Source organism: Sarcophilus harrisii, chromosome 1 (assembly GCF_902635505.1).
Source record: "Sarcophilus harrisii chromosome 1, mSarHar1.11, whole genome shotgun sequence".
Classification (NCBI taxonomy): Eukaryota; Metazoa; Chordata; class Mammalia; order Dasyuromorphia; family Dasyuridae; genus Sarcophilus; species Sarcophilus harrisii.
The window spans coordinates 638,985,486-639,101,966 of NC_045426.1; the positions used below are offsets into that span (position 1 = coordinate 638,985,486).

General features: G+C 39.2%; 3 protein-coding genes and 1 long non-coding RNA gene across 6 annotated transcripts; 2 read left to right on the forward strand and 2 right to left on the reverse strand.

The window, feature by feature from the left end:
* Positions 1–14,142: 14,142 nt before the first annotated feature.
* On the reverse strand, positions 14,143–67,904 carry LOC105749638 (lymphocyte antigen 6H). Of its 2 annotated transcripts, none has more exons than XM_031947302.1 (4): positions 67,833–67,904; positions 19,238–19,308; positions 18,364–18,480; positions 14,143–14,782 (listed from the first exon to the last, which is right to left on the reverse strand). In XM_031947302.1, the coding sequence occupies exons 2-4, from the start codon at positions 19,287–19,289 to the stop codon at positions 14,565–14,567; spliced, it is 387 nt and encodes a 128-aa protein (XP_031803162.1). In that variant the 5' UTR covers positions 19,290–19,308; positions 67,833–67,904; the 3' UTR covers positions 14,143–14,564. The 2 variants fall into 2 exon arrangements, with proteins under 2 accessions (XP_031803162.1, XP_012399336.1); XM_012543882.3 differs by lacking the exon at positions 67,833–67,904 and adding an exon at positions 20,445–20,552.
* Positions 52,945–81,586, forward strand: GPIHBP1 (glycosylphosphatidylinositol anchored high density lipoprotein binding protein 1). Of its 2 annotated transcripts, none has more exons than XM_031947301.1 (5): positions 52,945–53,222; positions 64,712–64,900; positions 65,646–65,768; positions 73,525–73,641; positions 79,756–81,586. In XM_031947301.1, exons 2-5 carry the CDS (start codon positions 64,849–64,851, stop codon positions 79,998–80,000), a joined length of 537 nt encoding a protein of 178 aa, XP_031803161.1. In that variant the 5' UTR covers positions 52,945–53,222; positions 64,712–64,848; the 3' UTR covers positions 80,001–81,586. The 2 variants fall into 2 exon arrangements, with proteins under 2 accessions (XP_031803161.1, XP_003762770.1); XM_003762722.4 differs by lacking the exon at positions 52,945–53,222 and adding an exon at positions 63,980–64,076.
* A 3,137-nt stretch (positions 81,587–84,723) lies between these two features.
* Positions 84,724–96,745, forward strand: LOC100929298 (zinc finger protein 501). The gene is made up of 3 exons (XM_031947303.1): positions 84,724–85,755; positions 87,063–87,217; positions 95,039–96,745. The coding sequence occupies exons 2-3, from the start codon at positions 87,091–87,093 to the stop codon at positions 96,136–96,138; spliced, it is 1,227 nt and encodes a 408-aa protein (XP_031803163.1). The 5' UTR covers positions 84,724–85,755; positions 87,063–87,090; the 3' UTR covers positions 96,139–96,745.
* Positions 96,628–100,412, reverse strand: LOC116420709. The gene is made up of 4 exons (XR_004231119.1): positions 100,239–100,412; positions 98,719–98,798; positions 98,385–98,452; positions 96,628–96,714 (listed from the first exon to the last, which is right to left on the reverse strand). It is a non-coding gene; the product is annotated as an uncharacterized LOC116420709 (long non-coding RNA).
* Between the last annotated feature and the right edge of the window lie 16,069 nt (positions 100,413–116,481).

The window sequence follows — 116,481 nt, forward strand, 5'->3', positions numbered from 1 at the left end:
ACTTCTGAGACAGCCCCACTTATTTGGACAGGCACTGGCTAAAGATTTTTTTTTTTCTGAGACAACTTGGGTTAAGTGACTTGCCCTGGGTCACACAGCTAGAAGTAAGTGCTGAGGCCAGATTTAAACCCAGATCCTCCTGGTGCTCTATCCACTGTGCCATCTAGCCGCCCTTCACTGGCTAAAGATTTAAGAGACCGGGAGCTGCTTAATAGCAGTCTCATCCAGTATGTTGATGATAAAGTATCTGTGTCAGGTTTACATTGCCTGTGAGCCTGTTATGCATTTGGGCCATGGATTCACTCCCACCTCCCATTCCCTCACAGCAGAGAAGAAGCAGGGGATCTTGTCACTCCCTGAATCTTTCTCAGAGAAACAGCTGCATACTTTCCTGGGCATGGCTGGCTTTTGTAGAATCTGGTTACCTAATTTGGGAATATTGCCAAGCTCCTCTATGATTCTATTCAAGGCCCTGACACATTTCCCCTCAACTGGGGCCCTGATCAGATCAAGATTTTTAAGACCCTGAAAGCTAAACTAACCTCTGTCCCAGCATTATCTCTGCCTAATTTAGAAAAGCCATTTACTCTGTATGCTGATGAAAAGTGGGATCAGGCCATAGGGGTCTTGACTCAGTTACAGGGGCTGGATCTCACACCTGCTACTTCCTTCTCAAAGAAACTTGATTTAGTGCCCCTAGGATGGCCCTCCTGTCTTAGAGCAGTAGCTGCCACAGCTCTTATAATTGAGAAAGCCTCCAAGTTTACCCCAGGGTAACCATTGGAGATTCTAACACCCTCCCAGGTTCAGAGCATTTTGGAAGCCAAAGGGCATCAGTGGCTTTCCAGTGGGAGGCTTACCAAGTATCAGGTTCTCCTGTTAGACCATCCCTACTTGACTCTCCGGGTGTGTCCACCCTCAACCCTGCCAACCTGCTCCCTAATAACACTGAGCCTGGAGACATTATTCACAATTGTGAGGAAGCTTTAGATTCTGTCTACTCCAATCCACTTGACTTGAGGGACATTCCTCTCAACAATCCAGGGTGAATGATTTACTGATGGGCCCAGTTTTCTTGAAAATGGGGAAAGAAAGGTTGCTCTGTAGTGACCTGAGGCTTGGAGGCTAAAGGCACTTCCCCTAGGATCTCCCCTCAAAGAGCTGAAATCATTGCCCTTACCAGAGCTTTAGAATTGGGAAAAAGAATGAGAGTAAGCATCTATACTGATTCCAAATATGCCTTTTATATTTTGCATTCTCATGGGGCTAGATGGAAAGAAAGGGCACTTTTGACAGCCAAACATTCTCCATTAAATATGCAAAGGAAATTCTACAATTACTTCACGCTCTCCATGTGACGAGATTAGATTCAGGGAACCAAAATGATGAGATTAGGGTTCCTGGTGGTCAGGCAGTTAGAGGATGAGGTTAGTGGCAAGTTTGGGGTTCAGGGAACCAAATGAAGAGGTTTGGCTCCCCTAAACCCCCTTAGCTTCTGACACAAGGTAAGGAGTTGTGAGAACTCCCTTCTGGCAGGGCAGAGGTCCTTCGTAAAGGAATTTAAGATCCTGAAAAGCTAGACTGATAAAAAAAAAAAAAGTGTATTATTGGTGTTGGGAAGTCAGCCTTTGCTATGCATGAATAGAAAGGCTGAATTCCTTAGTGGCAGGGTCCCGACAGAGAAGTAAAGTTTCTAGTAGAGAAATCCTGATAGAGAGGTATAAAGTCTCGTTAGGGAAATAGGTGAGGATAAAGAAAGGGTAAGGCTGAAAGAGAATATTCCAGCGGGCAGAGTTTGCTGCCATGCCAGAGATGGCATATTAGGTCCTTTGCAAGGAGTGAGTTTAAAATCTGCTGTTTTTATAAGGAAATCTGAGACAGAAGTTTCAGTTGAATGAGATTCCCTCAATGTTATCACGCCCCCAAGCCTAGATGAGACCACTTGCTGGGAGTGGTTTTGAGCCAACAATAGAGGTAGAAAATCTTGGAAGTGAATACTTAAACTAGTCCCACCAAGATAAACCACTTTATCTTGATTCCTTGGGGTGGGTCTCACAGAAGCAGGATTCAAGCAGAATTTCTCCTTGAAAGGGTTTTCAGGGAGTTTTGGACCTAGAAACATTTTTGTCATATTTTGCACAGGACACCAGAAGATGGATTCACTTCAGGCCAAGGAAAACAGGCTTGCAGATTGAGCTACCCATTTGCCCCTGACCATGGTACCTTTGATTCCCCAATCCCCCTACTCTGATATTCTCTCATATAGATCCCAGGAACAGGCCCTTGCTAAAAAAAAAAAAGTGGGGAGGAGGGATATACCCTTTCCCCTTCTAGTTTCAAACACCCTCAGGCCTACTTCTCATTACAGAAGCCAGCCAGTGGAAACTTCTTTTTGGTCTCCATCAAGCCACTCCCTTGGGAAAGAATACCCTCCATCCATTGTGAAATCTATTTTCACTGGCCACAAGCTAGGAGAAACAATTAGACAGGTTTACCAGACCTGCCCTGTTTGCTCCCAAGTAAATCCTGAAGAGTCTGTTAGCCTCCCCTCCTGAAGCCCATCCAGAGGAGGGGGACATACCCAGGGGAGAACTAGCAGATCGATTTTATACATAAGCTCCCTTAAAGGGGCTTCAAACTGCTTTTGGTCTTTGTTGACATCTTTACAAGTTGGGTAGAAGCTATCCCTTATAGAACTGAAAAGCCCAGGAGGTAGCAAAGTGTTTACTAAAAGAAATCATAACATGTTTTGACCTGCCCAGATCTTTACAAAGGGACAATGGCCCAACCTTTATTTCTCAAATTACCTAAGCTGTGGCTGAGGCATTTAAGATTACTTATGGGCTCCACTCTCCCTGGTATCCTCAATCTTCTGGAATGATGGAGAAAATGAATCACCCTCAAGTGATTTCTTACTAAACTGTGCCTGGAGACACATGAGGATTGAGGGAAGAATCTCCAGTTAGGACTTATTAGAGTCTGTCATTGCACCTCAGGAGAACATTAAGCTTAGCCCCTCTGAACCTTTGTATGGGACACCCTTCTTAACCTCTAGTATTCTTGTAGATTCGGAATAGCATCTGATCACTGTTTGCCATACAGCTTGGTGCAGTTCAGAAGGTCTTTCTAAAAATGCAAATAAACATCTCCCTAAATCCACAGATGCTCATGCTCAGACTGTCACCTCACTAAATCTGGGGGACATTTTGTACTTGAAATCTTGGAAGTACTGACTCCTGGTATGAAATGGAAAGGACCACATAGAATCATTCTGACTACTCCAACTTCAATTAAACTCGAAGGCCTTCCCAGGTGATCTCATATTTCTAGAGCTAAAAGTGCTGCTCCTACTTCTCTTTTCCATACTATTCTGCAGGATCCCTGGGAAACATTGGAAATGAAACATGCTGGATGGAGAAGGATGAATGTTTCTGTATCCTCATTTTCTTCATCCTAGCTCTTTGTTATTGTTATCCTCCACTTTCTCTAAGTTGACTGTTTTCTCCCACCCTAGTTGTGAGCTTTGTATCTTCCAGACTTCAGGCCATGGACTTCCAACTCCTTGTTCAACCTAAATACCACCAGCTACTAATTCTGAGACTCAGTACCCCCTGGATGCTGCTGCCACTATATTCAGGTCATGTTTTTCCCCAGTCTGGACTCAGCCAGGCAGGGCCAGCTCTAACCTTGTCAGCCTAAAGCAGCTCCAGAAGATGAGACTTTCCTTCCTTTGCCCCAAATGAATTTGGGTCCCAATTGCTTGAGGGGGCAGTGATGAAGTGTAGCTCCTAGGGAGGATGTATGTAGCAATAACCCTAAGGGTACTTGGCCTTGGGAGTGCTGTAGTTTCACAAACAAAGCTGACTATAAGATAATTATCTATTAGTTAGTAATAACAAAGTTTCTGAAAGAATCTAAGCCATAGAATTCAATAATGGGGTGCAACTCCACCTCTAAGCCATAGAATTCAGTACTCCTCAATTTCATCTCTAAGACCACTCCTCAGTTCTACCGCAAGCCATAAAATTAGCATATCAGTGATATGAAATACCTGATTTTTCTATCTTTTTACATAAATTTATCTTCTTGCTCCTGGTTCTTACTTAGCTAAATTCTTTTGGAACTTAGCCTGCTGTTAACAGCATACTAAATTTCTGACCCTTAACTTGGAGATAAACTGAATCTGCGAATTCTTTTGCTACACCTGCATCACCAACTTGGGAACCCTAACATTGTTGGTTTGTCTTATACTGCAACAGGAATTAAGAGATCATGACTAGGGAGGAAAGAATATGCAAATGGACAGAAAAAAGTGTGAAAGAATTAAAATTGGGGCTGAATACAAAAAGGGAAGCAAAGTAGGAGAGGGTACATGGTTAGAAACTGGATGAGCAGGTACATGACAGATAAGAAAATGAGTGAATAATAGAAAGTGTGAAGAAGGAGACAAAGTAAATGAATAATAATGGGGGTGGGAGGAAGAAGAAGGAATTAAGGGGCCAGTGAATGTGAATAATAGATTAGTGACATAACAGGATGCAATAAATTCTGGAACACTTCAAGATAATACATTGGAATTAAAAGGAAGCACCAGGAGGCACAAAAGATTGAATACTGGAAAAACTGATATAAATATGACCTCAGACACTTACTGGCTATGTGACATTGGAAAAGTTATTTCTGTTTGCCTCAGTTTTCTCATCTGTAAAATGGAGGTAAGTAGTAATGATGAGATTTTCAGTGTTAGGTTGGTTAGCAGAGAAATTGATAAAAACTGATTCCTGAGGCAAGCAGGCAGAAGGTTCTAATAGAGATCAGTTTAGCTCCATGGTCCCACCCTTTGGGGAGGTGGTCCTGTCTGAAATCCAAGTTATATCAAACTCCTGAGACCCACCCTCTTTGGAAATCCCAGTTATGTCCCTGAGATTAAATTTTCCCTATAAAACCTACTTGTGGGCCATCTCATGCCTGCTACCTTCCTGTGAGTCAGTCAGCCCACCACAGCATTCTGCCTTATGGTGTCTTTTCCCCTCCTCCATGCCATATGCTTATCTCCCTTAAATCCATTGTGCTGCCCTACCCCACTTCTTCTCCTCCCAGCTAACTAACTCTTTTAGAATATTAAGTCCCTTTCAGGATTTAGCCTGTCAGCTAAGGGCATGCCCCAATGTTATGGGGTCTCCCTTTCTACTGGGTAATTGTGAGTTCCCCTGAGAAACATGTCTTTCATATGCTCTCCCAATTCTATTTCATATTTACCATTCCTGGAGTCTATTGTATCCCTTCATTTTTTTTCTGTAACCTCTTCTCATAAATAAATCTCCCTTTTGCCAAAGAGAATGGCTGTTGTGAATTCTTCACATCACTGAACCCCAATTTTGGTGCTTGCCATCATTTGATGACAAACCCCACATCATATATCATAGTAGTAGCACCTACTTTATAGAGTTGTGAGATTCAAATGAGATAACAATTCTAAAGCATTTAGCACAGCACCTGGCACATAGTAAACAGCATATAAAAGTTAGTTCTTATTAGATAAATCAATTTAGATATTTTAAAACCACCCAAAGAAATTGTGCCTTCCCTGCTAAATTACTAGTTATTCTAAGGAAGAGAATAGTTAAATATTTTCTATTCTACAATTCAAGACATGATGGTAAAAACAAGCAGTTCTTTATAACAATGAGATTAGTCAATTATCCATTATATTTTCTGGAAAAGAAAAAAATACAAACTTCTAATGGAAAATTAGCATGACAACATTACAGGCAGCACTTTAAAAACACATTTCAGGGAGCTAAAATAATGATTTTGCTTCACACACACACACACACACACACACACACACACACACACGCTTTTAGGACTCACATCCACATAAGCACACAGTTTTTTAATGGATTTTAAAAATTTTTTACTTCACTTAAAAAAATTTGTAACACACTTTCAGCAATATCATCACCCCAATGCTGATGACTCAGTTGAAAAAGAAGTGGTAGTTTCATATTACAAAGATATATCTTCCCTACACTAATTCACATCAGGTCAAAAAAAAAAAAATGCTAGGCTGGATTTGGTAAGACTCATCTAATCCCATCAATTCTTTCTGTGCCTGTTTCCAGGGCCACCTCCTTGGAGAAGCTTAATTGATATGACTCAGAGTTTTTAAGACTAAGCAATAGAATAGCGTCTCATCCAAAGAAATGACAAGAGGAAAAGATTCAGAAAAACCTGGGAGTATTTGTACAAACTGGTCAAGAAGAAAACGGGAAAAACTGGTAGAACATTTTATACAATGGTGACAACATTGTGAATAAAAGCAACTGACAAAGACTTTTAAAAATTCCAATCAATGAAATTAAATATGATGCCAGGAGACTGATGAATCATGCTTCCCATATCCTGGTAGAGAGATAATGAACTAAAGAATCTCATAGCTAAGCAAATTGTGATACATGACTTAATGAAACGCTACTATGATATAAGAAAGAATTAAGATGATGAATACAGAGAAACATGGAAAAGCTTATATATGCAGATGCAAAACAAAGTAAATTGTTCCAAAGAAACATTCTACACAATGACTACAACAATACAAAAGGATGGAACAACAATAACAACAAACAATTGAAATTAAATGCTGAAAATTATAATGACCAAGATTTCTCCAAAGACAAAATATGATAAAACATTCTCACCATTTAATTGAAGATGTGGGGACCTTGGGTATGGAGCATAGTTTGGGACATGCTAATTATTTGTATAGAATTTCTTTTTATTCTTTCTTCTTTTTTAAAAATTGTTTATTAAGAAAAATGGTAGAAAATATGTCAAGAAAATAAATCAATGCAAATGTATATTTTTTAAAAACAAAGCATTCAGTGAAATTGTTGCATATAGGCTTTTAATCTTCTTAGTGTAATACTTTCTCTTTCAAGAAGTGTTTTTCTGAAAACAATGATTAGGGTTTGAGCTCATTGTTCTGTAAGAAGTCATTTTTTCTGCTAATATATGCAATTATAGCTGTATGGACATTTCCTATAATACAGCCAACAGCAACTAAGGGAGTTCTTAACTTCTTAAACTGAAAATGTTGTCTCCAAAGCTAGACATATACATCTCAAGATCACAGTTTAGTAACCTATACTAGGGCAATTTAATATCAAGTATAACAGGAAACTGAGGACTTCTCACTTAATAATTCCAGACCCAATTGCAAAGGTCTCTTAATCATTAAGGCTCTGGGAAGGAGAACAAAAGGCTTTCTCTTCTAGTAGAAATATCTGATCTCCTGGACCTTTACTTAACTGCTTAGAGAAGAATCTAACTATTTAATGGCCTGGAGAGATTCTAAGAGGTCTATAAACTGGGTAATCTCTATTTGTTGAGGAAGCCTGAAGTAAATTAAATCTCTTTGGTTATTCTAGCTTAATGGATTACTTATCTCTAAACAAATGTCCTCTTTGTGGAGGATTATATGGTTTCTTATAAAATCATTAACTAAAGTAGATTAAATTTATAATTTAGATTCAATTTATCTAGGGAATTTGAAAAAAGTAAGATAAATAGTTGTAAGGAGTTGCAAAACTGACTACCGTAAAACATACCTGCAAACAGTTGTAAAACTTGTGAAACTGACTATCATAAAATCCAAGTCAAAATTTAACAAGTTCATGTTACTTCTAAGCATTAAGCGAGATAGTGAGAATCAACAAGATAAGGGGAAGGAGGAGTATCATGGATGATTATGGTCATGACTATATAAATCACTTCAATCTCTGTGGAAATTAGCCTCTCTCCACTGGTAGAACTTGAGTGGAAAGATGTTCCCTTCTTGCAAGATTCTAAACTAAACTAAAAAAAAAAAAGCCCAAAAAACTAAAATAAACACTTCACACGAGATATCTCTGAGTATTTGTAAATTGGATTTGCCTTACCACACAATATGAAACAGAAAAAGCAGCCAGGACCAGGAGATCCTGAACAAGGCTCACTTAGGAAAATATTCATTCCTGCAACTATGTATGAACTTCTATCATTTCTGCAAGAAGAATAAAATAAAAAATTCCTTCACCTCTCCCACAGGAAGTCTGAGAGAGACACCTATAGAGAGATAGATAGATATAAAGACAAAAAGGGAGTGGGAGAGAGGGAGAAAGAGACAGAGACAGAGAGAGACAGACAGAGGGACACGTAGAGACAGAGGAATAGAATGGGTACCAATGGGCACAATCAGGTCTTTTGAGACTCTTGTCTGTAGTCAATCCTCTTTGTTGGAGCCTTCTGTGACTGATGAAGCCATGGGACAGAATCAGTGCTTCTCTGCTAACAGATTCACATTCTTCCTTTTCTGAAGAGCTGACATGGTATTAAATTCTTTTAGCCAAAACAAAAATCCTAAACTTGTGAACTGCATATCTTTTCCTGTTTGTCCCTTGACTGGCCTCTAACTTGACTTTATGCTATTTCTGCATCAATAACTTTACTAAGCATGGAATGTTTAGAGCTTTTCCATTTTGGCTTCTTTAATTGGGCTCTGAGGGGTTTCCATCTCTTGGGCAGTAGCTGGCAATACAGGAAAAAGAAAAGTTGGTTAGGTCTTCCAAATAACAAAGCTTTTTGCAACAGCTGGTGGTATTACAGGTTTTGAGATCTAAGGACTGGTTTCAGACCCACTCAGATGCTGAAGATTTTTGTGAGTTTATTTTATATCCTGCAATTTTGTTGAAGTTATTGTTTCAAGTACTTTTTAATTGATTCTCTAGGATTCTCTAAGTATATCATCATATATCTGCAAAGAGTGATAGTTTTACTTCATCCTTGCCTGAAATTCTTATTTCAATTTATTTTCCTTGTTTCATTGCTACAGCTAACATTTCTGGCACATAATTGAATAAAAGTGGTGATAATGTACATCCCTATTTTACTCCTGGTCTTATTGGTAAGACTTCATTTTTATCCCCATTATAGAGAATGTTTGTCCTTGATTTTAGATAAATATGACTTGACAGAAAGAAAGGCTCCACTTATTCCTATGCTATCTAGTGTTTTTTTTCCCCCCCAAGGCAATTGGGGTTAAGTGACTTGCCCAGGGTCACACAGCCAGGAAATGTTAAGTGTCTGGCACCAGATTTGAACTCAGGTTCTCCTGATTAGGGCTGGTGCTCTATCCACTGTGCCACCTAGCTACCCCCCTAGCTAGTGTTTTTAATGGGAATGGGTGTTGTATTTTGTTTACAGGCTTTTTAAAATTGCATCTGCTAACATAATTATATGTTTTCTATTGACATGGTCAATTATGCTGATAGTTTTCCTAATATTGAATCAACCCCAAATTCCTAATATAAAACTTAATATAAAATCTTTGTATGATCTTTGTCATATAGCTCTGTAATCTCCTTGCTAATTTTTTATTTAAATTAAGGTAATTGGTCTATAGTTTTCTTTCTCTGTTTTTCCTTTCCCTAGTTTAGGTATCAAAACCATGTTTGTGTCATTTAAATAATTTGTTAGAATTCCTTTTATTACCTACTTTTTCAAATAGTTCATATAGTATTGGGATCACCTTTTTCTTAAATGTTTGGTAGAATTCAAATTCCTCTGGTTCTGAATTGAAAGCTTGTTCCATTTCTTTTTCTAAGAAAGGCTTATTTTTAGCATTTATTTTCCTCTTCTGTTAATCTACATAGTTTATATTTTTGTAATACTCATCCATTTTTCTTAGATTGTCAGTTTTGTTGACATATAATTGGACAAAATAGCTCCTAATGATCGCTTTAATTTTATCTTTATTGATGATGTATTCACCCCTTTGTAATTTGGCTTTCTTCTTTCTTTTTCAAAATCAAAATAACCAATGGTTTACCTATTTTGTTGGGTTTTTCATAAAACCAGTTTTTAGTTTTATTTATTAGTTCAAAGTCTTTTTTTAAAAATCTCAATATTACTAATCTCTTCTTTTACTTTCAGGATTTTTAATCGTTTATTTTACTATCCAATTCATTGATCTACTCTTTCTCTCTTTTCTTCAGGTAGACATTTAAAGATATAAATTTCTCCCTAAATACTGTTTTGACTTCATCTCACAATTTTATTATGTTGTTTCATTGTTGTCTTTCTCTTGAATTGTGATGACAGCATATTTAAAATCAGCCAGAGTCAGGAATTCAGATTAGGGGAAAATCTTCGATCTTTATTCTTAGTGGAGGTGAAGAAGGATCGAAGGTGAAGGGGGATGGGAGGTGAAGGGGGGTTGCGATAACAATGTGAACAGCTGTGACAAGGACAAGACGCCAGTCAGCAGTCCCTTTCGGCTTCTCTCTCTGCCCCTCTGCCTCCACCCAACAAAATTGTCATTTCCTATACAACACATCAGGACTTGCACAAAGAGTGGGCAGGGGCCATTCTTTCTCCAAGCATATATATTAATAGAGTATGGGCCAATTACTATTTAGCCTCATGTGCTTGGGACCTCAGTGCATCAACTTGAGCTTCAGCCCATTACATTTAATGAAATTATTTATACTTTCTATGATTTGTTCTTTTACTGAGTCATTCTTTAGGATTAGATTATTTGGTTTCCAATCAATTTTTAATCTATGTTTCCATGGCTCTTTATTACATGTAATTTTTATTGTATTATGGTCTAAACTATGCATTTAATATTTTTGCTTTTCTTCATTTGATTGTAAGGTTTTTAATGCCTCAATATATGGTCAATTTTGCAAAGTTACCAGGTACAGTTACCAAAAAGGAATACTCTTTTCTCTTCCCATTTGATTTTCTTCAGAGGTCTGACTTCTTTCTTATTTATTTTACAGGAAGATTTATTTAGCTTTGAGAGAGAAAAGTTGAGGTTCTTCATTAGTATGGTTTTATTGTCTATTTCCCTCCTGTAATTCATTTAACTTTTCCTTTAAGAATTTGGACACTGTCATTTGATGAATATATATTTAGTATTGATACTACTTCATTGTCTATGGTTCCTTTTAGTAAGACGTGATTTCCCTGTTTCCTGTTTATCCTTTTTAATAAGGCCTATTTTTTGTGTTGCTTTGTCTGAAACTATGATTGCTACCCCCTGCCTTTTTATTTCAACTAAAGCATAATAAATTTTACTTCAGACCTTTATTTTAACTCTGTATGTGGCTATCTTTTTCAAGAATGTTTCTTGTAAATAACATTTTATTGACTTTGGTTTCTAACTCATTCTGCTCTCCATTTTATGAAAAGGTTCATTCCATTCAAATTCATAATTGTGATTATTAACTGGGCATTTCCCTCTTATCGTATTTTCTTCTGTTTATCCATATCTCTCTTTTGTCTTGCCCTTCTCTAAAGTCTGCCCTCTTTTATCTGCCTTTCATATTCTCTCTCTCTCTCTTTCTCTCTCTCTCTCTGTCACACACACACACACACACACACACACACACACACACAAATCAATAAACTTCGAAGAGTTCATAGTCAGGACTTCTCCACCTGGCCCCGGTATGTTGTCACATCCTTCATCTCACTATAGTGAGATGGACTCCAACATCTATTATCAATTGAATACATAGATATATTTTTTTTCTTCTTTGAACTAATTTAGATAAGAAGTTCAAGTATTGCCTGTCCCCTCCTCCACACATCATTTCCCCCTCCACTGTAAAATCTCTTCCTTGTATACCTCTTTTATATGAGATAACTTCCTCTTCCTTCTCCCATCTCCCAAGACATCCCTCTTTCTTAACTATGCATTTTTCTTACATCATTCCAACATAATCAACTTGTTCCCACACCCTCTTTCTTTGTATAATCCTTCTAACTTCTCTAATAATAATAAAGTTTTTAGAAAACATATGCATTCCATAATGATAAGCAGTTTCACCTTATTAATTCTATTATGGTTTGTCTGTGTACCATTTTATGCTTCTCTTAAGTCTAATATTTGAAAGTCAAATTTCCGATTCAGTTTGGTATTTTCATCAAATGCTTGAAAGTTCTCTATTTTATTTAATATCTCTTTTCCCCTTGAAGATTTATAATCAGTTTTGCTAGACATGTTATTTCTGTTTGTTGTCCCACCTCTTTTGCCTTTCAGAGTAACATATTCTAAGTCCTCCACTCCTTTCACAACATGATAGCTCCTCCCCCATGTCATAGATCTCTCTTTCCAATTCCTCTGTGGTCTTGACCTGGAAGAATGTCTCATTCTGACCTTTTGTTGATTTTGCCACTCCAAAATTCAATTTGAGGCTTATTTTTAAATTATTTGAAAGAAATGTTGGGAGAGCTCAGCTTTCTCTACTTTACCATCTTATCTTCTTCCTTGATTATATTCTTTCCTATAGTTATCTAGTGCCTCATGTCTTGTTTAAGATCTTTGACTAGACTAAAGGTAGATTTTGAATCAAGGGCTCCTTAAATTTTAATCAGAAGGGACCTAACTGGTCACCTGCTACAACCCATATTTGAACAAGAATCCCTTCCACAACAATCCTGACAAGTGGCCTTCAAGTCTCTGCTTGAAGATTTTCAATGAGAGAAAATATATTTCCTTTAGTGGCAGCTCATTCTACTTAAGAATAAATAACTCCTAATCCCATTGCTTTACAAACTACAGGCCTGCCTTAAATCTCTCATATTCTTTTCTAAGTCCCCTAATTGCTAGTATAGAATGGAACAACATGCTCTATGAGGATAAATTGAAGGATTCAGGGATAGTTGGTCTACAGCAGACTTGAAGGAACATGAAAATTTTCTTTGGATATTTGAAGAGGTGTCATACTGAAGAGGGAATTAATTTGTTCAACTTAGCCTCAGAAGGGAGAACTAAGAGTAATGGATATAACTGCAAAAGTAAAGATTTGAATTTTGCAAAAGTGAAATGGGCTACTTTGGTAGCTTATGAGTTCCTTATCACTGGAGGTCTTCAAGCATTATCTAAATGATCTAGGGAGAGGATTCTTGTTCAGGCATAAATTGTACTAAATGGTCCCCGAGGTTCTTTTCATTGAAGAGCTTCTGTCATTTTCTGACCCTATGATACATCCAGTTGTTGCTACTCAGTCTTCCCCCCCCCCAAAAAAAATATTAGCTTGTATTTATGTATATAAAAGTATGTATCAAAAAACACTTACCACTCCAAACCCCCTTGACAACAGGGGTTATTTTAGTTTTCTATTTTCACCCTTAGTGCCTAGCACAATTTTTAAAAATTCAATCAAACAATCCACATCTGAAATTTCCTTGCATATACCCAAGGGCTAATTTTTCCCACTCTACAAAACACTGTGTTAAGGGTGAATTTCAATGCTTCTTAAATAATAGGACAGTTGATTTGTTAGTGGTTACATCCTAGAACGCCCTGTGGTCAGGACTACTTTTTAATAGCTATCCTTAGATTGTAAAAGATTGTAAAAGCAAAACCTGAGCAGGTTTTTCCATGAATTCCTCCTAAATGACTGTCTTAGTATTTTAAGTCCCTTCTCAAGTTTATGATTCCACATGATCCCACCACTATCCATAGTCAGAGCATTAATTATGTTAGATAGAAATATATAGAAACATACTTTCAGGACATATGCTTATTCATAAATTTATTTACTTGTTATGATACATTTGCTAAGGAAATTAAGACATATCAGGGACAGAGATCAGCTTTGTTTAGCTAAATGAACGAACAAAAATGTCTGCCTCAGAGGTCTTGAATCTTAATGAGATTTTTGTTCACTCCCAGAGTCCATTCCTTTCCAATTCCAAGCTCTTCTCTCTCTAGTATCCCAAGATGCTTGTCTTCTCTTTCTGATGCCTCTAGTTCTCTTCTCAAAACCAGGCTAAATTTTCTTTTCTTTTTTTTTGAATATATATATATATATATATATTCAATTTACAAAGCATATGCATGGGTAATTTTTCCAACAATGACCCTTGCAAAATCTTTTGTTCCAAATTTTCCCCTCCTCTCTACCTCCTCCCCTAACTGGCAGGTAGTCCAATACTGTTGAATATGTTGAAATACATGTTAAATCCAATATAGGTATACATATTTACACAGTTATCTTGCTCAAGCTAAATTTTCTTCCCCAAGTTGCCCAAATAAAGTCCCACTCTTTAGTATCTAAAGTCCAGTGGCCTCACCTTTTCAATTTTCTCTTTTGTTCTTTTCTGTCCATCTCCCATATGCCTGGATTCCCCTTCCCTCCATTGTGTGCTGGGACTCAGAATCCTTCTCTCTCCTCAAAGAAAACTTAACAATTAACACTCCCAAGGGGATTTCAGAACAATAATACTGAAGCAAAAAGAAGGAAGAGGAAAATCTTTTCCAGGGATATATATTAGAATAAAGAAAGAACTGACAGATTGGGAGCCAATGAGGGAGGAATTCTACAAGATAAGGAGAAAAGGAAGGGTGACTGGGTGAGAGAGAGGGAGGCTTTATGTCTATTCCTTTGGGAATGCCAAAGCTCTCACCCAAAGTCTGAACTGAGATGGGACTAAAACAGGAGCACCACCTTCATGGGCTTGGTACCAGAAGGAAGGTCTAGTCAGAAGAAGCTGATGAGAAAGGAAGTTTCTCATAACCCAACCCAAAGAAGGGCAGGTCCCAGGCTGAGGAGGAGTGCTCCCATCAGGGCCCAGGGGTTGTTCCTGACCCCACCCACACCATTACAAAGGTCAGTGTTGCAACAGGACACATCCACCTTGATTCCATGGGATGTAGTCTTCAAAAATAACTTTTTATAATCTTCACAGGAAGTAGCACAGTCCATGATGTATGACTTCATTTTAAACTCTAGGGAATAGAGAAGTGAGTATTTAAGGCTTTTATATTCGGTGAAATGTCTTGGTTTGTTTTTTTTTAATGTCCCTTTACTTTTTAACACTCACCCTTCATATCAGTCAAGACTAGCTCCTGACTACACCCTGAAAAGAGCAGCTACGTGGTACAGTGGAGAACACCAGGCCTGGAGTCAGGAGGATTTGAGTTCAAATCCAGGTTCAGATACTTACTAGCTGTGTGACCCTGGGTAAGTCACTTAACCCTGTTTGCCTCAGTTTCCTCATCTGTCAAATGAGCTGGGGGAGGAAATGGCAAACCACCCTAGTATCTTAACAAGAAAATCCCAGTGGAGGTTACAAATAGTCAGACTCACCAACAACAACAATGCCTTGAAAGTATAAGATTCATTACCTGAGTTTTTATTCATGTTATTATCCCCTCCTAAGATGAAACTTCTCTACCTACCTACTTCCTTTCCCTCATTTCTCAATTAAATTCCCTCTTCTTCCCTAAAGCATCCCATAATCATCCTTAACCCATAATGACTCCTTTCTCTTTTTAATTCTCATTGTACTGACCATATCTTTCAGAGATTTTCCCAGAATACAACTGTAGAATGGTAGAGAATTAATTCAAAATGGTAAAGGGATAACTATATTAGTACTGGGAGGGAACTTAGAATACAGATCTTAAATATGAAATTTTAGAGCTTGGGGGACCTTAGAATATAAAGCCATGGTGTCAACGTTGTGAGAGGCCTTAGAAATTGTCTAGTTCAATCCATAGAATGACTTGCAAACTAAAAGTATGTTTGGGAGACAATTGTTTGGAACTTGGAGCACATTTTCCAGTAGAAACAAGGCTACAAGTAGGCATTAAGTTCCCATAATAGCTAATATACATGAAACATGCATTTCCTAATGGAAAGGAAGAGAGATACAAGTAGATATCTTAAGATAGAAGCAATGAGGTGGAAGCAGAATAATTGACATTAGCTAATATAATTTCTGCTTCAGTGGTGGAGCCTGGCCAACAGTTTGCTAACTGCCAATAAAAAGCAGCTGAACCAATGGCTTGAATCTTTAATGATCAGAAACCCATCCTGAATAAATTAAGTCTTAAGCTGTCCCTTCCAGCTCTGAGTATTTAGGGTTCCATAAAACATCAATAGAAAATGTCTTGGCCTCAGTTTCCCCATCTGTAAAATGAGCTAAAAAAGGAAATCACAAACTACTCTAGTATCTTTGCCAAGAAAGAAGAATCACAAATGATGGAATAACAACAATTAAAAAGTGCAAATTAGACTGTGTCATTCATTTACTCAGTAAACTCCCAAGCCTCCCTATTCCCCCAAATCAAATATAAACTCTTCTATTTGACATTTAAGGTCTTTCATCATTAGGTTCAACCAACCTTTCACAGTTTTATTGTACATTCTTCTCTTTGCATGCCTGATCCTATAAACGCATGGTACTCTATCTCCCATTCTAGTATTGGCTCTTCTTCCATGGGATGCTCTCTCTCCTCATCTCCATGTCTTAGAATCCTTAGTTTCCTTCCAAACCCAACTCAGAGACCTCTTTCTCCATGCAGATTTTCCAATTGCTAGTATTCAACCTTCTAAAATATTGTTGCTGTACAGTTGCTTTTCAGTTCTGTTTGACTCTTCATGACTTCAATGGGGTTTTCTTGGCAGAGATATTGAAGGGGTTTGCCTTTTCTTCTCCAGCTTATTTTACAGCTGGTTTTTACTTTACTGGGTTAAGTAATCTGGCTAGGGTCACATAACTAGTAAGTGTCTGAGGCTGGATTTGAACTCATAAAGATGACCTTCCTGACTCCAGGTCTGGGGCTCTATCCACTGCACTAGCTGTCCCATTCTACTTCCTTAAGCCCCAGAAAGTCCTGTTATTGGAGTCTTAAATCTTTCCTATGAGATCAGTAGGGTATCAAAGCTTAGAGAGCTACTTATACTACTCATCCAAGATCATGCAGCTAATAAGTCAACGAGGCCATATTTGAAGTCAGGAAGATAAGTCTTTCTAACTTCAGGCCCTCTATCCATTCATCTATTCACTGTGCCACCTAGATGCCCAACCCCCTAAACTACATTGCATTTATTGCATATATTTATAATTATGGTCTCCTCCAACAGGAAAGGAATATCATGAGAGAAAGCACTATTTTGATCATTTTTCTGGGAAACCTCAATACCCTAACAGTGTCTGACACATAGTAGGTATTCAGTGGTAGGTTGGTTGATTGGTTGTTCTCGAAGAAGACCAAAATGATATCACTATGTTAGAATCAAGTTACAATATTGATGATCAGAGCAATACGATCTCAAACTGCTCTTCCATATGTTGGACACAAATCGTCCCTATGAATATTCTGGGTGAACTCTCTAACTTTACACATCTCATACTTCTTCTGAGCTAAGTCAATTCTGCTTTGCTCCTAGAGGACAGCATCTTCTCTGATGAAGGGACACTGTGCTGGACTGTCCTGTGCCAGTGTCTCCCCTGTCTTACAATTAATTCTAAAGTTCTTAAGAGAGACCTTGTGGTCTTTGTATTACTTTTTCTGATTACCTTGTGACTGCTTGCCCTGTATGAGTTTTCCTTTAAAATAGTATTTTTGGCAAGCATGCATTTGACAATTGAATAATGTAGCCAGTCCAGCTCTGTAGTCAAGTTGGAATGTTTGACGGTTTAGTTAGAGAAAGGACCTCAGGGTCTGGTATCCTACTAGGTGATCTTGGACTTCCTAAGATAATTAAAATGGAAGCGATTCAGTTTCCTGGCATGATGATGGCATACTGTCCAGGTTTCACGGGCATGCAATGATGAGGTCAGCACAAGGGCTCTGGACCTTCAGTTTGGTAGTCAGACTAGTACCTCTCCTATCTCACATTTTCCTTCAGAGTCTCCCAAACACTGAGCTAGTTCTGGCAGTGCATGTGTCAATCTCATTATTAATATGGACATCTCTGGAAAGCATACTGAAATGAACTTATCCACCGCAATGAAGACTTCACCATTTGCTGTAACTGATGGTTCTACATATGGCTGCTATGGTGCTGGCTGATGGAGGACCAGTGGTTTTTTGATTTATGGATGATTGTGCACTCAATGCAACCTCCAAAGTTGAGATGCAACACAGTCCAGATCGATTTTCTGCTGTTTGTGCTAATTTTAGCCTAACAATTAACACCAACAAAATACAGGTACTCCTTCAGCCAGCAGGTATTTAATATATGCTTGTTGGTGAACTGATTATAACCAAGAATAGCAGTCCAATACTGGAATGGGCTGCCTTGGGGGAAAAGGAGGGTGCTTTTCCTGGAGATCTTTAATAAAGGCTGGATGTCCACTTATCAAGGATGATCTAGAGAAGGCATGACCTTCTCAGGGGTGGCGGGGACTGCATGCTCCCTAGAGTCCCCACCAGTTCTGAAGCTTTGTAATGCCAAGAGATTCAGACACTGAATGACTTAAATTCACTCTGCCTTCCCCTTCCCACTTCCTAAACACTCCGTATCCCAAGCTCCCATAGCTGAATCTGATCCTTGGCCAGACACTAGAAGAACTCACCCACATCTGAAGTCACCACAGTCTTGGTGCAGGTGTTTTCTCCATCATTGCATTTCTTTATCTTACACAAGCTGAGGTCCTTAACCCTAGAGCACATGTAACACTGCCGGCAGTGAGCTGTGGAGGACCACATATGGATCAGTGCAAAAACCTCACCAGGGAGCCCAGCTTGCCAAGGACACCCCATGAAGATGTTGGGCAAGGAGAGCCCCAAGTCCCCAAGTACAGAAGTGAGGGAGAGTCTTATGAGAGTTCCTTCATGCCCTATAGTCTGGACCCCAAGCTTCTTATAATTTGGAAGAATGGGCTAAGGATGAGAATTCCTCATTCTACCCAATGCGAATCCACCAGTATCAGAACTCACATTTATTTCCTGGATTCACAAATGCAGAACTCACTCTACCCACAAACAATTCAATAAGAGCTCATGCCTAAGGCAGGGACACACACACACACACACACACACACACACACACACATCTTACTTCTCCCAGCTTAAAAATTCACCAGCTGCCAAAAAGCAAAACCCCATTTATCACATACACAACCACAGAATTTGTCAGGCCTGCCAACCGAGCCCACAAAAGTAGAACAAACAATGAATGTTCCATTCTCATCTCCCCTGGTACCCTTTCTCAGCCGCATGCAGAAAAAGCAGCTGATGCTCCTCCAACATAATCTGATCAATAGGCTGCATTTTTCGCTTTATAAGCTGTATCTCAAACTTCCCTGAAGCTTCCAGTTCTTCCTGCTCATCCTCTCCCAGCCCAACCTGACTCTAACTTGAAATCCTTTCTTTCCCTTAGATTCCAGCATCCTAACAGTCCATCTGCATAAGACTTTGGATCTCCCATCCAGGGTCCCAGGGTCTCACCTGATTCCACAAACAACAGGGTTCCCAGCAAAACAGAAAAGAGAATTTCCATGGTTCTCTGCTGTCTCCACCTGAATGCAAAACAGGGAAAACTGAGGTTCAACACTTTGACCAGATTTTCCTCCCAGTTCTAATAGTTTTGGAATCCAGCCTAGGACCCTTCACTATTATAGGTTCCTCTTTACGTTCCTTTCTTTACACAAAAGCTACCTGAATCCTGAAACCAAGGTTTGCCCTCCTCAAAAGTCTTTCTATAATCATAAAGCTCCCTTTTGCTGGCTGCATAAGGCCTAGACTGCCCAGTCTTTTTCTCTCTCCTTTACTCCTTAAGGAGATCCTCTTTTATTTGGAAGGGAGGAATATCCAAGCAAATACATTGAGGAGAGAATAAGATAAAGAAAAGGGGAACAGAGAAGCAATGATAGCTAATATTTCTCTAAGATTTAGAAGTTTAAAATTCCTTTTTTCACAACCACCCCATGTAAAGATTGTTACCTCCATTTTACAGATGGCAACACAGAGAATCTTCAAGCCCATTTGCAATCTAGTCCTGACCTGCCTTGTCAACCTTGTTTCCTACTTTTCTTTCACTATCTCATCTTGGATCAATTAGCAAGACTTGGTAAAGAACTGAAAGAAATCTAAGAAGTTACTTCACTTTATTCCATAAATTAAAAATAAAATACATTAAAAAATTAATGTACTTCAACTTCTTCACTTCACAAATAAGGAAATTAAGGTATAGAGAAGTTAAGAGATATAGCTAAGTAATTTATAAGTAATAAACAGAAGAGTAGAGGTTCTCTGGCTACAATTCCAAGGTTATTTCCATTATTCCAAGTAATTCAGCCTCCATAATAATTCCTGATTCAGCGCCATTTTCTCCATTCCTAGGATTACTAATCTAGTCCAAGTATTCATCACCTCTCACCTGGACTATTGTAACTGGTCTCTGTCTCTAGTCTAGCCCTTTCCATTATCCCCAATCATTTTATACTCATTGCCAGACTTATCTTCCTAAATCCCAGTTCTGTTGAAGTCCTTTCCCCTGCTCAAACAACTTTCAATGGCTCCCTGTTGCCACATGAAAAAGTCAAAACTTCTCAGCCTAGTCAGAGCCTTCTCTTAAAATGGAGAGAAATTACAGGTGAGTACCATCCTACCCCTCCCTTCCAAACCCTTTCCACCTAATCCTCACAAAACTCACCTGAAAAAAGGTTTCACGTCTGACTCTTCACTTTTGTATGTCTTAAACAAACCCCTAAAGCCTTATTTATCCCCCTGGCTCTGAGCCTGCCCTTCTCGGCTCCACCCTAGGGAAGGACTGACTTTCTCAAACATAAACTACTCACCCCTGTTCTAGAGCTCAAGCCAACTCCTTCTAAAAGGCAGTTTCCAGAATTCTCTCCTATTCACTCAGTGGTCACACAGATGATAGCAATTCAAGAGCAATAATAACCTACTTCTGAAGAACTTTAACTTTTACAAAACACTCTCCACATAACAACCCAGGACAGATGAATAGTCTGAAGATTATTCTCCCTTTGGGTAAATGAGACTCAGAGCTTGTAGGATTATCTGCCCATAATTATATAGCTCCCTTTCCAAGGTTCTTTCTTTTGTTGCTGTTTTCATTAGTTTTTATTTTATTTTCTCCAAGGATCTTTCCACTCTACTAGCCTCCCTGTTTTAAAGCTTTGACCTTAATCACTACTTCCCTTCATATTCTCCACATTCTAAATGAATTAGCTTACACTGACTCTCATATACAACACTCCATCTCCCATCACAGAAGCAGAAAAGTAGGGAAGATAAAGAACTGAGTCTGGAGACAAGAATCTCCAAGTCAAATCTGCTCAGACATTTACTAGTTATGTGACTCTTGGTGAGTCATTTAACCTCTGTCTGCCTCAGTTTCCTCAACTGTAAAATGGGGATAATAACACCTACTTCACAGGGTCACAGGGCCAACTAGGTGACACAGTGGATGCAGCACCAATGTTGGAGTCAGAAAGCCTTAAGATCAACTCTGGCCTCAGACACTTACTATGTGACACTGGGCAAGTCCCTTAACCTTGTCTGTCTCAGTTTTCTTATCTGTAAAATAGGGTAGAGAAGAAAATGGCAAATCATTCCAGTATCTTTGCCAAGAAAACCCCAAATGTGGTCACAGAGAATCAAACTCTAATAACATCACAGGATCACAGAAGATCAAATGAGATAATATTTATCAAGTGCTTAACACAGTGCCTGGCATACAGTGAGTGCTATATAAATGCCCATTCTTTCCCTCCTTCCCATTTCCTTACCTCTTTACAGGCTCTCCCCTGCTCTTGGGATGTACTCCCTGTCTCCCACTCTTCTTACATCTTTTACTTTCCTCAAGGTTCATTTAAGATGCCACATCTAACTCAAATCTTCCCTGGATTCTTATAATCATCAGTGCTTTGTCCCTTCAAAAACGTAAAAAATGATGCATTTGCCTTTGTTTTACATGTTATATTTCCCTAGTATAAGAGAAGTTTCTCAAGCACAGGAATGATTTCATTTCCATCTCTGTCTACTTAATCTCTATCTACTTAATGTCATATCTAGTAGCAATGGGCAAGGGAGGCAAGCACCTAGGGTCAGTAGAAGGCACCCTCAGACCAGTTTTGAAAAATGAATTTGATAGAAAGAAAAAGATTGGGAAAAGGCCTCAGAGTGGGAAAAGACCTTGGAATATCTTGAAGCTGTTCCTGGGAAACCCAGTGACTAAAGGAAGAAATAGAAAAAGAATCAGTAGGAACTCACCTAGGGAAGAATGGAAAAAGAAAGGAAGCTTGCCTTGCTCTCCTATATCAACTAATGCAACCCTGTGCTCAACAGTGAGTCACTCCTCTGAGTCAACATAGAAATTTAGTAAACTAACGACATATTCAATATATATAGGACTGCTTGCCATCTAGGGGAGGGGGTGGAGAGAGGGAGGGGAAAAGTCGGAACAGAAATGAGTGCAAGGGATAATGTTGTAAAAAATTACCCTGGCATGGGTTCTGTCAATAAAAAGTTATTATAATAAATAAAAAGAAATTTAAAAAAAAAGAAATTTAGTAGACTAAAGTATCTACCTACAAGCCAGATAGACTATCTAGCATTCCACAGGTTCTTGCAGTTTTGAAATTGCCCTTGAATAGACTTCCAAGAAGAATCCAAAGGAGGGAACTAAGGAAGGAAACATAACCATTCTGGAAAGATGGCTCAGAAAGAGGCCCCAGTCAAGTTCATACTGAACTTTCCAATCAAGTTGCCAACTAATAACTAGTGGCAATTGCGTGAACCTCAAGTAAAAATCATGGTTCCCAAGTCATGGAGGAGGTGGCCTGAACCACATAACTGAGAAGAAGGGAAGTAAGACAAGTAAACACATTCCTCCCTCCCCCATTCCTCCTAAGGAAAAGTCATTTTCCCACTTATCATTCAATCCTTTACTTTTTGCTTTCCCTTTTGATTCTTGATAAAAGGAGTAGAAGAGGAAAATCCCCCCTTCCTCATGATTGCAACGCTAAATAACCAGCTTTGGGCAGCTTTGGGAGCAAGTTATCTGATTGTTTGCTTTGGATATTTATGTCTGCTTAAACTGTTAAAATAAAAACTTAATAATTATCACCTTGATCTTGGGTTTTTTTTATTATTGCTATTATTAAACATTCAGAGCAAGAATGAGAGGAAGGAAACCAGAAGCCTCTAGAGATAGAATTATTTTGCTCAAGGGAAACTGGTGGGGCCTGAATCAAAGTGAGAATGTGTCTATTGTTTTGTTTTCACAATGTTGCAGAGTACATATGAGTCCTAATTGTATCCTAGTCAAAAAGTCCAATGCCACAGGAAAAGTAGCCCCTGCCTAACATGACAGAGGGTAACGATTACATGTTCGTGAGCTTTAATAAGACCCTTTTCTAAGTCTCATACTTTGAAGATAAAGGGCTCCTGACCTTGTACAAATGTTCTCCTGTGGTCACCCCAGTTATTCTTGCTAACTAGATGCTAAACCCAGTTGTTTCTTCAAGGGCTTTCAGTGCCCTCTAAGTTTCAGCATCCTAGGACAAAGCCTGAGTCTCCATTACCTCAAATGCTGTTACATATAAAAAATGCTTAATATGTATTTGCCAAATTAAATTCGTACTTTATCAGACACTGAGACTTTTCAAGGAAAGAGGTCTTTTCCCCTCAACATCAATCTGTTTCCAGGGTGGCCTGAATCCATTTCCTGGCGAGTAAGAATTCCTACCAGCAATGAAGATCCCAATCCATAATCTAAAATATAAAATCTGCTAAGTGCCAGGGATACAAAGGCAAATGTGAAACTCTGCCCTCTAGAAGCTTGCATTCTATCTAAGTCTTATATAAGACTTAGGCATTAAATCATTTATTCCTGGTCACCCTGACTTGGAATGGGACTGGATTTGGGAGTCCAGAACTCGACCACCTACACCACACTGCCAGTAGATATCAGCTTGCAATTTCATATCCATTAGAGTCTGCTCTATGTGAGCCATCCTTCAGATCTAAGAGTCTATCCACATTTAGTAGATGGGATCCTTTTGGAATCCTACTTGACTGATTTTCCATCTCCTTCTTCTTTCTGATCCCCAAAAAGATCAGGAGTTGTGGACCTGTGGACAACAGGTGATTGTGAATTCATTGTCTTGGTAGGAATTTCTTGTGACTATTTGTAGACTAGTTAATTTAAAAATTGTAGATGAGCTAATACTTTCAACTACTTACTACAGTGTGACTCTCCAATAGTCTACAATCTGACTTTTTCTTGAACACAAGATTTCTTAGCATGACTTTATCTCTTTCCCAGTGTCCCTAACTGCAATGTCAAGCTTCTCTCTTTTGAGACAATAGCTCTGTAATTGGTCTTCTTCCATTTATTTTTCAGTCTCCATATATACTATAGTTGTCTGAGTCACCAGTCTTTCCCCATCTTCTAAATACAAACCAATGAGGAGGTATGGTTCTTATTCCAACATCAGCATATAAGAAAGAAAGTAAAAGAGTACAACCATCACTTGCTCATGGAAGCCATTTAATAGACATCTGATGAATCATTTGGGAGCTATCATTTAGCAATCTGGAATAGTCCATATCCCCAGTACGCATTGCAAATGTTTCACTGGGTTCTATGAATCCAGGTGTAAAGAACTGGGAAACAGTTGACATGTGTTGTTCACCAGAACAAACCTCAAAATTGGAAATAATTTTTAAAAGAAATTTAATGTGACAGACCCCTTCTTTCTTCCAAAGAACAGTCCCTTATTACAAAGAAATCAAGTTATATAAAACAAAATATCTTCACTACTGAGATCTGCCTCATTTTGCATATCTAGTCCATCATTCAGCTGAGAGAGAGATAACAATCCTTTAATTAAGTACAAAGGCTTTTCTCAGACTTCATTCTCCTTAATCTGTTAGGAACTTTTGACAGTATTGACTACTCCTCCTGGATAGTCTCCTTTCCCTTGTTTTCTGCAATACCACTCCTTCCATCATCATTCTCTTCAGTCAATCCACTTTTAAAAGAAATTTTTCTTTTGTATTAATCTGCATTTGACAAACACCAATTAACATGAATCACATGAAAAATAAAACAGAAGAAATTGTATATGTAATCAAGTTTCTATTACAGCCTGTTTTTTTAAAGCATATAATAAATTCTACATGTTTTTAAACTATACAGCTTGACTACATCTCACATCTCCTATTCTGCTTTTTGTTCTCTATGATTTTAAAGGCTTCAATGATCTCATTTTCTTTGTTTTCTTTTTTTATATATCATTACCATTCAACTGCCTGTCCTTCCCAAATCCTCTCCAAAAACAAAAACAAAAAATTTTAATCCTCTTTTATGACAAATAAATATAGTCAAGAAAAGCAAATCCATACATCAATGTATGCAGGAGATGAGTAGCACACTTCATCAGCAGCCCTACGGAGTCATGGTTGTTCATTGCATTGATCAGCATGTTTTGACAGTGATATTGTTGTTATATAAATTGTTCCTGTGCCCTGCTCATTTTGCTCTCTACATAGTTCATCTCAGTCTTCTCATGTTTCCCTGAAATTATCTCTTTTGTCATTTTGTATAAGGCAATAATAATACGCACACCATAATTTGTTCAATCATTCCCTAATTGATGGACAACCCCTTATAATTCCAGTTCTTTGCTACCACAAAAAGTACAAAATATTTTTGTACATAGTGCTCCTTCCTCTTTGTCTTTGATCTCTTTCATATATAATCCCAGTAGTAGCATCATTAGTTCCAAAAGTATATATAATTTAGTGACTTTTTGGATGGGGCTCCAAACCATTTCCCAGAAAGGCTGGACTAATCCACCATCTCTACTAACTTATAATCAGTTTGCAAATAAATGTTCCTACTTTATCTCCAAGAATTGTCATTTTTCCTTTTAAAAATTTATTTGATATTAACATTAATTTTTTAAACTTCTTGAGTTTCAAATTCGCTCTCTCCTTTAAAGGCCTCTCATACAATGAGAAGGCAAGTGATATGATATAAATTATACATGTAAATTCACAAAAATATATTTCCATATTAGCCATGTTGCAAAAAAAAGTGAAAAAAGTATGCTACAATCTGCACTCAAAGTTCATTAGTTCTTTTTCTGAGAATGGGAACCATTCTTCTTCATGGGTTCTTTGGAATTGTCTTGGATCATTATACTGATTAGAATAATCCTCCCAAAAAAGGTCATCTTTATAATATTGCTATTACTTCTTTATAATGTTTGCCTGATTCACTTTGAATCAGTTCATATATTTCTTTTTTTTTTATTTTATTTTTGCTGAGGCAGTTGGGGTTAAGTGACTTCTTAAGTGCCCAGGGTCACGCAGCTAGGAAGTTTTAAGTGTCTAAAACCAGATTTGAACTCAGGTCCTCCTGACTTCAGGGTTAGTGCTCTATCCACTGTACCACCTAGCTGCCCCCAGTTCATGTATTTCTTTCCAGGTTTTCTCGAAACCATCACCCTTGTCATATCTAACAATCACAATTTGTTCAGCCATTCCTTAATTGATGGACATCCCTCAACTTCCAATTCTTTGCTACCACATAAATAGTCTTTTTCTTTTTACTTTGATCTCTTTGGGATATAGACCTAGAAGTGGCATTGGACAAATCAAATGGTACGGACAGTTTTACAGTACTTTGGGCATAGTTCCAAATTGTTCTCCAGAATGACTGGACCAGTTTAAAACTCCTTAAAAAAAATAATACATTAATATACTTTTTTCCCCACATTCCCTCTAGATTTTGTCCTTTCCCTTTTTTTGTCATGTTAGCCAATATGACCTTTATATGATCATAATTGTTCTAATTTTCATTTCTTTAATCAACAATGATTTAAAACCTTTTTATGTGACTATTGATAAATCTGATTTGTTCTGAAAACTATTTGTTCATATCTTCTAACTATTTATCAGTTAGAGAATGGTTCTTATTTTGATAAATTTGGCTCAGTTCCCTATATATTTGAGAAATGAGACCTTTGTCAGAGAAATTTGCTGTATATTTTTTCCTCGTTTCCTGCTTTCCTTCTAATTTTGCTTGCAATGGTTTTGTTTGTACCAAAGCTTTTCTAGTTCATGTAATCAAAATTATCCACTTTATTTCTAGTAATCCTCTCTACCTCTTGTTTGATCATAAACTTTTCCTTTATCCATAGATCTGACAGGTAAATTCTCCTAATTTATTTATATCACTCTTTATTTCTAAATCATGTATCCATTTTGACCTATATGGTATGAAATGTTAATCTGTGCCTAAACTATGCCTAGTTTTTGCTTTCCAGTTTTCCCAGTTGTTTTTGTGGGATAGTTGGTTCTTGAGGCAGAGCCAAGATGGTAAAGTAAAGGCAGGGACTTGTCTAAACTCTCCCCCAATTCTTCTAAATACCACACGCAGGCCTTGGGAGCCACCTGAATCAGCAGCAGCAGCAGCTTCTGAAGCTTTCAGCCCACAGATAGTAAGAGGGACAAAATTTACTGGTCATAAGGAGATTGCAGAGGTCTCTTTGCTAACACTGAGGCAGAACTCTTATACTTTGATCGCAGATCTGGGTGGCAGTCCCAGAGTGAGGAGGAACACTAGCACATCAGAGCTTTCAGCCACTGTGGAGCCACAGTGAACCCCTCCTCAAAGTTCTAGGGCAGAGAAGAGTGTTTGTGGTCACTCACAGACCAGAACACAAGACAGGAGAGTAGTATGCACACTTCTCCTTAGATTATATCATGGAAGAACTGCAAATTTATAGGTCCCTATATGTATCTCTGAAAATAGTTGCACAAAACCCCTGAAACTTGAAACACTGCACCCTTCATCCTGGAAACAGAGCCCTACTTTAACAAAGAGTTGAAAATCAAGTAATAGACTGGGGAAATGAGCAAACAACAGAAAAAAATATTGAACTAGAAAATTACTATTGATGACAAGGAAGATCAAAACACACCCTAAAAAGATAACAAAGCCAAAGCTCCTACACCCAACGCCTCCAAGAAAAATATAAATTGGTTTCAGGCCATGGAAAATCTTAAAAAGGATTTTGAAAATCAAGTAAGAGAAGTAGAAGAAAATTTTGGAAGAGAAATGAGAATGATACAAGAAAACCATGAAAAACAAGTCAATAGCTTAGTAAAGGAGACACAAAAAAATACTAAAGAAAATAATGCCTTAAAAAATAAAATCAAATGGTAAAGAAAGTACAAAAAGTTATTGAGGAGAAGAATGCTTTAAAAAGCAGAATTGGTCAGATTGGGTGGGGGGAATCTACTGAAGAACAACTCCTTTAAAAGTAAAATTGGACAATTTGAAAAGAAGGAACCAAGACTCACTTGAGAAAATTTTCCAAAAAAATTTTGTTCATTCCATGATCAACAAGAAAATGTTCCCTGGAAATTGTCAGTAAATGTGCTACAGACCCATCATTTTCAGAAACAGTATTTATAATCAGATTATGTCTTCCTATTGAGGATCCAAAGAGGGTTCTGGGACTACTCTTGCAGTAGAAAACAATACTTTGTCAATCTTAATTTTTTTTTATTTAGTAAAGAAAAGTATTTCAATCTTTACTTTAAATTCTTTGAATTTTTGTTTGTTTTTTTCTTTATTAAAGCTTTATTTTTCAAAACATATCCATGGACAATTATTCAACATTAGTCCTTGCAAAACCTTGTGTTCCAATTCCTCCCCCTTCTCCCACCCCTTCCCCTAGATGGCAAGTAGTCCAAGATAAGTTAAACATGGTAGAAATATATATCAATATATGCATGCATATTTATATAATTATCTTGCTACACAAGCAAAAGTCAAACCATAAAAAAATGAGAATCAAAATAAAATGCAAGCAAATAACAACAAAAAGAGTGAAAATGCTATGTTGTGGTCCACACTCAGTTCTCACAGCCCTTTCACTGAGTGTAGATGGCTCTCTTCATCACTAAGCAATTGTTTCTAGTCTGAATCATCTCATTGTTGAAAAGAGTCACTTCCATCAGCAATTCTAAAGTGCTTAAAAGAGACCTTGAGAGTGTCCTTATATCACTTTTTCTGACCACCTTGTAAGCCCTTGCCCTGTATGACTTCTCCATGAAATAAATTTTAGCAAATATATTTTGAGCATTTGAACTATGTTGTGCTCTCTTCAGGAGAGTTGGAATCCTTAGAAGTTTAGTTTCAGAAAAGATCTGTGTCTGGTATCTTATCCTGCTAGGTGATCTTCAGAATCTTCTTAAAATAACTCCTGTTTCCTGCCATGACACTGGTATATCTCCAGGTTTCACTACCATACAACAATGAGATCAGCACAGTGGCTCTATAAACTCAGTTTGGTAGTCAGTCTTTCCTACACTTTCCTTCAGAACTTCCCAAACACTGAGCTAGCTCTGGCAATGCGTGTGTCAAGCTCATTATCAATGTGGACATCCAGGAAAGTAAGTAACTTATCTACAATTTCACCTATGGATGGTGTGGTGCTGGCTAGTGAAGGACCTATATTTTCTTGTCTTAATTATTAGGCCAAAATTAGCACAAGCGAAAGAATTGTTCCATACTTTGTTGTATCTCTGCTTCAGAAGTTGCATTGAGTGCACAATCTGCAAACAAAAATTTATGCACCAACTATTGACTATAAGAAATGATGAGCAGGTTGCTCTCAAAAAAATCTGGAAAGATTTTCATAAGCTGAAGCAAAGCAAAATGTATTGTATATAAAGAAACAGCAATATTGTAAGATGATCAACTATGAATAACAATTATTTTTAGCAACACAATTATTCAAGATAGTTCTGAAGGATTTATGTTGAAAAATGCTATCCATACCCAGAAAAAGAGTTGGTGATGCAGATTGAAACATCCCTTTTTGGGTTTCTTTGGTATTTGGGGGTTTTTTTGGGAGGGGGGTCTATGTTTTCTTTCACAACATGATAGTCATGGAAATAAACATATGTTTAACCTATATTAAATTGCTTGTATCCTTAGTGGGGGAGGGGAAAAGAAAAAAAGGAAAAGAATCTGGGACTCAAAGTTTTAAAAATGAATGTTAAAAATTGTTATATGTATCTGGAGGAAAGTAAAACTTTTTTTAAAAAAATATAGTGCGTTCTTGATCCAAATGTTTGCATCTTTGGGTTTATGAAACATTACATTACCATGGTCATTTACTTTGGTACATTACATACCTTTCTTATCTATTTCACTGATCCACCTCTCTATTTTTGAAGTAGTAGCAGATTGTTTTGATGATTACTGCTTTGTAATATATGCAGTTGGAAATCTGCTAGGCTGCCTTCCCTCAAAATTTTTTCATTGATTTCATGATTTCACTGACTGTCATTTTGACCTTTTGTTCTTTCAGATTAATTTTGTTACTATTTTTTCTAATCTGTAAAATAGTCATTTTGGTAGTTTGGTACAGCATTGAATAAGTAATTTAGCTTAGGTAGAAATGGCCATTTTTTATTATATTGGCTTTAGTGTATCCATGAGCAACTAATATTTTTCCAATTATTTAGATATGTCTTTTTCTGTGAAAAATGTTTTTAATTATATTCTCCGGGGTTATGATAGCAGGGAAATTCTCAAATATTTTGTATTTTGTGCAATTATTTTAAATGTAATTTCTATCGCTTCCTGCTAAGTTTTGTTGGCAATATATAGAAATGCTGTGGGTTTATGTGGGTTTCTTTTATATGCTTCAATTTTGCTAACATTGTTAATTGTTTCAACTAGTTTTTTTTAGCTGATTCTCTACTATTCTCTTATCTTTGGTAAGAAAACTGCAAATGGGGTCACAAAGAGTCGGAAACCACTGAACAACAATAATTAAATGCATGCCTCACCTTTCCCTGAGTCAACAATTTTTCTTTTTTCCATTTTAACACCTGGAAGTTCTGGGGCAGAAGATGTTCTTAAGCACTAAGAAAATCCCTCAGAGTTCACTAAGCAAAGGATGTCCCATTAACAGCAAATTTCAAGTAAAACTTCTTAAGGTATGGCATCCTCATATGAGGTGGAGAAAGAAATGGCAAACTACTCCAGTAACTTTGCCAAGAAAACCCCACTAGGAGTCAGGAAACATTGGACAGGACTGAATAACAATCAAAATACTTTTGCCCTTATATGGAAGTTGTTTTCTATGAAAAGCAGAATATATTTGAACCAAGACTTGGCCCCACCCAACATCTCTGCCTCCAGTATGTTAAAATAATTTTTTGTTTTACTTCCTGAGTTTGCCCTAATTAATCTGAGCAAGGTCAAAAGAGAGATTTCTCTTCTCCCTTTCTACTAAATATCAGTGCCACAATGAACATATAGCAATTATGAAAGAAAATCCATTTATCCAAAATGGTAACAAAACAGAAATTAAAGAAGGTATAAATAGAAGAATACATACTAAACAATACATAATGAAGGAGATCTCCCACTAGGAGCAAGATAACAGTTTAACCAAGAAAGAAAGTTCTACATTTCACCCAAAGAAAAGTTCTCCAAAGTAGCAAGCTGAGAATAGAGAAAGGATGGAGTCTACCAGCTTCACTTTTGTCTTCCCCAGTCTTTTTTTCGAAGTGGAGTTGACCTTTTCCATCTTCCCTCTTTAAAAAGTCCCTAAGAAGACTTAAAGCTTAAAGAGACCCCCAAAATTCTCAAGAAGTCTGGAGTTTTCCAGCTCTCAACAACAATGCCCTGCCTTTATTTCAGGATAAGATACTGATCTCCTCCAAAAAGGAGAAAATTACATATTAATGGTCTGGGACAGAAGTTATACCTGTAAACCTGTCCTTGGTCCACATTTCTCTATATCTATTGAGGATATATCATCATACCTGTTCCACAGGTTTATAAACTTAGTCATTCTGGATTTTTTACTTTTTATTTCCCTCATCTTTCATACCTAAGAAGTTTTCAAGTTCTGTAAATTCTACTTCTACATTTCTTATATCCATCCTCTTCTTCTCCTCCCAAAGTAATTATCCTGGATTAAGCCCTCATCATCTTCCAAAGGACTATTTGAGGCAGGAAGACCAATCAACAGACATAAACTAGATACAAGATGATCAGGGCCTATACTCCAGCGGTAGCTGTGTGAGTGGATGGAAAGGAAAGTATTCCGATGTTGTGAAGGAAGAAAGGAAAAGATGTGACAATAGACTGGATATATGTAGTGAGTGAAAATGAGGAGCCATGATTGACATTAAGGTTTTAAGGGGAGTGACCAGAAGGAGGATAAGAATAGGGAAGTTGGGAAAACAGAGGAATATTATGGGAAAATAATGTTTTCTGTTTGGGGATGTTGAATTTGAGTTGTCTACAGAATATCCATTGGAAGTATATAGTAAGTAGCTGATGATGAAAGACTGGAGCTTGGGAGAGAGGTGTGGTGATTTAAAAAGGCTCAAGAAATGTAATTTCAGGGTAATTAGTCAATCATTTTATTAATAAAGCCAACGCATTTATTAATAAAAGGATAATCATTTGACTTTCTCTCTTAGACCTCAGACAATCATGGGGCCAGGCTCACAGTTTATATAGGCTTCAAAGAGTAGGTGTTCCCTAGGTGGGAATCAATCCTGAATGGTGTTCCCTAGGTGGGAATCAATACTGAATGGTTAACAATCAATGAGAGAATGATTATTATGACAGGCTCGTGTCATCCTTGGACAGAGAGACTTATTTCTATGTCCCTATGGTCCCCAGCCTTGGGAAATTTAGACAAAAGTGGCTGTCTCCACCAGATTTAGAAATGTCTGTTCCCACCCAAGCTTGATTGAATGGAATTCACCTTAGATTAGAGATTCCTTGTAAGGTTGGAGTCAGATAGACAAAGTTAACTCAACCTTCAGAGACTGAGGTCTTGAAAATAGAAAAAGGGGAACTCTGAATCTCCCCGAATCATTAGTTAATTTCTTTGAGTTAAAAGCCATGAGGGCTGGATCTACAAAGAGATGATAATTGAACTAAAGGGAGTTAATGATATCATCAAACAAAATAATACAAAGAATAGAAAAGGGTATAGGAAGAAGCCACTCACATTTAGTGGATGTGACTTAGAGGAAGCTCCAGCAGAGGAAACTGAGAAGTAGTCAGACAAATAGGAAAGAATACCAGGAAGAGAGTATTGTCACAAAAATCTAGAGAGAAGAGAGTATTCAGAAGAAGGTGAGTATTCAGACAGGTCAAAAAGCATGAGGATGGAAAAAGGCCATTAGATTTAGCAATTAAGAGTGGAAAGGACAGTTTCATTTGAAAGAAGAACTAGGAAGCTGCTTTGCAGACAGTCTAGAAGAGAGTTAGAAAGGAAATGAAGATACCTAAAACTCTCTCAAGGAGTTCAGCTGAGAAGGGAAAGAAAGGAAAGATATAGTACGATAGCTAACAGGGATTTATAGGATTAAGTGACAATTCATAGTGTTAAATGTGCCCATAATAAAGGCTTATTGCTTTTAGCTTTATTAAGTCCCCAAATGGGAAGCCCCCAAAATGGGAAAATAAGACAGGAAACATGGCCACTCTTTGCAATTTTTTTGAGCTCTGTCATACAGAAGAGTGATTTAAGATGTTATATCGTTGTTCAGTTATTCAGTCTTGTCTGACTCTTTGTGACCTCATGGATCATGGCATGCCAGGACCTTCTATCTTCCACTATTTCTCAAAGTCCATCCAAGATCATGCTTCTTGTTTCCATGATGCTATCTATTCATCTCATCCTTTTCCATCCCCTTCTCCCTTTGCCTTCAGTCTTCCCCAATATCAAAGTCTTTTCCAGTGAATCCCTTTTTCTCATTATGCGGCAAAATATTTAAGTTTCAACTTCAGTGTTTGACCTTTCAGTGAACAGCTGAATTATTTCTTTAAGCATTGATTGATTTGATCTCCTTGCTGTCCAAGGGACTCTCAAGTCTTCTCCAGCACCACAACTTAAAAGCATAGGTTCTGCAATATTTAGCTTTTCTAATAGTCCAGGTACACATTACTACTAGAAAAACTATAGCTTTGACTATATGGACTTTGTCAGCAAGTTGATGTCTCTGCATTTTCATATGCTGTCCAGATTTGCCAGAGCTTTTCTTCTAAAGAGCAAGCATCTTTTAATTTCATGACTGCAGTTTTTGTCTGCAGTGATCTTTAAATTCAAGAATATAAAATCTGACTCTGTTTCTATTTCTTTTCCTTCTCTTTGCCAGGAAGTCATGGAGCCAATTGCCATGATCTTAGTTTTCTTGATATTAAGCTTCAAGCCAGCTTTTACACTCTCCTCTTTCAGGAGACTTTTTAATTTCTTTTAATTTTCTGCCATCAACGTGGTATATCTGTATATCTGAGATTGTTGATATTTCTCCCAGCAGCCTTAATCCCAACTTTTGATTCAGTCAACCTGGCATTTCACATGATGTACTTTGCATATAAGTTAAATAAATAAAATGAAAATAACAGCCTTGTTGTACTTCTTTTCCAATCTTAAAGCAGTCAGCTGTTCCATCTGTTGTTTTTTGGCCCGTGTGCAGATTCTTCATGAGACAAGTAAGATGATCTGGTACCCACATCTCTTTGATGACTTGCCACATTTTGTTGTGATCCACACATTAAAGGTTTTAGTGTGGCTGTTTTCTGGAACTCCTTTGCTTTCTCTATAATCCAGCAAATGTTGGCAATTTGGTCTCTAGTTCTTCTGTCTCTTTAAAAAACCATCCTGCTCTTCTGGTAATTCTTGGTTCACATATTGCTAAATCTAGTTTGCAGAACCTTAAGCATAACCTTGCCAGCATGTGAAATGAGTGCAGTTGTTTAGTAATCTGAACATTCCTTGTCATTACTCTTCTTTAGGAGTGGAATGTAAATGAATTTTTTTCCAATCCAGTGGCCACTATTGAGTTTTCCAAATTTGCTCTCATATTGAGCCCAACATTTTAACAGCATCATCTTTTAGGATTTTAAATAATACAACTGAAATTCCATCACTTCCACTAATTTTATTGTTAGCAATAATTATTGAGATTAAAGTAGAAGAAGAGTTAATGCATGACTTTTTTATTCCCAGAAGATAGTGCATTCAATGCAGCCTCCAAAGCTGAGATGCCACAAAATATGGATTGATTCTCTGCTACTTGTATTAAATCTGGCTTAACAACAAAAAAACACAGGTACTCCATCAGCCTGCAACACACTATCCACATATGGAACAATCAGTGGTCAAGTTTTGAATGCTATGGATAAGTTCACTTACCTTGGCAGTATACTTCCCAGGGATGTCCACATTGAAAACGAGATTGACAAACACATTATCAGAGCTGACTCAGTGTTTAGGAGGATTTAAAGGAAAATGTGGAAAAGGAGAGGTATTAGACCATCTACCAAACTGAAGGTCTTCAGAGCCCTTGTGCTGACCTCATTATTTATGCTTGTGAAACCTGGATAGTATATCAGTGTCATGGCAGGAAACTGAATTACTTCCATTTGATTTGTCTTAGGAAGATTTTGAAGATCATCTGCCAGGATAAATTTTGTGACATTGAGGTCCTTTTTTGAACAAAACTGTCAAGTATTCAAATTGTACAGCAGAGAGTACAACATCAATGGGCTGGCCATGTTATTTGAACATTTGCTTGCTTAAAGGACTATTTTATAGAGAAATCACACGAGATAAATGCTCACATGGTGGTCAAAAGAAGCAATACAAAGACACTCTCAAGGTCTCTCTGAAAAACTTTGGAATTGATTATGTAACCTGAAAGAAACTGGCACAAGACTGCCCGGGACGGTGTGCCCTCATCAGCAGAGGTACTGTGCCCTCTGAGCAAAGTAGAACTGAAATAGTTCACAAGTACACAAGATGCACAAATTTAGAAAATCCACCTCAAATGTTCACATGGACTATTTGTGCCTGACCTGCAGTAGGGTATTCTGAAGTCATTTGTATTGGTCTGATCAGCCACAGTCAGATACATGTAACTTGACTCTCAACACAATGAAGTGATTTTGTTCCTCTTTGAGAAACAAGAACAATAACCATTGTTAGGAATGCTTCCTAAGACCCACTTGACAATCTCCAGGATGTCTGGTCTAAAAATTACACTATTGTAATTATCAGTGATGTAATGATCTTTCTTATATAGGTCCTTTGTATATTCTTGCCACCTTTTTTTTTTTAATTTAATAGCCTTTTATTTATAGGTTATATGCATGGGTAACTTTACAGCATTAACAATTGCCAAACCTCTCGTTCCAATTTTTCACCTCTTACCCCCCACCCCCTCCTCCAGATGGCAGGATGACCCTTGCCACCTTTTTAAAATCTCTTTTGCTACCATTTTTGCCCTTTGTCATGCCCATTTTTGCATGAAACTTTACTTTGATATCTCTAATTTCCTTGAAGAGACCTCATGTCTTTCTCATTCTATTGTTTTCTCCTGTTTCTTTGCATTGATCACTTTAAAAAAATTTTTTTTAATTTTCCTTTATTTTCTTCAGAATTCTATATTCTATATTTCCCTTTCTCCTTTATCTTTCATTAAAGCTATTTATAAAACTACTTATAAATAGCTATTTCCTCAGTTATTTATAAAGCCTCGTGAGACAACTATTTTGCTTTGTGGCCCTTCTTTTTGTTTAGAATGTTTTTTGTGCTGCCTCATTTACAAAATTTTGAACTTCTGGCCATAATTCTTCAGACACTCAAAATACCAGATTTAATCCCTTAAGTTTATTTATCATTTCTATTTCATATTCATAAGAGATATTATTTAGGTCATACCTATATGGTCTGATGGTTTTTCCTACTTTCAATTTAAGTCTAAAATTTGCAATAAGAAGTTCATGATTTGCTCCATAGTCTTTTTAACTGACATATTGGGTATGGGGAAACTTAAATAGGCAGGAATGAGCAAATTTAATTCAGATGATCACTACATATGCTACTATGGGCAAGAATCCCTTAGAAGAAATAGAGTAGACATGTTATGTTCGAACCTAGAATTAAGTTTCTAGACAAGAACAGGAACAAAAGAAAGAAATCACAAAAAGCTAAATTTCTGCTTTATGTACATGTGACAAATGTAGTAATGTAGCTATTATCACAACTCCCACTTGCCCTGATGTGTTATCACCACATCTCAACTAATTGTTCCTTTCACAGGGGCTATAGGAGGGAGAGGAAGTATGTCCTTCTACTACTATAGCTCACTGAATGCTACCAGTATGCTTTCTCTAAAAATTATCCATTCACAATCAATTAACCCACCTTGAGCAGCTTTTAGAAAAGGATATTTACTCAGGTGGTACAGAAAGAAAAAGCAATATGAAATATTCCCACAAAAGTCTGTGACACCTTTTCTCCTACCAATATGCACAGAGTCTAGGAAAACTGGGCTCAATCTCAGGGAACACATCTGGCATGGGGTAGCATGACTGCTGGTTGCTAGAAGTCCTTTTCTACCATTTGTGGGGGTCCTCAAGAAATTTCCCTAAGATATAGTGTAGTTTCTTTGCTGAGATCCTTGCAGAGCCATGAATATTTCTCTAGTCTGTCTCTGGTTCCCAGTTAAAAAACTGTCCTGATATGAGTTGATTTCCAGATGCCTCTAGAAAAATCCCAATCCTCCAGACCTTTAAGGCTCATAAGGTCTTTCTCTATCTAAAAGGGGGGAAAGGAGAAGACAGAGGAGAAAAAACCTAGACTGAGGCTAAAGTCAAGACCGCTCTTTCTCCTTCCCTGCATTGTCTTCCTCAAGAGTTTTACTGAAATGGGACTCTTGTTCCAATCCCTAGAATAATTTCAGTTCTCAACTAGAATAATATTTTTAGAAGACTCCTAGAATATGAGCAAATTTCCTCAGCTTTCCTGATTCCTGTGAAAAGTCATTCTAAACATTTTTGTTCCGTGGAACTACTTCAATTGGTTCCAAAGACATTTGGGAGAAAGGACTTCTGGACAGGTCAAGATAGGCTTGGTGCAAACTTTTGAATGATAGACTAGAGCCCTGGGACATAGACAGGGGAAATCATGCCCCTCATCATGATCCTTGACTTCCAGAGCTTATATTTCTAGATTGCTAAGAGTGGACCTCCCCTGGTAAGATTAAATTTCTTTCTATCTTTGATTGAACTAAAATTTTATCTTATTTACAGCTGAACTCATGTATACTTTGGCATATTCTTAAATTCTAATACATGTTATTTTTCTTTTATGTTTACTGTTTGACTTGAATAAATGAGTTTATTCATTCACTATTTGTGACAGTTTTTGTGTAAGCAGCATTTCTAGGAGGGAACAAAGTTGTTGGTGCAGGTGCAATCTATTTTATACTCTACAAGACTGGGCCAAACTTCAGATTATAGCTAGTCAGATGGGCCACAAACTGAATACACAGAAAAGCGTGGACTGCTCTTCCTTCTCATTTAGGTGGGTGTGGGTGCTACAAATATCCATCTGCTCTCAAGACTTGATACAATCAATTTCTCATTCAAGGAACTGCTTTTGTCAATGTAGATTATGATGGCATTACTTGAAGCATGTTTATTTTCAATGGCTTAAAACTGTGCTTAGACATTTGAAACACTGTATGAATCTCTCAAAAATTACTTCTCTAAATTGAAGATATAGTTTGAATTACTCTAAACATACTGGCACACACGTTCCTGTACAGAAGATAGAATCTTATTATAAATCTACATCTCTGTTAGATTCTCTTAGGCTTATTTGATCTGCTGTCTCATGTCCCACAAGCTCCAAGCCCCAGACACAAGGAAAATAAAAGAAAATATAAGGAAAAAAATTTTTTTACAAGATATAATGTCAATCCCTATTTCCCAAGCATTTGAAAGCTTTTTCAAAGTTATTTTCCTGAAATGAAGTGCCAAATACAGTACTAATTTCAATTTTTTAAATGAAAAATTTCCAACCCCAAAAGGCAAAGTGAGTTGGGATTCAAAATCAAGTCTCTCACTCCTTTTAAGAGAAAAAAGTGGTACTGTATATAAAACACCAGGCCAAGAGTCAGGAAGATCTGAGTTCAAATCCAGAGTCAGACACTTCATGTATGATCCTGGACAAGTCATTTAACCTCTGTTTGCCTTAGTTTCCTCATGTAAAATGTTGATTAAAAAAAATCACTTGTCTCCCAGGATTATTATGAAGATAAAATAATAAAACAATTGTAAAAGTGTTTAGCATAATGCCTGGAACATAGTAAGCACCACAAAAATGCCAATTATGATTATTGAGAGAAACTATTATTTCTCTCTTATATTATTAATTATTATGCAACTAATGACTAATCATTGAGTTAGAACCAACGTTTTCCCCCTTTCTTATGTCTTCATGCAAAAATCAACTAGTGTGGGAAATTTGGGGCAGAGATTTACCAGTCAAGACGGCTAAGATCTAATCAAAGGCAGTAAAAAAATAAAATAAAATAAAATTCTAAGTTTAAGTGAATGAGTAGATTCCTGTTCATTGTGTTTATTCAGACAGTCCTGGGAAAATGTGGGACCTCCCTTTTGTCAGACGGGTGATATGGAAATTGACAAATTTCTTTGATTAAGATTTGTATGCTCAGTGTCACTCCAAAACTCTCACTGGAATAAACCTACTTCTTATTATAATATTAATTCTCTCTCATTACTTGTTAACCAATCAGAGTCATTTACCACCCTCAGGACCACCCATCCTTCCAAGACTATGTAAGCATTGAGTGGATCTTTGGCATTCAAGTCACTGACCCAATAAAATGCTAGAATTATTAATAAAATGATTAATTATTCAAAACCATGTAGGTTGAACTTTTAAACATCACATTAGTATTATTTCTGTAACAACAGAAATTTTTCCCATCAGTGCTATCACATGCCCTATTACTTTCCTAAAACCTATTGTTGTAGGTAAAGTTTTGAGGGGAAATATTGCTTTATTACAACCCCCAACCCAAAAAATTAGGATGGAGTATTATAAGGTAGAAATAAATATGTTGGTGCTGGAATATACCACTCATCCAGAAGGGGTCTTAACACAAAGATACAGGGACACACCAGGAGATTGCTTTTTTAAAAGCTATATTGTAGAAAAGATTAAAGTAGTAATAGGATCACTGTTTGAGGGAGATAATTATAATAGATAATGGAAATAAGGCAGAGAATTCTAATAAAAATGGAGCTATGAAGGGTCACAACAGCCTAGCTCTCCCACAAAAAATTCAATAATGATTTTAAAGGGTACCAGAGTGAAAAAATGAGCAAAAAATTCAACAAAACAAGCAGTAAGCTTCTTCATCAAGCCCAGAACTGAACAAAAAGACAGAAGGCACATCAGTGAAAAAGAGGTCTCACCAGGAAAGCCAGCAGAAGCTCAGGCTGGAAGAATGTGGCAGTGCCCCAACAATAAAAACAACAACAATAATAACCAACTTTTGTCTAGCACTTACCATGTGCCACGCTCTGTATTTTACAATTACTATCTCATTTGATCTCCACAACAACCCTAAGATGTAGAAACTATTATTATCTCCATTTTACAGATGGGAAAACAGAGACTAAGTGACTCACCCAAGATCACACAGGTAAGTTTATGAGACAGGATTTGAACTCAGGTCTTCTGGAGTCCAGATCCAGCACCTTATCCACTGCATCACCTAGCTGTCCCCACATGAGGAAAAACTTCTTAATAATTAGAGCTGCCCCAAAGCAGAATGTAGGGCTTCTTCTTCACTGGAAACCTTCAAGCACAGTCTAGGGGATTGATTACTAGTCAGATGTTGGAGTCTCCAGTGCAAAGGAGTTCTTATTCCAGTATGGGGGGACTGAAGTCCCTTCCAGCTTAGAAATTGTGCTTTGTCTTCTTCCTCCACCTGCAGGTCGGTTTCTTTAGGCTCATGTCCAGGGAGTTGAGGGGTCTATAAAAAATCCTAGATTTTACTAACAGCCGGCACTGTGGACTGAGCTCCCCCTGGTGGCAAAATCTTCTATCACATAAATCCAATTGTTGAGGGAACCTTTACAATGCCCACCCTCGGAGTTTGATGGTGGAGGCAGGGCTTCCTTCTAAAGGCAGCCAAAAAGAAGTGCACGGGAGCATATCTTTTACACACAAAATAGAACAGCTCAAAAGCAGCATCTTTCATAATCGTCATCTCACACCTCATTATCTTCCTCCTTCCCTCCCCATCCCTTCATTTTCCTCTTCTTCCCCTCCTCCCCTTTCTTCTCCTCCCTCTTCCTTTCCCTTTCCTTCCCTCCATTTCCCCCTCTCCTTCCCCTTCCCTTTCCCTCTCCTTTCTTTCCTCCTCTCTCTCCCTTTCCCTCCATCTCTCCCTCTGTCTCTGTCTCTCTTTTTCTGTTTCTCCAACACACACATTCAATCAGTTACCAAGTTTTATTGATTATTCCTCCACTTTTCCTTCATCAGTAACCTCTTTAGTCAAATAAAAGTAATAATTCATATGTTGATAGTGCTTAAAATTTGGTTGGCACTTAACCTATATGCATATATCTCATTCGATCTCCATGGCCAGCCTCCTACTTTAGACCTAATTTGAGAAGTTAGGGCTCTTGGTGGCAGGGAAGATCATCAGGCTCTTTTGTCTATTTCTCCCACCATTTCGGCAAGAAATGATTTCTAAATAGGTAATTTTATGGCAAGTCATTGACCATATCAGAAAAAAACGAAGGAGAATCCATGATATAAAACTTTTGTAAAATCATAGACTTAGAGCTGGAAGAAAATTTAAGGCCGTCTTGTACAATTACCACATTTTACAGATGAAGAAACTAAGGGCAAGGGAGTTGGGTAAATCACTTGAACTCCCTTGCCCTTAGTTTCTTCATCTGTAAAATGGACCAGTAGAGAAAAAAGAAAAGAAGGAAGGGAAGAAAGGGAGAGGAGGGAGGAAAGAAAAGGACAGAGGAAGAGAGAAAGGGAGAGGTGGTGGGAGGGAGGGAGAGAGAGAGGAAGGAGATATGAGCAAAGGAAGAACCATGTACTATCCATTCATTTTATAGGCCACTTATCTCTGCTGATTCTGAGATGATATCTCCGATGATAAATATATTGAAAGAGCTTTGTAAGGCAGCTGGCTAATAGGGGTCCTTTCTGTGTTCTTATATGGATTTACATCTAGGCATAAATGGAAGAAGTCATTTTGGCTGGAGGAGTCACTTAAGCGCATATGTACTCCTACCTGACCAGTAGTTTACTGCTCCACTTGAAATGGGTCTGGCCAGTTTATCACTGGAATAGAAGTGAAGTCCCAAAGAGTGATAGCACCAGGAAGAAAAGAAAGATATCACTCAAGCCATGACCTGCATCCAGATGTGCTGGTATATGGTTGGCAAATGTTTAACAACCAGCTCCACAGGTAAAACATATGTTCCTATGACACACTTTTAAGATTAATGTATGCTAGGAACATTTTCTCATTACTTTCTTAAGTTTAGAGAATCGACAAAACAAAAAATTAAGCCCTGATTTGTGGTTTGCTCATTTTCAAGATGTAAGTATTCACACTGAATATTTAATAATCAGGCTCAGTCCCTCATTACTGCATACCCCTGCCTGCATCCAGGATTTCCAACTCTCTTTACTTGCCATTAAGTACAATAAGTATGTCTGTATTGGAAAATATTCTGTGTGGACCTTCTTCCCTTGTCAAGGAGAGCCTAGGATTCCCCATCAGCTTTCTGCTCCCATTATTCCATACAGGCAGGTAGATATCCATTGAATGAGTCTGTCAGCACTTAGGTCTTGGATAGGTACTATAAGTGGACTACAAAGGAAGAGGAAAAAAAGGTGGAGTTGTATTTAGCATAAATTAATGCTTCTGGTGATGCTAAGCTATTTCCAAAAACAAACAAAAAATTGTATATTAATACCAATATTTTCCCAACAATGCCATGGACTCCAAAGCACTAAAATTTCAGGTTATCCAAAGGACAGAAGTATATAAGCAAGTAACAGCATATTGCAGTCATAATAGCTGATATTAGTACAGTGCTTTAAAGGTTGGGAAATCCTGAGTTACCTTGTACTTTCTGCTGACAATTCTGTAGCAGTTGCCCAACAAGGAAAGTTTCTGAGTGCTTCTGTTTTGACCTCTCTAACTACTGTATAAATACTTGTAGTTTTTTGTCTTTGATAATCTTCTCTGTTCATTTTTTGTTCCCTGATCGTGAACTCAGAGAAGGGAATTGGAGACTTATTGACTTCTAGCCATTTCTACTTTGAGCTGATGATTTGAGAGGAAGCTAGGATGAAAGAGAGAGAAAAAGAGAGAGAGAGAGAGAGAGAGAGAGAGAGAGAGAGAGAGAGAGAGAGAGAGAGAGAGAGAGAAAGTAGGTTCTCAGAAGGGTGAAGAAATAAAGGACCCAAATTTGCCTATGGTTCAATAAGAAAGAAAGGCAGAGAGCTAAGCAGAAGCTGAGTGAGTCAAATCCTAGAGAACTCTCCCATGACTCAATTTTGGCTCCCTCTTCTGATTACATCTGGAAGAACACTGGACCCAAGGCTCCCACAGCTAACCTCTACAAGGTCTAAAATCTGGTTCTACCTTCCATTCTAGTGATTGATGCAAGATGGGAGTATGCTAAAGTCAGTCTGCATGGACTCTAAATCTGGTTGTTTTTAATCTGAGTATTTACACTTCAGAGAACAATAAAGGCTACAAATCAGGGATTAATAAATTATTTTTGATTAAGAAAATCATAGGAAAATGTTAATAATTCAGATTAAACTTACATCATACTTTTTTTTTTTTTTTTACAGAGAACCAGTTGTTATGCATCTGCCAGCATATTTCATGATATCACTACAGTTAGTAATCCTTCCACATCGCTGGGATTAGGAATACAGTATGGTCCCCTTAGGTATGGAAAATTCCCCCAAATTTTGCACTCTCTGTACCAAACGAATTTGAATTATTATGGTATTAAAATAATATATGTTGATATTATATAATACTATAATGTATTTTATGCATTTCTGAGTTTTTAATCTTTTTCTGTGTCATCTGCTGGCTTCATGTGTCATCTGCAGCTTCCATAAAACTCCCCAAAAATTTCCATTTAATTTTTTATGCCAATTTATGATATATCAAAACTGTAATGGAAACAGTCACAATGTGGAAGTGGTAATTATATATCCCTTGACCTGAACCTCTTTCTCTTATTCAGCTCTCCCATTCTCTAGCCCCTGGGTGTCTCAAGGTAGGCCTTATACTTTCCTTGTGTGAATAAAATATATCAAAATAAAAGCCTATTGAAAATAAATAAATATATGAATGAATGAGTGAATGAATGAATGAAGATAAGGAACTTCATTTGTAGAACTTGCCAATGGAAGAAATGGAAATAAATCCTAAATCCCTCTTGACATCAAATCCAAAGTTGTGTCCACTAATCATGCTATTTCTACCAACTAGGACCTAAGTGGTTTATAAGACATCATGACAGAAATATGTGACCAGAAAAGAAGTGGGAAAGAGACAGGGAAGCTGTTTGTTGAGGTATGGATTGCAGATGCTATTCTGAGATCCACAAAATATTAACAGATTCCATCATAATTCTTATGTACTTTTTTTTTTAATGGAGGATTCGTTGAAGGATGTAGACAAGAATTGCAGAGGATGAGAAGGCCATGGCGGTTGAACTAGAAAAAAAACTGAGATTGTTTTTTCAGAAGTTTCAGAGGTACTATCTATTCAGAGGTATAATTATGGAGAACTGAAGAGTCTTCCAAGGTTTGGTGGCTATTATCAGAAATATTTGCTGCTGCCATAGAGCTTTCAAAGACCTCATCTATGGATAGGTAGTTGAGAAAGCAGAGGAAGAAACAATCTGCCTCTAGAACTTGAAAGCTAATTTGGCTGAGAAACAGGTCTTCAAAGATCTAAACAGCCACTTCATTCTCACTAATCAAACCTTCCATTTTCCTAGAATATGGGTTCTTAATTTGAGTTTATGCCCATGAGTAATTTCCAGGAGTGGGTGATCTTGGATACAAACAAAATTATATTCATTAGTCTTTAACTGAAATTTAGCATTTCCTTCCTCCAGTTGTCACTGTGGGCCACAAAAGAAATAACAGATATTTTTATGTCACATTACAATTATTGAAAATATCTCATAATTTGGAAATTACTATACTTATTAGACTTGCCTCTAGATCAAATATGATCACAGTTTTTCTATCAATAAAATGCATTTCAATATAGTTGATTTCCTTTGTATTTTTATGTATTTTATATATTTTGAAATATTATTCTGAGAAGGGGTTTATTATCTATACTCAGATTGTCAAGGAGATCTTTGATAATAGACACAAAAGTCTAGGAACCCTTGCTTTGGAAGAAAAAGCACTCTTTTTTTTCTTTCACTATAGTAAGCTTTAAATGAAATACATATAGCTTGAAATTTTATCTGGCCAACAGGATTTTACATGTCCTGATTAGTGCCAATAATGAATCCCATGAAGTAGTCACATTATTTGATTTGAAACTGGATTTTTCCATTGAGCTGGAACCAATTACCATATTTTATATAATTATAACTTCCACTAGTATAGATTTGTATGCATGTGATCACTTCATGGGATTTATTATTGGAACTAATCTAGTTGTTGTTCAGTTATTTGAGTCATCTCTTATGACTCAAACATTAAGATCCTATTAGGCATTTTCTTGGCAAAGATAATGGAATGATTTACTCCTTCCTTCTCTAGATTATTTTACAGATGAGGAAAGTGAGGTAGACAGGGTTAGGTAATTCATATTGTATCACACAGCCAGTTAGTGCCTAAAGTCAGATTTGAACTCAGTTCTTCCTGACTTAAGGCCTAGCACTCTATACATGGGACTATCTACCATTAAATGAGATCTAAATTAAAAATAATAAAGAACCAACAAGTTTTCCCATCTGGTTTACCAGAATTGGGAAAAGTGGCTTTAGTAGGAGTTAGGAGGGTTTCCTGGTTCTATCCCTAAGCCAGCCCTTAGTATTCTAGATCTCAGGGTCACTCTGCTAAAACACCGTACAAAATCAGTCTAAATCTTCTGATAGATGCTCATGGGTTATCTATTCTCAGCTGTTCCATTCCATACTAAGCTCTTAAGTCCCTTCTTCCCTCCTCTACATCTTCTCCCTATTACTCCTTTTTCCAAAAAGAGGGTGAGACAAGCTCAGGAGTCAAGGTCAGCTCTCTTCCAAGTCTCTCCACCCAAAAGGCAGATTATATAATCATTTGATGCTTAAAATGATTCTTTTTTTTTAAAGGAAAAGTCCATTTATTCCTATACTCTCTAGTGTTTTTTTAACTATTCATTTTATTTTTTTATTATAACTTTTTATTGACAGAGCTCATGCCTGGGTAATTTTTTTTTTCACAAAATTATCCCTTGCACTCACTTCTGTTCTGACTTTTCCCCTCCCTCCCTTCACTCCCTATCCCAGATGGCAAGCAATCCTATACATGTTAAACATGTTATAGTATATCCTAGATACAATATATGTGTGCAGAACCAAACAGTTCACTTGTTGCACAAAAAGAATTGGATTCAGAAGGTAAAAATAACCTGGGAAGGAAAACAAAAATGCAAACAATTTACATTCATTTCCCAGTATTCTTTCTTTGGGTGTAGCTGCTTCTGTCCATCCTTGAATCAATAGAAACTAAGTTAGATTTTCTCTTTGTTGAAGAAATCCACTTCCATTTGTTGAGGTATATAATGATCTCCTGGTTCTTCTCATTTCACTCAGCATCAGTTCATGTAAATCTCGCCAATCCTCTGTATTCGTCCTGCTGGTCAATTCTTATAGAACAATAATATTCCATAACATTCATATACCACAATTTACTCAACCATTCTCCAATTGATGGGCATCCATTCATTTTCCAGTTTCTAGCCACTACAAACAGGGCTGCCACAAACATGTTGGCACATACAGGTCCCTTTCCCTTCTTTAGTATCTCCTTGGGGTATAAGACCAGTAGTAATACTGCTGGATCAAAGGGTATGCACAGTTTGATAACTTTTTGAGCATAGTTCCAAATTGCTCTCCAGAATGGCTGGATGTATTCGCAACTCTACTAACAATGTATTCATGTCCCTGTTTTCCCACATCCCCTCCAACATTCCGCATTATCTTTCCCTGTCATTCTAGCCAATATGACAGGTATGTAGTGGTATCTCAGAGTTGTCTTAATTTGCATTTCTCTGATTAATAATGACTTGGAGCATCTTTTCATATGGCTAGAAATAGTTTCAATTTCTTCATCTGAGAATTGTCTGTTTATATCCTTTGACCATTTATCAATTGGAGAATGGCTTGATTTCTTATAAATTAGAGTCAATTCTCTATATATTTTGGAAATGAGGCCTTTATCAGAACCTTTGACTGTAAAAATGTTTTCCCAGTTTATTGTTTCCCTTCTAATCTTGTCTGCATTAGTTTTGTTTGTACAAAAGCTTTTCAATTTGATATAATCAAAATTTTCTATTTTGTAGTCATTAGTGATCTCCAGTTCTTCTTTGGTCATAAATTTCTTCCTCTTTCACAGGTCTGAGAGGGAAACTATTTTATGTTCTTCCAATTTATTTATAATCTCATTCTTTATGCCTAGGTCATGAACCCATTTTGACCTTATTTTGGTGTATGGTGTTAAGTGTGCCTAGTTTCTGCCATACTAATTTCCAATTTTCCCAGCAGTTTTGTCAAACAGTGAATTCTTATTGCAAAAGCTGGGGTCTTTGGGTTTGTCAAACATTAAAATAATTATTTAAGGTAAGTTGTTTTACTATTTCTATTTTACAGATTCATTAGGCCTAATTTTCTCCCACAGGCTATCTCTGACCTAATCATGTCCTGTTCGCTTAATTGGCCCTCATCCCTTTTCCAGATTCCTCCAGACTAAATCCATCCATTTCTTCCATAGCCTCAATGACTTGCTCTTTCCTACTTCCCATCAAAAGTAGAAATGCTATTAGATAAGCGGGAATGAGAACTCAACCTCTTTAGCACCTCTGAGCATCCCTAATTCATGGAGGAATAACCCTAAGAACCTGATATAATGATGTCCCAAGTCATAAGCACAACCTCTTCCAAGAGGTTCCAATATGCATTTCGTTTTCATGTCTTGGCCACACACAAACCTCCTCTGACTTCTGCTCACATCCCTTGTCTTCCCTCATCCTTAGCTTCCTCATGCTCTTGCTTATTTCTAACTAAGCTGCAAAGCCTTCTGGGTGGTATGGGGCAATTGTGTCAAATTCAACAAGGACCAGTGACTCATAGAGAAGGATTCTTCAGGGTCACATATTAACTTAGAAAACCATTTCCTGGATACAACTCCTATATGCTTATCCCAATATATGTTCCCTACCCACCACATACATTGCATGATCAATTCAATGAGCTTAAACTCCTCTTGAGGAGGAGAAATTAATATTCATAAAGAAATTAAGCATATGTAAGCTTAAGTTACAAATTCTGTCCTACTTTCTTGTCTTCGTAACCCTCAGCTAGTTTAGTCTGGTTTTTAACTACAAATTCAAGATACTATATCTACAGCAATATCCTTTCTTCACAGGATGTTCTTATTTGCATATTTCCATGGAAACAAAAGTTTTATCTCACAATATTATCCATTTTACTGTATTTTTATTTATTTTGTGTGATAGGCAAAAAGTTCAAGAGACATAGTTTTGGGGGAAAGCGATCATTTTCTTAATTATACAAGTTCTTAATTATACATACATATACAAGTATGTAATTAATAAAAGGAGTCAATGGCACTATCAAATACCAAAGACCCCCTCATAGAATCCATTCGTAACTCAGATTGGTTAAAAAGTAATGAGAGAATGAATTCTATGTTGAGAGATGAGCAATATCCTACTGAGGAGCTAGGGGATGGACTTTGATCACTTTTGTTCCCAGACCAACACCCAGCCTATTTTAGGCAATCTAGACAAATAATCTACCCCCACCACATGAACTTGAGTGGAACATAATGAATTTCCCCACTTAGGTTGGTCTGAATAAAACTGGGGAGAAATTAATCCAGTTATCAACAAAGTCCCTCACAAGCTGGTTTGACGTAGTAGAGAATGAGGATATACAAAAGAAAAAAATCCTGCATTTCTCCAATAATGTGTGAATTAATAATTTTTTTCTCATTTGTTAAATATTTTCTAATTACATTTTAGTCAGTTTGTCTCCACTTTGGAATGTTGTAAACTACAAAGATGTGCTCATTGCTGGGAATACGACAGACAATCCCTGTCCTGAAGAAGCTAACAATCTGAAGAAGACCATACACAAAAGAAGACAAGAAAGAAAGGGGATGGGCACTAGGTGGTACTAAGCACAGGGGTATATTATATCTAGATATTATAGATACTGATTATAATAAATTTAATTATAAATAATAACAGATCCCCTCATGCTTCTACATAAGATCTATATCTCTATATCTACTATCCTAATTTGGATATTGTATATTTAAATATGTCCAATATAAATTGGCTCATTACCTTTGACTACATTATATGTAAATCAATAGAATTTGTATGATATATACCACTATACTTGGTGTGGTTAGCAAGAACTGCAATTTTTTTTGCCAGGAAAGAAAATATAAGTTAGACATTCTTGATGGAAAGAGAACTGCATTTTCCTTAGAACTACTAAAAGGTTCAGAGATAGGCCTGATGGGATAAAGTTAAAACTAGTTTGCCCATTGAACAGAGGAAAACTTTGTCTCTTTCTTTCTTTTCTTTTTTGCACTGAGGTACTTGGGGTTAAGTGACTTGCCCAGAGTCACACAGCTAGGCAGTATTAAGGTCTGAGGCCAGATTTGAACTTGGGTCCCTCTTGACTTCAGGACTAGTGCTCTATCCACTGGGCTACCTAGCTGCCCTGACGACTTTGTTTCAAGGAGGATTCAATTCAATTTACTTAGTGCACAGAGATACAATAGCATGTTAAGTTTGGAGAATGATTTGTAAGTCTAATTTGACTAGAATGTAGAAGTCATGAAAGAATATAATATGAGTGAGATTAGGCTGGAAAAGACAATGGAAACCTAATTGTATACAATCTTAGGAGGTTTAAAAAGAGTTTTTCCTCCTCAATGCTATGGAATTGAGTAGCCCAAGTCTATGTGGATAAATGTCCCAATATTGAAGCAACTCTAATAGACATACAGCCTATTTTTTGGCTATCCTAAATGGAAGGAAAGATTAAAAAAAAAAAAACTTTCTGATACAACTGAGATAGAGGACCAAGAAGATTTTAATTCAGAACTGGCATTAGACACTTAGCTGTTTGATCTTGTCTCAATTTCTCAATTGTAAAATGGAGACAATAACAGTAGGATTTTTCTGAGGATATGGAGTGAGGATGCCCATACTCTGTTCTGGAGAGATTTGGTATTGGGTATCAAACTGGAATCTATGGTAGCCACTGATGAGGTGGAACAAATTCCTCTGGACCTTCTGGACACCATCCAGATTGAACAGGACTCACAGATATATCTAGACTTTTCCCTAGAGAAAAAATGAGCAGATTGAGGCAATACCCTGACTTCCTCAGATAAAGGAAGGCACAGAGGAAGCCAAAGGCCAGGAAAAGCAAATAAAATAAGGAGGTATGAACATAGAGGGTAGCATGAGAGATGGAGAGAGCAAGACACCCTAGCAAAACTGAACTGGCACCTTGGAGAGCTAGTGGCTTCCAAATGGCTAATATCTGGATGCCTACCCAAAGAACTGCAAGACCTGTTTACCTATTGTGAAAGAGAAAGTAGGCAGAAAAACACATTGCCTCTCTGTGTTGGGGAGAAGCACTGGATTTGCACCACTGGCAGGATCTCCAAAGGGAGAACAAAGTCTAGCAACATGATAGGCCTCTAGGTAAAGAGCTGCCTGGGAACCTATACCTCTTCACAGTCCTCACTATCCCTGGTTCCCATAAAAACCAACAGTCTCCAGCTTTATTGAATACTGAAGCTACTGTCTCTCTACTACCCAGGAACCCTTCCCTTCACAAGGGTGCTGGTGTTGGTGGATTGGAATTATTAATTTAACTGATATGTTTTATTCCTTCTCCATCTCCCATGACCCAGCTAAAGTCTTTTCACTTTTGATAGTTCCTAATTCACTCCCACTGACCTCTCTGGAGCCCTGCTAGGGCCCAAGGACTTTGCTGACAAGGCCTAGAGAACTTCCTCCTTCCAGAGGGATTCCACTCTTGGTTCTATGGATGACATCCTTCCTGGAGCTATGGATGCCACTCAGGATACCCTCAGCATGACTATGACACATCTGATAGTGAGCTGTAACTGGGCCATTGCACCCCAGATCTTGCCTTGACATTAGAAAAATTCCTAATGATGAAAGATGCTGCCCATCTCCAGAGAAAGAACTCATAGATCCTGAATGTAGATTAAAGATAAATATTCTTTAATTTCTTTTTTTTTTTGCAGGATTTTTGTTGGGTTTTCTTTCACAACATGATTTACATGGAAATGTGTATTGCATGACTATGCACATATAACAGGTCAAATTGCTTTCTTTCTCAAAAAGGATAAGAAGAAAGGAGGAAGAGAATGTGGAACTCAAAATTTGAAAAAAAAAAAAAAAGGAATGTCAAAATTGTTTTTACGTGTAATTGGGGGGGGGGGAGAATAAATATCAAATATTAAAAAAAAAAAAAGATTCCTAACTGACTCATAGCTTTCAATTATAGACTAGATTAATGGATGTTCTCAATGGAATGATTTACCATAATTAATAAAAAGGTTGTCCCAAGAAATATGGTCTGAGTTCTTTTAAGGACTCTTTAAGACTTCTCTCACCTGAGACAAAATCAGGGCAGACTTCTCTAGGGCCAGGGTTTACAATAGAAACGTTAGATGGTACTCAGTCAGAAAGGGGGTAGATTTCTTTCCTTTGCACATATAACAATCTTCTTCCTAATAGATTTTAAATTGTTAATTTGCTTTTCCCTTGTAAATAAATCATAGAAGATGTATTATTGTACTCTGCCATGGGTGGAACCAGAAGAGAAAAAAGGACAGAAGAATGAAGATCCTGAAAAAAAAAGACCAAGAGAGTAGCAATGGCAGAGAAGAGAATGTAATTTGGATCCAAGTTAATTCTAGAAAGAAGCAGAAAACAATTGGCCTCAAAGGCAAAGGTCTTCTGTAGCGGCTCCAAGTGGAGATGAAGTTCAACAGGTCTGGGATGAATCTTACCCAGGTGGATTTTACCTTAATGTGACAGAGAAGATGCTCCCGTGGTGAAATGGACTATCTTGGAAAGAAATGAGCTCAATGGTTAAGCAGAAACTAGAGCATCATAAGGATTTTGTCAAAGAAATATCCGCTCAGATACTAATTGGATCAAATGATGTCTGAGATTTCCTCCAGCTCTGATATTCTAGGATCCTACAACAAAATTCACTTGAAAAGTTCAAGTCAGAAGCAAATCTTATGAAAAAAGAAATGTCACGTGTGTTGCTAAATGTGATCATTATTACTGAGGAACTATTTTTCCTTTTTTTATCATTGTAAATACTTGTTTCAAGGTGAAGCTCACGGATTTTGGGGGAGGGAAGGAACCTATTCAAAGATTAAAGTGTCGGGTCCGGTGCACCTATGTGACTTTCCCACGCGTTTCTATTCCCCGGGACTGTGGGCGTCCGCTGGGGAAGTGCTAGTGTCGGGCCAGGCTTCCAGCCGCCCCACATCTTGGGCACAGAGCCCCCTAAACGGCTGGAAGGTGACTTGGATAAGTCATCGCTAGGTCCTCAGTTTTATTTCCCGAGTCCTGTTCTGCGTCGGAGGTCCTGCTTCCCAGCGCGTTAGCGGCGTCTCAGAACTCCCTCCCCGTCGGGGATCCCCACCGGGATGATGCTCGAGCTCCGGGATCCGGCCCTTTAAGGTCTCATTTAGCCTCGGTGCCCGAGAGCCGGGCGCCAGCCCCCGGGTGTAGGGCCCGTCACGGATCCGGGAGGCACGGGGCCTGGAGCAAGAAACAGGGGACGGGATGGAGCTGGGGGTTCCCCGAAACAACCCAGGGACCGAGCCCGGAAGGCAGAGAGACAGGAAAAACGGAAGAGGAGAGACCGAGGGGCGCAGGGGAAGAGAAGCCCACGGAGAGAGGGGGCACGGCACAGATCCGAAGGGGCAGAGACGGAAAAGGGCGGTCCAGGACTAAGGGAGAGAAGGGAGGCTCAGAAAGAGACGCTGGGAGGCTACAAGGGGGCAGCCTCTGCCTCGGCACGCTCCGCAGCCCCCTCCCCATCAGCGGACCTCCGCCCCAAGCTAGAGAAAGAGGATCCGTCCCGCCTTGTCCTCCGGAGACCGCCAGGCGGTGCTGTTGGGGGCGCGGGGCAGCCGGGGCAACGCTGAGGAGCGAGAGCCGAGGAGCCCGAGACCCGCAGGTTCACGGGGGACACCGGGGCGGGAAGGGCAGGCAGCCGGCGGGGGTTCGGACCCCGATTTGATGAGAGCCGGAGGAACAGGGCCACCCTTGACATCGACCCATGGGTGTTACGGGCCCCTGCTGCGACTAGGGAGCCCCCCGGCATCAAGGCTGCCCCCGGGCCTCCGGCTCCGACGTCCTGGGTCTGGGCTCCAAGTTCCCCTCCTGGTCCTGACACCCTGCGTTCTAAGTCTCTCCCCCACAACACTCCCGGCCCAGGCAGCCTGCATCTGAGGCCCTCGTGGCGCTGAGTTTCTGTCTTCCCTGTTCCAAGGACCCCGAGCCCCAGCCCTCAGCCCCGATTTCCTGTTTGCTGAGTCCCACCCCCAGCTCGGACATCCCTGTTCTCTGTTCTAAAGCGGTCCCAGGTCTGGCATCCTCTGTCCTAAGGTCCCTCCTGGGTGGTCCCTCCTCTGGCTCTGACAGTCCGCCTTATAAGTTCTTATAACCCTCCCGCTCTGACGCCCCGCGTTCTGTGTGCTGAGGGCCCTCCCAGCTCAAACATTCTGTATTGTCTTATTCTTTAAGGTCTCTCCCAGGTCTGACATTGGGGTTCTAAGTTTTAAGGGCTCTCAGCTCAAACATTCTTTATTGTTCTATCTTAAGCACTCTTCCAGGCCTGACATTCTGTATTCTATATTCTGAAGTTCCTCTAAGCTCTTGATAGTCTTATGTTGTAATGTTCCTCGCAATTCTGCTATTCTGTCTTCCGAATCCCCTCCTAACTCTAGCATTTTAGCAATTTTGGACCATTGTGGCTGCCCTGACATAGCCCTTGCTCATCAGGGCAAAGAGACAGCTGAAAGCTGACATGGAGTAAAGACCCACACTTTCTCTCCCCAGCCCACCTACATCACTGGGCTCTCCTCAAAGTCAACCTCCTTTCTTCCTCCTTCCATTCCAATTTCTCACCCTTCTTCCCCCTTTTTTCCTTCCTACTCCCCTCATTCTCTATCTTTCTTTTTCCTCACCCTATTTCTCCCTTATCTCTCCTCTCTTCCTTTCTCCTTTGTCACCTCAGAGGCCTCAGAAGCCCCAGACCATTTTTGGTCAGTCATTCCCCTGCAACACTTTCAACAACTGATCATCATTCTTGCATTAAAGACCCCCTGTTGAGTCCCCAGTGAGGCAGCTTTTACTATTTACAGGCTGTTGTTTGTCTTTGTTCCAGTTGGGCAACACAGTTCCCCTCCTTCCTTCCTTCCTTCCCTTCTTCCTTCCTTCTCTCCTTCCTTCCCTGCTTCCTTCCTTCCCTCCTTCCTTCCTTTCTTCCCTCCTTCCTTCCCTCCTTCCTTTCTTCCCTCCTTCCTTCCTTTCTTCCCTCCTTCCTTCCCTTCTTCCCTCCTTCCTTCCCTTCTTCCCTCCTTCCTTCCCTTCTTCCCTCCTTCCTTCCCTCCTTCCTTCCCTCCTTCCTTCCTTCCCTCCTTCCTTCCTTCCCTCCTTCTTTCTTTTCTTCCCTCCTTCCTTCCTTCCCTTCTTCCTTCCTTTCTTTCCTCCTTCCTTCCCTCCTTCTTTCCTTCCTTCCTTCTTTCCCTTTTCTACTCTCTCCCTTCTCTCCCTCTGTCCATACAGGGAATCATACTCATTCCTTCAGGTGCTCTACCTAAATATAAATTTTGATCAATGAAACCTGGAAAGACATTTTGGGATTTACAATCTAGATTTCTTCCTTAGGGTTCATGCCTTAAATTCAAATCACTAAGACTCTCATTGATTGACAATAGGTCCCAGTCCAAGTTTGAACTTGAGCAGTGTTTTGGCCCTAAATGAGTGTAAATAGCAACTATTTCTGTTTTTGACCAGAAACTCTGAGGATCTTCCCTTCCCAGGTTGATTTTTTAATTAGGTAAAAGAGGCCATCCTCTACCTTATTTCTTACTCATCCTTAATCACTCATTGGATGTTGTCTCAGTCAAACTGAGACCTGTTTTAAAGGCCAAGGTATCCCACTGTATCGAGGGCCATCTCCAATCATCCTGATCTAAAAAATATATCAATGGCTGTAGGAGAGACAATGAGGCAGATCACCTTGCCCAGCCTCCACTTAAATTCAATTCACTTGAAAATCATGGCATCAGCTCCCTGATGTCATGATTCTCTGAATGAAGGACAAACAACAAAGACCTCCTAGAGAGGGAAAATTCAATACCCATCACACACACATACACACACACACACACACACACACAGCTCATTCCACTTTTGGATAGCTTTAATTCTTAGGAAGTTATCTTAACCCTCCCCACCCCCACACTGGCCTCTTCCTTCTCCCTATGCCCAGTAATATGGGTGGAGTACCCCATTTCTGAACATGACTCACAGCAAAGATCTAGAGCTCCTCCTCATTGTGGGAAGCAGTTTGTAGGGCAGAGGGCTCTGGGGATAGTGATGTCTTCCCACTTTGAGAATTTCCCCTGAGCAATCACCTCTGACCCAACTCCAACCCCATTCTGCTGCAAAAATCTTGTTTTTCAACTGCCTGGCCCCATACCCAGTTAGAACAAGTGACTCTATCCATATAGGCATTCCTGCCACTGACACAGATTGCAAGTCACTGACAGTCAACAGATTCGAGATTTGGAACTAGAAGGGACCTAAAAACTCATCTCCTTAGGAGATAAAGCTGACCATGTCACTTCCCTTTCAATGATTCTACCACAGTTACTGTTGTCAAAAAAATCTGTCACCAACTAGTGTGGAGCCTCTGATCTACTCGGCTTAACTTAACACACTTATTAAACACCTACTACACACAAGAAGATAAAAATGAAATCATTCCTGCTAGAAAATAAATATTAGGTAATTTGAAAAGAGAAAGAGTACAAAGAACTGAGGGAATGGAAAGAGGCTTCCATTAGGGAGTGGCACTTGGGCGCTTTGAGCCACAAGAGAGCCAAGGTTTCTAAGAAGAGGGAGGGAAATTCAGTAATGAGAGCCATCTTCACTAGGCAAAACTTGGAGACAGGAGATGGACTACTTTGCCCCGAAAATACTAATTCACATTAGCAAAAATGTAACGTATAGGAAGGGAAATGGTATGGGAAAAAAATCTAGAAAATTAGACTGGAGGCAAGAATGTAGGTACCAAGCTAGGAAGTTATAATTTATTCTAGAGGCAGTGGGGGCTCACTGACAACTCTCTGAGCAGACAAGTTCCATGTTTGACCCTGGAGTCAGGACAAGAATGCAAATCTGGTCACTTACTAGCTGTGTGATTTTGGGCAAGTCACTTAATCCTGTCCTCCCATCATTAATCCTGTCACCTCAGTTCCTCATCTGTGAAATCAATTGAAGGAGGAACTACAAAACCACTATGGTATTTTTACTAAGAAAACTCCAAATGGGGTCCTGATGAGTTGGGCATGATTGATTGAAACAACAACAACAAAAGTGGAAAGTCTCTGGAAAATGGAGAGACTTGAAGTAAAAGAACAATTAGGAAACTATTAGTCTCTTCAAGAGGTAACAAAGGATTGATCTAAAGAGGAAGCCATGTGATATCTTTTCCACAGTATCTCTCTTTTCTATCTTTCTCTCTGTATCTCCTTATTCTCTCCTCTTTCTTTTTCTCCCTCCCTTTCTTTCTCTCTCCCCAGTCTTTCTCCTTCCCTCCTCTGTTCTTTCGTCTTCTCTCTCATTCCTCACTTTCTTTCCCTCTATTTTTCCATTTTTCTTTCCTTCTCTCCCTCTCTTTTTCCTTCCCTTCCTCCCTCCTTCTCTCTTTCTTTTTCTCTTTGTGTGTCTATCTTTCTGTCTCTGTCTCTCCCTTCCTCCCCCCAACCCCCGCTTTGTTCTTCATTCTTCCTTCCCCCCCCCCCCCTTTCTCTCTTTCTCCTCCCCCCCTCTATGTTCTCAGCTTCAAGGACAATAACCTTTCCTCCTCCTCTTCCTCCCACTGGGATGCCCAATGTCTATTTGTTCTATTATTTTCTTAGACCTGGAGTCTCTATGTCTCTCTTTAAAAATAAAAACAAAAACAAATTTTAAAAGCTAGTCTATCAACTCTGGTTTAACCATGGCAATTAACTCCCAACAAGATTGAACAAAAATCAGAATTGGGGAAACTGGAATATTACAAGATGTTCTGAAGGTCAGCAATTACCATCCCATATGGTATGGGATCTCAGTGGCACTTGGCCTAATTCTTGCTTCCTTCACTGACTCAGCTCTCTAGATTCTTTTATAAAGAGTCCACCCCCATTCAATCATTCTGGCTTCTCCATAGCACCCCCCAAAAAAAACTCTCTGGGTTTTAATTTTCCCTTTATCCTGTCATCTAGATTCATTGACATCTCAGAAGATCCATTTGCCTGATTATTTGATCTTAAATCTTCTTTGCTTCAGAGGGGGAAGTTATCATAGGATCATAGTTGAGAGGGACCATAGAGACCCTGTAGAAAAAGCCCTCTCACTCTATAGTTAAGGAAACTGAGGTCTAAAAAAAAAGGTGACTTGCCCAGCTAATGACACAGACAAGATTTGAACCCAGATCCTTCAAGTCCAGATTCTATTCCCATTGTACCTTGTTGCCTCCTTATCTTAACTCATTCTGTGAGTTAGTGTTAAGGGAGCAACCTGCTAGTGGCTGCTGGGAATCTAATTTTGACCAGAAGAATAGATCCCTTCTTGTTAGAGGTTAGTAACAATATAAGGAGACTGGGAGGTAGTTGCATTCTCTGATATCTCTCCTCTTTCCTCTTTCCTCCAATTTATTTTATTCCCAATTCATAAGCAACATCTGTGTCAGTAAAGGCTGATTTGCAATTCTTTCGAGTATGTTATGATTCACAGCTGTGGGGGCTTTTGGAGAACCTATGGCCCCTTAATGGTACAGTCCCCTTTAACCCTTTATAGGCTTTCTGGTTTCATACTTAGGCATTGTCCTAACAAGTTAGGTACCAATAAATCAGACCCTTCTTCAGCTTTAGCATCCTCCTTGATTAGAGAGGGAGTCAATATAAGACTGACAACCCAACTCTACTGCAGGAAGCACAATTCTATTGGGCTGGCTGTAATGTTTGGATGCTAAATGTACTTTTGCTAATATATATATATATATATTTCATGGAGAACTCACACAGGGCAAGTGCTCACAGGGTGGTCAGAAAAAAGATACTCTCATGGTCTCTATCAAGAACTTTAGAATCGATTTATGACATGGGAGACGCCCAGCATGGGACGTCTCATCAGAGAAGATGCTATGCTCTATGAGCAAAGCAAAACTGAATTAGCCCAAAAGAAATGTGAGGTGAGCAAAATTAGATTAATCATCCCAAAAGTTCATATGGACTATTTGTGTTTGATATAGGTGTGGCAGAGCATCCCGAGTTCTTACTGGTCTAATCAGCCACAATCAGACACACTGTAATTTGACTCCAACATAGTGATATCATTTTGGTCCTCTTTGAGAATGAAGGACAGCAACCAGCCAATGACAATAGTCTGAAATAATAACTGTCCCCCAGATATATATCTTCCCCTCCCACCTTGGGACTGCTCTGTGGTCCCTCACCTGTGGAATCCCAGTAATCCTTTAGGGCAAAGATTCTTTAGCTTCTCTGTGTCTTGGATCTTTTAAGCACTCTGTTGAGGCCTATGAATCCTTTCTCAGAATAATTATTCTTTTTTTTAAATTCCTAATAGAAGGAAATTCTAAATTTCACTTAGAAGTTAATGAAAATAAAAAATGCAATCTTTTCCCATACAAATTCATGGACCCCAAACCTAACATTAGGGCTTGTTACCCCCCCCCCTTACCTCTGACAGCCAAGCCCTCAAGAGAGCAGAAGTAGTTGTTAGAAATCCAAAATGTGGAAAGTAAGTCGGCTGATTAATAAAAAGAGAATCCCCCTTCTTCTTAGCTGGCTGAGGAAGACTGCCCTTTGACCCTGTCAGTCCTTCCCTGCCCCTCTGGTGGGTGTTGTTGATTGCTATTATATGAAGAAGTTAGACCTTGGGAGAATATGGGAACTGAAATTTCCATCAGCTAGATAAAGAGGAAGGCTTTCCTCCCTGAATAGAATTGGGGATTTTTCCCAATCTCACATGAGTATACAAGATGTGAGTAACAGATGAGCCACAATGAGTGACAGATCACAGGAGACTTAAAAAGAGCAGATTGCCCAACAAGCCCTTCTGTCAGCCTTTACCCTAAACAAAATGGTCCTTTCTAGGCCTGGGGCTGGGACTGAGCTTTTTATCCATCTACCTCTTCCAGAGGGAAGTGGCAGGGCTGGGTACTTCCAAATGTGGGGTCCCCCTTGTTATAGACAGATGCACAAGGGATCACTTGAATATTAAGTCTTTCCCCTAGTCTATGTACTCTGGGTCCTCTGATTAATCTTTCCTCAGAGCATAGTAGTAAACCCCATTTCAGATGCTAACTAGCCATTTGATTACAGGCAAGTCACTGAACTTCAAGAAACCTTGGTTTTCTTACCTATAAAATGGGATGTATAGAACCCTTAAGAGGAAACATGGCAAGCCAATGGAAAGCTTGCTCCCTCAGGAAGGCTTGACACTCTGACACATTCTGGCTATGTGATCCTGGACTGGTCACTTAACTTCCAAGCACTCTGGGCAGTTCTCTAAGAATATTATTAAGTTGCAGAAAAGGTGCTGACCTGCATTGATGGAGGGAGTCATACCTATGAAATCACAAGCTGTCTGGTGGTACAGTAGATAGAGAGCTAAGACTAGAGTCAAATCCTGCTTAGATATTTACTAGCTATGGGCAAATCACTTAGCTACTTTCTGTCTCAGTTTATAAACTCTAAAATGGGGATAATAATAGCACTTAGCCGAATCCTGGGCAAGTTACTTAACCTCTGTGTGCCTCAGTTTCCTTGATTGTAAAATGGAAATAATAGTATTACCTTCAAGGGTTGCCATAAGGTTCAAATAAGATAATATTTGTAAAGTGCTAAGCATAATACCTGGCACAATCATGGCTCTGAACAAATCTTTGTTCCTTTCTCTGTTTCAGATACTTGTAGTACTTACCTCATAACATTGTGGTAAGGCTTAGATAAGATAACATACATAACATACTTTGTAAACATTAAGGTGCTCTATATAAAATATAATTATTATAATTATTATTCTTTATAATATTATTCAAGTAAGGTAATATTTGTAAAGCACCCGACACAGGATAGGCACTTAATACATGCTTTCTCCTTTCCTTCCCCTTTTTACCTGCAAGTCTGTGCCATCCCATGGTGTGGTACTAAAAAAATACTTCCTTAGGAGTAGGGAGACCCGGGTCTTAGCTGTAACCTTCACATTAACTCCCTGAGTGACCTTGAACAAGACCCTTTCTTTACTCTGGACTGTGCAACGAGGGTTTGGAACAGATGTCTTTTGAGGGTCCTTCCTGTTCTTACCAGTCTATGATCTAAGGACCCTTCTAGGATCCTATAATCCCATACCCTCTAGTCTCACAACCTAAAGAGACCGTGCAGTACCTCAGCTAAAGGGCTGAACCTGGCTCGTAGGGTTTCAGTTCAGATCCCACTTCTGACACCTGCACTTGAAGTGTGACATCTAACTCAACTTCTATTTACCTGAGGCAACTCCCTGGGAGTTATCTGCTAAATCCCAGTAGGCTTGCAATCTGGGCCAGTGGAAGGAATTCCTTGCCAAGAGTTTCCCAATGGCTGTATATTTTTACTATCCAGTGGACATTAATGTCTCAGAAGCTCAATGCCCTTCTCTGTTGAATGAGTTGGATGAGATAAACGTTTAAGGTCCCATGGCTTCTATGGTTTATGATCCTATATCCCTAGGTCGACAGTCAGTCAGTATTTATTAAATGATTACTATATGCCAGGCATTCTAAATGTTGGGGAAAAAAGGCAAAAATATAGACTCCATCCTCAAAGAGTTCACATTCTCATTGGAAGCACTTGGTACAGTGTCTGATACATTGTAAGCACTATGTAAGTGTTACATACTATAATAATGATAATAATAACCATTCTTGTTTTTAATGGGGGAGAAGCACTCAGTAGCATTGCATTTTCAGAATGGAGAATTCCTAGATACCCTCAAGGCAATGTAAGAGAAGGGAAAGAACCCTTTAATAGGGGGATGGATCTATCAGAGATTCTTAGGCAGGACATCCCCATCGAAGACATCTCCATGACTTCAGTATCCCTCTGAGCTATCCCAGGCAAATCCAGGAGTTAGAAAGAAGTGGGGGAAGAAAAAGAATAATACACAAGAAAATTTGGGGGGGGGAACAATTCACCCTATTCATAGTGGATAGAGTGCTGGACATGGAGGCAGAAAGACCTGACTCTAATCCTGCCTCTAATACAAGCTGTGTGATCCAGATGAATCACTTAATCTTTGTTGTCTGCCTCAGTGTTTTTATCTGTAAAATGGGGATAATTATAGCACCTACCTCCCAGGGTTGTTGAGAGCATCAAATGAGGTAAAGGACTGGGTAAATGCTGGTTATTGTTATTTTCATAAGTCATTGATTCACTAGAATCACCACTGCCTGATTATGGCTGTGCTTTTTGGGAATTCTATCCAGCCCAGAAGCCTGCTATACCAGGTATACCTAAAGAAATGGAAGGATGGGGTAGGATGGGAAGGGTGAAAATGGAGCAGATTCACAGAACATGCTGAGGAGAGCAAATTGAAGGTTCTATGCTTATTAATAATTTTTATTCACACTTCTCTAATGTTTAAAAGTTTGAAAGTGGTTAAGATTATGAAGAAAGTGCTTTTTTCATAATGACCCTGAAAGAAAGATAGTGAGATTATTGTTTTTTCGTTTTATAGATAAGGAAAGTAAGACTTAGAAAGATTAAGTGATTTGCCCACAAGGAAACAGCCCAGAAATTTTGAATTCAGGACTTGAACTTCCAGCCTCAGTTTCCTCATATGCAAAGTGAGGGAGTTGGATTAGTTGGGCCTTAAATCCTACCTTTCAATCTATGGCACTGTGATCCTTCTACCTCTCTGTCCTCTCCACTTTCTCCCCACCCCCAGCACTGCAAGGTCTTCAAAGGAAGTTCAGAATTTACCCAGAAATCCCATGAGTAACCATCAGGGCAAAAAAAGGCCCTCACACAATGAGAAAATCTGCTCAAGGTCAGGGGCGGGGATAGAGTGGGGTCTAATGTACTTTCCTGATGGCTATTTTAAAGTGACTGAGAAAAGCGGATCTCACAGCTGAATAACTAAACTACCCTTCTCCACTACTCCTGATCCCATACCCACCTTCCTTCTTGCCTCTCCAAGCTCCCAAAGCCTTCTTCCACAGCCTAAGTGGTCATATCCCATTTATCAATGTTCTTCCTAAAATGGGGCATCCAGAAGGGAACAGGAACCAGATATGGTCTGAACAAAGAGAGAATGACTGGCAATGGAGCCTCAGATATTCACTGCCTGTGTAAACCTGGGCAAGTGACTTAATCCCTCTTTATCTCAGTTTCCTCATCTGTAAAATGGGAAAAATAATATCATCAATCTCTCAAGGTGGTCATGAGGATCAAATGAACCAAGACTTGTAAAGGCCTCTGCTTAGCAGAGGGCCTGGCACATGTAAGTACTCTATAAATATTAGCTATTATTAGCTACTATTTTCTAAGATTCTTTGATTCTAGACTTTCCATAGAAGTAGGGAAATGAAGTAACCACAAGCCTGCATCATCCTCATCTCTATTTCCATAGCATTTAATGGGTACAAGAAGTTCTTCCCAACCCTGTAGGGCAGGAACTACAAGAATCACTACCCCCATTTTACAGGTGAGGAATCAGAGGCTTACATAAATTATAATAACCTGTAGCTGGCCACACAACTAATGGGCTCTGGGCTAGAACTTAGAACCAAGTCATGAGCTACTCACCCCACTCAGGCCATTTGTAGTCTGGCATCAGAGGGATGCCCTGATCTTTGTCCTTGGACCAGACCCAAGCTGCGCAGTTCTCATATGCAACCAACAGTCCTACGGGGTAGAAAATTAATGACAGCCCACAAACTGTCCCTGAATGTCATAGACGATCAGAACTAGATAGTCTTAGGGGCAATCTTAGATAACTTCTCATTTTGCAGTGGATTAAAGTCAGACAGTGAGTTATGGGACAATCTTAAAGGGAGCTGTATTCCATTCAAAATTCTTTCCTCATATGATCTTAACAGCTCCATCAAGCAGGCAGGGCAGGGATTCATATGCCCAAATTACAGATGAGAAAACTGAGATCCAGGGTACAGAAGTTACTTTGTGCTAAATTCTAAAATCTTCTGAGTCCCAAGCTAGAGGTCTGTTAACCAGGTCTTGATGTTTCTCCATCTGTGCCCGCTGCCCTTATACTGTAGATAGTGTTTAGAGTATTACTGAAGGCCAGGAGAGGAACAAAGGGGCAAGAGCAGAAACGGGCAGGTCAAAATTCCCTATAAGTGCCCATGGTGCAATGGAAAAGACTGGGCTCGGGGTTATCTGTGTGGCCTAGACTTAGAATTAGTTCTATGTGGTGACTGCTACCATGGGGGGTGAGAGGTGGGAGGGAGAACTGATGTTCTGCAAGGGGCCCTTTCTGGGTTGTCAGAAAGTCACCAGGACACTGTGGATGTGGCACAAAGAAGGTGGAGGCTGGCCTGGGGCCCGTGGATCTGGCAGCATGGGGAGATATTAGTTGTGCTGAGTCTGTGTGGGAGGAGAGGGTGACTAGGAGAGCCAGAAGCTGAGCCTTTATAAGGGAGTGTCCCTTACAGAGAGAGGAAAGGGAGAGCTGCTAAGAGTGAAGCCTGAGGCAGAACATTCACAAACAATAATCAGGCAGGGGAGCCTTAGAGCAGGTGAGTGCAGGGGTTTGCTACAGAGTTTCTATCCCTGTAGAGGTGTGATGATGTGTGCTCCATAGTTCTGCTACCAATGCTCTGGTGCATTAAAGTTACTACCTAAGTGTATGCCTTAGTGCATTAAAATTACCGATAAAGTATTTGCCCTAGTTCATTAAAGTATTACTTAAGTATAAGTCAGAACGATATGAGCAGCAATCAAAAGCTGGCGCATCAGATTTTATTTAACATGCCTTAACTGAATCATCACCTGCTGAACTCGCCTCTGGTATTAGGTTTTCAGAAGGATGGTGTCCTGGGTGCGGTGAGAGGGGTTCCAGGGTACTAACCGATGGTAATGGGGCTCGCTCCAGGGACTGAGAGAATGGGAGACAGGTGGACAGGAAGAAGGCTCCTGAAATTGTCTGACCTCTCAGGACTGGAATGATTTCCTCTTCCTCTCTCCACTTCCCCTCTGACCTCCAGTGTCCCCCAGGGTCCAGTTGGGGAATGGGAAGGAAGAGAAACGTGACAGGCACTATGCCAAGATCAGAGCCCATGTACAGGGAAGGAGGAAAACAATTGTCTCAGCTGGGAGCTGAGTCTGTCTGTCTATCCAACACGGCTTCCCTTCCTTCTCTGGCATCCTTTAGCTCAGCCTTTCCAGGACGCTGCTGCCATCCCATCTCTGGCACTGAGACAACCAAGACAACAAATCTCTGGCTAAGAGACACCCCTGACCACACAGCTGTCGGAGCACAGAGCTGGGCTGCAAGGCTGTCCTGTGGGGATGAGGGTCTTTATTACCATCCTGGTGGCTGTCCTGCTGTGTCTGGATCAAGGTGAGTGAGGGATTGGGCAATGGAGCTGGGAGTGATGAGTAAGAGGGAGCAAAGGTGTTAGACAGGGGAAAGGGACTCTCCTCCTCAGGAGAGAACAAAAGTGCAGCAAAGTCGGGAGGCCTGGGAGAGTGGGCTAAGGCTTCCCGCTGGAGAGCTTCCAGCAGGCCCACTGGAGAGCCTGTTATTGGAGAGCTTCGTTGTTAGTAGAGCAGCTTGAGGGACCACAGGGTAGATGGAATGAGGGAGGGACTGGAGGTCAGAGGACTGCAGTTCCGATCCCAGTGCTGCCACTGGTCTTTGAGAAATCACTACTCGGGACTCAGTTCTGCCTCTAAATACAGAATGTTTCAAAGATCTTAGGGCAGTGTTAAGCCATGAAAGCACAGCAGGACACTATGATCCTCTGAGTCTGATGATACTCTAAAAGCCAAGAAGGCAACGAATTGGCTTTCACAGTGAATCTTCAGGAGAAACAAGGCTCAAATCCTGATTTTCCAGCACTGAGTTCAATGCCTTTCCATAATAGGAAATGTCATAATAGACATGTTAGGGCTAAATTGTTAAGGACCTTGAGTGCCAGGCAACAGGGAGCCCAAAGACATTCTGGAGCAATGAGGAGACTAGAGGAAAGTGGAGTTTGCAGAGGAGAAAGTGGATAGAGGAGCCCCTTAAAGGTCCCACCAGAGACCCTAACCTTTTTCCTGGGACCACCTAACTCAGACCTATATTTCTCACTTTGGGACAGGGAGTGAACAGAAGGAGACAAAGTCAGTAGATGAAAGCACAGATGAAGATTATGACTATAAGGATGATGATGATGAAGATGATGAGGAGGATGAAGTTGAAATCAAGCACATTCCCTATGAAGGTACAAATCTATCCCAAATCCTCCCTGCTCCAGCCCTCTTCCCCTGGGACCTATGGAGCTGAAGTGGGACAAGAAGCATGCAGAGATAATTATTGTTCCCGCGATTTGGGCGTTAGAGGGGTACAGACAAGAGTAGGTATGGCCTACAGGTTTGGGGAGGGTGTGGAAAGAGGGAAGGCTTCCTGGAGGAAGGGGTTTTTTAACCCCTTCACCGCTTGTCTTAGCCATCTGTGTTTATCACAGGTTTTGAGTGGGGGTGGCATGAGTTCAAGAAGCAAAGCCAGGGGGACTTTCCAAATACAGAAATAACCTAAGCAAAGAAAGGCACAAAGAAGGGGTCAGGTGCCTTTTTGTTCAGTGGGTCTGAAGCAGAGAAATCCTGGTACTTAGCGGGGAGTGAGCTGCTTGGCAGAGCTGGAACAAGTCTTGGGTGAATGGAGCTTCACCTCAGGAGGCTGCCTTTGATAGGAGAGGGGAAGGGGGGAAGACTTTGTCCTGGAAAGGTACTGCTCAGTACTTCCCCATACAGCAGCCACTGTCCCACAGCCCTCCAGAGGCCTCCCTATAGGCGCAGATCCTCCCACCCATCCCACCCCCCTCCGGCACTCCAACCCAGGGTGGCTTCCACAGCAAAGGCCCAAAGCCTGCTGGGTAAATGGGCGAACTGTTTTCTGCAGATGCCTCCGGTCCTCCAGGTGAGACCATGGGCAAGGCCAGCCAGAGAACATGAAAGTTCACACTTAGGACCAGTAGGTAGTGTGCTCCATGCCGACTGTGCACAAAGTGGGCTCCCACAGGGAGGGGACCAGGGACCGCAGCCAGTCAGAGATTAAGCACCAACTGTGCCGGGCACCGGGCTGAGTGTGGAGGAGACAGAGACAGACAAAAGGCCACTCCTGCCCTCAAGAAGCTTACATTTACCGGGAGAGACAAAATATAAGTAACTGGGCAAGATACAGATGGAAAGTCATGTCAAAGGAAAAGGAACTAGGTACTATGTCCTAGGATCTCAGCAAGCATCCTAAGAGCAGTGTCTCATGATCAGGAGGCCGGGAGAGGCTCCTCGCCCTCAGGAGAGAGGAGACTGCACATGTCACTTCCACCGCAGGGTGAGAGATCTCTGAGAGGCAGCTAGCTAGTTGGCAAGGTGGATGCAGCACTGTACCTGAAGCTATAAGGATCTGAGTTCAAATCTAGCCTCACTTCCTAGCCATGGGACCCTGAGGAAGTTAGGTGACTGCCTGCCTCAGTTTACTTACCTGTAAAGTGAGGCTAATAATAGCACCGACCCCCTAAGAATTGTTGTGAGGATCAAACAAGATACCATTTATAAAGCATTTTGCAACCTTCAAAGCACATGGTAAATGTTTTTATTGTTTAGTCATTCTCAGTCACATTCTATTCTTACTGACCCCTTTTGGAAATTTTCTTGGAAAAATACTAGAGCCCACTTTACAGAGAAGAAAACGAGACAGAGTTAAGTGACTTGCCCAAGACCCACAACTATTAAGTGTCTGAGGCTGCATTTGAACTCAGGCTTTCCCAACTCCAGGCCTAACTGCCCACTGTGCTACCTAGTTGCCCTTGTAAATGCAGCTATTTTATTATTAAGGGACATGGGCTAGGGAATGGGTAAGGGTTAGGATCCCTTCCACCTGGAGAGATTTGGGGAGGCTTTCTAGAAGATGTTAGATTAGAACCTGGGGTTCCTGAACATTTTTGTGGTTGTTATTTTAAATAATTGTATTTCAATATAATTAGTTCCCTTTGTGATTCTGTTTATTTTATTCATTTTTAAATGTTATTCTGAGGAGGGCCCATAGGTCTTATCAGGCTATCAAAGAGGTCCAAGACTTTAAAAAGCTTAAGAAGTCTCTAGTAAAAGGATGAGAACTATTTGGCTGAGAAAAGCAGGGATATGAGCCAGTCCTGGGAACCCTGGGATAGGGGAGAAAAGGCAGGAAGACAGTCCCTGCCCTCACAGCTGGCAGCTTGATTGGGAAGGAAGACAAAGACATGGTTAATTATAACATAAGGCAAGAGGAGAGAGGACCAGGCACTGACCTTGGAGGGGTTCAAAAGGAGGAACAGCTTCCCAATGGGGGTTGTAGGTCGCAAAGTCTTCTTAATCATAGCATTCAAACCAGCCTACAAGGAGCAGTGAGTAGGGATGACGCTCTCTGGGGTGGGATAGGAAGGAAAGAGTAAACAACTTCCACTAAAAGTCCAAATAAGTGATAGCAGCTGTATGGCAAAGGGAGTTCAGAAAAGAGAGAAATGAGCAGAAGGCAGTATGGGCAGGGAAAGGGAAATGTAAGCTTTTCATTGAAGAGAACCTACTTGTTAGAGCAATTTAAGGTTTGCAAAGTCCTTTCACAGCTCTGTGAGATAGGTATTACAAATACTGTGATCTCTATTTTACAGAGGAGCAAACTGAGGCTCAGAAAAAGTAAGACAATTGTGCAGAATCACACAGCTCCTAAGGGTCAGAATGGGGACTCTTTTGTCTCCAGTTCTAGTGTATTTCCTACCAAAAATGAGGCAGGTGACCTTGCCCAGCCTTCCCTCACAAAAAATCCAGTTCATTCACATGTCATAGCATCTCCTCCCTGTGATCAGGGTCCTCTTCGAGACCAAAAGACAATTAACAAAAATGACAACAAAAAAGGGGGAATCTTTTCATAAAAGAAGAGGAACAGGCAGAGAAAACCCCCATGATGTGATATAGGTAAAGAAAATCTGGGTTCAAATCCTGCCTCAGACCCCACTAGCTGTGAGACCTTAGGCCTTCTCTAGATCTCTTATTCCTCAACTTCAATTTGAAGGGGGTTGACCCCGACCAACTCTAAGGTTCCTTTCAGCTCCAAATCTTTAACTTCAAGATGAGGATTGAACTTTATCTGGAGGGAAGAAAAAGTGAATGTCCCCCTTACTGGCGACAGCAAGTGGACACTGTCCTCAGACTATCTTAAATTCTGGCAACGAATGGGGTTAAGCATTTGGCCAGTTCCCAGCTGGCTGACTCCCAGGGCCCATTGTCAGCCTTTCCCCCTCTTCCCCCCAAGGCTCTGTTCTGATGTTATCTGCAGGCCTCTTCACTTCTTCAGTTCAACTGAATTCAACAAAACAAACACTTGAGTAAATGCCTACTGTGTGGAAGGCACTGTCGAATCTTAGCCTCTAACCTCTCTTTTTACATATCTTAGAATTTCTCAGCTATATTTATCAAGAAATTAAGTGTTTTAGCATAATCTTTGTGCATATCCTATTCCCTAGTTGGGCTGAGAGCTCTGTGAAAGGAGGGACAAGTTTTTGTCTAAAACTCCAGCTCCCCTCAGAACCTGAGATGGTCATCTGTGCACAGTGGGCATTAAATGCTTGGGGAATAAGTTGGGTCCAGCTCCTTTCAGAACCTGAGATGGTAATCTGTGCACAGTGGGCATTAAATGCTTGGGCAATGAGTTGGGTCCTATTTTTTAAATCTAATGGGAGGACAGATAAAGAAACAATACTAGTAGAGGAGAGGGAGAAAGATAAGGACAAAGGAGAAGTCAAGGCAAAGTGCATCAAGAAGTATGAAAAGGGAGAGGATTGAGGGGAGAGGGGAGAGAAGAAGGATCAAATGCAGAAATGGTAGTCAGTGGGATAAAGGGAATCCAGCTCATGAGAATGGGAGAGAGAAATGGTCCAGTTACAGGGACTCTCTAAAATGGAGGTAGTATGATAAAAAGCTGGACAGGTATCTTGGTACTAGACTTAGAGTACCTTCTTGTCAACAATAGAAGGTTTATACTTGATCCTGCAGGTAGTGATAACTCAACAGAGGCCTAGGACAGTGCCTTGATTAAAGTGGTACATAAGGAAGATGACTTGGGCATCTGTGTAAAGAATGGACTGGAGGGAAGGCCAAAGTCACATGAGCTGCCAACCACAACCACACTGCCTGAGCCCAGCCTTTGGCATCCCCAGCTTGGCCCAGTTTCCTTTGTAACTCAGCTCTACCGTTGTTACCACCACTTCTCCTAGGCCTATAATTGATTCTTCCTGTCCTTAGCTACCATTCTCCTCTCCATCTACTCCCCTTGTCCCAGCTAGATGGCTGTATATTAGCACTGGCACTTGGGGACTAGGTTCACAGAGTCTCAGAGTTAGAAATAAATATGTAAATTTATATTTTTATATATTTGTATAAGTGTCTATAAATCCCCTCTGCAATATCTAGTCTAAAACTGTCATTCTTTAGATGAGGAAACTTAAGTATCCTAGCTTTGTGACTTCCTGGGCTTCAGTTTTCTCAACTGTAAAATGAGGATTCAACTCAGTGATTTCTAAGGTATAGGTTCAAATTTATGATATTATGACATGCCCAATATGAAACTTAGCCAGTATCTACTCAACAGCCCATTCCACTTTTGGATAGTTCTAATAGTTAGGAAGTTTTTCATTTTCTCTAATTTATTTTTGTCTGATTGCAAATTCCACCTGCTGATCCTAGTGCCCTCACCCAGTGCAAATGGAACAAAGCTGATACTTCTTCTATATCTTAATAGTATTTCCTCTTCTTGAATGTAAAGATCACTTTTTCCCCACCTCCAAGTCTTCTCTCCTCCAACCTACACATCTGTAATTTCTTCAAGAGATCCTCATAGAATGTGGTTTTGAATTTGTACCTCCTTCTGCTATTCTAAATCACTTCACTGATCTAGACCTCAATTTCTCCATATGTAATATGAAATTAGACATGATAATCTCTGCGGTCCTTTCTAGCTCTAGATGCGATATACCAATGATTTTTCTTTTCTCTTTCAGTCAGTCCATCAGTAAGTCTGTCTTTTATCCCCAATCCATAAGGAAAGCAAGAAATAGAAGCCCAATCTTGTCCCTTGAAGACTTTACAATCTAGTTTCAAGATCAACTGCATTTAAGGCAATGAGTGTTTGTTAAGCACTATATGTCAGGCAGATTGTTAAACTCTAAAGGAAGGAAAGAGGAAGGGGAAAAGAGAGAGAGAGAAGAGAGAGAAGATGGGAAAAAGGAAAAAAGAAAGAGAGGAAGAAGGAAGGAAGAGAGGAGAGGGGATGAAGAAAGAAAAGAAAGAGAGAAAGAAAGAAAAAAAAGAAAGAAAGAAAGAAGGAGAGAGAAAGAAAGAAAGAAAGAAAGAAAGAAAGAATGAAAGAAAGAAGAAAGAAAGAAAGAAAGAAAGAAAGAAAGAAAGAAAGAAAGAAAGAAAGAAAGAAAGAAAGAAAGAAAGAAAGAAAGAAGGAAAGAAGGAAGGATGGGAAAGAAGGAAGGATGGGAAGGAAGGGAGGAAAAGAGGGAGAGTGGAAGGGAGAGAGAGAAGACACATGAATAGTGAAATAATACAAGGCAGTTCCTTCTACCAATCTCAAATAACTCCTTTATATGAAAGCCCTTTAAAATACAAACCCACATGCACACACACACACACACATCCCAATACTGTCCATATATCTATGGCTGTAGATCAGAAAATGCCACAATCTCACAAAATTAAAATTCTCAAGTGACCCCAAAGGGCAATAGACAAATGTGTGGTAGATGTGAGGAGGGCACAAATCTATAAATAATGAAGCATGTGACAGAAATAACACAAAATACATCAATCCTAGTGAAATCACAGATCTAGATCCCTTTTCCAAAGCCCCAGATGCTATGCAAAACACTAAGATACCAAGACAAAAATTAAAAATTAACAATATTAACAAATTAACAATAAATATAATAATAGTTATTATGGGAGGGACATGCTACATCTACACTTTGCCAACAAAGGAAACTAAGAAAGATAGAGGTTAACTGACTTCCCAGGATCACCCAGTCAGCAAGCGTCTAAGGCCACATTTGAACTCAGGTCTTCCTGACTCCAAACTTGTTGCTCTATCCACTAATTCATGTTGCTGTCCCTGTCTTCAAGAAGGTCACATTATATCAATTACCAAGGAAGGACTTCAAACATTGGGTAGATTCTCCTTGGAGGATTTATGAAAGGTCACATTCAAAGATCACACTGGATGAGAAGCCAGTGGTTGGGGTACTAATGAGGAGATGCTATCAGCACCCATGGAGGGAACACTCACCAACAAGATCAATGTTCCATAGAAGTTCATAGAGGAATTGAACCAGGAAGCTTATATATTGGCTCCTCTGGAAGACAAGAGAGTTGATCTGTTGAGTGGGTAACCAGCATTTTCTATCAATAGTCCTAGAAAACTCACTGCTCTCTCTCCCATTCTGAAGCTGCCTACAAGGAGCAGATGAAACCAGAAAAGGCCTCGGCCTCTGGACTAGAATTCTCTAAACTAGCCTTTGAACTATGGCTATAACACAAACCTGGCAACTCTGGAGAGTCTGTCCTGAGTCTGTGTCTGCCCTATGTTTTTTGTACTCCTGGAGAAGACTTATGTCCTGGGCTGTGCTCTGAGCTGCCTGAGATCTTAGGCAAAGATTACTGAGGAGCTGATGACAAGTTGTACAGTTGTAACCTTGACAATACTATTGTTGTGGTGTAGGTTCAGAGCCCTGGAAGTCAGAGATTGCAAGAGCTAAGTGTCAAATGCCGAGTTTAGATAGTGAATCTCAGAGTTCAAAGAAGGGAGAAGGAAGTGAGTACTGGAGAAATCAAGGAAGGCTTCCTGAAGGAGGTGGCATTTGAACAATGGTTAATGTTTGAATGGATGGAGAGTATGAGATGATGGAAATGGAAGAAGCTAACTACAAGAGCAAAAATGTGGAAGTGGGAATAAGCCTTCCAACTTAGCCATTTCCCTGCTTTCTCACTAATGAGCATTCCTCTAACTTCACATTTTCCTTCAATAATTCAGTTAGTATGAGGTACTGCACTGGTACCAAGAATCCAAAAGTAAAAAATGAAGTCTTTCAAGGCACTTTCATTCTCTTAGGAGAATGACGTGCACAAATAAATATAACAACATATGATAGAATATAATAAGAGCAAAAAAGTGATAAAACGGTGGAATCAGGGAAGGCTTCAAAGAAAAAGTTGCAACTGTACTGAGCTTTGAAGAAAGAAAAGACTTTTTAAAAATTTATATTTTCATTTTGTTAAATATTTCCCAATTCTATTTTTTAATTTTAAGATTCTTTTTAATATTTCAAGTTCCATATTCTCCCCATCCCTACCCAAACCATTGAGAAGGCAAGCATTATGACATCAATTATACTTGTATAGTCATGCCAAAAAAAAAAAATCCATGTTAGCCATCTTGTCGTTCCCCCCCCCCCCCCAAAAAAAAAAGCTTTAAGAAAAAGCATTAAAAAGCATGAACATTCAGCCTCAGGCCCTTACTAGCTGTGTGGCCCTGGGCAAGTCACTTAACCCAGATTACCTAAAAAAAAAAAAAAAAAATCCACTGTCAAGCTGAAAAATAGCATGAAAAATAAAGTTAAACAGTATGTTTCACTCTGCACTCAGAGGTCTTTAGTTCAGAGAGAAGATTTTCAGTTGGCAATGAGGAATAGTGTGGATGACTGACTAGGGGACTGACTGCCTGAGCAAATGAAGAGGCAGGAAAACAAAAGTGAGATTTGGAAACTACTAATTCACCCCTTTGGTTAATATTCAGAGAATGTGAAAGGAAAGAATGTGATTATTTCACATTACTGAACAGGTAAATTGCAGCCAAATGGTTGACTATCTTTGAATTTTATCCTGTATGTCCCCCCCACAACATCTTCCTCCCTTGTCTGACTTTTCCCTTTTCCTTTATGTCTGCAGGCTCTCTGGAATGCTACACCTGTGAGTCAGAATCCATTGAGGATCGCTGTAATAAGATCCAAACCTGTTCACCCTCTCAGACCTTCTGCAAAACCATCATCACCAGAGGGAATGCAGGTGAATGTGGGAAAGAGGAGTTCACCCTAGACAGGAGGGGCTGGTCCTAAGGTAATATCATCTAAGTTCAGGAGAAAGACAGGCCTGGTGAGAGTTCCGAACTGAAAGTCTGGAGACCAGGTTTGAGTCCCGGCTTGGCCTCTGACTAAGTCCATAATCCAGAGTATATTATCTCTCCCTAAAGCTCAGTGTCCCGTGTGTAAAAGTAAGACCCTTGAGGACTTTCTAGCTCTGGCATTCTAGGTTCTAAGGCCCATTCTAGCTCTACCGTTCCATGATTCTATGATCTTGGTCAGTTACCACCCTTTCTCTCTAGACCTTTTTCCTATTTTCCTTCTATCTGCTGTCTGGGACCTCGCCATACTCTCATAGTTCCCATTCCAAGAAGGGAGAAACAAATTCTTGTCTACCTTGGTTATGGTCACAATGAATAATAATAAGGATGAAGATGATACGGCCCATTTCTTTAGCACTTTAGAATTCATAGAATCTCAGAGTTGTGAGGAACCACGGAAGCCATATAGTCCATCTGTACCTCAGCACGCATCCTCATTTATCCACAATACAAAGTCACCCAGCCTCTTCCTGAAGAGTTCCCAGAGGGGACTCCAACTACCCGTCCAGCCAGTCCACACTAATCTTAGACAATCTACATTTTAGGAATTTATCTTGACATCAGATCTAAGCTGGCACATTTGTCCCACTCTTTGTACCCAGTTTCATCTCCAGGTCCCAAGCAGAAAAAATCTGACCTTTCTTTCTTTCGACAATCCTTCAAATAACTACGGGGATCCCATTAGCGATCATTTCTCCAAGCTGAGCATCTTTGTTCCCTTTATCCCTGTTTTATGTGGCATCTCTCGGCTTCCTACATCTTGGGCGCCCTCTTCTGGACACACTCCAGATAGTCAAGCCTTTCTTAAAATGATGAGCCCGGAATTGAATCCAGTGGTCCCATCAGGACAGAGAACCGAGGGATCGTCCCTTCCCAAATTTAAGTTCTTTTTTCCTCCCTAAATTCTTTTGCTTTTTATCTGTCATATCACACTGTTGACTTAGATGGAGCTTGAAGTTTACTAAAAACCACCACGTTTCCCACACAAGGCTCTGTTACCAAGCCATCGCTCCCTATCCTTTATTAGTAAAGCTCAATTTTTAAATTGATTCCAGATCTTGGATCCTTGGATCCAGATCCTGGATCTTCTGTTAAGGTTTGGTTTTTTTATTTGTTTTCATTTTGTTTTGCCAAAATCAGGGTATATTCAGTTTGCCTACAATTCTCCCTTAATCTACCACTCTGACAACCATATCCACAAAGGAAATGAGATGAGCCTAACTGGACCTTGTGTCTGGCACATGGTAGATACTTAATAAATATTTGTTTCTTTGTTTCTATCTTTCAAAAATTGGTAACAGAAGTTCTGCACTCATATCTGCTTTTTTCTTTTTTTAATATTCATTTTAATAGTTTTTAATTTTTCCAAATACATGCAAAGATAAGTTTCAACATTCACCTTTGCAAAATTTTGTGTTCAAAATTTTTCTCTCTCCCTCCACTTCTTCCCATAGGCAGCAAGCAATCCAATATAAGTTAAACATGTGCAATTCTTCTAACCATATTTTTACATTCATCATCCTGCACACACACACACAAAAAAATCAAATCCAAAGGTAAAAGCAAAAAGAAATATGAGGAAAAAGAAGCAAGCAAATGACAAAAAGTGAAAATATTATGTTGTGATCTACATTCAGTCCTCAAGAGTCCTCTCTCTGAATGCAGACGGTTCTCTCCATCACAAGTCTATTAGAACTGGCCTGAATCATCTCATTGTTAAAAAGAACCAAGTCCATCACAGGATCATCATATAATCTTGTTGTTGCTGTGTACGATGTTCTCTTCGTTCTAGTCACTTCATTTAGTATCAGTTCATGCAAGTTTTTCCAGAATTTTCTGAAAGCAGGCTGCTCATTATTTTGTATAAAACAATAATATTCCATTACATTCATGTCCTATAATTTATTCAGCCATTCCCAACTGATAGGCATCCATCCAATTTCCAGTTACTTGCCATTACAGAAAGGGCTGCTAAAAATATTTTTGCACATATTTTCCCTTTTGTATGATCTCTTTAAGATACAGACCCAGGAGAGGTACTGCTGTGTTTGATAGCCATTTTTTAATCTGCCTTTCTCTTAACTCCCTTAAGAGATAAGACATCTAGTCCCAATGGCCTGAACTCACAAAGTATAACTCAATGCTCTTTTACCATCTTCTCACTCACTTTTGGTTTCATTTCCCAGTTAAACTGTGATGTTCTAACTTTCCCAATCCAAAGATTTTGGGGGAAAGAATAGAAGCAAAATGGGAGTTGAATAATTAGGCTTCTCATTTCCATCTTTTTGTCATCATCCTATCTACCCAAATAATTGTCCTAAAACTTCTTTGATATTCCTCTTATAGTTTAAATTTTTATGAATATCTTTTGTTTTCATACACCTATTGTATATTTCCTAATGTAGTGCCCTCTTAGAGAGTCATATTTTATAACAAAGAATAAAAAAAAAACTAAAAACTTCCAGCCATCTCCCAAGTCTTGAATGATATTTCCTCCATCTTCTTCCATTAAAAAGGGTTGAAAAAATTATATCTGTTAGGAGGTTATGTGATTAGTTTCTGGTCCATAGGTTGATAAAACAGTCCTTGACTATAAGGATGCTTGTTACATTATATTGGGAAAGGGGATAAAAGGAGACTATAACAGGCACACAGGTAAGTACCAAATATGAAAAGTAAATGCAAAGTAATTTCAGAATAAGAAAATATTTAGCCACTGGGGGATCAGGATAATCAGTCAGCCAATAAATATTTATTAAGCTCAATGTGCTAAGCACTGTATTAAGTGATAGAGATGCAAAGAAAAACAAAACATTCTCTGTTCTGCTATTAGGTAATGAGGAAAAGAATATGCAAACAATATGTACAAACAAGCTACAATCAGGATCCATTGGAAATAATCGACAAAAGGAAAAAAGCAGAATTAAAGTTCAGGAAAGGCTTCTCTTAGAAGGTGGGATTTTAGTTGGGACTTAAAAGAAGAGGAAACCAGGAGGTGAAGAGGAGAGAGGGGAGAGCTAGTGACAATGTCTGAAGTCAGGAGATAGAAGAGTCCATGGGACATGTGAGGTGCCAGAAAATATCTGAGCCTTCTTTTTGCCCTAACATTGACTACCAGTTTTAGCTCATTCTGGAATTTAGTGTTCCTGACTCTGATCTTACAGAATGAAGCTACTGTTGCACATTCATCCCCTATTACCTACCTATCTTCTCTATATCTTTTTTTTTAATTTGATTTGATTTTTGAATTCATTTCACAGTTGTATAACTTCATCTAAGCAGTTCCTTCTTTCCTCCTTCTTAGAATCATATCTGTGTATTCAGAATTTCATTTATAAAAGCTTCCCATTCCTCCTGGGGATATATAGAATTGGTAGATCCTATTGTTCTTCTAGTCTCTACTTTTTGAAGTAAAGTCTCCTCAAATCTTCTTTCTATCCTGAGTTTTATGATAGATTGGTCATTTTCCTCTTCCCATCCTACTCATCACCATAGTACCCATCATTTCTCCTCCAACACCAAAATCTCCTTGTTGATCAGAATAAAATCCAGAACAGCAGTTCCCACTCTTTATTTCCTCCACTTTTTGAAGGATGAAATTATCCCTAAGATAGATCAATAATTTGTTGACTATTCTACATCTGACAAGGGAAAGACTCCAGGCAAGTATCTGGATAATTGAAGTCTCCTAAGGGAAAGCATGCATTGTTGCCAGCTAAAGTCCTCTATTGCATCCTTCTGTTCAGGTGTTCTATGCGATATTCTAATAACGATATCTCCTCTGCTTCTCCTGTCATTGATCCTCATCTGAAAGTTCTGTACTACATTACCCACCTTGGGATTCCTAGATTTCCTCACCAGAAATACATCTTTATATATATAATATTACAAGCAAAATTTCTATCTTCATTTTAGTTTTATTAGCAAAGTCTAAAGACAGTATCTGAAACCATTTGTCCTTCATGATACCTGATACTACACACTTCATTTCAATGTCCTACCACTTTTCCCTATGAAGGAGAGACATTAGGTCTTCAATCCTTCAAGGGGAAGAAGATCCTCAGAGAGTGTTAAAGAAGGAACTTTAGAAAACATTCTACTCTTCTCTTTTATAGAGAAGGACACACCTCTTGGCCAGTGGAAATAACACACATTAAGTTAGAGGCAAAGCCAAAATTAGAACCAGCTTCCCCACCTCCCATTTGGGGATTTTTTCTTTTCATTACACTGTCTTTCTATAGATACCTTCCTCTAAAGCCAAAGAGACTTGCAGCAGCATGACTTGGTGGGTGGAAGGTGAAAGATTGGGAGGGAGCCTTCTGTTTGAAGTCTGCAAGCTCTCTTCCTCATCCTCCCTGGGAAGAGTGACTGGATTAAGACTAACAAGGGAGAGGCCCAACGTGATCCTTATTCTCTAGGGCTGAAATTTCTGAGGATGGGATTCCATGAAAAGCAAGCCCTTAATCTCACTTCATTTAAGGCGACCCAGAAATAGTATGGATCCCACGCTTCCCACAGAACATATACCTGATCACCTGTACATAACCCACTCAATAAATTTCAGAGATCTCTCAAGGTATAAAGAAAAAGTTTTATTCGTTTCTCATGAGAAGTGGGCGTCACCCCCACCATACAAGAGGTGGAAGTGAGGCGCAGAGCAGAGGCAGCAAAGGCAATATATATGTTCCCTGAGCAACAGCACCAGCCTGCCCCTTCTTGCTGGCTCTTCCTCATTAGCTGAAAATGTGGCCTTACATTCTAAGTGCGAAAACTATATTAGGAAGCATCAATCATTAAAACAATCAGCACTGGCTGGGAAAATAGATGTTAGATCAGTGGGAAACAACACATAAGTTTAAGATTTGGACAAAGACATGTCTTTTGCTGACCCCGAGATATGTGTTCTCAACATGTGGACTGGATAGATAAGAGCCAGGTCAGTTATATCTATACATTCCCATATCCTGGGAATTTTGTGCCAGGGAGGGAATGATGGGGCTCTAATGGCAATCAGAGAATTGTGGAAATCCCCTTTTGGTCAATGCAGGTCCTTCGTGAAAGAATTCACGAACCCAAAAAGTTTTAGGTGGCAAAAATGGAAGTTTATTGTTGGATGAGAAGTCAGCTTTGCTAGAAAAACTGACTTCCTAGTGGCAAAGTCCTATTAGGAAAATGGAGGCTGGCCCTGAGAAAAGAATGCCTTCTCAGCAGGGAGGGTCCTGGTAACTATACCAAAGAGGCAGAGCGTGCTACTTTTGACTTTCTGCACACACAAAAAAAAAAAAAAAAAAAAAAATGAGTAAACAGAAACCTATTATATGAGCAGATCTTGGGGGGGAAGGGGAAGGGATGAGGAGGGAGCTGGGGCAGTTTGAGCTGATCAGACCAGGATCTCCCAAATAAAATTGCTTTGAAGGCTTTTTCAGCCTGAATTTGAATGGAGATCTGGCTATCATTGGAGTGATTTGCCTTAGAAATGGCCCAGCCTGAGAAGCTCTCTCACAGGGGGTCAGGAATCAAAGGGTACAGAATTTCAGAGTGTTAATTTCAAAAGGGAACACAGTTTCCATCCCCATCAGAAGACAGGGGAAAACAGGAACTTGATCCTATAGTTTAGTTAATTTATAGTTTTCTTTTTGAAGAAATATCAAACTTTTCCCATTCACCTGAGAAATATGGCAAGCAGGAAAGAAGCTCCTTGAGGTTCCCTTTGCTCTATTCCCCACTCCCCATCCCCAATTGAGAGGGATAATAGGAGGCAGCTGTCAAAATAAAGTACCAATTTGAAGTTCACCATTCCCCCAGGACACACTCCCTGGTCCTGTGGCAGGCTTGGATTACTGGATCCTTATCCCAACCACCACATACTCACTGTGGTCCCCCCACACACACACCTAGTTAGTAGCTACCCTTTCTCCTAGCAGATCCAGTCTATGACTATTCCCTCCCCTCCCATACCCTTCACGTGGCCTTCTCACTATCCCCTCCTTTTTCTGCAGAGTCCAACTATTTTACTACCTTTTCGGCGTGGTGCTCAGATACCTGCAAAGAAGCCACCAAGATTATAGAAGGGACTCACGTCACCGTAAACTGCTGCCAGTTTGACATGTGCAACCCCTTATCGTTGGAAGGCCAATCCCCAGACATGAATTCAAAGACAGCCAATTGTGGTGGCATCCTTACAGGTGTGGGGACGACCATCATGATCATGCTGCTCTGCAGCTGGATGGGGAAGGATCTTTGAAAGGAGACCTCCCTCCCCCAGAGTTCCCTTCAGCCCTGTTACCCACTTCCTTTGTCCCTGACCCTAATTCTGCCCACCACAAGGAAGAGATCTCTGTCCCATGATGTCTCTAATTCTTCTCCCCCAGGCCAGTGTTCTAAAGTCCTTTGTTTCTGTAACACTATGTTCCACCAAAATCGTTTTCAGCTCTAACATTCTGCCTTATTATCAAACCTCTGCCTCTGACATGGTAGGTTCTAAGGGCCTTTTCAACTCTAACGTTCCATGTTATATGTTCTCAGATCCTGTGTTCTATGATCTAAGCTCTCTCTCAGCTCTGACTTTTCTCTATTTGGTGTTCTAAAGTCTTCTGGCTCTAATATTCTACAATTTTATGACTTTCTCAAATGAGAGCAGACCTGAAGAAAAAGAAGGGTCTCCCTTAGGCCAGCTTTAACCAAGTTCCAGGGCAGGAGTGTGATTCAGATATATATGAATTATACTTAAGTCTCTGTTGCCATCTTCCTACCTGGGTCTTCCTATAAGGAAGAGGAAAGGTGAAGGTGTTGAGAGACAATCTGGAAACAAGCTTTTGTATCCTGGAAGCAGCACTTTGCCCTTTTCTAAAGCCATACAGCCACATGGGATTGTAGAACAAGAATCGAATCATGGGAGTCATGGGAGGACAGAACATTAGCCCTGTGGGCCAGTCATTTTTGATAGAAATCCCAAGGAGCTCAAAACATTCTAGCCCTTTATCGGTCCTACATATACTTCCTCTATCCCCATCTGTCTTTCCAAGTGGTCTTATCTTCATGAGTAGAGTAATAAAGTTTTGAATTTTTAATAGGCAGCAGCATTTAAACCCCCCAATGACATGAGCATTTGACAAGTCCCTGCTCTTCTCTGAACCCTATAGTTTATAGAGATGAATTTTGTGACAAATTAGTACCAACATAGTACAATGAAAGCTTGGAAAGGCAGCAACACATATTGGGGGCACGATTTTCAAAATTTGTCAGAGGTGCACAAATGCCTTGCAATTTCTTCAAAGTAGATGTTAAAAAAAGTCAAAGAATTCAAAACTGGAAGGGACTTTAGAAAGATTCAAACCCTTCCCACTCCTATTTTATTTATTCACTTTTCCCTAAATGTGAGGAGATATTTTGTTTTAATACAACAATTGTTACCTAGCAAACAAACCCACTTATAAGATATATTCCCTGAAAAACAGTTTATCATTGTTTCTTCCTCTCATTTAATAACTTTTATTTATGTATTAGTATGTGAGAATCATTTCCCAGTATACCACTTCCCCAATTAATTTTCTTTTGTAACACAGAAAAGTTGAAGTCAAACTACAAAGCAACTGTGTAATAGTATATATAGAGAAATATAGATAAAGACAGATAGATATATCACTCTTTGCCTATACTGCTCCACCTCTCTGCTCAGAGAAAGGAAATGTTTTCCTCCTCTTTTCTAAGACCAGAACTGGTTGGTGTAATTATTATGACTTCAGAAGCTTTTTAGTGTTGTTTTGTTTACATTTTTATTGTCATTATATATATTGTTTGCTTAACCCCATTCTTTTCACTCAACATCAATTCAAGTCTTCCCATGTTTCTCTGAATTCTGTATATTTGTTATTTCTTATAAAGTAATTATATTCCATTATGTTAAAATACCAAAGTTTATTCTGTCATTCCCTTATCAATGGACATCCACTTTGTTTCCAAGATCCTTACTACCATGAAAAGTACCACTATGGACATTTTGTTATATATGTTTATATATGCCATTCACATTTGAGAGGGATAGGTCCTCATCGTGTCATAAGACAAAGAATTCAGAGACTTTTTTTTGCAGGATTTCAAATAGTTTTCCAGAATCAATTTCTTCACTTTATAGGTGGGAAAAACCTAGGGCTAGAAAGAAGTAAAATGCCTAAGATCATTAACGTTTTAGGTTGCAGAAACAAGATTCACATCCGCATCCTTGATTCCAAATTCAAAACAGCAGCTTGAATTCACCAGTGGGAAGGAAGGGTGACCACCCCAACACACATCAGTGATCAGAGCCACAAGGGAGCACTATCCTAAGAAAAGTGAAGTAGAGTCCAAAGTTTGGGGATAAATCAGTGGTTGTTTTCTATCAAAAATCAGTTTCATGGGCACATCAAATAAAGGAACTGTGACATAAAGAAATAAAGAGGGATAGCAGTAATAGACCCATATGCCCTTATGGTGCTATATCTGTGTGGTCATAAGGTGACAGTTGATCTTTTATTCCTCCTCATTCAGCTGGGCTGGTAAAGACATGGAATTAGAGTAAAGAGAGAAATTACAATGGTAGCTTCTAAATCTATGGAACATTAAATTCAACTGATTTTAAGTCATATTTTAAGGTTTATATCATAAATTTAAAACTGCCAACAAAATCAAATTATCAGACCTACAATACAAGAAATAAATTCTTATTTAAAAGCCTTAGCATTCAATAAGATAGAACCAAGTGAATCCAAACAAACAAAAATGCTTCGGGATCCCACCAAAAAAAACTGTAGCACAATGAACCCACATCACAAATAACAAAGAAAATCCTTTACCTAAGTTGACAGCAAAAAGCAAATATCAGAGAAAATATATGCATGAAAGTAAATATACATATAAAATGTATATGCATTTATACACACACACGTATGTATGTATATAAACTGAATGAGCTTTCCTTTTGAGAGCAAAAAAGCAAATGAATTTTGAGAGCAAGATAGCTCAGCTCAACCAAGAGAGAGATTTCCAGATTTCACTTAAGAGGAAATTCCTGAAATCTCTAGTGTAGCAAGCTAGAGATAGGGACATGATGGAGACTGCTCACTCCTATCACGCTGGTCTCCTCCCAGAATCCGTCTTTCCCTACAGAGATCTAATGCAATGTCCATCTTCTCTCAAACCTGGAAGCCAAAAGAGTTGAGGACATCCCTCCTCTTCTGTTCTCACTAAGTCCACCCCACTTCCTCATGCATAGGCAATGGACTGATCAGGCTCTGTCAATGAGGAGAGAATCCAATAAGCCAAGGATTACATAACTAGATACAAGCTATATGTAGGATAAAGTGGAAATAATTGACAGGAGGAACACACATTGGGAAAGACTTCCTGTGGGAGGTTTTTAGCTAGGACTTGAAGGAAATAACTGAAGCCAGAAATTAGAGATGAGGAGAGAACTAAGAAGATAGCCAGAATAAACGTCTAAAGCCAAAAGGAGGAATGTTTTGTTCATAGAACAGCCAGGAGGCCATAGTCACTGGATCAAAAAGGATCTATCCGGACAGAGGCATTTGAAGATCAGAAAAGTAGGAGGGAATTAGGTTATCAAGGGCTTGAAATGCCAAACAGAGCTCATAGGACCAGGAGAGATTTTTAAAATACAATACCTGGAGCAAATGACAATTATTGTCTAATAAGGAGCCACAAAAAAGTCCTCAGCTATTTAACAGAAAGAGCATGGTATAGTTATACACCAACATTCTCAAGCATTTTAGTCTCAGGACCCCCATACAGCCTTAGAAGTTATTGAGGACTTCCCCAAAGAGCTTTTGTTTATATCGATAATATCTATCAATATTTACCATATTCAAAATTAAAACATCTTAATATCATTATGAATTATTTTAACTTTGCAGATCCTTAAAAGGATGAGCAGAATCCCCAGGGGTCCCTCAACAACAATTTGAGGACTGCTGATGTAGTGGATAGAGTACTGGACTTGGAATAAGGAATCCTCCTTCAGACACTTGTTATGTGACCCTGGGCTAGTTATTTACCTTTTCTGCTTGTTTCCTCATCTATAAATTGAGAGCACTGGACTGAATGACTTCCAAGGTCATTTCCAGCTCTAATTCTATGATTCTATCTTTTCTTCCAACCTGTTTACTCCCAATGAAGGAATTACCTTCCTCTACAGCTTCTTTGGCAAAGTCATCTACCCTTTGTTTGAATATTTTCCGGGGGGGGGGCCGGGGCGGCTTTTTGGAGTGGAACCTGCTTCCCTAAGACTATCCCAACATTGAACCTATGTTCTAATTCTAAACCCCCCCCCCCCCAATTTTGTTTCTGGGATCCATGGTTGGAAACATTCAAAAATAATAATCCTGCTGGGTCTGAGGTACAGCACCAGAGCATCACAATGGCCTTTCTCTTTGGCAAAATGTAGATTTATTTATGAAACAAAATGAAGAGGTAAAATCGCACGAAGGGAAGTCTCGCGGCCAGGTGGCTCTTTCTGCCACTGCGCGCTGCCCTGGGGATGCGGGCTCCGCAGGTGAGGACGCACGAGAAGAGGGCGGTACCGCGCTCTCTCCCCCGCCCTTCAGCCGGCCAACGAACGAGATGCCCGGTCCTCCCGACTTCCTAGAGCGTCCGAGGAAGCGCCCCCGGGGCCCCCCGCAGGAAGTGTGTGCCGGGCGGAGGATACTTCCTGCCGGGCGGAGGATACTTCCTGCCGGGCGGAGGATACTTCCTGCCGGGCTGGCTGGGCTCGGGCTCAGGGCCCCAACGCACACACTGGGTCTGCTTTGAAGTTCTGCGGAGGCTGCTCGCCCCACGGCCCTTCCCCGCGAAGCGCGCCCGAGTTCGCGGGAGGGACTGCGCCTGCGCCTGCGCCTGCGCCCCAGGGCGGCCCGAGGGCCCCCAGGCCGGGTCCCGCCACTAGAACCAGGGTGAGTCCGGCTGGGGCGGACCGCGGCGGGAGCGGGGCGGGCCTCCTTCCCTTCCCTTCCCTCTTTTCCGAGCTCCTCCTTTGTCTTCTCTCATCCGCGCACTCGGGTGCCTGGTGTTCCTCGATAGTGGAACCCTCGGCCGGCGAGCGGTTATGTCTGGTGGAATGGACTGGAGGAGGGAGAGGGCGACCATGGTAACGCCAGTAAAGGAGCCCGTTAGTGAAAGATGCAGCAGAGTCTGAGCGTTTATTAAGCGCCTGGTGTGTACCAGGCATTGCATCTGACGGGCAGCAAGCATTTACTAAGCGCCTGATGTGTACCAGGCATTGCATCTGACGGGCAGCAAGCATTTATTAAGCGCCTGATGTGTACCAGGCATTGCATCTGACGGGCAGCAAGCATTTACTAAGCGCCTGGTGTGTACCAGGCATTGCATCTGACGGGCAGCAAGCATTTATTAAGCGCCTGGTGTGTACCAGGCATTGCATCTGACGGGCAGCAAGCATTTATTAAGCGCCTGGTGTGTACCAGGCATTGCACTAAAGGCTGGAGATGCAGAGAGAGGGAAAGGACAGAGCGTATCCTCTAGGAGCTTACAGTTTAACGTCATACCCTACTCCAAAGCTGACCGTTGTGCAGCACGTGGTACAGCCTGTCGGGAACCATTTATTGGCCAGATTCTGGCTTTTTAGAACCATCTCAGAACAATCTTTTTGCTTTTTTATTTTCTTGCCGTACGTTGGACTAGATAGAGTTCTTTTCCTAAAGCCCACGGCGGTCAGCTTCATCAAGTCCACCGGCAGGTGGCTGGCCGGAATCAGAAAGACTTAAGTTCACATCTGGCCTCGGAGACATATGAAATCGGAAAATGTATATTCTGAGAGAGGATTATGTCAAATTACCAAATTTTAATAGTCTGGAGACTTACTGAAGCGGTGTTACCGTACCTCCTTACCTGGTGGTCTACCTTGAGCTTTCACACAGTTTTGTAGCCTCAAGTAAACTAATAACCAATGATCAAACAGAGCTCCACAGAGCTGTGACACAACTTTATTGGTTAGTATAGAGAGCTACAAATTTCAGAATTGGAAGGAACTTTAAGATCCCATATTCTGACCTCTTAGTTTTATATTGCTAGAAAAATAAATCTGCATTTTACTGAGACCTAAACTTTAACAAGGTTACACAGTAAGTTGGCAATAAAACCAGGAAAAAAACCAGACCTTTCTTGTCTCTGGTAAAATATTAGATTTAGTTTATAGAAAAGGGCCTTGGATTTTGGGAAATCACTTGAGCACAAAGGAAAAGGGGATTGTTATTGTTATTAGAGAGAGAAGGTTTCTGGGGTGCCATAGGCAAATTCCTTTGAAATTCAAATTCAGTTTATCAAACATTTATTACATATCTACCATGTGCCAAGCTTTTTCCTAGGTGCTAAGAATATAAAGGTAGAATTGATTGAGTCAGCCCTCAAGAAGTTTCTATTCTAGGTGATGTCGAAGTAGTATAAGTACTCTATAATTTAAAGTAAAGAAATAGGGTATGTTAGTGGGAAAATCTGAGGAAAGAGAAAATGTTTGTAATTTAGGAACTCAGAGAAGGCAACATATAAGAGAAGGCACTCAAGCTAAAGCCTTTTTTTATAGAGGAAAATGAGGAAGCATGGAAGATTGCCCCAGAAAATTTATGGAGGTGTAAGATGGCAGCTTAGGTCGGTTTCTGGTGTCAGTTTTCTGTACTCTTGACTGCATGAAAGAGGATAATGTGAAATAAAGTTAGAAAAATAGACTGAAGCATATTGTGCTGATGTTGCTTAATGCTGCCTGGCCTTTGCTATTGAGACATTTCCTAGAATAATGGCTAACATTTAAAGTTTACAGAGTGCTTCAAATATATTATTTTCTTTGAGCCTCACACAAAACTATAGGGATTGTAGGTATTATTGTCATGTTACCTTTGGGGAAACTGATGCTTCAAAGATGAAATGATTTGCTCCTGGTCATATGGAAAGTATTTAGGGTGGGATACTGTGATGCCTCTCCCATACAAGAAGTAGTCGGTACCTACTGGTAACAATACCTGAGAGAAAGTAGAGGCTAGTCTTAGAAAATCTTGGAGTTTGGGTAGAAATAATATAAAGCCCTAGTTTTGTTTGTTTGTTTGTTTTAATCTCCCTATTCCTTTATTTTTCCTGATTTCCTTTAGAAAATGAATGGAATCTTGGTTCAACTTTACACTTCCCTATTCCCTCCCTCTCCAACCTCTCTCCCTTTGGAATGAAGTTTTTACCATTTTTAGTTTGGGATTCTGCAATATCCATCTGAATCTGTCCTCACTCACCTATAACATTAACTGTTCCCCAGGTCCCATTTGTGCACATCACCAGAGGATATGGCAGCCCTGGGGGCAATGCAAGAGCCACTCTCTGCTTCAGCTCACATCAGCTTTCCATCACCCGGATCCCATTCAGGGCCTCCACATCATGAGATGCTACTGCACCTCCAGGACCCCCAATACGGTACTCACCCTACCCCAGTCCACTCCCAGAGCTCTGTGTCCCTCTTCTTCAGCCAGAGCCTTCAATAGAGATTCCTTCGTAGTCCTTGAGCACATTTTGATTAAAAAAAAAAAAAAAAAACTTGTAGAGGCAAATTGGATTTTTCTTTTCACTGTAAATATGTCTGCTTTCCATTAGATAGTTTACCATCTTTGCTGACAATTATTTTTTATTACGGGAACTGAAATAAGGATATTTGTGAATTAGAGTTGTCCCAAATTTAAATAAATTTATTTTAAAATATTTATAGATGAGAGTGATACTTTGGATAATCTGTGATTTCATTAGTGTGTTTGTGTAAATCTGCCAGTGCAGATCATTGTCCCTTCACTTGTGTTCATACTAGACATTGTCTGTCTAGTCCTTCATAGACAATAACTCACATGCCTATAGCCTTTTATGACGTATCAGATCATACACTTAGAGGCAGAAGGGCTCAGAGAGATCATCTCCTCTGGCCTTCTCATTTTGTCAGTTCCAGCCATGGGATTTCTCTGGGCCCAGAGGGAGGACTTGGCCAAGGGCATAGTCAAAATGCACGTCTCAGTCAGCTGACTCCAATAGGTGGCCCTTCCATTATGTTGTACTCCATATTTTCAAAGCACTTTTACATATATACTACATATATATATGCATATATATATAGAAGCAGTATTGATGTATTTTAGACTGAAGAAACTAAGACTCAAAGAATGTCAGAGTCCAGGATTGGTGGCTCCAAGTCCAGTGTACATACCACTATCCCACACTGCCTCCTCAGTGTACAAAAAGGCTTTCTCTTACTCTTTTTGTACCAAGGATACCATTGTATCATTTAGATTATTCCTGTTACTTTTTATTGTGGTTATGTGACCAAGCCTACATGATTTTCCAAGTGCTCTTATCTTTGATACTGCTTTCTCTTCTGCTCTCACATTTAGGTCATTGTTGTTAACATGCAGCATTTGCACACCTAAACATTTCCACTGTCCTTAGGTTTCCTAGTCATTTGAATTTTCCAGGGATTTTGTTGTTCCACCCTTTGCCAAAGTTGTAAATTTTAAATATTCATTTGTCTAGCTTTGAAGAGATTTGGGGGCCTAGCTGACTTCCAGTATTTGGATGGCTATCATGTGGAAGGAGAGATTAGATTTGTTCTCCTTAGACCCAGAAGGCAGAACCAGAAATAGTGGGTAAAAAAGATATAAAGAAGTAGAATTCAGTTTCATGTGATGAAAAACTTTCTCACAGATAAGAATTATCCAGAAGTAAAGTGGGCTGCCGGACAAGGTAAAGAGTTTCCTTTAAAGTGTTGGGCAGAGATCTGCCTGTCAGAGGGAGAGGGGATTCCGACTGACATATAGATCAGGCAAGGTGATTTCAGTGGTCTTTTTCAACTCTAATTCTGACCATGTTACAGTTTTAGTTGGTGCATCCACAACAAAGAAATCACTTACTTTTGAAATATATAAAAATTGGATACAATGTGGTGGCCACAGAGCCACTGTCCTCCACAGACCTCAGTCTCATCTGCTTCTCTCATTCTGGAGTCTCTATTCCATAAAAAATTCAGGTTAGTTAATGTTATCCTTCCTATTGTCTATCTTTTTTGATTAGTCTATAATCATTAATAACCCAATAACTTCTAGCCCGAGGGTTGTTTTTAGCATTTATCTATTTCTTTGCTCATGAAATCTTTAGTTTTGATAATCTTGGGCCATTACTGATAATAAATGTTTGTCGAATTAAATTGACCAAGTCCTTAAGCACACTGCTTAGTGTTAGCAGACATCAAAAATTTGGATAAAAAGGGAACCCACTTCCCATCGAGTTCACATTTCTAGTAGGCAGATAAAACACCCAACATTTATAAATTGTAATATACAATTATGCAAAAAAGAGATGCTAAATACCTATGAAGTAGGATTTGTGGAATTTGGGGTCTGGATCTGTTTTTTCATCAGTGTAAGCCACTCAAATTTGGAAACTCATTCCAGCAGTATGACTGACAGTTTATAATCTTAAAGTTACCTAGCCATCAAAGCTTTGTAACTTGCCTGTGGTCACAGATCTAGTATTTAGAAGAAGCAACTTAAACCCAGGTCTTCCTAATTTCCTAACCCAGCTCTTGATGATTTCAACATGCTATCTCTTGTATTAGGGAGAAATCAGAGAAGGCATCCTGGAAGAGGTGACATTTGGTTTGAGTTCACAGAAATCCTTGGATTTTTCCAAACAAGAAAACTAGGGTGAGGTGGGTAAAAAAAAAAAAAAAAAAAAAAAAAAAAACCCACGACTGAGGACAAAGTGGAAAAAAGAGAACAAAAGTACATATAGAAGATAAAATAGGATGGAAAAAAATACAGAACTGGTAATCATAACTGTGAATGTGAGTGGGATGAATTCTCCTATAAAATGGAAGCAAATAGCAGAGTGGATTAAAAAAAAGAATCCTATAATATGTTGTTTACAAGAAACACATTTGACACAGAGGGACATATACAGAGTAAAGGTAAAAGGCTGGAACAGAATTTATTATGCTTCAGTTGAAATTAAAAAAAAAAAAAACAGGGGTAGCAATTCCGATCTCAGAAAAAGCAAAAGTAAAAATAGACCTTATTAAAAGAGGTAAGGAAGGAAAATACATCTTGATTAAAGATTACGTTAAAAAATGAAGTAGAATGATACTAAGTGTGTATGCACCAAGTAGTAGAGCAAGCAAATTCCTAGAGATTTTAAGCCAGTTACAAGAAGAAATAGACAACAAAATTATTCTAGTGGGGGACTTCAACCTTTTCCTCTCAGAATCAGACAAATATGACCACAAAATAAACAAGGAAGAAAATTGGAAGGTTAATATATATGATAGACTTCTGGGGAAAACTGAATAAAGACAGAAAGGAATACATCTTTTTCTTGGCAGTATATGGCATCTACACAAAAATTGACCATTTTTAGGCCATAAAAACCTCACAATTGAATGCAGAAAGGCAATAATAATAGTAAATGTTTCCTTTTCAAACCACAATGCAATAAAAATTATATTCAATAAAGGGTCAAGGAAAGATAGACTAAAAACCAATTGGAAATTAAATAATCTAATTCTAAAGAATGAGTCAAACAAAAAAATCATGGAAACAATCCATCATTTCATTCAAGAGAATGACTATAATGAGACAACATACCAAAACCTATGGGATGCAGCCAAAACAGTTCTTAGGAGAAATATTATATTTTTAAATGGCTACATGAATAATATGAAGAAAGAAGAGATCAGTGAATTAGGCATGCAACTAACAAAGCTAGAGAAAGAACAAATTAAAAACCTCCAATTAAATACCAAATTAGAAATTCTGAAACTCAAAGGAGAGATTAATAGAAACTAATAAAATTATTGAACTAATAAATAAAACTGAGAGTTGGTTTTATGAAAAAAAAAATAAATAAATAAACCTTTGGTTAATTTGATCAGAAAAAGGAAAGAAAAAACAAATCACTAGCATCAAAAATGAAGAGTGAACTTATCAGCAATGAAAAAGAAATTAAAGCAATAATTAGGAGCTATTTTGCCCAACTGTATGGGAACAAATCTGACAATCTAACTGAAATGGATGAATATTTACAAAAATATAAATTGCCCAAGTTAACAGAAGAGGAAATAAATTACTTAAATAGTCCCATTTTAGAAAAAGAAATTGAACAAGTCATTCATGATTCCCAAAGAAAAAATCTCCAGGGCCAATTGGATTCACAAGTGAATTCTACCAAACAAGAAAATTAAAATGTAAATTTACAAAATATAGCTCTATTTGTGGCTTAAGGCACAGAGCCCCAACAATCCTGAAGGGTGGGTAATACAGTGGCTAGCTAGATGGCAAAATACTAATTAAATTAATTCATAATTCCAGGGTTCAGTTCATAAGTTTACTAAATGTTTTGTGCAAGACCCAGGGACAGAAAGGCCCTCAAGAAGTTTAAATTCTCCTGGTGGGCATACAACATTTATACAAATAAATAGAAAGTATATACAAAGTTATTTCGAGAAAAAGAGATTGGTAGTAAATGGGTGATGTGGTGGCTTTTGGGAAGAGACAGACAATGATGCAAAGGCAGAGGAGCAGGAGATGGAATGTTGTATACGGACCAATTTGACTGGAGTAAAGAGTGAATGACTAAGACCCATTGGCCATTCTATCCATAGTATCATTTAGCTGCTTATAAAGGGTAGTAATATGAAATAAAAATAGAAAAGTAGGTAGAATCCAGATTTCAATTTCAAATTAGCTTTTAGATTTTAATACCAAAGACAGTAGGGAGCCACTGAAGGCATTTTGTGGGGAGGGATACGATATGGTCAGATCTGCCAAATGGATACCAGTTTGGCAATTGTGTAGATTTTGAGGGAGTAGAGTCAGAAAAACCAGTTAAAGGGCTATTGCAAAATGAGGATCTGACCTCTGATTTCATCAAAATGGTACTCCCTCTATTGATAACAGAATGAAACCCCTCCCTACACCTTAATAGAGTGTCTTCATACAATTATGGGACCAAAGAATTCTCCTATTGGGCAGCTAAGCCAATATTGATGAATTTCTCCTCATTTAGCTACCCTGGATTTCAGATGAAAGAATGATAGAAACACGGTCTTATCTCTGTGCCTATACTCAAGCATTTCCTGCTTTGTTAAAACTTTCTAGAAGTTGAGCTCCATTGGCTTTGCCTTCAAAAAGCCTAGAGTCACATTCAAAAAGCCTAAAGTCCAATGAGAGGACTTGAGCAAAAAAAAGATTAACCAGGAGTCTAAGCATATAACTAAAACATTCTTAAATATACTTTTTACAGCACTGTTCCAACATCTAATTTCCTTGTTTCTCTTAAAAGTATCATATGTATATGTAACTATAAAAAAAAAAAAAAACAGTGCTTCTTTGATACATGGCTGTATAAGACTTGGACCCAGTGTCAGAAGGCTTGTGGTAGGATCCTGGTCTTATCAGCAATTAAATGATCAAACTTTGGACTAAGTTACCTCCTTTTTCTGACCCTTTGGTTCTTTCTCTGAGAATCAAGAATAGATAAACTAGATATATAAACACATTCCTGCAGACCAGATATTGACCTGGAAAACCACAAATTAGCATTATCTGTGTAGTTTTATATCTTTATTTTCTTAAACATTTCCCAATTATATTTTAATCTAGTTCTGGTTTATGGTCCCATAGCAGCAAATTTGACACCTCTGGTCTAGATGATATCATCTCTGAAATCAATAGCTTTGATGTAAAGTGAGTTATACTTGTGTTTTCCTATTTTTCAACAGCTCTCTGGACTTCCATTGGAGCTATCCAGACTGACCCAACACAAAGGGTCCTGAATAAGTATGGGTTAAGTAATTTGTATTCAACCATTATTAAAGACTTAGTATATGCTATAGAAGGATATAAAAGAAATTTAAAATGCAGGACTTGTCTTCTGAGGATTTTAATATCTAGTTGGAAAGAAAAGACATACACATTAAGAAAAATAATAAGCAGATATATGATAAATCAGATTCAAAATATATGCCAAGTTCCAAGGAAAGACTAAAACAATGTTAGGGGTATACAGAACCAGCATTAAAGAGTAGAAAAAAGAAAATTAGCTCTGAAATCAGAGAACAGGGTTTCAAACTACTGCTCCTTACCACCTTTTTCACCTTGTTAATGAGTGGCCCTTATCCTCTCTTGGTCTCAGTTTCCTCCTCTGTAAAAGGAGCAGTTTGTTTAGATACTCTTGGATGTCTCTTCATACATTAGCTCAGTAATCCTACTATAAAAGGAGGTGGCAGGAATTGTATGAATAGAAAGGTCACTCTTGAAAGCAGTGGTGAAATTCTGAGGGCACAGCTTAATAATCACAATAATTTAATTTTTATGGTTATTAAAGTGTTTGTAACCAGAAGAGCTGGTTTTAAATCACAGCTCCAAAACTTTTTAGCTTTGTGATGGTGGACTTCATCTTTCTCTCTGAAAATTGCATTTAACATTAGCGTAGCCTAACTCACAGGAATGGAAGGGGCTTCCTAAACCTCAAAGTCCTCACATAAAAATGGGATTGATTTCATTAGAGCTTTGGTAGTGGCAAAGTAAGGTTCCAAGAGGTGAAATGACTTGTCCAAAGCTACGTGACTAACATGGCAAAACCAGGACTTGTTCCCCATCCTTACTCCCAACCTACCTTTTCTGCCTCATGTCCCATTATTCTATTTTAGATATTCTCTCCAAACTTACAAATATATTCCACTTACAAATATGTTCAGTGTAAAGAAGAAAAACTTGCCAGGTGAAAATGGGTCTAATGAACCATGTTGAAAAGTGATAGAAAAAAATTTGGAAAGGTACTTGGACAAATGATACAAGGCTAAAATTTGAAAAAAATAAATAAATAAATAACCCACTGTATGTTTTTGTGTGGGAAAATAATGTCATGGATGAATTTAGAGAGAGAATTTCAGAAGTGCTGGCGTGTAGTACAAAAGGAAGATACATGAAGGAAACAAACTCATTAGAAGAAAACATTAAATGGTTTCATTTAGCTCGAGTTCTACTCCAGCCATCATGATAGTCACACAAAAAGCATTGAAAAGATGATATACCCAAGAGAGCACAGAGTCATGGAAGTCAAGGAAAGAGCATTTTGAGGATGGGCTTATGGGGGAAGAAAGGTTCAAATTTAAGAGTAACCAAATTTCAAAGTTAGAAGGAATCTCATACTACATATAGCTCAATCCATATTCCAAAAGAAAAAAAAAATCCCTTCTATAATACTCTGGACAAATGGTCATCCAATTGATGAAGGCCTTCCCTTAAGAGTTCTGTCCCCTCAGCCAAAATAGAATAAATCTTATGCCTCTTTACATGACAGACTTTGAAATATTTGAAGACAGCTCTAAGAGACATTGTAATGGAAGAATTTTAGTAGCAATTGCTCAGATGTCAGAGGGGAAAAGGGAAGGAGAAAAGTTAAATAAAACTTCATGATTGGAAACTTAAAGTACCATCTCATCAAATATGATTCTTACTAGCTTATCTGAATTCTCATATTTCTAATTATTGTGTCTCGAACTTACCTCCAGATTTTGTGCTTATCCTCTTAATATTCTTACTCATTGTTCTTTTTTGTCTCTTCTAGTCAGAAGTCTTGTATCATCTTGTCTGGATTCACATACCTTATATCCAGACATTCATTATTCCACTGTATCATTCTTCTATTCTACTTGTCTTTTTTATCAATTTATAAAATAACTTTTTAAAGTTATCAAAATCATGAGACCCTCTTGGACATCACTATCAATTTTTAGAGAGAACTTAATAGCTGTCTTCCAAGAATTTGAAGTATTGTCAAGTAGAAGAGATTAGATTTATTCTCCATGGTTTAGGAGAATATAAATAGGAGTAATGACTAAGACAGATTTCAGCTAAATAAAGGAAAAGCTTCCTAATACAGCTGAACAAAAGGAAATGGGTTGTCTGCAATGGTAGGGGGTTCCTTATCACCAGAGATCTTAAGGTGGAAGGTAGATCACTTGTCAAGGACATTGGAACCTCATTACTAGGTGAACTGGATATCCCTTCCAACTCTATTATTCATGTATCAGATAGAGAATTGTACTATATTGCCTGTACAATTACTTGTAAATCTAAGGCTCTTTGCAGTTATTCTATAATTGTCATCTGTCTCCATCAACTTCCTTCCCCTTCTACTTCCAATCAGAGAACAGGTGACTTTTTTTTTTTTTTTTTTACTTTCCATTTATAATTTCAGATTATAAGACCAGGACTGACAACAAGTTACTGATCCCAAAGCAGGAAATTTCTGAAGAAATAGAATGTTGTGGAACAATATCAGAAATTCTCCAAACAGATGTATTCCAAAAACCCAAATTTGGAAAAACTTATGAACTTCAAAGGAGGTTAGATATTCAGGTGGGTATCCCATCTGAGAAGAGATGGAAAAACTCCCTTTCCCAGCAGAGAAAGGCACAGGTGACAGTCATGCATGAAGAAACCCCTAGAGATGAGAGAGGTCATGAATGTTCTGAATTTGCGAGAAACTTCAGTCTGAACTCAAATCTTGTTATAGAGCAAAGAGTTCCTATGGGAGCGAGATCTCATAAATGTGATACTTGTGGCCAAAGCTTTGGCCAGCGCTCAGTCCTTATTCAGCATCTGAGAATTCATACTGGAGAGAAACCTTTTGAATGTAACGAATGTGGGAGAGCATTCAGCCAGAGATCTGAAATTATTAGGCATCGGAGGATTCATACTGGAGACAAACCCTATGAATGTAATGAATGTGGCAAAGCATTTAGTCACAGATCAACCCTCATTGAACATCAAAGAATTCACACTGGAGAGAAGCCTTTTGAATGTAATGAATGTGCAAAAGCCTTCAGAGGAAGATCAGATCTTATTCGACATCAAAGAATTCACACTGGAGAAAAGCCTTATCAGTGTAATGAGTGTGGAAAAGCCTTTAGTCACCGATCTGTCTTTATTGCACATCAGAGAATTCACACTGGGGAGAAACCTTATGAATGTCATGAATGTGGCAAAACCTTCAATTGGAGCTCGAGCCTTTTCCAACATCAGAGGGTTCATAGTGGAGAGAGACCCTATGAATGTAATGAATGTGGAAAAGCTTTTACACAACTTGCAGTTCTTATTGACCACTTAAGAACTCATACTGGAGAAAAACCTTACGAATGTAATGAATGTGGGAAGGCTTTCAGTCATGGCTCAAATCTTCTTCAACATCAGAGAATTCATTCTGGTGAGAAACAATATGAATGTTGTGAATGTGGAAAAACTTTCTGTCACAGCTCAAAACTTATTCAGCACCAGAGAATTCATAGCAGAGAGTGACCTTCTCAATATAGTGGAGAATTCCCAAAAGTTACTTTGGGACAAGACCCTATTAAAAGTTTTAAGTTCAAGGGTGGGGCCCATTTTTATCTAACTTTCTGTAGGATCTAACCTGGTGCCACATAGTTTAATAAATGTTTTTGCTTGGCTAAAATGATAATTAATCTTGAGTGACATTTCCCCCAATTGGTCATCTCTCTCCCTGAGAGTTAAAGTTATATTCCTTAAAAACACAGAAGAATGACATTCTAACTTCAGGATCATTTCTTTTCCATCATAAATTGATATGGATTAGGCAGGGTGGCTCTATTTCTTTCCTTATAAGTCTCATTGAGAGAAAATGATACCACCCCATCAGAGAAAGTCAGGAAGTAATGAGCCTAGTTTTTACTGTTTTAAGGTAATATCTGTGGATGGGATATTTACATAAAGATGGCCTTCAAACAACTGGATTTATAGAACAAGGCTGGAGATAGAGACAAAAAGAGGCATTTATGTATAGAGGGTACCCATATAGTGGAGTCTTGTGAGTGGGCTAGCTTCCTCAGTATACGGGGTAAGGCAAAACATCCAGAACTAAAAGAGAACAGAGAAAATAAAGTTTAAATATCAATAAAATAACATTTTAAGGTTTACAAAACACTTCACATATATAATCTCATTTAATGATCACAACAATTCTGTGAGATAGGTACTATTTATCCTCATTTTATAGATGAGGCTAAGAGGTTGTGATTTGCCTAGACTCACAATTAGTAGTTTCTGAGCCAATATTATAGTTTGGCATCTTCCTGACACCCAAGTATAGCATTCTATCCACTATGTCACCTAACTGCCTCTAATGTCAGTAGTTAGAAGGTAAAATAAAGAAGAATTCAATCAGTAAAAGGAAAGACCAAGCAAGAAAAGAGAGGCTGGAAAGTATTTTGAAATCAACAAATTAGAATTTGTTAAATTTCTATTTAATGCCAGATTATGCTAAATTCTGGAGATCCAGGAGTAGAGTTCTGAGACAAAGGAGGGAGTATTGATATGGAATGCAGTAGAGAAGTCAAGAAGGTAATGGAAAGGATTTCATTTGGCCAAATCATCAGAATTTCTATTCATTTCAATAGTCATTAAACACCTGCTGTGAGTAGAGCACTGTCCTAGGTACAGGAGGAAACAAAAAGTTTAGAGAGACTCCCAAGCTTCATGGAATTTGAAGAATAGTAGAGGGATAAGATATATACACAGTTAACTAAAATGCACATGAGGGAGGAAGTAGCATTTAACGTGATTTTTAAAATTCATTGGTCAAGATGAGTATTACTAGCAAGTAAAAGTAGGTAGGGTAAGATTGGGTCCTTTGTTTTTATACTATGAAATAAAGCTTGAAAAATAGGTCAGTGCCAGATTCTAGGGCCTTGAATGCCAAAGTAATTTGGATAAGCCACCGAAGATTTTGTTTGAAAGAAAAAAATCACATGACTATATGATCTTGTAAGAATACGTGAAAAAGATTACTCTGGCAACAGTAGATAAGTGAAGTTGGCTAGGCCCATTAAGAGACTATTGCAGTAGTCCTTATAAATAGCAAAGAGATCCTATAGACTGAATTAATACCTGTAGAAGTAGAGCAGAAGAGCAACTGTGATTCATTGTGGAGGTGAAATCAATAAGATTTGTTAGTTGGATTAGAGGGCAAAGATAAGCCCAAGGTTACAAATTTGATGAAAAGCATTACTAGTGATAACACCAGAAAAAAAAAAAAAAAAAAAAAGATTTAAGAGAAAAGACTGTCGGTCAACATTCATCGTTTAGAGAATGAACAATACTTGTGCAAAGGACTGCTATGAATATTGAGATACAGGTGAAAACTATCACCTAATTTGGGCACATGCATAATAGTGGAATCTCTTAAACACTTTAGCTACATTTTTTGCACAATTTCAAATAGTTTTTCCAGCACCATTGGAAGAATATACAGCTACACCAACATTATACTAAGTGATCTGTCTTTTCACAGCCTCTACATTGTTGGCAAAGTGTCAAACAGGGTGGTATGGAGAAAAGAGCCCTTTGGATGTAGCATCAGGAAGTTCAGCTTCTATCTCAGCATTAACACTACCTTTGTAATCATGGTTCATAGAGCCTTCCTAAATCTCAGTTTAAAAAGATAATGATTTATAGAGTTGGAAGACCTTATATAACCCTCTCTTTTTACAAAAGAGAAAAATGAGGGCTAAAGAGTTTAGATGTCTTACCCTACACAGTAACCAGAGGAGGCAGGATTTGATCCCAGGTCCCCTACTCCTGATGTTCATGTGTCATCCTGTTTGAGCAAAAATGAAACTGACTGTGAGAACTGAAGAAAGTGATTCATTCAGATGAGAACTATTAGAACTAGTCACTATTCCAAGTGGGTTGTTGAGAAAAGAATACTTTGCTGAAGCTCTACATAACTTTTAGTTAAATGACACAAAATCACATTTTTATAAGTCTGCAGTACTTTATAAATGAAGCTTTGTGAAAAGATGGAGTTGTAAATTCCTTATTTAAGGTTGGGAGCATCATAGGAAAGAGAAAAATAAACTTGACCTGTTAAATGAACCCTGGAGGGAACTCAGATGGGAAGTAAAGTATTGCCACTGTCTTCAAGGTTTTTTTTTGAAGTGGACCTAGAAAAGGTGAATGGAGAAATTTAAATAGTCAAGAACTGAAGCTGTCTGGGCATTTGAGAGAAAGATATGCTTATCATGGTAGGAAAGGGAGTACAAATTGGTTGAAGGACAAAAGCTTAATAGTAATTTATATGTGTAGTTTTCCATTCTCTGTGCTTCCCAAACCTGTGCAGTTGTGTTGAAATCCCCATCTCTAAATATAGGATTTCCATAATCCCCATTAGACACAGTAGGGAATCAGACTAAGAGATTCTGGTGATTTGCCCAACTTCACACAATTCTAAGGGGGAAATCCCAAAGGAGAGGTTTGGTGACAGGGGAAGGGAAGAGGAGGGTTCCCACATTTCAACTGGTGGATCTTTTCACTCCCACCCTCCACTTTGAGATCTGTCCTGCAGATTCTCATTTATTTTTCTTCCTCCTCATTTTGTTAGACAATCGTCACCTGCAAAAGTAAAGGCACTATGTCCTGTCCATGAGGATATTCAGGGCCAGCAGTTTGTAGGATTAAAGGAGAATCTGGATTTGAGCCCTCTTTGCCTAAATAATTATAATTACAAAAAATCTTGTGGGAGTTAAAACACCATCCTGTAAAGTAACTATTATTAACCCCATTGTATGGGATGGGAAATAGAGCCCACATTTCGTTCCTTGCCCAGGCCACAATGCTAGTAAGCTCTGGAGGTGGGGTTTGAGTCCAGGTGAACTGACTTGAGCTGCATCAACAGAGAGAAGGACAGAGTGCTGGACGTGACGCTTTGCTTTACCCTAGGTACAATCAACAGGTGTACTCAGTTCTAGACACTAAGCACAAGTTAAGAAGGTTCAAGTATTACAAGTTGGAGCAGCTCCAGAGGAGGGAGACCGGAGTGGTGAAGGAACTAAAAACTGCCACATCTGGATCATCTGAAAGAACAGTTTGATTTGACTGAAGCGGGGAGGGATGGGGACACTAGAATGGACTGCACATATTTGAACGGCTGTTACGGCCAAGTTCCCAAGCATTTATTAGACGCCCCTGCGGTGTCACGCACCCTGCCAAGTGCTGGGGATACAAAGAAGGGAGAAAGGGGAGGAATTGATTTTGTTCTGCTTGACCCAGCGAGCACAACCCGGAGCCACCCGTGCGTGTGCCAGAGGCAGGTGTTTGCCCCATCCAAGCCAAACGCCCCTGTCCCAGCCGCCGGGGCGGACCGGGCGGTAGCGGAGGGCCAGTCTCACCTAGCCGCCCCACCCCTCCAGCAGAGCCATCTCCGGTAGTCCCAATCTCTATCTGACCACCGAACCTATAGGCTCTGAAGGAGAAAGCCAGGCAGGTGACCCTCCCTCGCTCAAATCTAATTCACTTACATGTCATGGCACTACCTCCCTGACGTCCTGATCCTCTTGGAAAAAAGAAAGACAAACCACCCCTCCCCCAGCTCCACCAGGTATTACCATCTGAGATTTGATGGTCCTTCATTCCTTCTTCCCGCCTTTTCGGCTCCTGAACTCCGCCCGCCCCCTGCGCGGGAGGGGACCGGCGAGTCACTGAGACCACCGGCAGACGGTCCTCCACACTTCCTAGGGGGTCACCGGGAGGCAGGAATGGGTTGGGTAGTTCCCCAGAAAAACCAGTAACACCGATCCGAGGAGGTGGGGGAGAGGGGGGGCGGGCCGGGGGGAAGAAGCCTGCGCCTGTGCAGGATCGCTCGTTCCAGGAGCCGGCCTCAGCGGGCTGGAATTTAGCTGAGTTTGTTCCTGGGACTCCGCCCCGCTTTCTCGGAGCTGCCTCCACCTCTGGTCCCACCCCCGGTCCCACCCCCTCTCAGAGAGATTTCAAACTCGACTTCTAACTTGCTTCTCGAGGTCTCTTCTCCCCATCCCCGTCTTGTCTCAGCTGTCCCCCTCTCCTGTTGGTCGTTATTTAGTCATTTTTGTCTTGTTTCTCTTGTCTCCATTTGGGATTTTCTTTGCAAAGATATCAGAGGGGTTTGCCATTTCCTTCTCCAGCTCATTTTACAGATGACCAAACTGAGGCAGAAGTTTAAGTGACTTATCCAGAGCTCCATACACTTCACCACCTTGCTGTCCCCCCACCAAAAGATACTAAATACATTACCCCTTCCCAGTACCTTCTTCCCAGTATTCTGCTGTGAAGAAATGAAAAGAATTTTTTGGGTTTTTTCTTCATTTCAATTAAATAAATCACTCAGTTATTACGCCTTTATTATGAATCTTTTATGTTTCAAGCAGCGTGCTGTACTGGCAGTGGGGAAGATGGAATGCTTAGATAAAAGACAATCTCTGCATTTATGGAAACATAAAAGTAACTGTCCTATTCAGTACCACATAGATGTATTGGGAAGGTATAAAATAGTGCTGTCTGAATTCTAAGATACTTACTGGCCTAGTATATAGGTACTTATTGGCCCCAGGGGATTTTTTTTAATTTCCTTGATTTTTTTTAGATGATTTTTAGAGTTTAAAACATGGATAGGAATTAAACTGGGGTCAGCTAGGTAGGACATTGGATAGAGCATTAAGTCTGGAGTCAATTCAGATCCACCCTCAGACACTTATTAGCTGTGGGACCCTGACTAGAATAGGAGGGGAGTATTCCAGAAATAGCCTGAGCCCAGGCACAAAAGTAGGAAAACATGGGAAGTGTTCATAGTAGAAAAGTCCATTTCAGATTTTGTGGAAAGAAGTAATATTGTACAAGCCTGGGAAGGTAGCATGGTGTCAGATAACCCTTTAACACTAACCAAAAGAATATGAGTTTCATTTTCTACAATTGGCAGTCACTGAAGATTTCTTAGCAGAGAAATGACATGATCATTCTCATACTCACAGACAGGGAAATTTACTCTGGAACTGGTACAAGGGATATATGCAAGGGTGGGGAGAATGTGGGGACAGGAAGGACTGATAGAATGTTAAGGCCTTACAGTAGTTGTTACAGTAGTCACTGACTCATGACATTTAATTTGAAGGTGCCTCTTAGGCTATCTAGTTCAATCTAACCCTGACCTTCCTTCTACATTGCTGATTATCCATCCTCCACAACCCACCAAGGCAGCACATTTCCTTTTTGTGCCATCTTAGTTGTTGAGGAGTTTGTTTGTTTGTTTTTTAATTGAAATCTGCCTGTTTGAGACTTTCTCTGCTTCTTGTTCTGCTCCTTCCAGGTAAATGGCATGAAGGCTTGAATCAGGGTGGTTGTCCCTTTGAAAAGAGATGGAGTCAGAATTTGTTTCAGATTTGAAATCCCCTGAATTTGATTATGTTAAGCCTCTGCTCCTCTTTTATCAAAGTTACTCATTAATACATCCCTATGACTTCCCCAAGTTCACAGGACAGTAATTAGTAAAGTTCAGCTTACACTCATTTCCTCTGACAACCACAATGTTTGAGGTCCTTTTACTGCACTGCTTCTCAATGCAGTAGAGTCAGAACTGGAAACTATTATCTCCAATGAGGGGAACACTGGTCCTCCATGCTATAAGCTCACCTTATAAATAAACGAGACAATCACAGTTAAATAATTTGCCAATGAAGTTAATGTCAAAGCTCCTCCTGATTCCAGGGCCAGTACTCTATCCATCATCACCTGGCTACTCTGGTGTGCCCTGTCCTGTGGAGGAGATGGATAAAGTAAAAGCATGATCCAAGTTCTTATAAGGTGCTGAGAGGTTTAAGGGCAGGAGCACAGTCTAGGTGCAGAGATAAGATTCGCAGGATACAGCAAAATCAGGACCCCAGGCAGTGCACCATCAAGTGTTAGGAGCTGAGGTTCAGGCCAGCTTCAGTTCTGCCAAGATTAGGAGTTCCAAACCTTTTGTGAAGAAGAGTCATTGTTAATTTAACTGAGGTCAATGAATTGAGTGGTAAGGAGATAAAGAGTCTTCCCTTTTGTAATTTGGAAAAGCAGAAGATAGATATGGCAGAAAAGAGGGATTATAAAAGAGGAATAATAAACAAGAGGCCAACTAGGTGGACACAATGGATAGGGTATCTGAATCTATAGTCAGGAAGACTCATCTTCCTGAGTTCAAATCTGAGCTCAGACTGTGTGATTCTAAGCAAGACACTTAACCCTGTTTGCCTTGTTTCCTCATCTCTAAACTGAGGTGGGAAAGGAAATAGTGAACCATTCCAGCACCTTTACAGAGAAAATCTCAAAATAAGGTCACAAAGAGTTAGACATGATTGAACAACAAAATCTTTTTTCTACTATCAGGTCCTGAAATGATTAGTATATTTTTGTTATGATCTGCAACCCAGCTTTTAAATTGTGAGTGGAAACCAGGGTATCATTACTGAATGTGGGAGTCATGAAATTATAGTTTATTATCAGTAAATGTTTGATTTGTATACCTATCTTACATCTTATATATACCTATATACCTGGATTGTAAAAGTTTCTCAGGCAAAAAGAGGTCTCAAGGGGGAAAAGTTTAAGAAGCCCTAGTCTATAAAGGATGCATTTACTATTTTTTTTAAATTTTTTTACATTTCTTTGTAATATCTTTGTACCCTAATACATGGTCAATTTTTGTAAAAGTTCCATGTAGTGCTGAAAAAATACATATTCTTTTGCAGTTCCTTTTAGAACATATATCCTTTAGCTTTAGTTTCTCCAGCAATTTGTCCAGTTTTATATTTCTCCCTTTTGTTTAGCTTTCTGTTAGACATATCCAAAATTAAGAGCACCTTAAAAATCTGTCAACACTGGGTTCCTATTTAGGAAGATAAGAATAAGGAATGACGCAGAGGGAAAGGAGGTTAAGACCTGGAGTTTGGATGATGCCCAACAGAGATTCAGAATCATTGAATTTTAACTTCCTCTGAGTTCCTCGAGACCAAAGGCCATGTTTTGTCTTATTTATATGCTTAACATTTACTGAGGTATATAATTCCTGGCACAGAATGGAAGATTAAAAATGGTTACAAATCTACAACTGATTGACTTCTGAGTTAATAACCTGGGATGATTTCATTCACTCAGCTTTGGAACTACCATGTTTCACCCTATTTAATCAATTAACATTTGTTAAACACCTATTTGTAAGGGATCTAAAGGGATGATCCCATCATAATGAAAGGTTACTGAGATGTGGCCAAAAAAAGCAGTCCCTTCCAATGTGATATATAGCTATACGCTTGTTAGGAGAGTTTATTCACAAGACCTGTCCTGGGGGGTCAATAGGGCAAAATGGTGGATCCCTAACCATACTTAGGCCAGGCCAGATATTATATAGAAACAAAACATGAAGGTTTAGTGCCAAAAGATGTCACATGGATGAGTATATGTACATTTTCCCCTTGGAAGTGGTTTTATTGTTTACATTTATCATGAAACCATAGGGCCCACTCTCAGACTCTTGTTCCCATATTATACTATTAAAATATTTAAGAAATACTTTAGCATCTATTAAATAACCACTTCCAGTACAAAGGCCCAGGACCTTCTCTATTTAGCCATCCCAGAGCTTAGATCATGCTTCCACTCCCACCCTGTAATGTCCTGGGTAGCTTTCTGGAGAATATGGGGACCAGCCCAAGTCCTTGGTCTTAGTGGAGGAGTGATGAAGGCAAGAGGGCCAACCATGAGGCTGGTCAAAGATGAAATCTGGAATCTGGAGTCTGGAGCCTGAAGTCTTCTCTGTGTTTGTGGTTGAGAGGCTGGATCCCAGTTCTTCCAGCCCTTAAATACTCCAGTACAATTACATCACCATATCAACTGAGCATGCACAACCATTACATCACCATTGTCACATTAAGAATATGCTTAGAGAACCATTATCTCATGCTGAGTAGGTTCTTAACTATAAGCATCTTGCTGTTCTTGATTCAAGTATACCTTTCCAGAGTTCCGGTCCTCTACACCACCCATCCCAAAGCTTTCCCACCCTTCCCTTCCTGGTGCCTTCCTCTTTTTTACCATTTAATCTCCCTTTTTCCTCATCCCTCTTCCCTTCCTCTTCCACATGCTTTCCTCTACCCCTCTCTGAGACCAGGGACCAGTCACTCCCAATGCTTCTGAAAGTGCCTTACACTCTCTACCCATCTGCTAGGTCTGTACCTCCGTCACTTTCTCCTGACTCCTCCCGCCAATTCGAATACAAGCTCCCTGAAGACCAGTTTTGTATTTGTATCCCCAGTATCTACCACCGTGCTAGGCTCATCCAACCTTTAATAAGTGGTTTTCATTCATTCAACGTTGGGAATTGTCTAAAAATGAAACCGATTTCTCGGCAATTGGCAGCTGGTCTCCCCAGGAGGCAGCAAGCAAAGGCTGGAAATTCATTGGCGGAGGGCGACGTACTGCATAAAGGATCCCGCCCCCAGGGGTAGCCCTCCAACCCTCCAAGTCCAGTCCTCCCAAGTTCCTAGAGCGGTCCCAGAAGTCCCAGGCCCCTCCCTCAGGTAGTTTCACTCTGGGAGGCGGGAGTTGCTAACCTTTTTCCAACCCGGGGCTTTGCAAGATTCGGTGTATGTGTCCGAGGTAGTCTCTGCTCCCGCTGCAAGCCGAAGTGGGGCTGGGAAGGCCTGGAGGTGGCACCCCCAGAGGGTCGGGTGGGCAGAACAGGGATCTGAGCCTCCTATGGGAAGGTTCCTCTAAGGTCAGCCTCCTTCTGACTTCAAACTCAGGGACCTGATACAGCCCACCTGGGGTGGCCTCCGTTCTTTGATTTTACAAACGAGAGGACTGGAATTGTTCACGATCCACCACCCTCTAGGAGCCGGGGACACTGCACACTTCACAATCTGACTCCAGCCTTATTTCACATAATTCCCCTTCACAAACGAGTTTAACCAAAATGTTTAGCTGTTTCCCAAACTTAGCACACTTTCTCTTTGCACAAGCTGTGCCCCATTTCTGGAATGCATCACCTCCTAATCACTAGCGTTTTAGAATCTCTAATTTCAGTAATCCCCTTCAGCACCAGTTTGAAAAGGAAACTTCCTCAATCTCCTTAGTTTTTTTTTTTTCTCCTCTTCAGATTCCTTAAATTTATTGATATTTACAAGTTGTATTTCTCAGTAGGAAGTAAATTCCACAAGTTACCCACTGTTTTTCGTTTTTTGTCTTTGTATCCCTAATACTTCCTAGTGCTTCATAAATACTTGTGAAATTGTTTTGAATTGAGGCCTGTGAAGGAGAGTGAATGGCAGAACAGCATCCAAGTGACTCTGGCAGTAACAGAAGAGTGGTTGTAGAAAATTAAGGCTTTCATAAAGAACATCTCTGAACTCAGGAACACAAGTAGGCACTTGAGCTAGGACATATAAAAGACATTGTAACCTGAGATATAATTCCATGATTAGTAAAGATTTACAAAAGAATAAAAGACCAAAGGCATAGGATTGGCTTCAAGAGAAAAAATTGTTATCAGGGAAGTTAAAAATATTCAGAGATCGAAATTCCCATTCTGGGTCCTTCAAAATACTGTAATTAGTGTTGGGTCCAGCTTTAGTGTCAGATTCATACTCTATTAAAGGTGTTTTATTTGCTTTTAGTAACCTAGTAACATATATCTCCAGTAGATAAGAAGCATACATAAGATTCAAATTTCCATGTTGAATTCATCTCTGAGGCAACAGAATGTGTTTGAGATGATGATCTTTGAGGATGTGACTATCTTACACAGGAGGAATGGGGGCATCTGAAACCACCTCAAAGAGACTACAAAGATTTGATCATGGAGAATTATGGAAATCTTGTCTACCTTGGAAAGGATTCTTTATTGTAATGACTTTTCTTAAACTACTTTCCTCTAGGAACAGATTTGGAAACCTCTTTCAGAGAACATATAAGTCTCTGTGCCCAATGCTCAATAAGCATTTCATTAACAATAGAATGCAAGAGAAATATGATTTTCCCATAATAAGTTATTACCTCTTATGAATTATTCCTCTTATGACTCAAAATGTTAACCATTCTTGAACTACCTCACTTCTGGGAACATATTTATTAACACCATACCAGACAGGTCTGTCTCTCTCCCAGAACACTCTCTCATGTTTTTAACCTTTTCTAGTTTTTCCCATCTGTCCCTCACAGATCTCAGAGCTGGCTCTAAGCTCTAAGAGTGCTGGTTTCCAAGACAGATGGGCATATTCCCTTTCCTTCACCATGATCAGAATTTCGTTTCTCCAAAGTCGGTTCCCAACTGCAAAAAGGGAAGAGCCACGGATCTAGGATATGCAGGGACCTGAGGAAAGAGAGACAAGAAATGATTATAGAGATGAGTGGTGAGACAGCCATATTGAGTCAGAGGGAAAGAACAACTGTTTGCTATACTGTTGTACAATATTCAGAGAGAGCAAAGCCAAGATGGTGGAATAAAGACAGGTACATGCAGGAGCTGTTTCCTGCATTCGGGAGCAGCCTCTCCTACAGGAGAGATCCCGTGAGCCTCATGTTCTGGACTTTCACAGCATCTCATACACAGTGGCGTCTGGTCCTGTTCACAAAAGAGCTTGAAGACTTTCCCATGAAGGGCACACTGGCTCTGTCCATTAGTACTCTGTAAAACCTGGGAGCTGAACCTTTTGACCGGGTCAGTCAGCTGTACTAGGCGCTCATTGACTGGGGATAATGCTTTGATCTGGGGCACTTGCCTGCATTCAGGACAAGAGAAAGCCCAAGTTGCTTCCCTCCAGCAGGAGAGACATTCTCTGCAAAAAATTGTAGGTAGCTAGAAAACAATGTTTATTGAGTTAAAAAGGCAATAAGATTGGGAAGGCAAGAACATTTTTCTGCCATTCGGCTTATTTCTCCATTTGCTCACATATTGACCAATATTCCTATAACTTCTCTACAGCTACCCTAGTGTCAGGGGTTCCTATAACAGCTACTCTTAAGTATTGGGAGTGTGATGGGTCTGAGAAGAGAAACTTTGATATGCATTATCCCTGATCTAAAAGCCTCAGGAATTATTGACAGAGGAGAAAGGTTGGTCCAGAAGTGGGGAAGCAAGGAAATCTAAAAGTGTTTGTGTTGATTGTGAATGAAGTGACTTCTGAGGGAGAAGGATTTAAATTATATATAAGGGGAATGGTGGTGAAAAAGAGCTAGAAGGATTGTGTAGATACTTGTGAATTGTATCTGAGGAGTGTTTCAATTAATTTATATGGAGACATGGATAAGTTGAGTTAGTGGAAGAGCATAAGGGTTAGTGAGGAGCTGATGAGCCTTGGTCTGCTCAGACAATGGTGTTCCATGTATAGGGGTTAGCATGGTGAGGGAGATAGGAGTATCTAATATAAACCACATTTTAAATTCTCATAAGGCCCAACTTCCAGCCAGAAGTGCAGTTTGAACATTTTGAATTTAACCCAGACTCTCTTCAGAATATTTTTTCTTTGATTTTGAAGTTTTTTTTTTTCCTTCTTCAGAGTAGAAATACCTAGACAAAAGTTGGTTAACTTCAAGTTAACCACACTTGGCTGCATTGGGTCCCCTGGATCTCTTCTATTTCAAAATCTCTGATCATTTGAAGTTAAATTACTTGCCCATAGACACAACTAATAAGGGTAGAGGGATATTTGAAATCACCTCTCAGCCTTCAGTCAGGAGGAGGAGGCAGCTTAAATTTTACTAAAACAACTTGCTTTTGAAAATGCTAATGCAAACAAAACTAATGCAGACAAGATTAGAAGGAAAGCAATAAATTGGGAAAACATTTTTACATTCAAGGGTTCTGATAAAATATATACAGAATTGACCCAAATTTATAAGAAATCAAACCATTCTCAATTGATAAATAATCAAAGGATATGAACAGACAATTTTCAGATGAAGAAATTGAAACCATCATTAGTCATATGAAAAGATGCTCTAAATCACTGCTGATCAGAGAAATGCTAATTAAGACAACTCTGGGATAGCACCACATACTTCTCAGATTGGCTAATATGACAGCAAAAGATAATAATGAATGTTGGAGGAATGTGAGAAAACTGGGACACTCATACATTATTGATGGAATTATGAACTGATCCAACCATTCTATAGAGCAATTTGGAATTAGCTCAAAGGGCTATGAAACTGTGCATACCTTTTTTTTTTTTTTTTTTTAATTAAATAACTTTTTATTGACAGAACCCATGCCAGGGTAATTTTTTACAACATTATCCCTTGCACTCACTTCTGTTCCGATTTTTCCCCTCCCTCCCTCCACCCTCTCCCCAAGATGGCAAGCAGTCCTATACATGTTAAATAGATTACAGTAGATCTTGGATACAATATATGTGTGCAGAACCGAACAGTTTTCTTGTTGCTCAGGGAGAATTGGATTTAGAAGGTATAAATAACCTGGGAAGAAGAACAAAAATGCAAGCAGTTTATATTCATTTCCTAGTGTTCTTTCCTTTGGGTGTAGCTGCTTCTGTCCATCCTTGATCAATTGAAACTAAGTTAGATCTTGTCTTTGTTGAAGAAATCCACTTCCATCAGAATACATCCTCATACAGTATCACTATTGAGGTATATAATGATTTCCTGGTTCTGCTCATTTCGCTCAGCATCAGTTCATGTAAGTCTCTGTGCATACCTTTTGATCCAGCAGTATTTTTACTCTCCCAAAGAGATCCTAAAGGAGGGAAAGGGACTCACATGTACAAAAATATTTGTGGCAGCCCTTTTTGTAGTGGCAACAAACTGGAAAATGAGTGGATGCCTGTAGTGTTCTCTTCTTTTGTATAATACATAATGGCTCTCTCTGGGAGCAGGTTTCTCAGGGAGGTTCTGGAGGCAGCCTTAGTTTCAGTTCAGATCAATAATCACCTCAAATGCAGCCAGGAGTTAAAAGTTCAATTCTTTATTGCTTCTTCCAAAATAGCCCAGTTAGCTTTCTTAGAGGCCTATCTCCCTCCTTGATTCCAAGAGCTCTTGCAGCTTGTCCTTTGTCGACTCTAGCTCCCTCTGAATCTTGGTTCTGAATCTTCTCAACTGATGGCTCCACTCACTCCTGGCTCTCAATCTCCCAGAGTGCTCTTTGGCCCTGAGGGCTTCTTGCTTATATGCTATACACTGAATACACAGCAATCATTATATCACTGGGAAAGCATTATTTGTTATAAGATTAAATCAATGCTAAACTAGATTTAACCATTTTCTCCTCAATTCCACTGAGTACCTTGTTTCAAGTTCTGGCCCATAACATCTTGTAGGATTAAATCAATCATACGGAACCATGCTAAATTAGATAATTATTGTCTCTCAATTCTAATGACTTACACTTTGTAAGGATTCCAACAGATGCCCATTGGAGAATGGCTGAATAAGTTATGATATTTGAATGTCGTGGAATATTATTGTTCTGTAAGAAATGATCAGCAGGATGATTTCAGAAAGGCCTGAGAAGACTTACATGAACTGATGTTAAATGAAATGAGCAGAACCAGGAGATCATTGTACATATTTAACAATAAAACTATATTATCATCAATTCTGATGGACTTGGCTCTTTTCAACAATGATGTGATTGAGGCCAGTTCCAATGATCTTGTGATGAAGAAAGCCATCTACACCCAAAGAGAGAGAGAGGACTGTGGGAACTGAGTTTGGATCACAACATAGCATTTTCATTTCTTTTATTGTAGCTTGCTTGAATTATATTTTCTTTCTCATTTTAATCTGATTTTTCCTGTGCAGCAAGATAAGTGTGTAAATATCTATGCTTATATTTAATTCATATTTTTTACCAAGTTCAACATAAAATAAATAAATCCTAAAAGATTAAAAAAAAGTGAATGCCAGTTGTAAGAAATCATTAGCTGGGGGGAAACCAAAATTTTCTTTAGTTAGAAATGTTTCAAGGGTGTCAGAATGCTGGGACTTCTACTTTTCAAGCTGCAGTAATGGTTGCTGTGCTAATTCAGTACACATCTCAATCTCAGAATTTTTCAAATTCTCATAGGTGCAATAATTGTAGATAACTGGGTCACATGAGGAAAAATTGCACAACCCAAAGGTTGCATTTCATCATAGTTCTGCAGATAAACCTTTGACTTTATGCAAGAAGGGCAAACATTGGGCTTCTGAATGTCACTCTCAGAAAGAAAGGGAAGGTAATCTGACTTTGGGAAACCATTCGGGGGCTAGCTCTGCGCCAGTCAGATAATGGGAGCTCTACTTTCGCTTATTCCCTCTCAAACTGTGCCTGCAAACAATAACTTAAATTCAATTTATTGACAGTATGGGATTTAATGCATTCTACCTGAGAAGTGCTGACCTTGATTAACCCCCCTAGGTGTTACACTGAATTACTGATAATATGGAAGATATTCTCTCCCCACTGGAATCTTGGGTCCTCTTCCCTCTATTTGCTAGGTCTAATTGTAGGATACAGTTCACAGTTACTGCTAGGGTTTAAGGTTATATCAAATACTTGTAATCTTCAAACTACATAAAATGAAAGCTTTCAAAATTCAGGGCTGATGAGCCCTGGTCTGCTTTGACAGTAGTGTTCCAAGTATAGGGGTTAGCATGGGAAGGGAGAAAGGAGTACCTTGTATAAATAATATTTTGAATTTCTCAGAAGGTACATTTACAAGGCACAACTTCCATCTAGAAGTGCAGTTTGATCCTTCTCAATTTAGCAGCAAGAAAGCATCTGGCCCACCAGAACTAAAATTGACCTCTTCAGTTCCCTATGTCATTTCTTACATTATAATAGCATTCTATCATATTCATATACAATAACTTGTTTAACATTCCTCAATTGATGAACATCCCTTTAGTTTCCAGTTCTTTGCCTCTACAAAAAGAGCTGCTATAAATATTTTTGTACCTATGGCTCCTTCTTTTTCTTTGATCTCTTTGGGATATACACTTAACAATACTGCTAGGTCAAAGGGTATGCAGAGATTTAGACATAATTCCAAATCATTCTCCAAAATGGTTGGACCAATTGACAATTCATCAATGGTGGAATTGTGTCCCAATAGGGCATTTTGTTTTCTGAGATGTTAGCCAATTTGAAAGATGTAAAGTGATGTCTCAGATTTGTTTTATTTTGCATTTCTCTAATTATTAGTAATTTTGAGCATTTTTTGTGTGAGTATACATAGTTTTGATTTCTTCTGAGAACTGTCTTTTTATCCTTTGATCATTTATCAATTGGGGAATTATTATTATTTATAAATTCATAAAATTTATTTTTAAAATGTGGCTCAGTTCCCTATATATTTAATAAATGGGGTCTTTATCAGAGAAATTTGTTATAAAAATCCTCTCCCCAGTTTTCTTCTTTCTTTCTAAATTTGGCTGCATTGGGTTTTTTTCTGCAAAAGCTTTTTTAATTTCATGTGATCAAAATTATCCATTTTACCTATTGTGATTTGCTCTCTCTCTTGTTTAGTCATAAGTCTTTAGTTATCCATAGATCCATAGATCCATAATCAGATAGGCAATTTTGTCCACATTCCTCTAATTTCCTTATAATATCATCCTTTATAACTTTTTTGGTTTGTGGTGGGGGAATGTTTGTCTATGCTTAATGTCTGCCAGATTATTTTCCAGTTTTCATTGAATAATGATTCGTTGAATAATGACTGACTGACTGAAGCTCTTACCCCAAAAACTTAGATATTTATATTTATCAAATACTAGATCATTGTGATCATTTACTTTATATATTATGTACCTACTCTATTCCACCAATCAACCACACTCTTTCTTATCCAGAACAGGACTGTTTTGATGATTACTGCTTTATAATAGGGTTTTAAATCTCATACTAGTACTTCACTTTTTTTTCATAGATAACCTTGATAATAATCTTGACTTTTTACTCTTCCAGATAATTTTGTTATTATTTTTTTCAGGTTCTATGAAACAATTCTTTGGTAATTTGATTGGTGTGGCACTGAATAAGTAAATTAATTTAGGTAGATATTTAGGTTATATTGATTTAGTAATTACTATTTCTGAAATTGTTTAAATCTAATTGTGTGAAGTTTTTTCTAATGGTGTTCATATAGTTCCTGAAAATGTCTTTGAGGTAGTCTCCCAAATATTTTATGCTGTCTGCAGTGATTTAAAACAAATTTTTCTTTCTTTTTCTTCCTACTTGGTTCTGTTGGTAATATTGCCATTAGATGTTCATTAATGAAACTTCATGGTAAGTGAATTAAAGAACTGAAAACTGGTTAGATGGGTTAATTGTGGAACACAGATTAAAGTCAGAAAATCTTGATATGGAATTTTAAGTCAAGATTGTTAAAAAAAAAAAAAAAATTGTAAACCAGGGCAGCTAAGTGGATAGAGCACCAGCCCTGAAGTCAGCAGGACCTGAGTTCAAATTTGACCTCAGACACGTAACACTTCCTAACTGTGTGACCCCGGACAAGTCACTTAACCCCAATTGCCTCAGGAAAAAAATTGTAAACCTTGAGTGCTATATATAAATCTTTTCCCCCAATAAGTAGGTCAAAAACCTCAAAGACATTGGCTTCAGGGCACATTTTCAATAATCTATTGTACAGATTTATATATAGTAGCATATTAGGAGCTATAGGAAATCTAAAAGGTAGAAGAGAAAAATTCCATTGCTATACATTAGAACCAATCAGATGGTGAGTTTGTTAGAAAGTAGAATTTTGGATTCAAGGCAGTTCTGGGGAAAATTAAGAAAATGGCATTATCAGGTAGAACATAAAGATAGGAAAGGGGAGAGAGGGCCTGTGATGGAGAGAAGTCTGGGAGGATGGTATTTAAAGAGGCAGGAGAAAGGGTTGACTCCACTTCATCTCCCTTTTCTTATTCTTATATACTCCTTAATTCTGTGGTTTGGTTCTCCTCTACACTTAGAATCTTAGAATGGGCAAGAGCTCTAAAATGTGTAGAGGAAAAAAAAGCATCTCAGGCATAAAGCTTTGCCCAGCTATTTCAGGGGCAGAGCAGGACAGACATGAGGTTTTTAAAGAAGGATCTTTACTGGGATCTCTATTTTGTTCATCCATATTAGGTGGTAGATGGATTACTAGGCAGATGTTGCTATAAGCTCTCTATGGAGGCCTAGTCAAGTACTTCCCTTTGGGACTTATTTCCTTATCAGTTAACAAAGATTGAGAAGAAGGAGAAGTTGTGGAAACTAGCAATAAAAGGATAAACAATGGAGTAAATTTACCCTAATGTGAATAAGATCATTAAAAAAAAAATTGCTAAATTCCAAAATTATTGCCATAACAGAGATAAAATGACAATACATCCAAGCCACAGTTGGACAAGGTAGAAAAGTGATCACTGACAGTTAACAATTAGCAAAAATATGACTATTTTACATACAAGCTAGCAGGTAAGTATAGCCATCTGGTGGCTGGCAAATAACTAATTGGTCATATTAGTTTTAAATATTTATTGATGATTTATAGAATCTCAGGATTGATCATTAATCTGTAAATCCAAATCCTTTCTACAATGGGGAATGTTCAACCAGACTTCTTTTGAAAAGCTTTGAGACAGGCCATATCTATATCTTTGGATAGTTCTATAGGTTAATATTTCCTGATAGGTCCTCCAACACACCTTGAAATTAATTGAATTTTACATATTGTTCTAACTTCTACCCTCCAGCCAGTCAGAACAAGTCTCATCCCCTTTCCAATTAAAGTCCTTTAAATACTCAGAAAACTTTGACCACGTCTCCACTGAGTCTCCTCCGAGTCTCCTCCAAACTAAACATTCTCTGTTCCTTAAAGTAGTCAGGGTTGTCTTCAATTCCTTAGCCTCTTTCTGCTTTCTCTTCCCAGGATAAACTCTACTTTATAAACTTCCTCTTCAGAAAGTAGCCTGCAAACAAACCTCAACATAAAATTTAATATGTATGTTGATTAGGCAGAGAATAGTGTGAACACTTTGATAAAGGCAATCTATGATCACAACAGAATGATTCAAAATTAAGATATAAATTGAACAGTCTTATTAGGCTACTTTGTCTATTTTCAGAAATGCCATGGAGGTGAACTGGATGAAAATAATCTTTCATAGTTACATTTTTCTGGATGAATTTGTATGTATCAGATAAATTGGAAGGAAAAGTAAATTCTGTCCCTAGAAAAGAAGGAAGTTAATCACTTCAAGAAAAGATTAAACTACAAAGCTGTTTCTGTTCCCACTAAGAAAGTAATGGAGGATTGAACATATACTGCCATACCCTTTGCTCTCCCAATGTTCACTTTTTTATACAATTGAAAGTTACAGGAAAAGAGGGTAAAATAAAGCCAAAAGAATATATCACTTTTGTGGAACCAGACCTTGGTCTCAAAGTCAGGAAGACCCAAGTTCAAATCCTTTCCTGGATCATAATAATGTTAGTTAAGTCATGTAACTTCTCAGTGACTGGAAAAACTTTTAGGGACACAAAGTTGCAAAGGAAGTGAGTACTCCTTACTACTGGTAGAGAAACTTGGAAAAGTTTTTGCCTTGAGTTATCTGCATAACATATAAATGCCTCCTTGCATTTTGAGATGCATTCAAAAAGGATTCTTAGTGTGATAAGATGGTAGCATTTCTTTTCTTTTTATCTCTGTCTATAACATATTTATTTCACTGAAAACAATAAGTGAATGAATGATGAGGTAGATAGCATATTGGACTTGGCTGCATGAGAGACACGAGTTCAATCCAAATTCTCAACCTTTTTGGTATAGCACCATTAATTTTGCCAAGCTTTAATTTGTTTATATCTCAAATGGAGCCAAGGCCTATAAATGCCATTGACTTCAAAGAATTATAGTAAAGGTCCAAGAAGGTAATATATATAAAGTATTTTGCAAATCTGGCCCTATAGAATTATAAAATCATCATAGGAATGTCTCCCATATATGTAAAATGAAGAAATGTGAGAAAATTCCAGGTGAGAGAAATGAATATTATAGTCTTCTATTAATGACTAATTTTCATTTTTGTGGACTCCCTCTTCCCCTTTTCCTTTCACTCCTGTCAAGACCAAATTCACTCAGCCTCTGAGAGCCATGATAGCTCTTAGCCCTTAAAGCATAAACTCTTTACCAGGGTAGGCAGAACCCACCCCACTGGGAGACCAAGTGCCTGTTCAGAGTACAAAGAGAATTGCCGGGGGGGGGTGGGGGGGAGAAAGCCCCTTTTCTTGATCCTTTCCAGCAGAAAGTAGGCAACCTAGCTCATGAAGGAGAATCCTGGATGACTTGGATTCCTCTATGCAAATGCCTTGAAGTTGTTCAACCTCATGATCAAGCCACATTCTCAGCAGGAGGAGCTAAAATTTACCTTCTCCAATGTCCACCAATCAGGATTGATTTTCACTTGTCAGGGGAGTTCCCTTGCAGAGGAGCTTGAAAGCATTTCAGAGTCTCTTTTGATGAGTTTGGTTAGGCAGGGAACCACTGACCATCAATTTATTGATTGCTGGCAAGTCTGATTAGTTACTTGATTATTCATTACCCAGAAACTCAAGAGGTCAAGTTGAGCTCTTGGGAGTCAGATGCTATCTTGCTGCTTCCTCATTTGTTGATTCCAGCCTCCACAGTGTTAGAATCCTAGTGTTAACTCAACTTGAAACAAGGTGATAACTCAAAGGAGATGTTAGAATCCTAGTGTTAACTCGATGGAATTGCTACAATGCTTGTGTTCACACGTTTAGAGAGCTCATACAATCAAGAAGTATTTAAGTACTCATTGGAGTTCACAAGTATGGGAGATTCA

What these genes read in the sequence shown, in the direction of transcription:
- LOC105749638 (XM_031947302.1), bottom strand. Translation starts at nt 19,289, where the DNA reads ATGGAAATTCTCTTTTCTGTTTTGCTGGGAACCCTGTTGTTTGTGGAA. An exon ending in CCTGTTGTTTGTGGAATCAG is followed by an intron (nt 18,481 to 19,237) that starts GTGAGACCCTGG and finishes GGTCCTCCACAG; the next exon opens with CTCACTGCCGGCAGTGTTAC. An exon ending in TGTGGTGACTTCAGATGTGG is followed by an intron (nt 14,783 to 18,363) that starts GTGAGTTCTTCT and finishes TCTATTCCCTAG; the next exon opens with AGTTTAAAATGAAGTCATAC.
- GPIHBP1 (XM_031947301.1), top strand. Translation starts at nt 64,849, where the DNA reads ATGAGGGTCTTTATTACCATCCTGGTGGCTGTCCTGCTGTGTCTGGAT. An exon ending in CAAGCACATTCCCTATGAAG is followed by an intron (nt 65,769 to 73,524) that starts GTACAAATCTAT and finishes TTATGTCTGCAG; the next exon opens with GCTCTCTGGAATGCTACACC. An exon ending in CATCACCAGAGGGAATGCAG is followed by an intron (nt 73,642 to 79,755) that starts GTGAATGTGGGA and finishes CTTTTTCTGCAG; the next exon opens with AGTCCAACTATTTTACTACC.
- LOC100929298 (XM_031947303.1), top strand. Translation starts at nt 87,091, where the DNA reads ATGGCAGCCCTGGGGGCAATGCAAGAGCCACTCTCTGCTTCAGCTCAC. An exon ending in CCTCCAGGACCCCCAATACG is followed by an intron (nt 87,218 to 95,038) that starts GTACTCACCCTA and finishes TTATAATTTCAG; the next exon opens with ATTATAAGACCAGGACTGAC.